Source organism: Erpetoichthys calabaricus, chromosome 12 (genome assembly GCF_900747795.2).
Source record: "Erpetoichthys calabaricus chromosome 12, fErpCal1.3, whole genome shotgun sequence".
In the NCBI taxonomy this organism is placed as follows: domain Eukaryota; kingdom Metazoa; phylum Chordata; class Cladistia; order Polypteriformes; family Polypteridae; genus Erpetoichthys; species Erpetoichthys calabaricus.
This window is the reverse complement of record NC_041405.2, coordinates 150,945,977-151,073,756: the sequence shown is the minus strand read 5'-3', so window position 1 is coordinate 151,073,756 and position 127,780 is coordinate 150,945,977. Positions and strand designations below refer to the sequence as shown.

Genomic DNA, 127,780 nt, shown 5'->3' with positions numbered 1-127,780 from the left:
GGTACTCCGGTTTTCTCCCATAATCCAAAGACATGCAGGTTAGGTGCATTGGCAATCTGAAATTGTCCCTAGTGTGTGTTTGGTGTATGTGAGTGTGTGTGTGCCCTGCAGTGGGCTTGCGCCCTGCCCAGGGTTTGTTTCCTGCCTTGCGCCCTGTGTTGGCTGGGATTGGCTCTAGCAGACCCCCGTGACCCTGTAGTTAGGATATAGCAGGTTGGATAATGAATGGATGGATGTTTAGTCAATATAATTTTTTATAAATATAAGTAAATAAAACAATGCATTTTCATTGACTGACATAGAACTCTAGTTTTTGTCACTCAGTTTTTTTTTGATTTGATGGCCCATCGTTTGCCCATTTTGTATCCTCCAGGAGTAGTCCACCATCCTACTGACATCTCAATGACTTTGTTACCTTCTTCCCATGTCCGTGATATCCTGAATCTTTCACCCTGCTCTTCATTTACCACTCCCAAGATTTCCAGGTAAAAATTCCAAAGGCTTATCCAAAAAGTAAACATTGAGACTCATGTTGCAACCCACAATTTCTTTATAATTTGGATTGTTGTTACCTAAATGCTTAAAAATTACTTCTTTGAATAATACCCAAGCATCTTGTTCCAGGTTGGTCATCACACCATCAAATTCTGCATCAGGAATCAGTTTTCTTATATCAGTGCCCTCTTTCAATTTAGCCTCAGACAAACTGCAGAAACTTTCATGAGAAATGTATGAATCAGGCTTCAGCTTTTGATAGGGCTTTGACAAAGTGCTTCATTAAACCAAGTTCAAAATGAAGCGGTGGGAGCGGAAGTTTATCTGGATCCACCAAGTGAGGTCTGATGATGTTTTTGGCACCAAGCTGTTATCTTTTTTCTAGCTGGCCTTTCCTTCTGAACCCAATGTCAGTTCTTGACTGCGCTGTGCCATCCACAGAGAAAGTGCAGGAGTTGTGTCTGCCTTGACTGCTGACCCAGTGAGGTACTCAGAACTTTCAAGTCTCCACATATGGACCAATGGTGCTAAATTTAGTGAACTTTCTCAAGAAGATTTTCAAGCTTTGAACACAGATTTTAATATTAGGAAAGAGTAAATTCAAACAAATGATCGTTTACATATATAGAAGCCAAATACTTCTGACTCACTCATCACGAAATCTCCCGAACCTTGAGGACTTGGGATATGAAATTTGGAATGTAGGTTACCCTTGGCCCATAGGTGCTCGCTAAGCAACGGTTTTAAAAATTTTGTGTTCCAAGCACGTTCTGCCTGTATGTCTGTCCGCTTTTCACAAGAGAATTACTTAACGGATTTAGATCTAGTTGTTTTCTATAATTTGCTGGAACTTTCTGGTTGATTTAGCGACTTCTCTCATCGCTCTAAGTACCACAGTTCGCTTGCGGTACAGATGTATTTATGCAAATCCAACAGAGTGGCTCTGGGGATGAAAGCAGGGGAGCGGGGCCTTCCTCGTTCGAGTTAGTCTACGTCTCGCCACGTGTTGGAGTGCACCTTGCCTCCGCTTAGCTAGTGATACCTGTTTGTTCAACAGACATTTTCATCTACAGATTGTTAAGGAGTAACGTTTGACATTTCTGAGAGAGAGATCAGAGCTCCATGTGTTTTAGAAGGTAGCTGCTGATTGCCAGAGATATCATGGACACATGCTTTTCCCCCCACGAAGGGAACACTCTCGCATCAGAGCTGAACATGATCAGATATAGTGCCAACATCTATTGTGTCCATAGGCTTGAGGCTTGGGAGGTGAGCTGGCCACAGGTGCAAATGGCAGAGCAGTCACTGAATGGTAATGAAGCCTCTAGGGTTCAAACTGGTACAGCAGGTTGCCACACCCATCACACGACAAAACAGCTTGCGGTCCTGGTTGGCAGCCCCCCAGGCAGACACGCAGTCCAGTCCCACCATCCGGAAATGACCATCTATCTGCTGCAGCCAGGTGATACGTGGGCGTCCCCTTGGCCTGGTCCAGCTGCTTGTGTCCTCAAAAATGAGGATCCTGTGAGCCGGATCGCCCTCAGAGAATCGCGCCACATAGCCATAGTGCCGTAATTGACGCTCCCTCACAATGCAGGTAATGAGCCTCATTCGGGATTCCATGAGCAATACAAAGTCAAACCAGTACCTAAGGACTCTCTGAAGAGACACAGTACCAAAGGAGTCCAGTCTTCATCTCAGGTCACAGGATAGCGCCCATGTCTCGCAACCATATAGCAAAACAGAAAGCACCAGGACTCTAAAGACTTGGACCTTCGTCCTTTTGCAGAGATACCAGGAGCACCACACACCCCTTTCCAGCAACCTCATGACCTGTCATGCTCTCCCAATCTGTCTACTGACTTCATAGGAAGAGTCACCAGAGATATGAATGTCACTGCTAAGGTAAGTACATTTCTCGACAAGGCCGACACTCTCTCCACAGATGGACACACTGCTGATGGTTGTGCCTAAGAGGTCATTAAAGGCCTGGATCTTGGTTTTTTCCCAGGACACTTGCAAACCCAGACACTCCAACTCCTCGCTCAGTCTCTCGAGACCCCCGATCAGAGCCTCCATTGAGTCTGCAAAGATCACAACATCGTCAGCAAAGTCAAGATCCGTGAATCTTTCTTCACCAACAGATACCCCACTGCCGCTGGACCCCACGACCCTGCCCAACACCCACTCCATGCAAGCATTGAACAGAGTAGGAGCAGAACACACCACTGAGAGACCCCAGAATCAACTGGGAAAAACACAGAGGTTCTGCCTCCACTCTACACAGCACTCACAGTACCAGTATACAGGCCGGGATCCCCTCAAGGTTTATGTGAAAATTATCTATTAATTATATTGCTTTATTTGTAATCAATATTCTTCACAAATGTGGATGAATCAAATATAGTACATTGTTTATCCTTTTTCTTTCTCAGTGTTTATTATTTAACAATGCTATAAAGTTTGTAAACCCTGCATAATTCTCTATGTTTCTGCTGAGAACCACTAGGGGGAGTTGCAGCACCCCAAACTGCAGACATAATCGCACAGACACAGTTCAGATTCCACTCAAGAGATTTATTGCCACAAATACCTTAAAGTTTTCCACTGTTCAGCAATAAGGCTCTTCCCATCTCCACATCACCTAGGTGAGCTTCGTTTGATTCTTCTCCTGGGTGAAGCAGAGCAGCTTCCTTTATGCTGAACCCAGGAGTATTCTTGGTGCTATCACATTGCATCCAGGAAGTACTTCTGGGTGAGGCAGAATCTCCCCATGATAAGAGAGTCTGCCTCCAACAGTACCCCCTAAAGGCACCTGAGAACCCCAACAGGGCAGCTCACCTAAACTACAACTCCCATACAGCCCTACAGGTATCAAAACAGGATACATGCCAAAGGAATGTCACCACCGAGTGTACTGGGAAAGCACATGGCCCTGGGAAGCAGTCCTACCCTGTCTATCAATTATAATGGCCTCCCGACCAGGAAAGGTCAAACTAAGCAACCAGGTCAGGATGCCCTTCCACCCACATCCTTCCATTAAAAGGGTCTCCCGGCCAGGTAAGGAACCATCCATCTTGGCTGGGATGCCAGCCAACCCGTGTTGCCCATTACACTGCATAAATATAACCTAAAACATGGGCACATTTTGTCTCAGGTCTTGATTAAAGATTTCAGAGAGCTTCAGAAAAAAAGTTGTTGAAGCTCACCAAGTTTACCCCATTTCTAAAGAGTTTGGACTCCAGCAGTTCACAGTCAGGCAGATCAGCAGGCAGTGTGGTTAGGGCTTTGGACTTCAAACCCTGAGGTTGTGGGTTCAAATCCCTCTAGAGACACTGTGTGACCACGAGCAAGTCACTTGACCTGCCTGTGCTGCAATTGGAAAACCAAAAAAGAAATGGAACCAATTGTATCATCAATGTTGTAAGTCACTGTATTACTCATCTACTTACCCTTTACCTGTTTTCTCAAGGATAAGTGTACTCGTCAAGTTCATTATCGGGTTGGTCTACTGTTGCACCCTAAGATGAACACACACATACATAGCTATACACATACACAGACCCTAATCACAACAGTGCCCCATGAATGACACACACACAGCTGATTAACCTTTAGCACTTTAAACCACACAAGTGCTCTAGGAATAACACATCCTGTCACTCTCTCAGCACTTCAAAAGACTTACTTATTATCGGCACAAACAACATACAATGTTTTAATGATATCTCAGACCTAAATATTACTTTTGGTCTACAAGAATACATTTAAACATACAAAGGTCCAGCATCCTTGACTATAGGCCATTTATCAGCCAAGAATACCTTACTTTACGTACTCTACCCTACTATTGAGTGGAGCTCTCACCCTCAGCCTTAATAAACCTCACAGCACAGAGCATATGGCAAACCTCCGGCCACACCAGGTGCTCAAAGAAATTTAACTAATTACTTCAATCACTCTATAGACATTAAGACAAAGCATAGAAAGTTAAAAGCAGCATGGTATTTATTACAAGACTAATAATAATACCACTGAAACAAAGAATAATAGAAAATAGGCTGATAGAAAAGTCTGGATATACTGTATATAGTCTTTAGAAAAAGCTTATGAAAAAGTAAAGATGACAAGGATGAATGTCGCAGGTGGCTTGTGATCTAGCACTAGTAGTTGCTCATGATGCTTTTCTGACGACCAATGACATCTTCGTCCCTTCTTCTTCCTCCCTCCTTCCTTACATCCTTACTCACTTACTCACTCCTCAGATGAGGCATATTTTTTCTAAAATTCTACTGGGGGGTTTTTGCAAGATGTGATTGTTAGATATTCTGATTGGCTGGCTGTCACTATGAGGAATTAATTCACTGTCCATTTTCCCAAACAATAAAACTTTATGTTCTCTGTGGTGTCACTATGTCTTCTTTTCCCAGGCTGTAAAATAATTAGATGTCCATCCTTTCTCAGGTTATAAAGTAACTGAGCTACCAGCATGTCTTCCTTACTTTGTTGGAACAGCTGTTTTAAAAGTGAGATATAACTGGGAAGAAGGCATGCTTTGATTTGTCCTGAATGTAGTTCATCTGTTGTCTTGTCTTGAACAAAATATAATTGAAATATAAACCAAAATGTACAGATTTTGTACCCCACAACATTCACCTTGGATAAATCATCAGCCAAATAAGTAAATGTCAATGAGATCATGTGCACATGGAGGAAATTCAAAACCATTGTTAGTGGGTGACCATCAAAGGTCACTCCAAGAACAAGGAAGTCACAAACAACCCCACGGTAACATTTAAGGATCTAAAGGACTCTTGAATTGGCAAATGTCATTGTTTTTGAGTCTATCAGGAGAATAATAAACAACAATGGTGTGCATGTCAGGGTTACAAGGAGAAAGCCACTACTCTCCAAGAAGAACTTTACTGGCCATCTAAAACTTGCTAAAGAGCACCAGAAGACTGTTCTGTGGACAGCTGAGTCCAGAATATAACTTTTTGGTTTGAATGAAAAGTCTTATGTTTGGAAAAAGCAAACACTGCATTCCAGTATAAGAACCTTATACCGGCAGGGACACCTCCATGCTGGGAGGACCAGGGGAGCAAGCATGGCCAGAGCGTTACCTCCCCTGGGATGCTAGATGGCAACCCCCTGGGTTGCAGAGGTGCATCGGACTCCTGCAGGGCTTCATGGGAGTTGGAGTTTGGTGCAGCCCTGTTGGGATCCGCAGGGGGTGCTGCAGCAGGGACTGCTGAGCCTTTATGAGCAGTTCTTCCGCCATACCCGGAAGTGCTGCTGGAAATAAGTCATCAAGCAACTGGAGCACTTCCAGGTGCCTTAAAAAAGGAGCCAGCAGCCCCTACTCGGGAAGCCAGAGTCAGGAGGTGGAGCAAAGAAGCTTGACCCAAGGAGTGGAGGAGAAAAGAGATAAAGAGAAGGTAGAGAATTGTTTGTGTGCTGTGCTAGTGCTGGACTGTGTTGTGCTTGTGGGAACGGGTAAGGCGATGCCTACAAGGTTAAAAAGAAAAAAAAATATCAGTGTGTGCCTTGAATTTGTGTCTCACGCTTGTCTGTGTCGGGTTCAGGTGGCAGTGCCAGCCTGGGTGGTCCACACAGTATTAAAGTTTGAGTCTATAATACAATACAGTTTATTTTTGTATAGCCCAAAATCACACAAGAAGTGCCGCAATGGGCTTTAACAGACTCTGCCTCTTGACAGCGCCCCAACCTTGACTCTCTAAGAAGACAAGGAAAAACTCCCAAAAAAACCCTTGTAGGGAAAAATAGAAGAAGCCTTGGGAAAGACAGTTCAAAAAGAGACCCCTTTCCAGGTAGTTCTGGCGTGCAGTGAGTGTCAAAAAGAGGGGGGGGTCAATACAATAAAATACACAGAACGGAACAGAAGTAATCGTCAATACAATATAATAGTAAAATAAAAATATTACAAGTACAGAGCACAATTCAACAGTAGATGATATCACATAATATGATTTGGATTTGTTTAGAGTCCTGGAGACCTCAGCCATCAAGCTGCCTCCCCCTATTGGCCATTCCAAAGCTTAGACAGCCAATCCAATGAATGAACCCATCTACTCGATGATTCCTGCGATCCTCCATCAGAGATGATTTTATCTTAGGCAGGCAAAACAACTTGGCAGGTGGTCCGTAGCATTAAGTGCCACATTTGAGTACCAAGAAGGGAAACAGAATAAGTGAGGGTTAGTAGCAAATTATAACATATTACTTATGTTTTAGTGCTAATGACTAACAACAGAGATGCAGTCTGTACAGTTAATCAGCAGCTCTAGTCAGGGTGTGCAAAACTGAAGTCATGAGATTTTAGCCAGGAGACCGAAGGGGCATCTCTTATAGTAGCAGGCAAACATTCCACAGTTTATGGGGTCCTGTAACTAAAAGCTCAACCTCCCACTGTTATTTTATCAATTCTTGGAATCATAAGCAGTCCGGCATCTTGAGATCTTAATGTGCGCTCTGGTTTGTAAGTTATGTTCAAACAAGTAAGCTGGACCTCGGCCATTTAAGGCTTTATATGTTAAAAGGAGGATTTTGAAATCTGCCCTAAATTTAACCGGGAGCCAGTGTAAGGATTTAAGAACTGGAGTTATGTGTTCGTATTTTCTTGTTCTTGTAATAATTCTTGCAGCAGCATTTTGGATTAACTGGAGGCCTCAATAAACCTCCAGTGAACATCCAGTGAACACTGCATTGCAGTAGTCAATCCTACTAGAAATAAATGCATGAATTAATTTCTCAGAATCCTGTTTATTTCAAAAGTGCCTTAATTTCCAAACATTTTTAAGATGAAAGTAACATTATTTGGACAACTTTGTAATGTGCGCTTTAAATGAAATGCTAGAGTCAAAGATAACTCCTAGATTGTGGGCTGATTCAGTAAAATTAATGGGGATTCCAACTGAGTTTATTGATGACAGAATATTGTTGTGATAAGCGTTATTCCCTCCAATAATTAACATCTCTGTTTTATCGGTGTTTAAAGATAGTCTACTTTGCTGCCGCTGAACCAGGACAGCTTGCTATCCTGGTCCACTTCACTCCAGTGCAAATCCTGCTGACTACACCAAGTGTTTTATCATGGACTTGTGCATCGATCCATCTCAGATCACACATTTTGCACCTTGGTAACTGCAGATGGTCAGCAGCAAACCTGTGATGTTTGGATTACAAAGGTCCTCAGAAGTGGCTCCCCTTTCTGTAAAGCAATAGAATGATTCCCATTCTCACATGCACAAGGCCAGCCTGTAAGCAATGTAAATTGGAGCATACCCTGGTGACGTCTCTGTCACTCAGCCTCCGTTTTGTGCAGCAGCACCACTGCATGGAGACACATCAGTTTCTTACTGTATTTGTTAGACCTAAAATGCACAATATTTTTTTTACCGTTTTCAAAAATTAATCTGTATTTTATGGCCTAGCTTTATGCAGATCTAATGAGGGGGCTCTTTGGGGGTTGCAGGGGCATGGCCTACACCAGAGATGGCTCCTGTCAACCATATCCAGTACTCGTCTGTGAGTTAAATGGACCCTGTTATGTTTACATCAGAAAGAGACTTTTATTTTTGTAAGTCTTAGATATAAGGAGGAGACATTTCTATCCCAGGCTGCCTAGCAATGACTACACTGGAGGATTAAGCAGGTAAGCCACAGTGAGGCAAAGCGGCTGGACAAGTAACATCTGTAAAATGGGCCGTGCACTGTACATGGTGGTTCTGTCAGTAGTATGTCTTTACTGTTCTGTTTCTGCCTGCAAGTAAGTGATACAATTGTTTCATGAAAATTAAATATGAAGGCACAATGGAGCACTGATTAGGCTATGGCCTCAAAGCTATGGAGTCCTGTCTTTGTGTGTTTTTGTTCTCTGATATTCATACCAAAGACATACATGTCAGGTCCATAGGTGACTCTAAACTGACCCAGTGTGAGTGTAGCCGCCAATGGCCTGGCACTTCATATGGGGTTAGTTTCTGGTTTTCATCCAATTCTGCTGAGATGGGCACCAGTTCTTTACAACTCCCTGTGTGATTAGAATGCAATTGGATGAATTCTGTATCTTGTACTCCTGTACTACAATTGGTGTACAGGTAGGTTAATCAACTCTTTCAGGATCAAAAGGATTGGGGGTTAAGTGGCAACTTTAACAAAAGCAAGGTTATACGATAATTGGTAGACATATGCTAGCCCCAAATGACTTGAGTGTGGGTGTGTGAATGTGGAGGTCTTGTTATTGATACAACCCCTGCAACCCTGAGCTGCATTAAATGTGCTCAGTAATGGATGGATGGAAGAACAGACTTGTGCTGTGCACAGACAGACAGACAGACAGACAGACAGACAGACAGACAGACAGACAGACAGATAGATAGATAGATAGATAGATAGATAGATATGAAAGGCACTAAATGATAGATAGATAGATAGATAGATAGATAGATAGATAGATAGATAGATAGATAGATAGATAGATAGATAGATATTGATCAGTCTTGAGGACTCAGACAGCATTTCTATAATATATACATTGAATCCGGAAAGTATTCACAGCGCATCACTTTTTCCACATTTTGTTATGTTACAGCCTTATTCCAAAATGGATTAAATTCATTTTTTTCCTCAGAATTCTACACACAACACCCCATAATGACAACATGAAAAAAGTTTACTTGAGGTTTTTGCAAACACAGGAACCAATCCCAGGCAAGGTGCCAACCCACCGTAGGACACACACAAACACCAGGGACAATTTAGAATCGCCAATCCACCTAACCTGCATGTCTTTGGACTGTGGGAGGAAACCCACACAGACACGGGGAGAACATGCAAACAAGCGAACCCAGGTCTCCTTACTGCGAGGCAGCAGCGCTACCACTGCGCCACCCCTATTTTACATTACAGTGAGTAATTAACCATAGTAAAAAATAGTAAAATGTAATAAATTGAAATCGGTGTCATGTTGCACATCGATCATTTAAAAGCCTGTACAGCAGCTGTCCTTTTGTCTCACTTCCTTGATGTTAAAGTGTCTCCGAGAAAATCACGTGTCGACCCAAGATTTTTTATAATAATAGAGAGGCATTTTTACTGTAAAACTTTAACAATTTTGTTCTGTAAAAACAATATTTGGAATTAACTTTTTGTCAACATCGCATTGAATTTTGATTCCGTGTTTGGACTTACATCGTGACAACACAACGTATAACTGCCCGTGAGTGAATATCGTTTCTTTCTCACTAATAAATAATCCAACTTTTTCGAATGTTTGTCCCTGTGATTTATTAATTGTCATAGCAAAAGCTATTCTAACGGGAAACTGTTAACGTTTTAATATGAATGGAATATCAAGATCTCCTTTGGTGTCTAATGTTAACCACGGAAGATTCTGTTTGGACTTATATCGTGACAACACAACATTTAACTGCCCGTGAGTGAATACTGTTTCTTTCTCTCTAATAAATCCATCCATTATCCAATCCGCTACATCCTAACATAGGGTCACAGGGGTCTACTGGAGCCAATCCCAGCCAACACAGGGTGCAAGGCAGGAACAAATCCCAGGCAGGGCGCCAGCCCACCACAGTCTCTAATAAATAATTTGACTTTTTCGAATGTTTGTCCCTGTGATTTGTTAATTGTCATAGCAAAAGCTATTCTAATGAGAAACTGTTAGCGTTTTAATATGAATGGCATATCAAGATCTCCTTTGGTGTCTAATGTTAACCACGGAAGATGTACTACATTACCTTTCTTGTCGCCTGTTAAAATTTTACATGTCAGAAATGTTCGACCAATTTTCAATACAACTAATCTTGTCCCATTGCATAGCCCATCACTCAGACATAAATAACGCAATAACATTACGAATCATCCTTCTTTCAATAGTAATTCGGTCAGTGGAAAACCAGACTGTGTTAACGGTTGTAGATATTCTACAGGATATTGTAAGCTGATGTTTTCATCTTCCTGCACCATCACCACCAACTGTTTCAGCAGAGTCTATTGATACACATTTAACCAATTTGCTGTGTAACCGATCGACAATGTTCGCATTAATTTGTTTGACTTTATCGTTTCTCTGTGCTAGGATTGCCCGTTTACTCATTTCTTCTGTTGACAACCCTTCAGGATAAAATTCTTTAATAAGATTTGGACTTAATAAGTCTTCTTTTATCGGGAACTTAAAGTGAGGAAAACATAAAAATTTATAAGAGCTGAGAGCGCAAGAACTGTGTCTGACAAAAGCATTCACAGAAACGAGAAGTGATAGGACCGTGGCCGTGGGCCATTAACTGGAAATGGTTGAGAGGAGGATGGGAACCCCTCTACCAACTTGAAAAAATCTCTTAGCAATAGTCTTGTCTCGTCTCAAGATTTTCTTTTACAATAGAGAGATTTAATAAAAAGATATGTTAGATCCAACAAGCCTTGTCTTAACCATGAGTTTCCTCCAGGGTCTCCTTCCACATTCCAAAGATTTCCTATGAGGTTGATTAGTGACTATAATTTATAACCTGAGAGGGAGTGGAAGCCATTGCCCCATCTGCAGCATGTCCCTACAGTAACTTCAAACAAGATAAAGGGGTTATGGCACAAGTTAACATTCCTAGCCTTTTATGGTGGAGTGAAGTTCTATGCATCCAAAAAATAAAATCCTAATTTTAATTTTATTTTGTTTGCAGAAAATCAAGACGGTCTTACTCTATGATTAAAAAATTTATCAAGCCACCACTGCAGGTAAGCATTACAGCTACACTAAATTAGACGTTTTTATGAACTGACCAATGCAAATGAATATGACTATGAACATGAATGAAGGAATGACCAAGCACAGGAATGCAAAAATAAAGAAGAATGAATGGCCGAGACACATGTTGAACAAATGAAACAGATCGTTTCATACCGAGCATTTCATGTTCATGTTCAGTTTCAAGTTCAATCTGACCCTGAAGGGCAACCAAAGCAAGGAGCTGATCACAGATTTCAAGAAGTAGAAAACAGACCGGACTGATATCTGTATCAGAGGGGTCGCTGTTAAGAGTGGGTGCTGTTATACTGTGCCCTCCATAATGTTTGGACCAAAGACACAACTGCTCCATGGTTTAAAATTACAAATCAGACAATTAAAACGTGATTAAAGTGCAAATTGCAGACTTTCATTTAAGAGGATTTGCATACATTTCGGTCACACAGGACTTTTTCTACACAGTCCCCCCATTTCAGGGAGTCATAATGTTTGGACACAGCAATGGCAGGACTGTTCAAGCCGTCATACTTAGGACTTTGTCGCATATCCCTTACATGCAATGACTGCTTGAAGTCTGTGATTCACAGACATCAACAGATGCCTTGGATCTTCTCTGGTGATGTTCTGCCAAGCCTCTCATGCAGCCATCTTCGGCTCCTGCTTGTTTTGGGGGGCTTGTTCCCTTAAGTTTTCTCTTCAGCATATGGAAGGCCTGCTCAACTGGATTTAAATCTGGTGACTGGTTTGGCCATTTAAGAATCTTCCATTTTTTAGCTTTGACAAACTCCTGTGTTTCCTCAGCAGTCTGTCTGGTTCATTATCACCGTCCATTGAGTTTGGAGGCATCCACTGGAACTAGAGTAGATCAGATGTTTCTCTTCACCTCAGAAATCATTGTGACGTCAGCAGTTTCATCATCCATGAAGAGATGTGTGCCAGGACCTGTGGCAGCCATATATGCCCAAGCCATAACATTCCTAGCATCTTGTTTAACAGATGAGGTGGTCTGCTTTGGATCTTGGGCAGTTCCTTTTGGTCTCCACACTTTGTTCTCTTTCCTATAACTCTGATCAGGTTCATCTTTGTCTCATCTGTCTACAAGACTTTTTCCAGAATTCTTTAGGCTCTTTTTAGTCCTTTTTCTCACCAACTGTAATCTGGCCTTTCTGTTTTTGCGGTCTCCATCTTGCAGCATGTCCTCTATGTTTCTGTTCATGTAGTCTTCTGCTGATAGTCATCTCTGACACACACACATCGGCCTCCTTCTTGATCATAATGAGGAGTCTTCCATTGTCAGCAGTGGAGGTCTCCCTTGGCCTACCAGTCCCATTGCGATTACTTTGCCCACCAGTGTGTTCTTTCTTCTTCGTGATATTCCAGACAGTTGATTTTGGTCATCCTAAGGTTTTCCCGATTTCTCTAATTATTTGATTCTTGTTCTTCAGGCTCATAGTGGCTTCTTTGACTTTCATTGGCACAGTGCTTGTCTTCAAGTTGAACAATGGCCACTACAGACTCCAAAGGGTAGAAGCAACACAAGGTATCTTAAGAGACAATGAATCCCACCCGAGGAATCACAAACACCTGTGATGCCAATTGTTCCAAACACTATGGTTCCCTAACATGGGAGGACCATGTAGAAAAAGTGTTTTCATTTCTGCTTACATGATGAGAGTGAAAAGTCTGCAGATCCTCTTAAATGAATGTCTACAATGTTTACTTTAGTCACAATGTCTGAATTGTTTGTTTTGTAATTTTAAACTGTAGAGCCGGGGGGTAAATCAAAGAAAATGTGTCTTTGTTCCAAACATTATGGTGGGTGCCGTATTTGCCAGGCTCATGAGACTCAAAACTAAAGCTTTGCTTCCAAACTGAAAACATACTAAACAATGTATGGTAGACCTTAAAAGTCAAGGTAAGCGCACCCCACCCAACTCAAGTAGCAGGCTTTGAAATTCTTATGTCTAAGACAGGGGTTTCTTCCCGGACTTACAGTGGATTCAAAAAGTATTCAGACCCCTTTAATTTCTGCACAGTTTATTGTTTTGTAGATTCAATTTTAAAAAGATAATTTTGCCATTTTTGCTCATTAATCTACACCCCATAACCCCTAAAGACAAAATGAAGGAATGTTTTCAGGAAAGTTTGCAAATGTATTAAAAAATCAAAACAGAAATCTTTCATTTCATTCAAATCTCTCTGATGAATTGTTTTTTTTTTGGTTTCCTTGGACTGGTTTGTTTCAATTGGGACTTGTTTGTTCTAAAATGCCTTTTCATGTCAGGCGTACATTGTGCGATTTTGGCAAAATTGTATGCACTATTTGCATGCTTTTCTGAGTCAGCTCGAATTTCAGTTTCGTCGGCTGTCGTTTCATGGGCGGTATGAGAAGGGTTGCAATGCCTGATTGCATCTTACGATTGGGCTGTCATGTGATCAGAAGAATCGTTGTCACATCGGAAATTCCATTTGGTTGTATTGTAGCTTGAACAGTCTCATGTCCAGTCCATGTCTGTGAGTGGTTCCCCAAGAGGCGGGCAACCTGCCAACTACCACCAGGAACTGCCCTTCATCCTATAAACTTAGAAGGCCCCCCACAGGTCCTGGCAGCTCATTGTGAATGCGCTCTGGCATTGGTGAGTTAATTGTTTTTGCTCTGCTTGTGCCTCTGGTATATTGTTGTAATTTTGACCTTCATGTTTCTAGATTACTGTATTGGGACTTTGTCTGCATTGGATTGCCTTAGTGTTGTCAGGCAGTTCCTTTGTTTCTTGTGCTCCACAGACTTTCATTGTTATTGAAGAACATTTTGTGAAAATAAACTTTTCTATTTTATAAAGACTCAGTGATTGTCCTTATTACTAACTGGGGTTTGACAGTGATGTCCCCCTCTAGTGGGAATTCTTTGGAAGTGGCTGTTGGGACTTGCATGCTTTGGGACTTCTAGTTCACAACACATAATACTTGCAGTACAAAGCATCTCCCATAGGGGGTGGACCAGATGTTAACCTGGTGAACACTTAGGACACACTGGATAGATTCACTGCACAACAAAGTTTTTGCTTCTTGAACACTATTGGGTGTTTCTTATAGATTTTTGGGTGCTGATCACGCATATCACATCAAAATTTACCCATCATGTACTGTTTCAGAGAAATCTTCAGTTTTGTCATGATTTTTTCTTCTATTTGTATCCAAACATTTTCGCTCCCGTAAGTGACAGCCTGGGCATGTCCAACCATGGAATCAGGCCAGGTTGGAAGCTATTCTGTGGAAGTTGACATCCTGGGCAGGTCTGAACGAGCTTGATGCTGTCTCTGGATGCTATAAAGGTGGCTTGCATACACCAATCCCACTTATTTGGTTAATATAGATAGTCAGTGTGTATGTATAGTATCAGTATAGTAAAGTATAGTATCTGTAGCAATAGAACAGTAAGTAAGCTTGACGCTATAGACGTTTTGGTGTTGGGCGATATGTCTCGCCAATGACGTAATCTCGTAGTGACCTTGAAGGATTTGACACTCTTGATATCCTTCTGCTGTGAAACATTCTGACCTGTCATTGTTTACACATGTCTTAAACAACTATTAGTAGCCTATACACTGATAATAGATATTGATATAGATCCATCCATCCATCCATTTTCCATCCCGTTGAATCCGAACACAGGGTCACGGGGGACTGCTGGAGCTAATCCCAGCCAACACAGGGCACAAGGCAGGGAACCAATCCTGGGCAGGGTGCCAACCCACCACAGGACACACACAAACACACCCACACACACTAGGGCCAATTTAGAATCGCCAATCCACCTAACCTGCATGTCTTTGGACTGTGGGAGGAAACCGGAGCGCCCGGAGGAAACCCACGCAGACACGGGGAGAACATGCAAACTCCATGCAGGGAGGACCCGGGAAGCAAACCCAGGTCCCCAGGTCTCCTAACTGCGAGGCAGCAGCGCTACCACTGCACCACCGTGCCGCCCTATAGATATAGATAATACAGAAATTATTTATTATTTATTATATTATACTGTATATCTTACACATCAATATTGCTGCTACTTCTTTGTCCTACCTTTGCACAATGTCTTGTCTTGTTTGTGTTTTAACTTTTAATTTTTAAATTTTAAAATTTAAAATTTTAATTCTATTTTTAATTTATTTATTGCACGTCATGTTGTTACACTGTGGACCCTGAGCTTCGCAATTTCGTCTATCTGTATACTTGTATATGGTTGAGATGACAATAAAGTTCACTTTGACTTTGACATTCTGCTATATCTGTGGCGAATATACATTTGCACCTCAGAGACGTTGGATGACTGCTCTTGTGAAGAAAGCTTATCATCTGTATTTCGGCTGCAAAACTGGTGATCAAGACAAGGCTGTGCGACATGTGCTGTCAGTCTGAGAGCCTGGCTCAGAGGCATTCGAAAGACAATGCTGTTTGCTGTTCCAATGATATGGCGAGAACAGAAAGACCATGTGACGGACTGTTACTTCTGTTTGACTAATGTATCTGGTTTCTCTGCCAAAAACAAGAATTCAATTGAATATACTAATCTGCCTTCAGCAATGAGACCCGTGCCACATGACAACAGTCTTCTAATTCCGAAACCACCAGAGGGTTGGACCTTAGACGAACCAGAAGAAGAAACTGCAATGCAGGGTACTGACAGTGACATTGACCCGGATTTTGAACCGTGCTCATCAGGCGATCCACATCTGATAATCCAGTCCGAATTGAACGATTTGGTCAGAGATTTGGGTCTGTCAAAAGCAAAAGCCGAGCTGCTGGGTTCAAGAATGAAGGAATGGTGTTTGCTGTCACCAGGTATGAAAATTTCTGTGTTTCGAGGCCAACATCATAATATAACCAAATTTTTTGCACAAGTCGACAGTCTCTGTTTCTGTTGTGACATTGAAGGATTGTTCTCGGCCTTGGGTTGTAATTAGGGAATCCATTCCCGGATGGGTTTATCCATTCCTGGGAATTCAGGAATCCCACATTTCATTCCCGGGAATCCCGGACGCCCAGGGATGACACAGTTCACAGGCATCTCACATGTGAACCGTTACAGAATGACCGACACTTATTTTTAATAAAACTACTGCAATATGTTGACACAAATAAAAAACTAATCTTATCTACAAGCAGTTCATTCTGTCATATAAGTACATGTATCTTTAGTTGCAGTAATAAAAGCATAGAAAGCACAACGTGTCCAGCGTGTGGTTGTCCATGCGAGAGTGCACCTGCAAGCAGAGTATGCTAGCCGCTAAGAAAGCACGCTCTGCCTCAACTGAAGTAGGCGGCACAGTCATCAGATACTGATACACTTGTTCTAAACAACACCCGCGCTTGCCGTTGCTCTGAAACACCGCCATATCAGCTTTTACTGATGCATCCAGTTTCTCATCATCATTCTGTGATGGCAAGTTTCTTGGCACAGATAATGCGGATGCAACCGACAGACGCATTGCAATTTCAAGTTGCTGTTCAAAGCTGTTGTCTGATGAAGTGCAAGCTGCAGCAATGGCGCCACCTTAATTATTTTCAATTTCTTGATCGATTTTTACACTTTTACATGCTATATATGCGAGCTTGGCTGTACCCATTTTCCCTGGAATTACAGCAGTTTCATTCCCGGGAATGCAGGAATGAAAAATGTCCGGGAATGGATTCCCTAGTTGTGATAACAACCTGGAAGAGTGGTGTTTCTTCATTGATTCATCAATGTTAAGCCTGAAAGCTGTTCTGCTACACTATGGCAACATTTATCCTTCAGTACCTGTTGGCTATGCAGCACACATGAAAGAAACGTATGAGAATATGGAACTGTTGCTGAAGCACGTTCAGTATAGCAGGTACAACTGGAATATCTGCGGAAATCTTAAAGTCATTGCTTTGTTGCTAGGACTGCAGCTCGGCTATACAAAGTACTGTTGTTTCATCTGTAAATGGGACAGCCGTGCCAAAGAGTCACACTATTCTTGACAGAACTGGTCACTCCATAAAAAGTTAGTTCCAGGACAGAAAAATGTGGCACATGAATCGCTTGTCGACCTGGCAAAAGATATTTTTGCCTCCTCTTCACATAAAACTGGGATTCATGAAGAATTTCATGAAAGCACTGAACAAGGAAGGTGAAGGTTTTCATTATTTAAGACAGATGTTCCCAAGAATAACTGACGCCAAGATCAAAGAGGGCATTTTTGTTGGCCCCCAGATCAAAATATGTTATGAGTGACAAGCGGTTTGAAGATCTGTTTGTTGGTCCAGAAAAAATTGCCTGGAAAGCCTTCAAAGACGTTGTTGACAATTTTCTGGGCAATTACAGAGCCTCAAAATACATTCAGCTTGTAGACAAACTTCTCAAAGCATACAAGACAATGAAGTGCAACATGTCACTCAAGATTAATTTCCTCCATTCACACTTGGACTTCTTCCCCGCAAATTTCGGTGCTGTCAGTGACGAACACAGTGAAAGGTTTCACCAGGACATTGCTACGTTGGAGAGACGATACCAGGGCAACTGGAATCCATCAATGCTTGCTGACTAGATAGATAGATAGATAGACAGACAGACAGACAGACAGACAGACAGACAGACAGACAGACAGACAGACAGACAGACAGACAGATAGATAGATAGATAGATAGATAGATAGATAGATAGATAGATAGATAGATAGATAGATAGATAGATAGATAGATAGATAGATAGATAGATAGATAGATACTTTATTAATCCCAAGGGGAAATTCACAAAATTCAAATGTTGGACACTGCAACATGATGCACCAGACATTGAATACAAAAGAAAATAAGGAGCAAAACACTTTTAATTCTGTTGAATTTAATAACTTATGCGAAACATAAACATGACTAAACACGTTATTGTCAGTAAACATATGTCTATTTCTCAAAGTTCCTATATGATGCAGTAAAACCAAAACTATATTTGTGCATTCCCAGTAGGTACCTGTCACAATCAGCAAAAACTTTTCAGGAAGCAAGACGTTTCAAAAAAATTGTTCTGCAGTGATATCTCTCAACTGGCCTTGGAGCTCCCAGAATTCCTTGCAAAATGTTGGAAGAGGTTACTGAGGTCAGTGTGGCCTGGGCTGTTCAGCTTAGCATGTTACCAATGTAACCCTCATCAGAATGAAAGTGAAGTAACAAAATAAAGACTTTGGGGTTTTAACCATCCGAAGTAAAAAGGCATTTGATCCAGGCATTTTCGCAACTTTTGAACATTTTTTGTTCTTAACAGTTTTGCTTGTCTTTCAGGTGGAATTACAGTATGCATTCAGTGATGACGCCATTGTGAAAGACCACTGCAGTCCAACACAGAAACTTTACATGGGGTAGGTCATGGCTCATATCACTCATCAGTCAAAAGGAGGCATAAGGAGTCAACTAAGGGTACTGACTTCAATGCTATACTAAGTGTAAAGCGGGGCATCTTAATAAAATAATAAGGTCAACCTGTGTACTGCTTTATTGAACACTAGCCATGTGACCTGTCGAAAACAGGTAATAGAATTATAGAACACAAGTCATGTGACCTGTTGAAGATGGGTAGTAGAATTATAGAACATTAGTCATGTGACCTAGATAGATAGATAGATAGATAGATAGATAGATAGATAGATAGATAGATAGATAGATAGATAGATAGATAGATAGATAGATAGATAGATAGATAGATAGATAGATAGATACTTTATTAATCCCAATGGGAAATTCACATACTCCAGCAGCAGCATACTGATACAATAAATAATATTAAATTAAAGAATGATAATAATGCAGGTGAAAAACAGACAATAACTTTGTATAATGTTAAATGTTAACGTTTACCCCCGGGTGGATTTGAAGAGTCGTATAGTTTGAGGGAGGAACGATCTCCTCAATGTGTCAGTGGAGCAGGACAGTGACAGCAGTCTGTCGCTGAAACTGCTCTTCTGTCTGGAGATGATACTATTAAGTGGATGCAGTGGATTCTCCATAATTGATAGGAGTCTGCTCAGCGCCCGTCGCTCTGCCACAGATGTCAGACTGTCCAGCTCCATGCCTACAATAGAGCCTGCCTTCCTCACCAGTTTGTCCAGGCGTGAGGCGTCCTTCTTCTTTATGCTGCCTCCCCAGCACACCACCGTGTAGAAGAGGGTGCTCGCCACAACCATCTGATAGAACATCTGCAGCATCTTATTGCAGATGTTGAAAGACGCCAGTCTTTTAAGGAAGTATAGTCGGCTCTGTCCTCTCTTGCACAGAGCATCAGTATTGGCAGTCCAGTCCAGTTTATCATCCAGCTGCACTCCCAGGTATTTATAGGTCTGCACCCTCTGCACACAGTCACCTCTGATGATCACAGGGTCCATGAGGGGCCTGGGCCACCTAAAATCCACCACCAGCTCCTTGGTTTTGCTGGTGTTCAGGTGTAGGTGGTTTGAGTTACACCATTTAACAAAGTCCTTGATGAGGTCCCTATACTCCTCCCCCTGCCCACTCCTGATGCAGCCCACGATAGCAGTGTCATCAGCGAACTTTTGCACGTGGCAGGACTCGGAGTTGTATTGGAAGTCTGATGTATATAGGCTGAACAGGACCGGAGAAAGTACAGTCCCCTGCAGCGCTCCTGTGTTGCTGACCACAATGTCAGACCTGCAGTTCCCAAGACGCACATAATGAGGTCTGTCTGTAAGATAGTCCATGATCCATGCCACTTTTTTTAAGTTTAGCTCTTGGAATTCTAAGCAGACACTCATTTGAATATCTAAGGTTACGATTTGGAGTTAAGCACAAGTTAAGACTTTTAGATTTGTTCAAACTGGATACTAAAACGGCACTTAATATGACACCTCATGTGAGCCCACACCAGAGAGGCCCTGGGACATTGTCTCAGCAAAGACCAACGCAACAGCCACAAAATGGTGCCCGATGGCAATATTCAAAAAGGAGATCAGATAAAATCACAAAAAATGACAACTTCATAACAATTCAAGAATGCAATCACATTCCTCAACCTCAAAAACCCCAGAATAGCCACCAACAAGCCTCAGAAACTCCTCAGAAAAGCCCAAAGAAACCAATAAAGGACACCAATCACAAAATCATCTAATTGTCTTTTTTTAAAATAATGTCACCAAATGTCAATCGAATCAGTCAAAGCATTTTGAGATTTTGGGGTATTTAGATTTTTATTTGTACAGGGAGCGGGCTTTACCCCTAAATATTTATTTATCGAAATGTCCTTTCTTAGTGGATATCTACTCCTCCAGATGAATCATCCTGACAAATTGCAGCTTTTTAACTAAATAAGAAATACAGTAATCCCTCCTCGATCGCGGGGGTTGCGTTCCAGAGCCCCCCACTATAGGTGAAAATCCATGAAGTAGAAACCATATGTTTAATATGGTTATTTTTATATTGTCATGCTTGGGTCACAGATTTGCGCAGAAACACAGGAGGTTATAGAGAGACAGGAACATTATTCAAACACTGCAAACAAACATTTGTCTCTTTTTCAAAAGTTTAAACTGTGCTCCATGACAAGACAGAGATGACAGTTCAGTCTCACAATTAAAAGAATGCAAACATATCTTCCTCTTCAAAGGAGTGCGTGTCAGGAGCAGAGAATGTCAGAGAGAGAGAGAAAAGCAAACAATCAGAAATCAATAGGGCTGTTTGGCTTTTAAGTATGCGAAGCACCGCCTGACAAAGCAGCTGCAAGGAAGAGAGCAATGTGAAGGTAGTCTTTCAGCATTTTTTAGAGGAGCGTCCGTATCCTCTAGGCCAGTGTGCAAACAGCTCCTCTGCTGACACCCCCTCCGTCAGGAGCAGAGAATGTTAGAGAGAGAGAGACACAGAAAAACAAACAATCAAAAATCAATACATGCTGTTTGATCTTTTAAGTATGCGAAGCACCGTGCAGGAAGCATATAGCTTAACAAAGCAGCCACAAGCAAGCCCAGAAAGAAAGGGAGTAATGTGAAGATAGTCTTTCAGCGCTTTTGAGGAGCGGCCTTATCCTCTAAGGGTGCAAACAGCCCCCGTGCTCACAATATATTTGAGGAGTTTTATTTAATACGTAATATGCGCTCTGGTTGGGTAGCTTCTCAGCCATCTGCCAATAGTGTCCCTTGTATGAAATCAACTGGGCAAACCAACTGAGGAAGCATGTACCAGAAATTAAAACACCCATTGTCCACTGAAACCCACGAACCAGCGAAAAATCCGCGATATATATTTAAATATGCTTACATATAAAATCCGCGACAGCGTGAAGCTGCGAAAGTCGAAGCGCGATATAGCGAGGGATTACTGTAGTGAGTGAGTGAGTGAGTGAATGAGTGACTAGTGAGTGAATGAGTGAGTCATTTATTCTGTCAATCAACTTTGCATTCTCTCTCTCTCTCTATTTAGATGTTTTAAAATTTAATATGAGAGTTGCAAATGGGTTAAGCTGGCAGGCCTGACCTCTGCAGTCTCCTTCTTCGTTGCCACCCACCATACTTCTGTGACAGTGGATATGATGAGTTGACAATAAAATAGACCCTTTTAAATTATGCTTTACAGTTCAAAATCTTATCCAGTGGGAAGAGTCCTACAAATGTTACCAATGTAACTACAAATGTCCAACATGTGAGCCACACTATGTTTCCCAGTTCAGTGGCTCTCCCTGTACTTTAACAGCTCAGTATGATAACTTTGTTTCTTTTTCTTTTTTTCAGTAAAAAGGTGGTCCTAACTCAAGATGATTTTGAAGGCTCTCACTACCCATTGCTTATTCCTGAAAGGTTTTCAGTAAGTATAAGACAAGTTTTAATGGTGCAGGTAACTGTGAAGTTCTCTGGTGGCCTCACAGTGGGGTGGTGTTGTTTCTCTGGTGGGTTGATACCAAGAGTAGCTTACATTCATGCTTATCAATGTGTACTCACAGAACACAGCGCACTTTCACGGTAATATTCAAACACTTTAACAATAAAATCATCCACAATGTCTAGGAGAGCAAGATTGTGCAGAGATACATTTTAATTTTAACAAACAGAAGTAAAAGGCTTTGCCCAAATATATTTGTAGAATGCAGGTACGCTGGTACTGTGAGTGCTGTGCAGAGTGGAGGCAGACCCTCTGTGTTTCTCCCAGTTCATTCTGGGGTTCATCAGGGGTCTGTTTTTGCTCCTACTCTGTTCAGTGCTTGTATGGACTAGGTGTTGGGCAAGGTCGTGGTGTCCAGCGGCTGTGGGGCATCTGTTGGAGAATAAAGATTCATGGATCTTGACTTTGCTGACAATGCTGTGATCTTTGCGGAGTCAATGGAGGTTCTGTTCCGGGGTCTCGAGAGACTGAGTGGGGAGTCTGAGTGTCTGGGCTTGCAAGTATCCTCATAAAAACCAAGATCAGGACTTTAATGACCTCTTGGGCATGGCCATCAGCAGTGTGTCTGTCTGCAGAGAGAGTGTTGACCCCTTTGAGAGGTTTACTTACCTTGGCAGTGACATTCATGTCTCTGGTGACTCTTCATATGAAGTCAGTAGACGGATTGGAAGAGCAAAGGGGGTCATGAGGTTGCTGGAAAGGGGTGTATGGTGCTCCTGTTATCTCTGCAAAAGGACGAAGGTCCAAGTCTTTAGAGTCCTGGTTCTCCCTGTTTTGCTATATGGTTTTGAGACATGGATGCTATCCAGTGACCTGAGACGAAGACTGGACTCCTTTGGTACTGTGTCTCTCCGGAGAATCCTTGGGTATCAGTGGTTTGACTTTGTATTGGATGATCGGTTGCTCATGGAGTCCCGAATGAGGCACATTACCTTCATTGTGAGGGAGCGTCAATTACGGCACTACAGCAATGTGGTGCGATTCCCCACAGGTGATCTGGCTTGCAAGATCCCCATTGTTGAGGACCCGAGTAGCTGGACCAGGCCAAGGGGATGCCCACTTAAAACCTGGCTGAGGCAGATAGAGGGTCATTTCCAGAGGGTGGGACTGGACCGCGTGTCTGCCTGGGGAGATTGCCAACCGGGATCCCGAGGTGTTTCGTCGTGTGGTGAGTGCGGCAATGTGCTGTACTAGTGCCTGCTCCACAACCGGACCTGACCTGACCTGGAATCCCCAACTCCAGTCTTGGAGTGCTACTGTGACTGCAGGCTTTCATTCTAACCCTTTTCTTAATTAGTGATCAGTTTTTGCTGTTAATTAACTCCTTTTCCCTTCTTTTTAATGAACTCATTTTTTAAATAATTCAGCCTCTGAATGGCTTCATTTTTTTTTTCATAAATGGCACCCAAACGGCAATGAGTTGTGAAGTGAGCCTGACTTAGTAAACATTAATCTGGATGATGTAACTTATTTCCCTAGGCTGTAACATGGACAAATTCAGTTAGTATTCATTCCTCAAAGTCATTCATAAAGTAGATTAAGCAACATTCTTTCAGCTTAATGGTGAGTCACGTACTGAAGGACATCAATGGAAATTAACTATTTTAGGGCTAATTACTGTATTTTTTCTTCCTTTTTTCCCAGGCCTGAATTTATTTCCAAAAAACTCACTTTTCATCACACAAATCAATAGTTTCATGCATAAATCAACATAAAATACTTATTTACGATAAATGTCACTATGTTTTATGTTCCATGAGCCTCTACTGTATTCGTATTCACATACTTATTACATACGTGTTTGTCCAATCACTCATAAGCTGAAAGGCTTGAAGTAGTTGAGTGGATGCTAATCCGCAGTGTCCACCAGCAGGCCGAGTTGTTTGGTAAAGTCCAGTTGCCAGCTTGTCACTGTGGTGTTGTGGGTCCACAGCTCCCATTCAGAAGGACCATTTAAAATAAATAATCACAGCGGTCGCGGCTTGGCAAGGGGGCATGGCGGTTGTGTGGCTGCAGCAGTTCTCAGGGCGATTTGCGATGTGGGTGTTTCTCACCTAAGTGCACAGATTAGAGACCGCCCGCATCTGTGATTGTTCCTGGGACTGCTAATTTGCTGCAGCTGCTATGCCCTCTCGATATATAGAAGCACGAGTTGGCTAGAGAGAAGGGAAGAAAAAAGTAAAGGAAAGAAAGAGAACGGGAGGTAGCGAGAGAAGACAGGAAGCAGGTAGACAGAGCTGGTGTGAGGAAGAAGGAGAGCAAGCGAGCAAGAGCAGGCTCTCAAGAGAGAAAGCAGGCAGCTGGGAGGTGAGCCCACAAGGGGAGTGTTTGGCCGGACACTCAGTGGGGCTGAAAGTAGCAGTCGCTCCAGCTGAGCGATTTAGGAGCTGGAGTGACCAGTAGAGGCGACAACTAACTGTTGACAGGAGCTTTGGTTTAAGCCCCAGCGTGACTGCCTTGGCCACTGGGGAAATAACCAAAGTCTCAGTCTGGTTTGGACAGACAGACAGACAGACAGACAGACAGACAGACAGACAGACAGACAGACAGACAGACAGACAGACAGACAGACAGATAGATAGATAGATAGATAGATAGATAGATAGATAGATAGATAGATAGATAGATAGATAGATAGATAGATACTTTATTAATCCCAAAGAGAAATTCACATACTCCAGCAGCAGAATACTGATACAAAAAACAATATTGAATTAAAGATTGATAACAAAAACAGGAAAAAACAGACAATAACTTTGTATAATGTTAATGTTTACCCCCCCGGGTGGAATTGAAAAGTCGTATAGTGTGGGGGAGGAATGATCTCCTCAGTCTGTCAGTGGAGCAGGACGGTGACAACAGTCTGTCGCTGAAGCTGCTCTTCTGTCTGGATAAGACATTGTTTATTGGATGCAGTGGATTCTCCATAATTGATAGGAGCCTTTTGAGCGCCCGTCGCTCTGCCACGGATGTCATACTGTCCAGCTCCATGCCTACAATAGAGCCTGCCTTCCTCACCAGTTTGTCCAGGCGTGAGGCGTCCTTCTTCTTAATGCTGCCTCCCCAGCACACTACCGCGCAGATGAGGGCGCTCACCACAACCGTCTGATAGAAAATCTGCAGCATCTTATTGCAGATGTTGAAGGGCGCCAGCCTTCTAAGGAAGTATAGTCGGCTCTGTCCTTTCTTACACGGAGCATCAGTATTGGCAGTCCAGTCTAATTTATCATCCAGTTGCACTCCCAGGTATTTATAGGTCTGCACCCTCTGCACACAGTCACCTCTGATGATCACAGGGTCCATGAGGGGTCTGGGCCTCCTAAAATCCACCACCAGCTCCTTGGTTTTGCTGGTGTTCAGGTGTAGGTGGTTTGAGTCGCACCGTTTAACAAAGTCCTTGATTAGGTCCTTTTATACACTTTTATACTCCATCCCCTTGCTATGTTGTTGTCTCACTGCTAAGCTCATCTGTAACATTACCGACGGTGTAGGGTTCAAGGGTTCCCGAACAGCAGATGGGAGCATGGAGCCAAACCCGCATCATCACAGTCTCTCACAGATTAATGTCCATGTAGTCCTCTCAGGGCAAACATTTTCGTTGGCGCATCAGCTGTATGAGCGTGTCCAGCACTATGATCAGCTGATGCAGGCACCTGACTTTCATTTTCGGAGTTCGATTCAGCAATAATACTCAAAAAATAAATTAAGAAATAAAAAATATGCAGAGTATTTTGCTTTGTGCATTTGCTTCTCTCTCTCATCTGATGTCGATGCCATTCTAGATGTTGCTTACTCTACGCTACTCGCATACACGCAGGGTTTCAAACATCAAGTCAACGAGTCTAACAGTCCTCCAAACTCAGAGGGTCTACCTATAATGTAACAGTGAGTTTTATCAGCATTTACAGCTTTCTTTCACCCTCTGCCCCTGATATCCATCCTCAACCTCTTATGTCGACAAAAATCGACATCCGCCATAAAAGAGTTAAGGGGAAGGACCATTTAGGGCTTATGCCAGTGAAGAGTTCTGGAACTCTGAAACAAACTACTGAGCCATGTAGTTGAAGCAGGAACCTTGATAACCTTTAAGGAGAATTTAGATGAGATATTGGGACAGCTTAGCTATTAGTTAAACAAATGAGGGACAAATGGACTAAACGGTCTCCTCTCATTTGTCAGATTTCTTATGTTCTGAAAGTGTTTCTTGGTTTTAGTGTCACTAATTTATTTATTGTTGTCTCCTTTGGTGCTGTGTCTCTTTGGAGAATCACCGCTGGTTTGGCTTTGTGTTGAATGAGTGGTTGCTCATGGAGTCCCAAATGAAGGACATTACCTGCATTGTGAGAGAGTGTCATTTACAGAACTACAGCCATGTGATGCGATTCCCCGAGGATGATCTGCCTCACAGGATCTTCATTGTTGAGGACCCAAGTGGATGGACCAGGCCAAGGGGATGCCCACGTAACACCTGGCTGTGGCAGATAGAGGGTAATTTCCAGAGGGTGGGACTGGACCACGTGTCTACCTGGGGGGGGGTGGGTGTGGGGGGATCATTTGCCATCCAGGATCCCAAGCTGTTTCGTCGTGTGGTGTTGTTGCTTCCCAACCTGACCTGACATGACCTGTCTCATTGTAATTATTCTCTCCTTTCAGGGTCCAACTGCCTATCTGACGTCTGCTGTATTTTCCACCAGCAACCTTATCATGGTTGTGAATGGCAAAGTGTATCTCTATGGACTACAAAGTGGAAGGTGGAGAGCTGCAGTAGGTCTGTCTGTCCGTTTGTGTTCCCTAAAGTCCTGCTTTCTACCACACTACTTGGCAATTTGCTCCATGAGTGTATGGAAAGACCTGGTGTCCCTTATGGAACCAGAATTGAAAAATAACTTTTTGATAATTGTGATTTGTGAGCCTAAGGGCTCGTTTATACTTCATGCTCAGAACGCCTACGCGCACGCATCATGGCTGCTGCACGTTCCCAGCGTTCATTTGACGCATCCTCTGAGCAGGTCCTCAGAAATGAACACGACGTGTGTGCAAGTTGCAGTATCAGCAAAAAGTCGGAGGGTACAGTGTGATAGAAGTCAGAATGTGACATCAGAGTCTCTGTTTACTATCTACATGTGACAGAAAGCCGCTTTGAGGCTCCTACAGGGTCGATGTGCCCGCTTCGATGTTTGATGAATGGTTCGATGTGGTGGAGCAAAATGCCGACATACAAATACATTCGTGGTGCTTTTATATCCAAGTGTCGCATATTCCCAAGTCTGAAATACCATCTTCTGTGCAACTTCACAACAGCAACAGAATGTACAGCGCTGTATTTGAGCCACAGAGAAAAAAAATTAAAGACATAGTGAAAAAGTATATTTTGTGATTAAAGTGGACATTTCAGCTTAAATCTCGACATGTACACTTTAACCTTGTAGTTTACTTTATCTTTAAAGCAGACCATCATAAACATTATCCCAGTTGTTAATCGCTACCTGCCTCTGGGGCTTCCTCCTGACCTGACAGCAGCGACAAACAGCAATAGATCACCACACAGAACACATTAAATGTACGGTATGATATTCCAGCTCTCTGCACATTTAGAATCCTTAGATTTATACTTGATATCATTTTCATGATGAAATGCATTAAGGTATGTATGTTACATTTTACAGATAAATTGTTAATTTCGTTTAAATAATGAATACTGTTAATAATTACACACATGTGGGTGACACGATGGCGGAGCGGTAGCGCTGCTGTCTCTCAGGGAGTCACGTCGCTGGTATTCCCTGCCTGGAGTTTGCATGTTTTCCTGCTGGGTTTCCACAGTGGACTCCGGTTTCCTTCCAAAGATATGCAGATTTGGTGACACTCGAATGACGCCAGTGTTTATGTGAGTGCTTGTATTCACCTTGCGATGAGCTGATGCCGTGTCTAGGGATTGTTTCTGCCTCATGCCCAGTGCTTGCTGGAATGGGCACATCCCTGGATTGATGGATGTAATCATTAAACATCCTTTTCAGAGATATTGTGGCAAGGTGTCATCGGAATTTAATGGCTTTTCCAGGCAATTCACAACACAGCGAAGCCAAACCTGTTCTCACCGTGATAATTTCTCGCACTGCCACCTGGTGGATAATTCCAAATTTACGTAAAGTACAGTAAAGATTTAAGTAAAGTTTAGCAGGAGCGTTTGCTGGAGCATGCGTCGCGTCTTGTGAAGTATAACCCTGGCCTTAGGCAACTGTTGTGGGGACAACTCTTTCAGGCTGGGATGTTGGTTGATTAAAGCAGGTCTGATCCATCACCTCTGGCCTGACCCATCACTTTCACACAAAGGCCATGAGTGAATAGAGCAGGTGCACTGTGCAAAGTTAGGAAAAAAAATGCTATTTGGGTCTTAGAAGAGCACAGTCCATATATTACAGGCAGTTACCCATACCTGGCAAGTTTCATAAAAAGCTCACTGAAAATGCCAAATGTGTGAGTATTTATAATGGAGAGGAACCCTCTAGAAGCCAGAAGCCATCTGCAAGAACAATGACTGCTGTACTGCACCAAACCGGACGTACAGTCATCAGTATTCCCCAGTAAAGAACTGGACGATGATTATACTCCAATGGCTTCATTTCGGCCTGGATGTATAAGTACAGTTGAAGTCAGACATGTTTTCATACAAATGTGGTGTATTCTTTAAAACTCACTTTACAGCCCTCCACAGATTTTATACTAACAAACTATAAATTTTGCTTATCTTTTAAAGACGTCTACTTTTGTGCAGGGCAGAAGTCATTTTTGCCAACAATGTTCCCAGACCTCAGAGTATTTTACTTCTATTGGACCAGATCACAATTCCAGTGGGTCACAAGTTTCCATACACTTTGCTGATATTTGGAAGCATTGCCTTTAAATTATTTAACGTTTTGAGTCACCTACCGTAATCTTCTTATAATAAGTTGCTGGAATTTTGTCCCATTCCTCCAGACAGTACTGGTGTAACTGGGACAGGTACGTAGGCCTCTTTGCTCACACATGCTTTTTCAGTTCTTCCCACAAATTTTCAGTACCTTGACCTTGTTGTCCTTAAGCCATTTTGCAAAAGCTTTGGAGGTCTACTTCAGATCGTTGTCCATTTGGAAGACCCATTTGTGACTGAGCTTCAACTTCCTTGCCGAGTTCTTCAGATGTTGCTGCAGTTTATCTCCATCATTTTCCTTCCTCACGATGCCATCTATTTTGTGAAGTGCCCCAGTCCCTCCTGCAGCCCCCACAACAGGAAGCTCCCATCCCTATGCTTGATGGTTGAGATGATGCTCTTCGATTTTTCCTGCAAACATAACGATGGTCATTATGGCCAAACAGCTTGATCTTGGATTCATCAGACCAGAGGACATTTCTCCAGACGGTAAGATCTTTGTCCCCATGTGTCATTGCAAACTGCAGTCTGGCTTTTTATGGCGACTTTGGAGCAATGGCTTCTTTTTTGCTGAGCTGCCTTTCGGGTTATGCTGATATTGGACCTGTTTTTCTGTGGATATCAATACTTGTCTACCTGTTTCCTTCAGCATCTTCACAGGGTCCTTTGCTGTTGTTCTGGAATTGATTTGCACTTTTCATGCCAAAGTCTGTTGTTCTCTAGGAGACAGAGTGTGTCACCTTCCAGAACGCTATGATGGCTGTGTGGTCCCATGGTGTTTATACTTTATTATTGTTTGTACAGATTAATGTGGAACCTTCAGGCTTTTAGAAAATGTTCCCAAGGATGAACCAGATTTGTAGAGGTCCACAATTGTTTTCTGAGGTCTTGCCTGGTTTCTTTTGATTTCCCCTTTACGTCTAGCAAAGAGGAAGTGAGTTTGATGGTCAAGCCTTAACATCCACACACATGTTGACTCCAGTTACTCTAACTGGCTATCTGAAGCTCATTGTCTAATTGCCTTAAAGGCTTGACATCATTTTCTGGAATTTTCCAAGCTGTTTAAAACCACAGTTAACAAAGTGTGTGTAAACTTGTGACCTGCTGGAATTGTGATCTGGACAAGAAAAAGTGAAATACAGTAATCCCTCGCTACTTCGCGGTTCACTTTTCGCGGATTCACGACTTTGCGGATTTTATATGTAAGCATATCTAAATACATAACGCGGATTTTTCACTGCTTCGCGGGTTTCTGCGGACAACGGGTCTTTTTACTTGCTTCCTCAGTTGGTTTGCCCAGTTGATTTCATACAAGAGATTCTATTGGCGGATGGCTGAGAAGCTACCCAATCAGAGCACGCAGTTAAGTTCCTGTGTGCTGCTGATTGGCTCAGCGACGGAGTGTTGCATTAACCAGGAAGTCTCATCTCACTCATTCAGCATTAACGTGCTAATGCTTCAGGGGGCCGTGTCCAAGCACCAACAGAAGATGCAAATGATTGCAGAAAAGGTAAAAGTTTTGGATATGTTGAAGGAAGGGAACAGCTACACCACTGCAGGACACCGATTCTTTTTATTTAAAAAGGAGGAAAAGCATATAAGATCTACGGCCACAGTGTCCTTTAACCAGGGTGCAAAACGAGTTGCAAGTGGACGTAATAAGGCAGTAGTCTGGATGGAATCTGCTTTAGGAATCTTTGCAACAAGGTCGACGACATCATGACCGCCTACAATCTGCTACGTGTACTTCGCTATACAGTAAGTGTAAACTTATCTACCGATTTCATATTGTTTAGCAGTTGTCCCTGTTTTTAATAGAGTAAATGGTGGGTTGTAAACAATACAGGGAGGGTTTAAAAATGTCCAAATACACATTAAATAATTAAATAAATATGGTGTCCCTACTTCGCGGAAATTCAGTTATCGCGGTCGGCCTTGGAACCTATCTCCCGCGATAAGTGAGGGATTACTGTACTCTGAGGTCTGTGAACACTGTTGGCAAAAAATGACTTTAGCCCTGCACAAAGAAGACATCTTAAATGATATGTCAGATTAACAATTTGTTAGTATAAAGTCTGTGGAGCATTATGAAGTGAGATTTAGAGAATTCACACAAAGTGTATGTAAACTTCCGACAACAACTGTATAAATGATTATACTACATTGTATATTGGGAGTGTAAGCTGCATTTTAAAGCAAGGAACAATATATAATAAGTGATATATATATATATATATATATATATATATATATATATATATATATATATATATATATATATATATATATTATATATATTTGCAGTTGGAGATCCACGAAGGGAGAAAAAACAAATCACGTATCATAAAATAGTTTTATTCCTGAGCTTTCACCCCACCTGGCATTCACTCCCGTATCACCATAATGTGTCACCCTGACCAAGTGGGGCATCAGAATAGCACATAAACCCACGAACAATCTGCGCATGGTCCTGTTTAAGGCTAAAAACAAGAAATCGACAGCCGAAACACGAAACGCAGTTTATAGTATTCCATGCAATTCTTGCTCAGCGGTATACATAGGACAAACGTCAAAAAAAATCTCAACACATGTACAGGAACATCGCAACGCCGTCAGAAGAAAGGACGCACTATCTTTGATATATGCACATACTAAATCGACAGGACACACATTCAACTGGGACAACGTAAAAGTAAAATTTAAGGCCAGTACAAAAAGCGGCAGAGAGTTGGCCGAGTCTTGGCTATCAGATGAAAACGCCATCAACAGACATTTGGACATAAACCCAGCATATGCCAACTTAAGAAGGACATATACACATTAATTAAACTATACAACCCCCCCCCCCCCACTTGATCATACTGACTTAGTCACCAAATCCCACCCACCCCCATCCCCCCCCCCCATACTGAATGTGTTGCTATATATTGCCTTTGATTCTTGTAAGTCTAAGCATTATCCTCTGATGAAGACCCCTGATAGGGGTTGAAAGCTCAGGAATAAAACTATTTTATGATACGTGATTTGTTTTTTCTCCCTTCGTGGATCTCCAACTGCAAATATGTAAACCGTATCACAGACCTTCTCTTCCATTCATATATATATATATATATATATATATATATTGTGAGGGATTCATCCCGGCCAATACCCCCAGGCCGCTAGATGGAGCCCTCCTTGCAATGTGGAGATGCCCCAAATTCCACTATGGAGTTTTAATACACAGCCCTGCTGGATAACGTCGGGGCCGCCAGGAGTCGCTGCAGGGAGGCCCAGGGATTTATGCTTTCTGTATAGCCCGGAAGTATTTCCAAGTCACGGGAACAGAAGAAATTATATACTTCCAGGCTGAAGAAAAGGATAAGTTTTTACCTGACCCGGAAGTGGTAGGAAGTCACATGGACTGAGGGACAGAACCACTTCCGGGTCAGGGACTATAAAGGACTCTGGGAAACCCCAGATGAGTGAGCTGAGTTCGGAGGCAGGGTGGCTAAGTGTCTGGGAGTGGAGGATTGTGTTATTGTTATTTGATTATTGATTTATTATTGAGTATTGTGGAGAGGAGGGTGCTTTGTGCACTTATTTATAATAATAAATATTATCTTTGGACTTTTACCTGGTGTCTGACATCTGGTCTGAGGGTTCAAGGGGTCACGGAGACCTCAATTTGTCACTATATATATATATATATATATATATATATATATATATACGCTAGTCTCTTTGCAGTCCTGTCGCTCGCGTATGGGGATGCGGATGTACAATTTAAACAGATTGTTATTTTCATGGGAATTGTCACATGTGTATAATAGAACTAACTATTTTACATTACAGTGAGTAATTAATCATATTAAAAAAGAGTAAAACATAATAATTTGAAAGTAAATTATGTTTCATGTTGCATTTGAGTTTTTCATTACGTTGTACTATTTAATTCTGTAAGAACAATTTTTTGAATTCGCATTGAATTTTTATTCTGTGTTTGGACTTACATCGTGACAACGCAACATATAAGTGCCCATGAAAGAATTTAGTTTCTTTCTCTCATATCAAGATCTCCTTTGTTGTCTAATGTTATCCCCTGAAGATGTACTATATTACCTTTCTTGGGTACATCCTACTTTCTACATTAATTCGGCTGGTGGAAGACCGGGCAGTGTTAACGGTTGTAGTTATTCTTCGTGATATTGTAAGTTGATGTTTTCATCTTCCGCACGATCACCACCAATTGTTTCAGCATAGTCTATTGATACGCATTTAATCAATTCATCGTGTAACTGATGAACAACTTTCGCATTAATTCATTTGACTTTATCGTTTCTCGGTCCTAGGATTGCCCATGTACTCATTTCTTCTGTTGATATCCCTTCGTGATGAAATTCTTCAATAAGATTTGGACATAATACATATTTTTTAATTGGGAACTTAAAGTGAGGAAAACGCTAAAATTTATAAGAGCTGAGAGAGCAGGAACTGTGTCTGTCTGTCAAAAGCATTCACACGAATGAGAGGTGAGATTGCCATGTGCGTGGTTGAGTATGGTTGAGAGGAGGGCGGGACTTTAAAACATCTCATGGCCAAAGTCTCATCTCGTGGGAGTTGAAAAAATCTTGTCAAAAAAGGTTTCATTGCAGGATTTTTTTAATATAATACATAAAATATATATATATCACTTTTTATACCATATTTCTGTCATCTGATTATTTTTGCCATGGTTACTGGAGGGGTGTATATACAGGTTCAAGTATTTCTATAAACTACACAATCCCAGGGAGCAAGCGCCCCCTGGTGGAGATGGACCAGTACCCTACTAATGAGAGATCTGTTTTATCCCCAACCCCCCCCCCACTCCCCCACCCCCCCGAGTCTCAGCAGCTTTATCCTGTACCCATTTTCTCTCCGTTTCTTGTCTTCCCCAGGTGTAAATCTCAATACGACACACGTCTCTTCACTTCAGTGCTGCACAATTATCAGCAAGACCTGCCTGGTAGGTTCTAAATTCAATGCTGCATGTTAATCCAAAACATTTTTAAGCAGTGAAATCTGGTACGAAATCTGGTGTGGAGGCTAACCTGGTCATAGGGGACTGCCAAGGGTGAAGGTGCCAAAATTATGGTACTGTTTAGTTGAATAGCATTGATAGGGTTGTCAATAAGACAGAGAGAGAGAAAGAGAGATAGACCACCACTTCAAGACAATATGGAGAGAGAGATAGACTACCACTTCATTACAATATGACCCAAAAGGGGTCACTGACTGGGTGTGTGCCCCCTACCATGAATGAAACTTCCAGTGGCACAAGAGAGAGGAGCCACTGAGGCCCTACATGAAAAGTAGAAGGCATCACTTCAAGTCGGCACAGTGTCGTCCTTTAAAAGTGGGCAGGTACTTCAGAAGTGAATGCTGTTGGAGAGACAGGGAACCACCCCGGCTATCAAAGTAGATCACCCTAACACTGGTGGGTATACTGTGGGGTGGCATACACAATAATTATTCTGTGTGGCAGACAGATAGCCAGTTAGGGTGGACATCGTACAGCTAGCTCAGATTAAACACCTAGATCAATCAATCGTTACCACCATAGCAGGAGTTCTGGGTGGACAACTGCTGACCAGTCAATAAAAGATCTAAAAGTTGCCAAGGTGAGGAGAGGAGTCTTAGTGTCTGGGCTTGTGAGTGTCCTGATAAAAACCAAGAGCCAGGCCTTTAATGACCTCTTAGGCACAGCAATCAGCAGGGTGTGTATCTGCAGAGAGAGTGTCGAACTCGTCGAGAGGTTTACTGACCTCGGCAGTGACATTCATGTCTCTGGTGACTCTTCCTATGAAGTCAGTAGACGGATTGGGAGAGCATGGGGGGTCATGAGGTCACTGGAAAGGGGTGTGTGGCGCTCCTGATATCTCTGCAAAAGGACAAAGGTCCAAGTCTTTAGAGTCCTAGTGCTTCCTTTCTTGCTATATGGTTGCAAGACATGGATGCCGTCCAAGGACCTGAGATGAAGACTGGAGTCCTTCAGTACTGTGATTCTTCAGAGAATCCTTGGGTGCCGTTGGTTTGACTTTGTTCTGCTCATGGAGTTTCAAATGAGGCACATTACCTGCATTGTGAGGGAGCGTCAGTTATGGCACTACGGCCATGTGGCGCCATTCCCTGTGGGTGATCTGTCTCACAGAATCCTCATTGTTGAGGACCCGAGTAGCTGGACCAGGCCAAGGGGATGCCCAAATAATACCTGGCTGCGGCAGATAGATGGTCATTTCTGGAGAGTGGGACTGGACCATATGTCTGCCAAGGGGGGTTGTCAACCAAAATGGTAAGTGCAGCAATTCGCTGTACCAGTGTATGCTCCCCAATCAGACCCAATTGTTTGTTTTGACTTTGTTTACGTATGTAAGCTGCCTGCGTTATGTTCCATGTGTTTTGTTGGTGGTCCCCCAAGAGGTGGGGCCACCTGCCAATCACTGTCAGGATCTGCCCTCCTCCCTATAAATCCTAAAGAAGGATCTCTCTCAGTTCCTGACAGTTCATTTTGAATGAGCTGTGGAGTGGTGAGTTCATATGGTTTTGTATGTTTTGTAGGATTTGTGATCCATTTGATTTTTTTTGTTTTTTGACTATTCTTTCAAAACTGGACCTTGTTTTCTTTGAATTTCCTTATTGCTTAAGGTGATTCCGTTGCCTGTTGTGTTCTACAGAGCTTGCTTTTGTTTCAGTACAGTTTTGTCTAAATAAACATTGTATCTTTATGAAGTCCCTGGGCCTCATGTATAAATGGTGCATATGCACAAAAATGTTTCGCACACCTGTTTCCTCGCACACTTTGAGGTGTAGAAAAATTAAACTTAACTTAGGGTACAACCACGTACATTCTCACAGTAGCCCCCTACCTTGTGTATTGTAAGGGGATGCGGCCATATTGGACACTGGTGCTAATCTGACGTTTTGTGTTTTTCTCACTCTTATTGAATATATTGGCTTGGTTGTTTGGATCTTGGATTCTTAATTATCTTCTAGTATTTAGTATTTCCTATTCTTCTGGGGGTTTATTGTTGTAACGCACTACAAATACCTGGGGGCAATAATTGATAACAGGCTAATCTTTGATCTTTAAGAACAAATTTTTAGGAAGTAGGGGCAGAAATGGCTTTCCTTTTTGTAGGAAACACAACTGTTTTAAAAGTGGACAAAATGATAATGACTTTGATTCATACTGTAAGTCCTTTTATTGAATCTATTAGCTGTGCTACCTGTCTAAGATGAGTTGAAATCTAAGGTATCAACATAGGCCTCAGCATTAACATTTGCAGTACACCAGGCAATGCATATGCCTCTGTTATATGCCATGTACTATGGAGCTCGTAAAAGCAATGTTAATGTTTGTGAGGAGCCATCTGTTGGAATGACAGAAACATAGCAACAGGACAAACACAAAGAGATTATCCTTTTATTAAGGTGGATTGTTACATTTGCTTGTATTTGTTGGTTTGCCAATCTTAGTATTAAGAATATAAACCATCCTAACAACATGTAAAAGTTAGTAAAATTATTGGTTCGCATCAGACCTCTGTCAACAAACTGAATTACAAACAGATTAGAAAGAAGACCGACTCAGTTTTGTTATACAATAGCTATCCTCTTTTTTTTCCTAAATTTTAGTTGCTGTCATTAGGCTGCAGATTTAGGTTAAATGCTAAATTCTTAGTTAGTGTACTGTTAAAAGTACTTCTTTGTACTAATCTAAGATAGATAGATAGATAGATAGATAGATAGATAGATAGATAGATAGATAGATAGATAGATAGATAGATAGATAGATAGATAGATAGATAGATAGATAGATAGATAGATATGAAAGGCACTATATAATAATAACTGTATTTGTCCCCTGGGAAATATGGCTTTTTATTGAAGCTCATAAATACAATAATAAATAAATTAAGAAATAAATACATTTACTCCAGAATGACTAAAAGGAAAGAAAACTTAAAAAGGAGGAAAAACTTCACAGTTCTAGTCCCAGTCCCAGAAAGGCGCTATACAGGTGTATTGCCGTTGCTCTGAAGGAACCCCAATTGTGTTTCTTCACACACATCTGCTGAATTGTTGGCTGAAGGTCCTCAGTAGTTTATTAGACAATATTAAGTGGGGGGGGGGGGGGTGTGAAAGGCGCACACACTTAAACAGGACAATAGTAAGGGCTCCAGGGAAAGAGGCAAAGGAAGACAAAGATGGGGGTGAGGCCTCGCTGTAGCATTGACTTGTTGGGGACATCCAAGTATGAATGTCATTGTGTGGTGTACACAAGATAATGCATTTGAACTTAAATATAACACCTTTATCGTAACACGTAGCGCCATTATCCCCATGCTTTTTTGCATACCGAGAATCACCCACCTAAGGATCACATGTACTTTGTCTTCTTATTAGAGCTGCTGTCTGCTTTCTTAACAGGATGTCAGCTCCATTGTTCTGACTTATGAGAACGGGGTTACTTTGGATCAGAGGAGATTGTGGATATCCTTCAATGGCGGTTTTGCATTTAGGAGACTTCAGATGAATTTCACGGTAAGATATAAAATTCACCAGATGTGTGATCACTTTACAGCAAGGATGTCTATCAGTCGGTTACTTCTAAGGAATGTGACATACAGAGGCCTTCATAATGTTTAGGACAAAGACCCATTTTTCTTTGATTTCCCCCTCTGCTGCACAGTTTAAAATTACAAATCATACAATTCAGACTTCGTGTTTAAAGTGCACATTGCAAACTTTCATTTAAGGGGATTTGCAGTCATTTCGGTCACATAACACTATTTCAACGCGGTCCCCCCATTTCATTGCACCATAATATTTAAAACAATTGGCGTCACAGGTGTTTGTGATTCCTCAGGTGGGTTTCATGGCTCCATAAGATACCTCGGCTTGCTTCTACCCATTGGAGTTTGTAGTTGCCATTGATCAACATGAGGACAAGAGCTGTGGTCATCACTACATGGTGTAACTGATAATCCCCTTAAATGAAAGTCTGCAATGTGCACTTTAATTACATCTGAATTGTCTGATTTGTCACTTTAAACTGTGGAGTGGGGGAGCGATCAATGAAACACGTGTCTTTTGTCCCAAACATTCTGTGTGTGTCACTGTGTGTGGACAGCATAAATATACAATACAGAAATGCTAAAAAAATAAATATGCCTAATATATTACATGAACTGCGGTGGGTTGGCACCCTGCCCGGGATTGGTTCCTGCCTTGTGCCCTGTGTTGGCTGGGATTGGCTCCAGCAGACCCCCGTGACCCTGTGTTCGGATTCAGCGTGTTGGATAATGGCTGGATATTACATGAAAACTAATAATTCCAAAACAGCAGAAGTAACCAAAAACAGTTAAACAAACAAATAAGGTTTACATTCATCCCGTATAGTCATTGAGTAAACACAGTGTTACATTGTTTTGTCTTTTACTGCATTATTGTTAAAATGTGATGTAAATGTATACGTTAGATTATAAGATCAAGTACCAAAATGTCAATAACACGCTGTTTTGGGATTTCTCTTTCAAAAAGACTATCTCCAGTCACATTGTTGAAGGATTCATCAACCTCCCAACAATATCGGCCATTGCACTTGTGCTGAAAGATGGAAACAAGGTAAGCAGAATCATTCATTGTGTGAGAGCTAGCCCGAACACCATCAGACAGACACCTGGCACTATTATAAAAACACACATTTATTTACAAGTCCAAACACACAGTCCCGCACAGCACACAGTACTCCCGCACCAAGCACCCCAAATCATGGGCCTTTCAATGTCTTTCTTCCCTGCGCTGGAGCTTCGTCTTCCTCCAGCACCCGGCTGTAGGAAGTTGGCCCCTTTTATAATCACCCGGATGTGCTCCAGGTGCTCGTTGATGTCCTTCCGGCAGCACTTTCTGGTGTGGCGGAAGTGCCGCATGAGCACACAGAAGCACTCCGTGCGTCCCTGGAAGGTCTTCCATACACCTTCCCAGGTGTGGCGGAAGTGCAGAAGTCTCAGGCTCTATAAGGCTCGGGGCGCCCCCTGGAGGTGGCCACGGGCCCCAACGGGTTTGAGCCTCCACGCTCCGTCCCCGTGGTCCCCACACTATCCAGGGCGGTTGCCCCCTCGTGGCCTGGGGGATGTACCATCCGCCTCCCGGTCCTTCCAGGCATCCCAGATGGATCTGGCCCCCAGTCACCTGCCACAATTGATCAATTGAAAATGTGTCCAGCGTAATTTCATAGTATTTCAGTTGGAATATTTGGTTTGTTATATGCAGGAGAAGAGGGCGGATGGCAGGGATTTGGGCAATAAAGACAACATATTACCATACTTTGCCTCTGAATGACTACAGGCCAGTGGCACTCACCTCCATTACCTTGAATACTCGGTGAAAATATTTTAATGACAAAGTCCTTTCAAGATGAACACCACATTGCTTACTGTGCAAACTGAAGTGTAGTAGATGCTCTGCTGTTTAGTCTGCACTTTTCTTGATTAGCCTTGTTTCTTATGTCAGAGAACAATTTCTGGATTTTTCTTCAGCATTCAACACTCCAGCCTCACCAACTGATTCAGAAACTGAAGAGTATGAATGTTTACATCTACATTTATTTATTTGTTTGATGCCTTTATCCAAGGTGACCTACAACCTCCAACTCCTCAATTTATGGTACCACCAACTCTGACTCTAACTCTGACTCCAACTCCGATTCTGACTCCTCATTTTAAGGTACCACCAACTCAGACCCTAACTCCAACTCCAAATCCTCAGTTTATGGGACCACTGACTCTGACTCGAACTCTGACTCCTCAGTTTATGGTACCACCAACTGTGATTCAAACTCCAACTCCTCGATTTATGGTACCACCGACGCTGACTCTAATTCTGACTCCCAACTCCTCATTTTAAGGTACCACCAACTCTGACTCCAACTCCAACTCTGACTCCAACTCCAACTCTGACTCCAACTCCAACTCTGACTCCAACTCCAATTCTGACTCCTCATTTTAAGGTACCACCAACTCTGACCCTAACTCCAGCTCCTCGATTTATGGTACCACCGACGCTGACTCTAACTCTGACTCCAACTCCGATTCTGACTCCTCATTTTAAGGTACCACCAACTCTGACCCTAACTCCAACTCCAAATCCTCAGTTTATGGGACCATTGACTCTGACTCGAACTCTGACTCCTCAGTTTATGGTACCACCAACTGTGATTCAAACTCCAACTCCAACTCCTCGATTTATGGTACCACCAACGCTGACTCTAATTCTGACTCCCAACTCCTCATTTTAAGGTACCACCAACTCTGACTCCAACTCCAACTCTGACTCCAACTCCAACTCTGACTCCAACTCCGATTCTGACTCCTCATTTTAAGGTACCACCAACTCTGACCCTAACTCCAACTCCAAATCCTCAGTTTATGGGACCACTGACTCTGACTCGAACTCTGACTCCTCAGTTTATGGTACCACCAACTGTGATTCAAACTCCAACTCCTCGATTTATGGTACCACCGACGCTGACTCTAATTCTGACTCCCAACTCCTCATTTTAAGGTACCACCAACTCTGACTCCAACTCCAACTCTGACTCCAACTCCAACTCTGACTCCAACTCCAATTCTGACTCCTCATTTTAAGGTACCACCAACTCTGACCCTAACTCCAGCTCCTCGATTTATGGTACCACCGACGCTGACTCTAACTCTGACTCCAACTCCGATTCTGACTCCTCATTTTAAGGTACCACCAACTCTGACCCTAACTCCAACTCCAAATCCTCAGTTTATGGGACCACTGACTCTGACTCGAACTCTGACTCCTCAGTTTATGGTACCACCAACTGTGATTCAAACTCCAACTCCAACTCCTCGATTTATGTTACCACCGACGCTGACTCTAATTCTGACTCCCAACTCCTCATTTTAAGGTACCACCAACTCTGACTCCAACTCCAACTCCAACTCTGACTCCAACTCCAACTCTGACTCCAACTCCAATTCTGACTCCTCATTTTAAGGTACCACCAACTCTGACCCTAACTCTAACTCCAAATCCTCAGTTTATGGGACCACTGACTCTGACTCGAACTCTGACTCCTCAGTTTATGGTACCACCAACTGTGATTCAAACTCCAACTCCAACTCCTCTATTTATGGTACCACCGACGCTGACTCTAATTCTGACTGCCAACTCCTCATTTTAAGGTACCACCAACTCCGACTCCAACTCCGATTCTGACTCCTCAGTTTATGGTACCACCAACTGTGATTCAAACTCCGACTCCAGCTCCTCAATTTGTGGTACCACCGACACTGACTCTAACTCTGACTCCCAACTCCTTGTGTTAAAGGTACCACCAACTCTGACTCCAACTCTGATTCTCTGATATTTGTCTTTTAATCGTTTTTGAAACATTGTACTATACTTGGAATATACTTTATATTCAATGAATATTCCAAGCATTTGGAGTCATCCGATTCTGAATCAAAATATCAGTCTCATTACTTTTCATTCAGTCCTTTAGTCGGTAGAGCTTAACTTCAGTAAATCAGGGAGGGGAGTTGTTTTGAAGAAACCACACACATAGCCCCAGACGTTCATTTCTTCTCATTGTCAAAGTTCTTTTTAATAAGGAATATCAAAGATAATTAAAAAAATTCCAGAAGTGTGTAATTTCATGTATCATGTAATGATTTTAGGTAAAAACATTCAACCAAACCAGCTAGAAGTAGTTAGTATAGATTCGGATTTTCAAATGACATAAATATTTTTAAAAGTTCTCTGCAAGTTTTACCCTCTTTTATCTCTATTTGTTGTTTTATTTTATTTCTGACTGTAATTGGTTGAAACTGAGAAAGCAAATTTCATGTTTTCTTGTGCAAACACAGCTGAATAAAAAAACCTTAAAATCTTGAACCTGCTAATGCAAGGCAGAACCATTTAAATATATCAGATTGCCTTTCACTTATCTATCTGCTATATAGCACCTTTCACATCTGTCTATCTAACTGTTAAACATACAGTTAGGTCCATAAATATTTGGACACAGACAACTTTTTTCTAATTTTGGTTCTGTACATTACCACAATGAATTTTAAATGAAACAACTCAGATGCAGTTGAAGTACAGACTTTCAGCTTTAATTCAGTGGGGTGAACAAAACGATTACATAAAAATGTGAGGCAACTAAAGCATTTTTTTAACACAATCCCTTCATTTCAGGAGCTCAAAAGTAATTGGACAAATTAAATAACTGGAAATAAAATGTATTTTTCTAATACTTGGTTGAAAACCCTTTGCTGGCAATGACAGCCTGAAGTCTTGAACTCCTGGACATCACCAGATGTTGGGTTTCCTCCTTTTTAATGCTCTGCCAGGCCTTTACTGCAGCGGCTTTCAGTTGCTGTTTGTTTGTAGGCCTTTCTGTCTGAAGTTTAGTCTTCAACAAGTGAAATGCCTGCTCAGTTGGGTTAAGATCAGGTGACTGACTTGGCCATTCAAGAATTTTCCACTTCTTTGCTTTAATAAACTCCTGGGTTGCTTTGGCTGTATGTTTTGGCTCATTGTCCATCTGTATCATGAATCAATTTGACAGCATTTAGTTGGATTTGAGCAGACAGTATGTCTCTGAGCACCTCAGAATTCATTCAGCTGTTTCTGTCCTGTGTCACATCATCAATAAACACTAGTGTCCCAGTGCCACTGGCAGCCATGCACGCCCAAGCCATCACACTGCCTCCACCGTGTTTTACAGATGATGTGGTATGCTTTGGATAATGAGCTGTTCCACGCCTTCTCCATACTTTTTTCTTGCCATCATTCTGGTAGAGGTTGATCTTGGTTTCATCTGTCCAAAGAATGTTTTTCCAGAACTATGCTGGCTTTTTTAGATGTTCTTTAGCAAAGTCCAATCTAGCCTTTCTATTCTTGAGGCTTATGAGTGGCTTGCACCATGCAGTGCACCCTCTGTATTTACTTTCATGCAGTCTTCTCTTTATGGTAGACTTGGATATCGATACGCCGACCCCCTGGAGAGTGTTGTTCACTTGGTTGGCTGTTGTGAAGGGGTTTCTCTTCACCATGGAAATGATTCTGCGATCATCCACCACTGTTGTCTTCCGTGGACGTCCAGGTCTTTTTGCGTTGCTGAGTTCACCAGTGCTTGCTTTCTTTCTCAGGATGTACCAAACTGTAGATTTTGCCACTCGTAATATTGTAGCAATTTCTCAGATGGGTTTTTTCTGTTTTCGCAGCTTAAGGATGGCTTCTTTCACCTGCATGGAGAGCTCCTTTGACCGCATGTTGTCTGTTCACAGCAAAATCTTCCACATACAAGCACCACACCTCAAATCAACTCCAGGCCTTTTATCTGCTTAATTGATAATGACATAATGATGGACTTGCTCACACCTGCCCATGAAATAGCCTTTGAGTCAATTGTCCAATTACTTCTGAGCCCCTTAAATGAAGGGATTGTGTTAATAAAATGCTTTAGTTGCCTCACATTTTTATGCCATCGTTTTGTTCACCCCACTGAATTAAAGCTGAAAGTCTGCACTTCAACTGCATCTGAGTTGTTTCATTTAAAATTCATTGTGGTAAAGTACAGAACCAAAATTAGAAAAAAGTTGTCTCTGTCCAAATATTTATGGACCTAACTGTAAAATGTATAGTATGTATACATGGAATTTTTGCTAAAATTAGGTAAAAGTTAATAGTTTCACAACCATAACAAAGTCCTTTGTCAGGCCCAGAAATTTCCTTTTTCTTCTCTTGGCATTTGTAGCCAACTTCTGAAGCATCTCTTGTCACAGTCCAACAGTAGTCTTCAAGCACTGCTCTACTTCAGTTCTTGCTCTGACTTGTTGGTGGGAATGTTCTCCATGCTCATCATGCACTACACTACAGTTTTCAGGAATAAAGTCCAAATGGGAGTGAGGAAAGTGAATTTCCAAAGACATGCTGCAGCCCAACTTGTGACAGGATGGCAGCAGCCTCTCCCAAATTTCTTGCAGCTTTCAGCTCTTTTGTTTCACAGGAAATGTATATGGACAAATGTGTTTAAAAGAGTTCCATGCAGACTTTAACTCATCACGGAGAATGTGATCATCCTTAAGAAGTTATCGTATCTGTGGTCCAATGATAATCCCCGTTTTTTTTTTTTTTGCTTCACTCAGTCTTGGAAACTTTTCTCATAGGTAGTAGAAGCCCTGTCCCCATCTCAGCTGATGTTTAGAGTTATGTGGGTGAGGGAAGTAATTGTCTTCTTGTTAGGAAGCCAAATTCTGTTAGGAAGTTAGTGTTTTCTTACACTTCTTGGTAGGCTTCTTCCAGCACTTCTCTTTACTGACGATGGACTGAAAATATCACTCTGTAGCACCGTTTCTAAGAAGTTGAGGTCAGGACTTTGGTTTCTTCACCAGAGCCTGAATCTCTTCACTGATGTAAAACTTTTTATATATTGTGACTGCTAGAGGGCGCTCTGATTTTTGTATATAGTGTAAGGAAATCAAGAATGTTCTCTGAGTTGTAAATGAGAGTTCTACATCTGTGCCATACCAAAGCTGTGACTGAGGACATCGGTCAAGCAGGGACTGTATGCCATATGTGTAGTAAATGTATAATTTTGCTTATGTATTGTTTTCCTCAGATACACCTGAAGTACATAATGACAAAGACTGAAGTGACCTCCCAAGTGGTTGTCCTGAGTCCACAAGATACCACTGTTACAGTGACTCAGGTGCAAGGATTGAAAGGACATTTACTGTTGTGGACTCCAAACACTCTGTACTTCTCCACAGATAATGGTGAGACCCCTTACTTGTTTTTGGTTTGTTATGCAATGCTGCCAGTATCGATTCTCATCATCAAAGACGCCTTCGATGGCTGATTGCTGCCTGGCCATGCCTCCAAGTCGCTGTCACCACCAAACAAATCTTTAATCATGGTCATGTCCCCGGTTTGTTGTTGCCATGGAGCTGTCGCCATCAGGGTTTAGTAGTAGTAGTGTGGTGCTGCCTGGCTGGTGGCTTTTTAGGAGCTCATACTTGGATGATGTCAAGTTACACACTCTGGTAGCACTGGAGTGAAGTCTGAACCTGGCTACACCAAACTATACTCACCTCTAAAAGACTTGGACATTAGAATATTAGAACATTAGAATACTCTAGATGAGAACAGGCCATTCAGCCCAACAAAGCTCACCAGTCCTATCCACTTATTTCTTCCAAAAAAACATCAAGTCGAGTTTTAAACATTCCCAGCGTCTTACTGTCTACCACACTACTTGGTCTCATATTCCAAGTGTCTGTCGTTCTTTGTGTAAAGAAAAACTTCCTAATGTTTGTACGAAATTTACCCTTCACAAGTTTCCAACTGTGTCCCTGTATTCTTGATGAACTCATTTTAAAATAACAGTCTTGATCCGCTGGATTAATTCCCCTTCATAATTTTAAACACTTCAATCATGTCACCTCTTAATCTTCTTTTGCTTAAACTGCATAGGCACAGCTCTTTTAATCTTTCCTCATAACTCATCCCCTGTAGCCCTGGACTCTGCCTAGTTGCTCTTCTCTGGACATTTGCTAGCACTGCTGTGTCCTTTTTGTAGCCTGGGGACCAAAACTGCAAACAGGACCCCTCATAGACCCCGTGATTATCAGAGGTGACTGTGTGCAGATGGTGCAGACCTATAAATATCTGGGAGTGCAGCTGGATGATAAATTAGACTGGACTGCCAATACTGATGCTCTGTGCAAGAAAGGACAGAGCCGACTATACTTCCTTAGAAGGCTAGTGTCCTTCAACATCTGCAATAAGATGCTGCAGATGTTCTATCAGACAGTTGTGGCGAGCGCCCTCTTCTACGCGGTGGTGTGCTGGGGAGGCAGCATTAAGAAGAAAGACGCCTCACGCCTGGACAAACTGGTGAGGAAGGCAAGCTCTATTGTTGGCATGGAGCTGGACAGTTTAACATCTGTGGCAGAGCTACGGGCGCTCAGCAGGCTCCTATCAATTATGGAGAATCCACTGCATCCACTGAATAGGATCATCTCCAGACAGAAGAGCAGCTTCAGCGACAGACTGCTGTCACCGTCCTGCTCCACTGACAGACTGAGGAGATCGTTCCTCCATCACACTATGCGACTCTTCAAATCCACCCGGGGGGGTAAACGTTAACATTATACAAAGTTATTGTCTGTCTGTATACCTGCATTGTTATCAATCTTTAATTTAATATTATTTATTGTATCAGTATGCTGCTGCTGGAGAATGTGAATTTCCCATTGGGATTAATAAAGTATCTATCTATCTATCTATCTATCTATCTATCTATCTATCTATCTATCTATCTATCTATCTATCTATCTATCTATCTATCTATCTATCTATCTATCTATCTATCTATCTATCTATCTATCTATCTATCTATCTATCTATCTATCTGTGACTTGTACTGCACACATCAAGGCGCTATATAACCTGACATTCTGTTAGCCTTCTTAATGGCTTCTAAACACTGACTGGAAGTCGATAGCTTAGAGTCCACTATGACTCCTAAATCCTTCTCAAAAGGTGTACTCTTGATTTTCCGACCACCCATTGTGTATTCAAATGCTAGAAAAGGTCCAGAGAAGAGCATCTAATCTGATTCGGAGCTACAGGGGATGAGATAAAGAGCTGAGCCTTTACAGTTTATAAGAGGAGACCTGACTGAGAGTGTTTAAAATTATGAAGGGAATTAGTCCAGTGGATTGAGATGGTTATTTTAAAATAAGGTCATCAAGAACATGGAGACACAGTTGGAAACTTGTGAAGGGGATCTTTGCACAATCATTAGGAAGTTTTTTCACACAGAAAACCACAGACACACAGAATAAGTGACCAAGTAGTGTAGTAGACAGGAGGACTTTAAGAACATTTAGAGCTCGACTTGATGTTATTTTGGAAGAATTCCGTGGAGCTTTGATGGGCTGAATGGCCTGTTCTCGTCCAGACTGTTCTAATGTTTTAATGTCAAATGTCTTACCCGCCTTCCACTCAAGCTCCCTATTTGCCCCCTTATCACGGTGTTTATCAATACATTTCTGACCACTGGACTCGTTCCCTCCGAACTAAATACTTCTGCGATCACATCAGTCCACAACAAGCCACAGCATGATATTTGTGATCTCTCCAACTGTAGACCCATCTCTAACATCCTATTTCTTGCTAAAATACTTGAACGTGTTATCTCTGCCCAATCATACAACCGTTTGTCTCTTCCTAATTTACTGGACCCATTCCAGTCTGGCTTCATTGAAACTGTTCTAGTCAGAGTTATGAATGACGTCCTTATTTTGGTTAATTCAGAGACATCCGTGATCTTAGGGCTGCTTGACCTCAGGGCTGCCTTTGACATGGTCTGCCATGACCTGCTAATTGAACATATGAGAGCGAGGCTTGGACTATCTGGTACAGAGATTAACTGGTTTAAGTCAGGTTTATCAGGCCATTCACAGTTTGTCGTCATAGATAATAATAAATCTTACTCCATCCCAGTACACCATGGTGTTCCCTAGGGTTCTGATCTGGGGCCTATACTGTTCAGCACCCTTAGGACAAATCGTAAGGAAATATGGTTTAGGATAGATAGATAGATAGATAGATAGATAGATAGATAGATAGATAGATAGATAGATAGATAGATAGATAGATAGATAGATAGATAGATAGATAGATAGATAGATATGAAAGGCACTATATAATAGATAGATAGATAGATGTGAAAGGCACTATATAATAGATAGATAGAAAGATATCCATCCATTATCCAACCCGCTATATCCTAACAGAGGGTCATGGGGGTCTGCTGGAGCCAATCCCAGCCAACACAGGCAGGAATAAATCCCGAGCAGGACTCCAGTCCACCACAGGGCACACACACACACAAACCCACACTAGGTACAATTTAGGATTGCCAGTGCACCTAACCTGCATGTGTTTGGACTGTGGGAGGAAACCCACGCAGACATGGGGAGAACATGCAAACTCTATGCAGGGAGGACCCGGGAAGTGAACCCAGGTCTCCTTACTGTGAGGCAGCAGCGTTACCACTGCACCACCCCGATAAATAGAAAGAGATGTAAATTTAGTTCCACGGAGGAGAGCGGTTCTGCTTGATGTGCTCCTCAGCTATGGGATGCCCTGCCAGTAGCCATCAGAAATATCCCGACATTTGACTGTTTTAAGGAATGACTGAAGGCCCATTTATTCTCTTTAGCTTTTAAGGATTTTAACAACTTTTAAGCTTACTTTCATTTTACTTTTTAAGTTTTCAAACTTTCTTTTATTACATGTTTTATTATCCCACCTTGCTTGTATGTTTTACTGTACAGGTGCTGGTCATAAAATTAGAATATCATGACAAAGTTGATTTATTTCAGTAATTCTATTCAAAAAGTGAAACTTGTATATTAGATTCATTCATTACACACAGACTGATATATTTCAAATGTTTATTTCTTTTAATGTTGATGATTATAACTGACAACTAATGAAAGTCCCAAATTCAGTATCTCGGAAAATTAGAATATTGTGACACCTGTTGCCACACTCTAATCAGCTAATTAACTCCAAACACCTGCAAAAGCCTTTAAATGGTCTCTCAGTCTAGTTCTATAGGCTACACAATCATGGGGAAGACTGCTGACTTGACAGTTGTCCAAAAGACGACCATTGACACCTTGCACAAGGAGGGCAAGACACAAAAGGTCATTGCTAAAGAGGCTGGCTGTTCACAGAGCTCTGTGTCCAAGCACATTAATAGAGAGGCGAACGGAAGGACAAGATGTGGTAGAAAAAAGTGTACAAGCAATAGGGATAACCGCACCCTGGAGAGGATTGTGAAACAAAACCCATTCAAAAATGTGGGGGAGATTCACAAAGAGTGGACTGCAGCTGGAGTCAGTGCTTCAAGAACCACCACGCACAGACGTATGCAAGACATGGGTTTCAGCTGTCGCATTCCTTGTGTCAAGCCACTCTTGAACAAGAGACAGCATCAGAAGCGTCTCGCCTTTGGACTGCTGCTGAGTGGTCCAAAGTTATGTTCTCTGATGAAAGTAAATTTTGCATTTTCTTTGGAAATCAAGGTCCCAGAGTCTGCAGGAAGAGAGGAGAGGCACAGAATCCACATTGCGTGAGGTCCAGTGTAAAGTTTCCACAGTCAGTGATGGTTTGGGGTGCCATGTCATCTGCTGGTGTTGGTCCACTGTGTTTTCTGAGGTCCAAGGTCAACGCAGCCGTCTACCAGGAAGTTTTAGAGCACTTCATGCTTCCTGCTGCTGACGAACTTTATGGAGATGCAGATTTCATTTTCCAACAGGACCTGGCACCTGCACACAGTGCCAAAGCTACCAGTACCTGGTTTAAGGACCATGGTATCCCTGTTCTTGATTGGTCAGCAAACTCGCCTGACCTTAACCCCATAGAAAATCTATGGGGTATTGTGAAGAGGAAGATGCAATACGCCAGACCCAACAATTCAGAAGAGCTGAAGGCCACTATCAGAGCAACATGGGCTCTCATAATACCTGAGCAGTGCCACAGACTGATCGACTCCATGCCACGCCGCATTGCTGCAGTAATCCAGGCCAAAGGAGCCCCAAGTAAATATTGAGTTCTGTACCTGCTCATACTTTTCATGTTCATACCTTTCAGTTGGCCAACATTTCTAAAAATCCTTTTTTTGCATTGGTCTTAATTGATATTCTAATTTTCCGAGATACTGAATTTGGGACTTTCATTAGTTGTCAGTTATAATCATCAACATTAAAAGAAATAAACATTTGAAATTCATCAGTCTGTGTGTAATGAATGAATCTAATATACAAGTTTCACTTTTTGAATGGAATTACTGAAATAAATCAACTTTGTCATGATATTCTAATTTTATGACCAGCACCTGTATGTTACATATTGTTTTCTTCATTTCATTTTGTTATTTACTGTTTATTTTATTTAATTTTTTATTCTACTTTTTATGTTATGCCTTATAACACTTTGGGTTAAAAAAAGTGCATTATAAATTAAATTTTATTAATAATAATTATTATTAATACTATTATTATTATATCTCAATGTGTTCAAATATGTCTTCATGTTTTAAATGTACAGCACGTTTCATCCATTTACTAAGCTGTAGATAGAATATTTGTAATTTAACTAGTGCTTTTTTAATGTGTTGGTATATAGAGGTATATTTTAGGACAACACGTTTAAATTTCATGGATTCCTCTGATTTTTTTTTTCTTTTAATAGGACAAGTTTTGACGAAACTTAATTTCCAGGCCAGCGGCACAACTCTTCAGACACTTGCCACAAGTACGACCAAAAAGATTTTGTATTTTTGTCTCTCTCTAAAATGAATGGAGTAGTAGTGTTTTGGGTTAGTAATGGAGGAGGCATCTCTGAAAATGTTGGTGGAAAGATGGCCATCACTTGAGTTAGTGGTTTCTTTTGATAGTTGGCTTCTACATGTTGGCTTATTTTTTCTTGAATAGTAACGTCTGCTGTTTTTGCCATCTAAGGTTATTTGATCTAATTTCAGGACAGATGAAGACTAGCCGACTCTTAGTTACAGTATGTCCTGTTCAAGGAGACAATAGGGACAATATAAAGAGTTGGGGACCGACACAGGCAGGTCACAAACAAAACACTGGTGCAGTGTTGAAACAGCAGTGTACTCCTCCCTCTCGCTTCAGTCATACGGCTGGTGAGGGGGCACATCAGCAGGGGTTGTGAGCGAATTCAACGCTGGTCAGTTGTAAGTAAGCAGGCTAACCTCCTTGTGTGGAGATGCAGATGTTTTGGTTTCTTGGCTGTTTTTATTCACTGAACTGGCACTGCAGACCGCATTCCAGGTCTCGACCTCATCTTTGAGACTCTCCCTCCGCTGCCTCGACAATCTGCCTCATCCTTTGCCTGTGAATTTTTACCACCGGTCGTGCCTCTCACAGCTCACTTGGGGTCAGTGGCAACTTAATTTGCCACACCTTTCCCCAGCTCCATGAGCCTGAAGCTACGCTGGCATCCATGCAACCAGGCTAATGGGCCATAGTAGATGGAGAAGCAGTGATGGAGCTGCAGAGGTAGCAGTCTCTCAGCTGTCATTCCCCCCTATACGGGTTTGAGCCTCAGGACTCTCCAGCAACTCCTCTAAAGAGCCACGCAGATCCAGTTTAGGTTTCCGAGACACTCAGCGCTCTGCTAAGACGGACTGTAAGTCTTCTCATCCCAATTCTGACACCAATGTGGCATAGGCGCCGAGGACCATAATGAATGGATTCTGTGCTGCTTTATATGGCTCTGTGAGGTGGCTCGGTATCCTTAAAAGGACTGCTCACCTTTTTGCCACAATAATTTAAAAAAAGTGTGTGGCTTTGCAGGCTTGCCATTTATATACAGTAGGTGCCCCTACCACTGGTGATGTAATGCCAGCTCATACTTGGGTGGCTCATCTCTAGCTGATTTAACTTGTCAGTGCCGTTACGATATATTACTTAAGAATTCAGGCTGATTTTTCTCTAGAACCATCTAGGTGGGTTCTTCACATTTATATTTTTTTTTCCTGAATGTGATGATTATGGTGTGTCATAAACAGCCAGCAGCTCAATCCGGTTGGGACGTCCCAGGAAGGGAGGAATGAAGAAGGACACCCTTTTCAGGTTGCTGTCTCCCCCAGGATGCTAGGTAGCAGCTCTCCTGGACGGTAAATGTACCCCAGATTCCTGCAGGGCATCATAGGACATGGAGTCCATTTTCTCAGCCCTGTTGGGTGCCGTGGGTGCCGCCAGGGGGAGCTCCTAAAGGACCTGGGGACTCTTATTTTCCTATAACCTGGAAGTACTTCGGAGTCACGAGGATGGAAGCCCACAGTACTTCCGGGATATTTGAGGACTGGTGATGTTTGACCCGAAAAAAGAGAAGGAGCACTTCCGGGTCTGTCCAGGTTAAGTGTGTTAACTATGGTGTAACTTGAAAGAATCTCATGGTAAAAGTCTCCGTCTCACGGGATATCTTTCCAAAAAGTCTCTTCAATAAGTCACGTCTTGTCGCAGGATTAGTCTTGTCTTGTCCCAAGATTTTTGTATTATAATAGAGAGATATGTTAATGTCCCTCAATACATTCAATGCACAATTTAAATGTATAAAAATAATTTCTAACAATTATTTGTTTTATAAAATACTTTAATGCACACTTTTTTGGCTCATTTGATTGCATTGACCTGTGCCATTCACTGAAGTTTAAACTGAATCATTACCTGAGAAAAATTCTCATGATTCTCAGTCATTTAATTCATGAATGAATCATTATCTGAAATGAGCTCCATTATTATTTTCATTCATTTGATTCAGAAACAAATTATTACTCAAAAGCGAGGCATACAATTCTCATTTATTGGAGTTACAAATTAGTCATTACAACAACAACAACAACATTTATTTATATAGCACATTTTCATACAAAAAATGTAGCTCAAAGTGTTTTGCATAATGAAGAAAAGAAAAATAGGAATTAAAAAGAAATAAGAATTAAAATAAGACAACATTAATTAACATAGAATAAGAGTAAGGTCCGATGGCCAGGGAGGACAGAAAAAACAAAAAAACTCCAGACAGCTGGAGAAAAAAATAAAATTACCTGAGAATGAGGTGTAATATCCTTATTTGTTTGATTCATGAATGAACCATTGCCCAAAATCAAGGCATACAATTCTCATTCATTTGATTCCTTAAAAAATCGTTACTCGAGAATGAGGTGTGTAATTCTCATTCTTTTAATTTATGAATGAATCATTACCCAAAAACAAAGAGTACGATTCTCATTCGTTTGATTTGTTAACGAATCGCTTATCTGGGATTGAAGTGCATAATTCTCATTCACTTAAAATTCTCTGACATTTCATCTTATTTTAATTATGCACTAGGGGGCTTTGCCCCGTGCTGGCTTCGCTCGCCAGCCCCACTGGCTGCGCTACACACCAGGAACTTTGCATCTCTGCTGCTCGTGTATGTGAATTTCACTTTCACCAAACAACAAAACTTTAAAATCTCGAGGATAGGCCTTTTCATTGGGAAGAAACACGACTTTTCCCTGATGGCAACACGAATTAGACGATCTACAAGTCTCCGACTTAAAGTTTAAAGCCAAACAATATCTACATACTTCTGTCATATCACCCATGTCCATTTATTCAATCCCTTTTCGCTTTTACCTTTTCGTCAATGTCACATTGAATTTTGATTCCGTGTTTGGATTTACATCATGACAATGAAACGTATAACTGCCCATGAGTAAATATTGTTTATTTCTCTCTACAAGAAATTTGACTAACATTAGCATTCACACAAATGAGAAATGATTGAACTGTGTGTGTGGTTATAAATGTTTTAGATGTGGGCAGGACTTTTTCAAATCTCTTTGCATAAAGTCTTGTCTTGCGAGGCTTGAAATTTTTTCTCACGGGATTTCACTTTCACCAAACAGCAAACTTTTATTTCTCGTGGATACTCCTCTTCATTGGGAAGAAACACTACTTTTCCCTGATGGCAATATGAATCAGATGATCTACAAGTCTCTGATTTAAAGTTTAAATCTGAGCAATATATTCAATCTCTTTTCGCTGTTCCGTTATTTCACCAAGCAATAATTTCTATTTGTTTGTGCTAATGTGATCTTTACTATCTATTTTTTGAGGCTTTCAAATGTTAGTACTTTCATTGTCTCTAACCTGCTCTGCATGTGTACTGCGCCAACGTTTTTAACTTCTTTACAACGTTCTACTCTGTCATCTACTCTTTGTTTTATTTCCGGCCCCGGGTGTGGTTAAATCTCTTGAAACAAAGTCTCGTCTCACGGGACGTGAAAGTGTCTCTCTGAGAAAGTCATGTCTTGTCTCTCTTCCCAAGATTTTTTTATTATAATAGAGAGACTAGTGAAATGCAAATAAAAAACAAGCTAAAAATAAAGGGTTTTTGATACTTGTTACTGTGGTGGGTTGGCACCCTGCCTGGGATTGGTTCCTGCCTTGTGCCCTGTGTTGGCCAGGATTGGCTGCAGCAGACCCCCGTGACCCTGTGTTCGGATTCAGCTGGTTGGATAATGGATGGGATGGATGGATGATACTTGTTATGTTTTCTAAATAGTTACTTATTTCTGTTTAGAAGTCATAATGTGGAACTGTTGTTTTTTTGGCAACACATTCTTTTGTTTTCAGAATGAAAAATACAGCTTGATATTGATCACATCGCTGGCGTAATTTAGCTAAGTAGTGGTATTTGAGTGACGCCCAACAGATGTCACTATTCTTCTTTTCCTTTTTGCCATTATGGTGGTTATCACTTTGTTTTATATAAATGTAAAGAAATATATAAAATCTTAATACATAATTCACCTGCCTCCTCACTCACTCACTCACTCACTCACGTCCGTCCGAAGCCGAATGCGCAGTCGCCTTCTGCGCAGCTGCCCGAAAAACCTTACGAGACCGACATCCAACCCCAACGTCGCGGCAAGCGTCGGATTTACGGCCGCAAAAATTCAAAGAGAAAGGCAACTTCGATTAAAGCTCTAGAGGCCTGAAAGGCGATTTCGACTACAGCTCGAGGCCTAATTACGCATTCTGATTCAATTACGCATTCATTCAATACACCTATATCAAGTTTGTGGTGCTTATACTTATTACTATTCCATATTGTACTGGAACATTCATCATTCAATATTATACTATAGGCCTGGAAAATTCATCAACTAACAGTACAAGCCTGTACAGTAATGAGTAAAGTGGACTACAATCATTACAAAACAACTTCTTCGTTACTTATCATTTGTTCTTCATACACTGCTGACACAAACTCGTGCCCGTTTCATCTTACGTTGTCTAAACGGGCTCTCTGTCTAGTTTAATATATTACAATCACATTGCAGTGAAAACACAACAACAGGTCACTTCACCATTCTTTTTTATGTTTAGTAGTTCAATGTTCAGTTATCAATAAACACAATACTTATACTTGATTATGAATTGTGAATACTTATGTACCATGTCTTGGGGGATTGTCAATAGATGGGCTTGCGAAGACCACACTTTTATTACAGTAAATTTTTTTCCCACCAGCTTGTTGCTACCTAAAATGTTTTGAATTTCCAGAACATGTCTGGCTGTATTCAGGATTACCTCTTGCTTGTCAATGTGATTTAGCATCCTGTCTGTTTATTCTTTCTCATTCTTCATTGCTTAATCACTATGTGATGTGCTTGACGCTAAGCAGATGTTTCTGCATTTCTTTGTCTTTCTTCCTATTACACTGTTCCTTGTCATGTAATCTGCTTCTGCGATTTGCTTAACACTAAGCGGATGTCACTGCACCTCTTTGTCTTTCTTCCTATTACACTGTTTTTTGGCTTGTAATCTGCTTCTGTGATTTATTTAACACTAAGCAGATGCCACTGCACTTCCTTGTGTTTCTTCCTATTATGCTGTTCTTTGTCGTGTAATCTGCTTCTGCGATTTGCTTAACACTAAGCGGATGCCACTGCACCTCTTTGTCTTTCTTCCTATTACACTGTTTTTTGGCTTGTAATCTGCTTCTGTGATTTATTTAACACTAAGCAGATGCCGCTGCACTTCCTTGTGTTTCTTCCTATTATGCTGTTCTTTGTCGTGTAATCGGCTTCTGTGATTTTCTTTCTGCCATGTCACCTTCTTGAGCACTTTGCCATAAAAGACACATAACCATGGGTCAGTTTGCCAAGATTGCCACTACATAATTTGATTTTGTAATTTCTAGAACATATCAGGTCATAAGCTTTTGGTTAAGACCAAGATGAATGTTCTAGCTGCAGTAGTTCACGAGTTGCTGCGTGACAGACAAGAGTTTTTATACAGAGAGTTTTGAACCGTGTTGTCATGCTTTGTGCACTGAAACAGGACGATATCATATGAATTATCAGCAAGTTAATTATACAATATATTTCATATAATAATGTATGAATTATTAAATTACATATTTTTGATGTGATCAAAGGATACAAGGACTCATCAAATGCTGCTGATGACGTAAACGAATCAAAACAATCAATTCACTGAAACTGGTAGTTCAAAAGAACTGAATTGAAATACTGAACACTTTGGTCCTCTTAGATGGATGAAGAAGAAGTGAGGTTACTGTTTGTTTTCTTCCGGTCTACAGAAAAACGTAGTCAATACCTGCATCACCCTAATCTTCAATGCCACTGTACCTCTGTAGACCTCTGACGATACTCCTTAGTTGCGTGTGTGATACCAAATATGTAAAATCATAATTTAAGGGTGTGTTTTCTTCTCTGACCCCAGATTTAAATTTACAAAAGAGAGCCACGTTGAATGTGTCTGCATCTGACTGCCTGATATTTCACAATTTAAGTACTGAATTTTTATCTGTTAATTTTGCAGATGATTTTGGTGAAATTGCAATCCTGCTGCGTAACAAGTTGGTCATCTATGGACACATCAGCCTGAACCCTGACACTATTCAGGTGAGTCATCCAAGAACTGTGTCTACTCTTTCATGACACTAGGATGTGATCCCAGTCCTCCTACCAGCAATGACCTCCAGCTTCATCTCTCTATGTGTCTGTCCTGTCTTAATTTGTGAAGATCGGGCTCCTTTTAAATCTTTCCTTGAATTTGTATGTACCCCTTTTGAAAACAGGTGGTGTGGACGAATGCGGATTATTACTCTGCACTCTGACACATAACAGGCAACTCATTTATTATTCCGCTCCCTCAGATCCAGAGGTTGTTCCCGGCGGTTTCTTAGACAATATTCAGGAAGATGCGAGATTAAACCATTCTCAATATGTTAAAAAAGAACACACCCAGTATAATCAAAAAACGGGGGCTCCTCAGCTCCCACTCTAGGATTATTTTTCTGAATCTTGCATTATTGACTCTTAATAATTCTTTTTCTTCTTCTTCTTTTTCTCTGCTAGGGGGCTTACCCCCTGCTCGCTTTGCTTGCCAACCCCCCGGCCACTTCGCGTCTCTGCCTGTCGCGTTGTGACGAGGGGGGCTGAACACACCCCAAGGAGACGCGGTCACTCTTCCGAAACCCCCCTCTTAAACGGTGATACAATAGGAAACAAATACTTTTTTTTTTACCTCCTCTTTGCTCGATCAGCTGGCTTACTGCTGCTGCTACATGTGCCACACTGCTTGATCTGCATGTCGCACAACATATCGAACATTTAAATGCCTGTACAGCAGCTTTTGTCTCACTGCCTTGTCTTACGGGACGTTAAAGTATCTCCGAGAAAATCACGTCTCGACCCAAGATTTTTTATTATAATAGAGACATATAAATATTGTGACAGAGGTACTGTCGACCCCTTGAACCTTCAGACCAGACGTTAGACACCAGGTAAAAATCCAAAGATGAATATTTATTATAATAATAAAGTGCACAAAGCACCTTCCTCTCCACAATACGCAATAAATCAATAATCAAATAAACAATACTCAATCCTCCACTCCCAGACACTTAGCTCAACGTCTGGGATTTCCCACAATCCTTTTATAGTCCTTGACCCGGAAGTGTCTCACCTTCTCTGTCCACGTTTCATGGGACACTTCCGGGTCAGATAAAAATCCTTTTTCTTCACCCCGGAAGCACGTCATTCCTTGTGTCGCTGTGATTAAGACGCACTTCCAGGTTATGGTGCAAATAATCCCTGGGCCTCCCTGCAGCGACTCCTGGCGGCCCCCATGGTATCCAGCAGGGCTGTGCATTAAAAGTCCACTTTTTGTCCATAATTCCCTGCTGGCATTCGGGGTAGCTTCATGCTGCAAGGAGGGCTCCATCTGACAGCCTGGGGGTATTGACCGGGATAAATAGCCGGCCATATCTCACAATATGTATATACCAGTAACGGCACACTGCATGATAACGTGCAGTGAATACACTTGACTTGAGCATTCCTAATTTTCCTCCTCTTTCTCTGTACGTTTACCATTCGTTTGCTCAGAGGTTTAAGGTTTAAGGTTTCTTTATTTAGTCACTAGCCATGTGCGCCCAACTACGTTGCACGTGTTAAAGTTGTCTGTGAAGGGCTCCCTGTTTAAACGCGGCTGCCAGTCGTGAACTGGGCCCTTCGTCGCACAGCATTATGATTTTTTATAAGGGAAACAAAATTACAAAACAAAACCCTTGGACATTGATTCGATAGGAACGGCCTACTCGGAATCACTGTCCGAACAGTAATTATGTGGTGGTGTAAGAGCATTTCTGCTTCTCTCCATTCACAACCCGTCTCGTTTTCACGACGCTGTTGTTTCCTCTCACAATCTCTTCTCAACCTTTCTCCAATCTCGCAGGTTGCTTTGTGGCAATCCAAAGAGTAAGGCAATATACACGGAGCAATGGTTATAAAAGGGGGACACATAGGTATCCAGGCTCTTTAAAGCAAAAATAGGGATCACTTCACTGACATGTGAGCAAGCCACGGTACAACTGTGAGATGCGTAGCACTCGCCGGCTACAACGTAATAATAATAATTTCCGGAACGTGCTGTTACGTTGTCATTCATTTTACCCACTGTCTTTCATTCATATGTTACGTAGGCACGTACCTTTTATCTTCGGCAATCTTATTCTCTAACCAGGCCTCAGGAGCTAACCAGCGTAACACTGTCCACCACCCCTTTCGTTATTCTGGCATATTGTTGACATCCGTGAGTAACAACAACGTACTAAACTGGAAGGTGGTCTACGCATGCGTGGAATTCGCGGACAAACAAAGATCAAGATCCAAATGAAGATTATATATAAAGATTAGTTAATTTAAAGCACAACAATTTGTTTAGTTTGAATGTCTGTGTTTTGAGGTGTGACTGGAGTACTACAGTCTTCAGTAGTATAAGCCTGGAGGAGATTCTTAATGCAATGCCTGTGTTTTAGCTGTCTCTTTACTGCCATCTAGTGCTTCTTCTTCTAATTCATTCGCGGACAAACAAAGATCAAAATCCAAATGAAGATTATATATAGAGACTAGCCATGTGCGTACAACTATGTTACGAGTGTTAAAGCTGTCTGTGAATGGCTCCCTGTTTAAACACGGCTGCCAGTCGTGAACTGGGCCCTTCGTCGCACAGCATTATGATTTTTTATAAGGGAAACAAAATTACAAAACAAAACCCTTGGACATTGATTCGATAGGAATGGCCTACTCGGAATCACTGTCCAAATAGTAATTATGTGGTGGTGTAGGAGCATTTCTGCTTCTCTCCGTTCATAGTCCGTCTCGTTTTCATGACGCTGTCGTTTCCTCTCACAATCTCTTCTCAACCTTTCTCCGATCTCGCAGGTTGCTGTGTGGCAATCCAAAGAGTAAGGAAGAACCAATGCTTCTTTCTTGAACTCCAAACGTCGACTGATGGAAAATCACAGAAGTGTGTCCGACTTATATACTCTGACTGCCGACTCCAAGAAGCGGGTGAACATTCGATTTGGACGAAGTGCTGCCAACGACGGTCGATAGAAACAGAAAAAACCACAGTCTCGACAACGAAGCAGGTGTCGACGCCAGATCTAAACACAAAGCACGGTGTCGACGCCAGATCTAAACACAAAGAGTGGTATCAACAGTGTTGTAAAGAAAAGTAACAACCAAGGCAGTGTCAGGGGAACATGAATTCGCAGACAAACAAAGATCAAGATCCAAATGAAGATTATATATAGAGATTAGTTAATTTAAAGCACAAAAATTTGTTTAGTTTGAATGTCTGTGTTTTGAGGTGTGACTGGAGTACTACAGTCTTCAGTAGTATAAGCCTGGAGGAGATTCTTAATGCAATGCCTATGTTTTAGCTGTCTCTCTACTGCCATCTAGTGCTTCTTCTTCTAATTCATTCGCGGACAAACAAAGATCAAGATCCAAATGAAGATTATATATAGAGATGTTTACACAAGAAAAAATGAAATTTGCCTTCTCAGTTGCATCTAATAACACACAGAATGAAATAAAACAGACAAATAGAAACAAGAAAGGTTAACGTAAGGCAGTTAGATAATACATATTTACACCAAAAAAAAAAAAAAAGGTTACAGGATATAAATCAAAACCTTAATCATTATCTACGATATTTCTTATTGAAAAGTCGAATGGCACTAGGAAGAAAGGAGTTTCTGGAGCGATTTGTGTGGGTTTTCAAAGCGACTCCCCTTCCTGATTTACTGAACTTTAGTTCTACATGTAATGGAAGTCTGTCATCAGTTGAGATGATTTCCAGTTTCTTTAGCATTGCCCTCTGACACACACACACCAGTCAAATCATCTCCATCGGCCCCAATAACTTTAGCTGCATACTTCATAATCTGCTGGAGCTTTTTTTGAGTTTTGGTTTGTCAGACTATTAAACCAGGCAATGAAACTGAAAGTGATCACAGACTGGATCAGACTGCGATAGAAGGACAGCATGAGGTCCTTGTCTACTTTAAATAGTTTGAGTTTATGGAGGAGAAATAAGCGCTGGTTACATTTAGAGAATAATTTTTTTTGTATTTGTATTCCAGTTAAGATTGTTATCTAGGTAAGTTCCTAAGTATTTATATTCAGTCACTATTTGTACCTCCTCTCCCAGAACTACCATAGGTGAACATACAGATTTCTGTCTCTTAAAATCAAATATCATTTCTTTGGTCTTTTTTACATTCAGAGTGAGAAAGTTTTTATTACACCAGTTTGCCATCCAGTCCACCTGATTTAGATAATGGCTTTCATCCTCCCCAGATATGCGTCCTATGATCAGGGTGTCATCCGCATACTTGATAATGGAGCAGTGGTCACTGTTCTGTCTCAGGTCACTTGTGTACAGAGTAAACAGTAGTGGTGATAAGACACACCCCTGAGGACTTCCTGTGAGTGATGTGCTTGCTGCTTCCTGAGCAGCTCTTCTTTTCTCCACCCTAGCGGCCCGCTGCTTCTCTTCTTTTATCGGCATCTTTTTGCGTTAAAACTGATTAAGTCTGTGTTTGTGTTGCAATTACTTAGTACATTTTCCTTAATTTTTTCACTTAAGCTGGCACTTAAGTCTTCAATCTGCCTCATGAGACCCAGGTTCGCTTCCCAGGTCCTCCCTGCGTGGAGTTTGCATGTTCTCCCCGTGTCTATGTGGGTTTCCTCCGGGTACTCCGGTTTCCTCCCACAGTCCAAAGACATGCAGGTTAGGCTGATTGGCGATTCTAAATTGGCCCTAGTGTGTGCTTGGTGTGTGTGTGTTTGTGTGTCCTGCGGTGGGTTGGCGCCCTGACCGGGATTGGTTCCCTGCCTTGCGCCCTGTGTTGGCTGGGATTGGCTCCAGCAGACCCCCCCCGTGACCCTGTGTTCGGATTGAGCGGGTTGGAAAATGGATGGATGGATGGATCTGCCTCATGAATGATTTAAGATATGAAGAGGTAGGGGAAGTGATGGCAAAGGTGGTAGGGATGAGAAGGTGCCCGAACACATGCGCCGCACGGCCGCCCTACTGCCCACTGCCAAGAGTTGATTTTACAATAAAATAAAATAAAAATAAAAAGAGGAATAACCTTGGAGGTCAATCATAACCCCATAAGCGGATAGAAGGCATCACGTAGTATATCCATCCATCCATCCATTTTCCAACCCGCTGAATCCAAACACAGGGTCACGGGGGTCTGTTGGAGCCAATCCCAGGGCACAAGGCAGGAACCAATCCTGGGCAGCGTGCCAACCCACCACAGGACACACACAAACACACCCACTAAGCACACACTAGGGCCAATTTAGAATCGCCAATCCACCTAACCAGCATGTCTTTGGACTGTGGGAGGAAACCCACGCAGACACGGGGAGAACATGCAAACTCCACGCAGGGAGGACCGGGAAGCAAACCCAGGTCCTCAGGTCTCCCAACTGCGAGGCAGCAGCGCTACCCACTGCGCCACCGTGCCGCCCTCACGTAGTATATGTGTACCAAATTTCAGATCAATCGGTCAAACGGTTTGCAAACTACAGGTGATTTAAAATCCTGAACAGACAAACGGACAGCCTCGGTAGCATATTATATAAGAAGATATTTTTTTTTTCTTTGCTGTAAAATAACTAAAATGCATTTATCATTGTGAATAATAAAATATCAGCTTCAGCCCTTAAGCATAAGCTCAGAAGGTAAAATACCAAAACTTGAACACTAACTCGGCAGGTAATAAAGCTGAGCCTCTTTTAACAATTACCTGGTCACCCGCTAGGTGCAATTCGAACCAGGGTGCAACTGGGTGCAGTAAAGACAGCTTTACAAAAAAGAGAAATGTGGGTCATCCCATTTAATGTTTTCCAAGTTTTCCAGTTCCTTGGGTGTACTAGCCCCTCCAGATATATCTGCTGGTTAGCCTCTGATGCTTAGTTAGTTTGACAGGAGCTCCTTTCCGGCAGGAGAGTGTACCAGAAAGGGGCGGAGTCAGTTGCCCTCACTGGGCAGTTGCTCAGCTCTGTGGAAAGAGAGAGAGAGATGACAATGTTAGAATTGGCGCCCCCTCTCATTCTGGAGTGTTATTACATGCCTTGAAAAAGCCTGTATGGAGATCCTCTGATGCGCATGTGTGACTGATGCATTGATTATTAACGTGTTCCCGCTAGCTGTGTCCTTAAATAAAGCTTTTCAGGGAAGATGTGCCCTGGATTGGAGATTTATTTTAGTAACATATTGCATCCATTAGGGAGTGTCAGGCCGCCCGCAGCCACCTCTTAAGCACTTGCTTATGTTTTTTTTAATTAGCTCATGTTCTTGGCTAAGCCATTCTGTGTTGTGGGTCTAAGTCAGTGTTTCTCAACCTTTAAGTATTTGCGACCCGAGTTTTCATAACAGTTTTAATCGCTCCCCCTGTTTCCTTTTAGGGGCGATACCTCCCTAGTTGGAATAAGTTTTTTTGTAATTGCGGTATTTTAAGTAACCGAAAACCATATAGATATGACATTAAAAGGCGATATCCCTCCCATAGTGATACGGTGGTAAAAATCACATAAGAGAAAATAACTTAGCTTTCTTTAATGATGATTTACGCGGCCTAACAGATGAGGAAGCCATAACAACACTTTGTGTATCGTTTGTCATTTTCGTCACTGCGCTGAAAGGATTTTCAGGACGGATGACATTATCACCCATCCGTCAAGCGGCTTCAAAGCGTTTGGCTGATGTCCAAGTGTTTTTATACTGGTTCCTCCACATGCAGGCCCCTACGTCGGCAAATAGTCCATTTCCAAACAAGGAAAGAAGATTCAATTTCATCTCTAACATACAGAAATAGTACAATACCCATTTTTATAGTTGTACTTTCTCTCTTCAACTGTATGCCTAGCAGTTCTAAATGCTGAGAGCCCCTGTGTGCTAACTTTAACCTGGCCTGTACATGTGAGTGGATTTATAAAATAATGCTTGTACAGAGCACAGTGACATTAAACTTATTTTCTTATTACACCTCCCTAACATTTCTTTGAAAGGAGCCCACTAATACCAATTTGTTCTGTTTTAATTAATGATATATCATAGATGCATATTTTATTATACCTACTTAACTTTTATCGACATTTATCTAACTCTATATTTACTAGGGGGCTCTGGACCCTGCTCGCTTCGCTCGCCAACCCCTGGTGTTGGGTAACGTGAAATTGTTTGATGTATGCATGAGATACATTAGAGTGTAAAGGTGTAGATGATGCATATAGGAAGTAAAGGACGTATTGTATGGTAAATCACAAAGATTTCTTGGAATATCTCTTTATATACAATATTTGTAGTAAAGATGGTTTGTTGTCCTTGAATGAGTTTTCCTTGGTTTGGAGTATTTATAACTTTAACTTTAATGTCAGATGAACGCCGAACTCATGAGAAAGCTACATAAAGTTGTCCATGTCCAAATACGTGCTCAGAGAGGTATATGCCAACTTTGTCCATGGTCTGTCCTTGGGATTTGTTGATTGTCATGGCAAATGCAGGTTTAATGGGAAATTGGCGTCCCCCAAGTGTAAATGATAATTCAAGGGCAGAACTTGTAAGGTCAATTCTAGGAATTAAAACAGTATTGTCAGCATGTGATCCCGTAAGTATTTTTGCTTCAATAACATTGTCTGTCATGGTGTTGACGACTAAACGTGTACCGTTGCATAAACCCTGTTTAGTATTAAGGTTTCTTAAGTTCCGATTTTAAGGTTAAGATTGTGTTGTGGTAATCCGGCTGGGTTAATAGTGTTCAGATTTTCTAAGGGGAAATTAAGATGTTCAATCTCGTCTTCAGAATCAGCTTTGTCAGTACTTAGAAAGAGGCGGCTTTCTCCAGGAAGTAATGCAATGACTTGGTTATTTATGTGATTAACATCAATATTCTTTGGACATAATATAGCCCGTTGCGTTAACAGTGGTCTCTGGTCAATTGTTTTGGAGCCATGAGCGTAACTCCATTAGTTCTTCCTTGTTTAGCGTTAGTAATATGGATAATGGATTGCACTTACTGTTAATACGTAGTGTTTTCTGTGGTTGAATTGTTAATAATATATGACTGTAATGTGATGATTCACTTATGCTGTATAGTTTTCACGTGTGAGGATGACGAACCTTTAATACGGAGTGTCCGTTTATTCTTATTACCCATCAGGTGTTGTGCCTGTGTTTTGTGTGGTTGCACTGTTAATATTGTATCGCTGTAATGTGATTCAAATATGTTGTGGAGTCCGTATTTGTGGGGTTTCTGTACTATATCGTGTTTTTGCTTGCAGGTTATTAGAGGTGCGTGGATCATGCTGTGTAGTGTGTTTGCATACTATCTTGTGCTTTCCGTACTCCAATTGATTTGTGACCCTTTCTGTACTCCGTAGTCTGTCCCGTTTTACTCTGGGGTGGCGTATTATGTCGGGTTTGATTTGTGAACCTTTCTCGACTCCGTATTCTGTCCCGTTTTACTCTGAGGTTGGGCGCTGACTCCTGTTGTTTGTGTGGTTATGTCGTTCGTAGTCTCTATGGACTCCGTAGTCTGTGGGGGGTTTGTGTGGCACACCAAGCAGCACATTATTCCTAACTTCACTCAGCAGTAGTGCCACTTACAATATGGCGGCAACGCCTGCGCCTTCCATATTATGTCGGGTTTTACCATGCTGTGTAGGCGCCTTTGCCTTTCGTACTTTCCTGCGCCTTCCGACGCGCGATGTAGGCGCCTGCACCTTCCGGGTCTGCCTCCGCTGTGTGGTGTGGACGTTTAACTGTTGTTGTTTCCGCCTTTATATTCTGTCCCTCGCTGTGCATGTGTTTCGTGCCTAGGTTTTTTTTGAAGCTGTTGCATTCCAGTTTTCATCATCTGTAACCTGCTCTCCATGTGTTTGGCCCCGTTCTTTAACCTCTTTATGATGTTTTACTTTGTTTCCTACTCTGTCTTTTATTTCTGACCTCGCTTTATCCTGCTTGCGGCATGTCAGACGGTTCGTAGTCTCTCCCATTTTGCTCTGGGGAGGAGGGCTTTGTGTGGCGCCTGCGCACTATGTCTCCTGCGTCCACAGGCAGGTCCCTGTGTCCATATCCGGTTTACCATTCTCATTTAGTAATATGGATTTTTCTAGTATTAGTAACTATTTAAAGTAGACAAGGACCTCATGTTGTCCTTCTATCGTAGTATGATCCAGTCCGTGATCACTTTCAGTTTCATTGCCTGGTTTAATAGTCTGACAAACCAAAACTCAAAAAAGCTCCAGCAGATTACGAAGTATGCAGCTAAAGTTATTGGGGCTGATGTAGATGATTTGACTAGTGTGTGTTAGAGGGCAATGCTAAAGAAACTGGAAATCATCTCAAGTGATGACAGACATCCATTACATGTAGAACTACACTTCAGTAAATCAGGAAGGATAGTTGCTTTGAAAACCCACACAAATCGCTCCAGAAACTCCTTTCTTCCTAGTGCCATACGACTTTTCAATAAGAAATATCGGAGATAAGGTTTTTATATATATCCTGTAACCTTTTTTTTTTTTTTTTTGTTGTTGGTATAAATATGTTTTATCTAACTGCCTTACCTTAACCTTTCTTATTTCTATTTGTCTGTTTTATTTCATTCTGTCTGTTACCTGTTATTAGATGCAACTGAGAAGGCAAATTTCATGTTTTCCTGTGTAAACATGACTAAATAAAGAAACTTAACCTAACCTATCCTAACCTAGTTTAAGTTCATTTGTTTTGGTTTCAATTGATGTATTTTTCATATTTTCAATTCTTGTTTTCATTTTTTCACATCTTCGCGACCCCCTAGGCCACCCCACAGTTTGAGGACCGTTGGTCTAAGTAATGGCGCAGCATCATGAGTGCCCCTACACATCACACCACAAGTCAGCTAGGCACTGCAAAGTGGATCTAAATTGAGGCCCTAAGACTTGCAGCTTTTTGGACCTTGGGGATTAATGTTTGGCTGATAAACTTCCACCTCCTTCTGTTATGGCACTTGGAACGGTGGAAGTTTCTCAAAGTTAGGGTTACCAGACATCCAGAAAAAGGAGGTCATGTCTTCCTTTTCAGTGTTGTGTCCGCCGTCCTGCAGGTGAAAATGTCCAGCTTTCATCAATCACTGACTTGACCGTGTTATTGGCTATAATCACACGCTATCATCTCTGTGTTTTCGAAAAACAAAACACGGCTACGCACCATTTTGTGTTGTTCGGATTTGTTATACGGGGTGGTGCAGGGAAACAGGAAATTTTCAATTGATGTTCAATGCACGAATAAACACATTACAAAATATATTGAATGATGAAATGTATTATGCAGGATATGCAATTAATGATAGTAATCAATCAGTATTCATTTTATGTTTTGAAGAAAACATCACGAAGGTGTGGTCCATTTCTCCGTACACATTCTGACAGCCTGTTGTGGAAATTCTGCATTGCTCGAGGTAACATGTTAGGAGGAATGCCAGCGATTTCCTGTTCAATCCGCCTTTTCAGTTCAGCAGTGGTTGCAGGACGTGTGCAGCACATTGAGATCTGGGGATCTCAGAGGGCCAGGAATTGCCAGCATTGCGTAAAATGACGCGCCTTCCAAACAATCGGCAAATCGCTGCCATCGATCAGGCCCGAGGAGAGGGGGGTGCAGCCGGTACATCACTCCTGGGCCTACAAAGCTCAAGGAGGCCCGTGAAGCCCAACGCGTCCCATAATTTTTATAACTTGAACATTTATTTGTTTAACTCATTTAATTTTTATTGTATTTTTTAAATTTTGCAAGTCTGTTTAGTTTCAAAATTTAAAAGGCATGTGGGTCACAGGGTACTTAGCCCTGGGAGAGAAGACACGTGGTCTACAAGGGTACTCCCCGCTCGGTGGGAAGTGACAAGGGGGTTCCGGGCGCAGTGAGAAAAAAGTCATCAGCCGGAAAACAAGTACGTCACATAGTCACCGCGTTCTGAGACACGAGGGCCCACACACCTTCTTTGCACCGGCGGCCCTGCCATCGATTGTTGAACAGTATGCAAAGTGGCTCCACCTCGGGACTTCTCTTTTAAGGCTGAACCCGTTTTTTTGAAATTACGCACCCATGCAACTGGTAATAACAGGGAAATTCTCTTTGCGCAGCAGTCACACTATCACCATTCTTATAAAAGGCTTTCACAGCGAACGCTCGTTGTGCACTCCTCCACCGCTCCATTATAACTAATGGCTAGGGGTTCCAAATGAGGTCACTTTGGCCCCAAACAACTGCTGACACCCCAGGGTCACCAGCACCAAGTTCCACAATTTCCCATTTCCCTGTGCCACCCTGTACAAATATGCAGTATTCTTTTATAGATAGATAGATAGATAGATAGATAGATAGATAGATAGATAGATAGATAGATAGATAGATAGATAGATAGATAGATAGATAGATAGATAGATAGATAGATAGATAGATAGATAGATAGATAGATAGATAGATAGATAGATAGATAGATAGATAGATAGATAGATAGATAGATAGATAGATAGATACTTTATTAATCCCAAGGGGAAATTCACATACTCCAGCAGCAGCATACTGATAAAGAACAATATTACATTAGAGAGTGATAACAAAGCAGGTATACAGACAGACAATAACTTTGTATAATGTTAACATTTACCCCCCCGGGTGAAATTGAAGAGTCGCATAGTGTGGGGGGAGGAATGATTTCCTCAGTCTGTCAGTGAATCAGGACGGTGACAACAGTCTGTTACTGAAGTTGCTCCTCTGTCTGGAGATGATCCTGTTCAGTGGATGCAGTGGATTCTACATGATTGACAGGAGCCTGCTTAGCGCCCGTCGCTCTGCCACAGATGTCAAACTGTCCAGCTCCGTGCCTACAATAGAGCCTGCCTTCCTCACCAGTTTGTCCAGGCGTGAGGCGTCTTTCTTCTTAATGCTGCCTCCCCAGCACACCACCTTGAAGAAGAGGGCGCTCGCCACAACCGTCTGATAGAACATCTGCAGCATGTGATTGCAGATGTTGAAGGACGCCAGCCTTCTAAGGAAGTATAGTCGGCTCTGTCCTCTCTTGCACAGAGCATCAGTATTGGCAGTCCAATCCAGTTTATCATCCAGCTGCACTCCCAGGTATTTATAGGTCTGCACCATCTGCACACAGTCACCTCTGATGATCACGGGGTCCATGAGGGGTCTGGGGCTCCTAAAATCCACCACCAGCTCCTTGGTTTTGCTGGTGTTCAGGTGTAGGTGGTTTGAGTCGCACCATTTAACAAAGTCCTTGATTAGGTCCCTATACTCCTCCTCCTGCCTACTCCTTATGCAGCCCACAATAGCAGTGTCATCAGCGAACTTTTGCACGTGGCAGGACTCCGAGTTGTATTGGAACTCTGATGTATACAGGCTGAAAATCTAAATTTAAATTATCTAAAAATGTTGTCCAGAAGGAACACTAACAAGAAGAAAGCAAATTCTCAGACCACATGAAGTATCTGTGCTTTGGTGAAGGACGCACTGAAAACGAAGCAAAGTGCTTGGTTTGTGATTCTTACATGTCAAACAAACAAGGATACCTTTTGTGACCTGTCAAAGTAGTTGTTTTTAAAGCTTTCATTCATACTGTGTGTCGTGAATAGAACGGGATGTGTTCCCCTTTGTCCACCTTTATGATCTTCGGTGTCCTCCTTTGGGTTCGCAGGTATCTGGTAACCCTACTCAAAGATGTCTGCCTTAGAAGTGATTTCTTTATTCTGATGCTAATAACCAAAAACCAATTGTTCCCAGCTGCAAGATCAGCCAGATATCCAAGATGGGTCAGTAATGATGTTCACCCCGTCCAGAGATCTCCTGATCATCAAAGCCATTTCTTCACCTGTGGATAACGTTGTGGATTTCTTGCACTGCCCTATCATAATTGACCAGAGTATTGGAAAGGGAAATGCTTCTGACGTCTGTCTGGTAAGTGATGAGGATGAATCTCCAAATTGAGACAAGACTATGTAATGTTTGTTTGAATAATCTTGGCTCATGGGAATTTTGTATGTTTTGATAAAGTACTGTAGTTGCCCTGCACCGTGCCGATTTTTGCATATTTTACACAGTGAATGGCCTCAAAGCTTTAAAGAATGGGAACCTGAGTGAATGAATACTGTGACGCTCTGTGCCCACAGCCATGGCCATCACCAATTCATCAGTAGTTCATAACCGAGGATGGAATTGGGCAAGTGAGGATACAATAAGAAGATTAACACTAGAATTACCAAAGCTTACGAAAAAACTCGTAAATCCGGCCCACCTTAAATCTGCTCGCACCTCTCCGTCAGCGTCTTTTGTCTTGTAAATGTGTCGATAAGCCCAAGCAGCAAGCAGCCTGCTATCCCATCCTCTCCACCGCCACAGAAAGTGCAAAAACCTCTCCCAGCTCAAGCCTTGTTTATCAGGGAGTCAGGTACCTGGAGCTGTAGATGCTAAAAAAATATATTGTTATTTGGAGCACATGCATTTCATGTGTGTTCCGTGTCTACAAAGATCTATGTAAGTGTAGGACGACAGGAAATGTTGAACACATACCTAAAAGACAAACTTTTTCCATGTTTTAGTACTAACAATAAAATTTTGACATGGTGTATAATGTGTGAAGACTGAAGTCCAAATATCAAATAAGCACTTTCACAAAAGGTACAAGTATAACAGAACAAGTGCGATTTTATTCAAGACTATAACCGAAGAACAAGAAATCAGGTTAGTGTGGCTTGTTATCGTGACTTCCTTGGTAGTACAGCGGTAAGAACTGCTGACTCCTATTCAAAGAGTTGCCAGTTCGATCCTTCCTGCATCTCAACATAAACATTTTGAGTAGTGAGCTGCTCTTATTGTTACTATTATACAATAAAAACATATATTTGATTTGACTCTATAACAGCCGCTGTAAATGTATGGTACTTGTAAAGGTTAGCGTTTTTTTCTTTATTCAGTTTTATTCTCTCAGTCCCGTTCACGCTCGCCCCGATCTGACACTGTTAGTTTTCAAATAAAGATGAGCTATAACAGAGATGAACTCAAATCGGAGAAAGAGAACAGAAGCCCTCCCCACAAGAAATGTCCATATCACATATACAATACAATACAATACCATTCATTTTTGTATAGCCCAAAATCACACAAGAAGTGCCGCAATGGGCTTTAACAGGCCCTGCCTCTTGACAGCCCCCCAGCCTTGACTCTCTAAGAAGACAAAGAAAAACTCCCCAAAAAAAAAAAAAACCTTGTAGGGAAAAAATGGAAAAAAACCTCAGGAAAGGCAGTTCAATGAGAGACCCCTTTCCAGGTAGGCTGGGCGTGCAGTGGGTGTCACAAAGAAGGGGGTCAATACAATATAATACACAGAACAGAACAAATCCTCAATACAGTATAAAAATAAACATTTTAGAAGTACGGAGCAGAATTTAACAGTAGATGATATCACATAATGATGATATCACCATCCAGCACTCCAAGGCAGTGCCCTGTGCGTATCTGCTTCCCCGGTCCTTCCAGGCCAGGTAAGGGCCCTGGCCGTCAATCACACTGTATAAAACGGAGGTGCTTATAGTGGGTCCATCAGCTAAAGCCCAAATTGGTCTTGGATTTCTCTGCTCTTTCTCTGTCTTTTGCAAACCTCAAGTCCGCAATCTAGGTGTTATTTTTGACAGTAACCTCTCTTTTGAGAAACAAGTTAATTCTGTAGTCAAGAGTTGCTTTTTCCATCTTCGGGTATTAGGTAAGATCAAGCCTTTTTTATCTTCTAGGGATCTTGAGGAAGCTACTCATGCTTTTATCTTTTCTCACCTCAATTACTGCAACTCGCTGTATTCTGGGATTAGCAAATCCCTGATACGCAGCTTACAGTTGGTCCAGAATGCTGCTGCTCGGTTTCTGGTTGTGGCGAGAAAATATGACTCTGTTTCTCCAATATTAGCTTCTTTACACTGGCTGCTTGTCAGTTTTCAAATTGATTTTAAAATCTTGTTGCTAGTTTTTAAATCTTTACATGGGCTTGCTCCTGCCTATTTATCTGAACTGTGTGTTTTACATCAGCCATCTAGAGTGCTTAGATCTTCTGGTCAGTTGTCTCTTGTTGTCCCTCGTACTAAGTGTAAAACTAAGGGGGACAGGGCTTGTGCAGCTGCTGCGCCCCACCTGTGGAACTCTTTACCTCATGACATAAAGGAGTCGTCTACAATTGAACTGTTTAAAACAAGATTAAAGACTCATTTCTATTCACTTGCATTCTGTGACCTTCAGTAATACTGAGGTGATTATGTAACATTACTTCTATTTATTATTTATTTTATTTATCAGGGTGGCGCAGTGGGTAGCGCTGCTGCCTCGCAGTTAGGAGACCCGGGTTCGCTTCCCGGGTCCTTCCTGCATGGAAGTTGCATGTTCTCCCCGTGTCTGTGTGGGTTTCCTCCGGGTGCTCCGGTTTCCTCCCACAGTCCAAAGACATGCAGGTTAGCTGGATTGGCGATTCTAAATTGCCGCTTGGTGTGTGGGTGTGTTTGTGTGTGTCCTGCGGTGGGCTGGCGCACTGCCCAGGATTGGTTCCTGCCTTGTGCCCTATGTTGGCTGGGATTGGCTCCAGCAGACCCCCGTGACCCTGTGTTCGGATTCAGCGGGTTGGAAAATGGATGGATTTTATTTATCTTCATTTATTTTATTTCTATTTATGTTATTCACATCAATTGTATGTTTTTCTTTAATTCTATTATTGTAAAGCACTTTGGCCACAGCATTCCGATGTTGTTTTAAATGTGCTATATAAATAAAGTTGACATTGACATTGTATAAAAAATATCTGTCTGTCTGTTCCCTATAAAATCCTACACCCTTTCAACAATCAGGACCAAATTTGCATAGTTGCTCTCTTGGACCATACGGACAAGACAGATTACTTTGGGACCAAACATTTTGACTCCTGGGGGGCTGTTCCCTGTGTTTTTTTTTTTTTTCCTGTGTTTTACAATTTTCACACCTGCGCCACCTACTGGCTCAGAGCAAGTAAAACATCAGAACGGACTGAAGCCAAACTAGCAGACTAAGTGCTCCTATCTACTGCAGTATATCACACACAGCTGTGCGTGTTCAAACTACCCATAAGCCATTGCGGAACACGTTGCATTACGTCAGCTTCTACCCATTGCAGTTAATTTTCAATTTTCCTTTATTTTTTGATTTACCTTCATATAAGTGAAGTCATCCAGTTGTATGTTCAAAATAGGCCAATAAACATGCATTGTTTGCTAAGATTGTACTTTAAATTTTACTTCCAGAAATATCGATCACATCATAAAAAGGAAACATGTTCCCATAATACTGTGCCTTTGAACTGAAAATAAGACTCTTGACCAATGAATGACGGAGAGAAGAGGATCTTCAATTGAAAAAGGCTCTCCCATGTGACTTGCGTTTCCTGTTTGTGATGTGCGATGAGTAAATTTGGAAGTATTTAATAATAAAATAACTTATATTGTCAAGTTTGTGGCTCTGAGTTGTAGACGAGACTTCAACATAATCAGGCGGCGATCATAGCCTTGGCTACTCTGAACAGAACTTGAAAGGTGAGGCTCTGGGATAAACTTGCGTCGTTCCTAGTTTTCTCAATGAGGAGCTGAGTGGAAATCATTGACTCATCCTTGTGTGGCAGTGGGCTTCCTTTTAGGCCGGACCTTGGAATGCTTCTGGAGCCACGCTACGTCTTTTGGGAAGCATTTCCGGGCCATAATAAAAGTAGAGAGGTCCTCCCCAGACAGCCCCCTCTATTGGAATGTAGGGATCCTGACAGGGTTGCCCTTCTGGACTCCATATCTCAAACACCCCTGCGGGTGTCTCGACTGGGTTTCCCATGTGAGGACCACTGCCACGTGATGTATGGGGGATTGAACTGCTCCCGAGTCCTGGATTCAGCTAGTTCATCCATTTGTCTCTCCCATCCGGGTAATAAACCATTCTCCTCCCTGCCTGGGATGTCCATTCTTGTCCTACAATATCTTTGAACCCAGATTTTAAGCAGAATTAAAAAATGAACCAATAATGTTTTTCTTTTTTTCCAGATAGATGATTTAGAAAGTGATTTTTATGGAAGTACTCTTTACATCGACAAGACCAGATCCTTTTTGTTGACCATGAACTTTGTCTCCAGATTGTCAAATGACTTGACTCCTTTGGTGAGCAGATTTTCTCTCTCTAACAGTAATAGTTAATAATACTTAATCAAAATGATGTTCATTTCATCATAAGGAATGACATTAATCTGTCCAAGCCGGGTATTGCCCCCATTTAGTCCATCTTTCCATTATGGTATCCCAGCTTAATAAGGATTTCACCTCCCTCCTGAGCGGGACACCCAACCGTCCTCTGGGACATCTAAAAGGGTAAATTGTGTAGAAATGTGTGTTTGCCAGGTTTTATAAATCTGATTTTCTTCCAAAGTTTCATACATGAGATCCCTGGAGAGAGCAAGTCACTCTTTTCCGAGAGACCTCATACCTGGAAGTGCTGATTCTCATCCTAGCCGCATGGGACATGGTACAGGAAGATTCACTCGAATGAGGCCCTGAATATTCTGTAATAACTCTAGCTAGGATTATGGAAGATAAAAATATTTATGTATAGCCATAAAAGTAATTAATGACAGCTTCTGAAACATTAGATGTGTCAAGCAAATTAGATATCTCATGGTACAGTGCATCCGGAAAGTATTCGCAGCGCATCACTTTTTCCACATTTTGTTATGTTACAGCCTTATTCCAAAATGGATTAAATTCATTTTTTTCCTCAGAATTCTGCACACAACACCCCATAATGACAACGTGAAAAAAGTTTACTTGAGATTTTTGCAAATTTATTAAAAAATAAAAAAATTAAGAAATCCCATGTCCATAAGTATTCACAGCCTTTGCTCAATACTTTGTCGATGCACCTTTGACAGCAATTACAGCCTCAAGTCTTTTTGAATGTGATGCCACAAGCTTGGCACACCTATCCTTGGCCAGTTTCGCCCATTCCTCTTTGCAGCACCTCTCAAGCTCCATCAGGTTGGATGGGAAGTGTCGGTGCACAGCCATTTTAAGATCTCTCCAGAGATGTTCAATCGGATTCAAGTCTGGGCTCTGGCTGGGCCACTCAAGGACATTCGCAGAGTTGTCCTGAAGCCACTCCTTTGATATCTTGGCTGTGTGCTTAGGGTCGTTGTCCTGCTGAAAGATGAACCGTCGCCCCAGTCTGAGGTCAAGAGTGCTCTGGAGCAGGTTTTCATCCAGGATGTCTCTGTACATTGCTGCAGTAATCTTTCCCTTTATCCTGACTAGTCTCCCAGTTCCTGCCACTGACAAACATCCCCACAGCATGATGCTGCCACCACCATGCTTCACTGTAGGGATGGTATTGGCCTGGTGATGAGCGGTGCCTGGTTTTCTCCAAATGTGACGCCTGGCATTCACACCAAAGAGTTCAATCTTTGTCTCATCAGACCAGAGAATTTTCTTTCTCATGGTCTGAGAGTCCTTCAGGTGCCTTTTGGCAAACTCCAGGCGGGCTGCCATGTGCCTTTTACTAAGGAGTAGCTTCCGTCTGGCCACTCTACCATACAGGCTTGATTGGTGGATTGCTGCAGAGATGGTTGTCCTTCTGCAAGGTTCTCCTCTCTCCACAGAGGACCTCTGGAGCTCTGACAGAGTGACCATCGGGTTCTTGGTCACCTCCCTGACTAAGGTCCTTCTCCCCCGATTGCTCAGTTTAGATGGCTGGCCAACTCTAGGAAGAGTCCTGGTGGTTTTGAACTTCTTCCACTTATGGATGATGGAGGCCACTGTGCTCATTGGGACCTTCAAAGCAGTAGAAATTTTTCTGTAACCTTCCCCAGATTTGTGCCTCAAGACAATCCTGTCTCAGAGGTCTACAGACAATTCCTTTGACTTCATGCTTGGTTTGTGCTCTGACATGAACTGTCAACTGTGGGACCTTATATAGACAGGTGTGTGCCTTTCCAAATCATGTCCAGTCAACTGAATTTACCACAGGTGGCCTCCAATGAAGCTGCAGAAACATCTCAAGGATGATCAGGGGAAACAGGATGCACCTCAGCTCAATTTGAGCTTCATGGCAAAGGCTGTGAATACTTATGTACGTGGGATTTCTCAATTTTTTTTTTTTTTAATAAATTTGTCAAAACCTCTAGTAAACTTTTTTCACATTGTCATTATGGGGTGTTGTGTGAAAAAAATGAATTTAATCCATTTTGGAATAAGGCCGTAACATAACAAAATGTGAAAAAAGTGATGTGCTGTGAATACTTTCCGAATGCACTGTAAATAGGTAAATAAAGACATTAGTTATATTGCATTTTCTAGTTAAGCTTGAAGGAAAATTACCAATATTGGGAAGGGAAGGATAGAACAGGAAGAGAATGACATACAGAAACTACACGAGGACAAGAGAAGGGGGAATAAGAACACCTGTTGTTTAAAAGGCCAGAAAGCAAGGAATGATACCAATAACAAAATGTAGAAAAAAATAGGTACGTGAGAAGCCAGCTGGAATAGTGAGTCAGCAGAGACAGCAAATGCATTGTTACAGCGAGGTCAAGATGATGTAATGTATGGAAAATAAAATGAGTGTATTCATGTATTAGCATAAATAAATATAGAGAAATATATAAGCATTAACCTTTGTGCAGATATTAATGCAAGTCAGGCCTGCCAAGCAAATGATTAAATAAAAGCACATGCCATATTTCTTTTTAATTAAAGGTTAGCTTTAAGACACCAAGTATAAAATAGCTTGAAAGCAAAGAAAAGAAATGATAAGATGAAACCCAAAAATGGACTTCTGCCCGGCCGAGCTCAATGAAAATAAGCAAAACAGAAAATAAAGATGAACAATAGACAATATAAATACCAGAGGCCAGTTGCAGGGGGAAGTACAATACAATACAATACAATACAATACAATACATTTTATTTCTGTATAGCCCAAAATCACACAAGAAGTGCCGCAATGGGCTTTAACAGGCCCTGCCTCTTGATAGCCCCCCAGACTTGACTCTCTAAGAAGACAAGAAAAAACTCCCAGAAAAACCTAGTAGGGAAAAATGGAAGAAACCTTGGGAAAGGCAGTTCAAAGAGAGACCCCTTAGCAGGTAGGTTGGGCATGCAGTGGGTGTCAAAAGAAGGGGGTCAATACAATACAATACACAGAACAGAACAATCCTCATTAAAAAATAAAAAATTAAAATTTTTTTGAAGTATGGAGCAGAATTTAACAGTAGATGATATCACATATTAAGATTTGGGTAAGTTTAGACTCCTGGAGACCTCATCCATCAAGCTGCCTCCCCCATTTGACCATTCCATGGCTGAAACAGTGTTGGGCCAGCCAATCCAATGAAAGGACCCCTACTTCCCACGATTCCTGCGATCCTCCATCAGGGATGACTTTACCTTAGGCAGGCAAAACAACTTGGCAGGTGGGCCGTGGCACCAAGTGCCACATTTGAGTGCCGAGAAGAGAAGTCATGAGATAATAATGGTTCCCATGAGAACTCGAGGTATCGGCTGGGCAGGTGCAGAGGGGAGTCAGAGAAAACAGCAAATGAGCTAATTTGAGCGAGGTCGGAGTGATAAGAAATTGCTATACAGTATAAGTTTTGAGTTCTGAAATGTTCAGGACTCAGCTCAATTTGGCCGTATTGGGTTGAGTCCGTGTTATTATTATTGTTGTTTTATCTATCCATCCATCCATTTTCCAACCCGCTGAATCTGAACACAGGGTCACGGGGGTCTGCTGGAGCCAATCCCAGCCAACACAAGGCAGGAAACAATCCTGGGCAGGGTGCCAACCCACTGCAGTTATTGTTGTTTTATTGTAATAAAACCATAAACTCTGTTTGCCTATCCTCTGAGTCCTAATAGCCTTCATTTCAGGTAAAAAGCCTTTTGGTGACAATTTTTCGCCATGACAGGATGAAGCAATCTGAATGAAACAACATGCAGTGTGCTCCTCAATATATGGAGCTTCGAACAAGCCGGGATGGCCCTGAGTCGGAGCGATGAGGTAGGCGCCAGACAGCCGTTGCGACATTTTACAACTTCTGGGTGCAAACCACCCGGACCCCTTCACTGAATCACTCGAGTTCTCATCAGGATGGTGATGTACAGTATTGAGCAGCACGTCTTCATGGTTCAAAGCTACTGGGTCACCAATTTGTTTAAGTGATGTCAGAATCAACTGGATGATCGTGAGTTAACGGAAGTTTACTTCCAGCAAGATGGAGCAACGTGTCACACATCAGCCAGGAGCATGGCAGAAATTGAGTCCTTCTTCGGCAACAGGGTCATTTCAAAGGGGCTTTGACCACCATGGTCGCTGGATCTGACACCACCAGACTTCTTCCTTTTGGGGTATGCTCAAATGAAAAGTCTATCGGAACAAGCCGAAAACATCCAACGTGAAATTGCTGCTATTCCCTCTGAGACGCTTAGCGATACATTCAGGAACATGTAGCGTGTGACAAAGGATGGCACTATACCAGCACTTACCCCGACATAGATAGACATGGGAGGCATACTTATAAAACTTCTTTTCTTCACCTGTGGGCAGCGCCTTCCTTGTTTCCCACAGGCACAACACAGACTGAAGCACAAACACTATCCCAATCACAATCACAATACATTCTCTTTCTTTCTCCGCCACTCCTCTCTGGCACGCTTTGTCTCCCTCCTCCCGACTCTGGCTCCTGGAGTGGTGGCTGCTGGCTCCTTTTATAGCCTACCCAGAAGTGCTCCAGGTGTTTGATGACCCATTTCCAAGCTGCACTTATCGGGTGTGGCAGAAGATCCACCCACACTTGGCTCACGAACAACTGCAGCACCTTCTGGCAGCACCCCCTGGATCCCAACAGGGTTGTAGAGAATTCCATCTCCCATTGTGCCCTGCAGGAATCCAAGGCAACATTTCCACCCATAGGGGCTGCCATCTAGCATCCCGGGGGAGGTACTGTTCTGTCCATGCTTGTTCCCCCCGAACCATTCAAAGAAGAGATGTCCCAGCTGGGCAAGGGCCCCGGCCATCCGCCACCAGCACCGCATCAAAATGTGTCTAGCAGAAAACGGAAACCACTTCCAGTATTACATGTAATGCAATCAATTACACATACGTCAAGGAGAATAGCGTAGTTTTTTGGTTCAACTTCTTCATCCTAATGGGAATTACAACAAAATATTCGGGGCCTCTGTCGAGTGAATCTCCCTGTTTTTATTAACATAAAATGAAACCAGTAGAAGAAAATATAATAGAAAATATAAATGGATAGCAAAATCTGGACTTGTATAGTCTTTGAAAACTCACTGAAGATTTGCAGCGATGTCAAAAGAAGAGATTGTCCTAGGTGGCTTTTCAATCAAGCAATGAATCATCTTCGGCATGGTCTTCAGATAAAGGGATGATAGACAGAGGTAGACCAAGAGAGCAAACTTATGGCGGCCCTTTGGCTTCCTGTCACATCTCAGGGCATCAATGGGGCGTCGCGGTGACTCTCCTGATTCGGTGACCAACCTTGCTTTGCCATAACTCAGTCCTCCAGTCCAGTCCTAACACACCAGAACTTACCTAATTTTGTTCCTGCTGGTCTCTAATTTCAAAAGATGCACAAAAGTAGTTAGATAAACAAGAAAGTAAGGATTCACTGGGTCATTAAATGCTGGTTTGGAAAGGATCCACAGATGTGATTAGGCCATAAATTGCCATCAGGAGTCCTAAAGCAGTTCATCACAGATGTCCAAGCACAAACATTATGGCTGATTACAGCTTGTTTTTTAATATAGGATCTGTAGTTATAAAGTTATGGTTTTCCCACTTCAAAACAATAGCCTGTAAGGATTTTGAAGCGGCTGTTACTGTGGTTATGCTTGTTGTTGCAATATGTTTGGTGACAGCTGGGTAAAGCTTAGGTCAGTCGATGTTTTCTGAACATTTCTAGTTACCCTGACATGAATGGATTTTTCAAGTAGGGAGATTGCGTCTATGATAAGTCCAGTATTATATGAAATTAATATAAATTTATTTTTGTCTTCTTTTAGGTGGCTTTAACAAATCCACACGTGTTAAATGCAAACACAGCAATGGAGAAGGACTTCAAGAGCGAGGATGGGATGCATTACTCTTTCGTAGGTTACTATTTGTTTTTTTAACACAGTACAGGAGCTATTGTAACAATTTGTTTTAATGGAGTGTCCTCTTGGGAAATCGGGGGACTTAGTTAGAACATTATTAACTCTTTCAGGGCTGATGTCGACTTTTGTCAAAAGGAGGAGTTGACGATGGTAATCAATTGTAAAGTGTGACAGGTACCAACTGTTATGTTTTAGTTGGACTCTCGTTGCTAGAAGGAAAGTTAGCTTCATTGGTTTGACCGAGATTTCCTGCGCTCGTGTGAGTAGTAAGGTGCAAACAAGAGCAAAAAGGGCACTGACATAATGGCGAGAGATCAAAGCGAATGCGTAAAGCAAAATACTCCGCAGACAACATTTTGCCTGTTATCTCTGAACTGGATTATGACTTGCTGGACTCCAATTTTGATACAATTGATAGAAAATGAATGTGAGGTTCCAGCTTCAGCTGATGGTGCCCAGCTAGTTGTGGTACTTACAGTGTTCACCAGTAGGACTGCCACTTAACAATGATAAGAGGTAGAAACGACTTTGAAATGCACTGTGACCGTGACTGCTGCTGCTGACACCCCAGCCATGTGAAGACAGCCTGGCAGCAAACCTGCCGTCCATTCTTGTCAAACTGGCAGCCGCAGCATGCAGCAACAGACGTTTTATGTTGATTTCTGTGTGAAACCATAGCTTTTCAGAAACTATGTTTTTTGGGAAAAATATTCAGCACCGAAAGAGTTAATAACTGCACATTATTTTTTATATTATTTAAATAACGTGCAATAAACCAATAGTGCAATAGTTATTTATTCTTTCTATATGTGTATAGCGTCGCAGAACTTTTTTTGCAACTTTTGGCACCATTTGTTTATTTGTTTGTTGTGTTCTACATATACAGTTAGGTCCATAAATATTTGGATAGATGCAGTTGAAGTGCAGACTTTCAGCTTTAATTCAGTGGGGTGAACAAAACGATTGCATAAAAATGTGAGGCAACTAAAGCATTTTATAACACAATCCCTTCATTTCAGGGGCTCAAAAGTAATTGGACAATTGACTCAAAGGCTGTTTCATGGGCAGCTGTAGGCAAGTCCGTCATTATGTCATTATCAATTAAGTAGATAAAAGGCCTGGAGTTGATTTGAGGTGTGGTGCTTGCATGTGGAAGATTTTGCTGTGAACAGACAACATGCGGTCAAAGGAGCTCTCCATGCAGGTGAAAGAAGCCATCCTTAAGCTGCAAAAACAGAAAAAACCCATCCAAGAAATTGCTACAATATTACGAGTGGCAAAATCTACAGTTTAGTACATCCTGAGAAAGAAAGCAAGCACTGGTGAACTCAGCAATGCAAAAAGACCTGGACGTCCACGGAAGACAACAGTGGTGGATGATCGCAGAATCATTTCCATGGTGAAGAGAAACCCCTTCACAACAGCCAACCAAGTGAACAACAATCTCCAGGGGGTCGGCGTATCGATATCCAATTCTACCATAAAGAGAAGACCGCATGAAAGTAAATACAGACGGTGCACTGCAAGGTGCAAGCCACTCATAAACCTCAAGAATAGAAAGGCTAGATTGGACTTTGCTAAAGAACATCTAAAAAAGCCAACACTGTTCTGGAAAAACATTCTTTGGAGAGATGAAACCAAGATCAACCTCTACCAGAATGATGGCAAGAAAAAAAGTATGGAGAAGGCGTGGAACAGCTCATTATCCAAAGCATAGCACATCATCTGTAAAACACGGTGGAGGGAGGCAGTGTGATGGCTTGGGCGTGCATGGCTGCCAGTGGCACTGGGACACTAGTGTTTATTGATGATGTGACACAGGACAGAAGCAGCCGAATGAATTCTGAGGGGTTCAGAGACATACTGTCTGCTCAAATCCAGCTAAATGACGTCAAATTGATTGGGCGGCGTTTCATGATACAGATGGACAATGACCCAAAACATATAGCCAAAGCAACCCAGGAGTTTATTAAAGCAAAGAAGTGGAAAATTCTTGAATGGCCAAGTCAGTCACCTGATCTTAACCCAATTGAGCAGGCAGTTCACTTGTTGAAGACTAAACTTCAGACAGAAAGGCCTACAAACAAACAGCAACTGAAAGCCGCTGCAGTAAAGGCCTGGCAGATCATTAAAAAGGAGGAAACCCAGCATCTGGTGATGTCCAGGAGTTCAAGACTTCCGGCTGTCATTGCCAGCAAAGGGTTTTCAACCAAGTATTAAAATGAACATTTGATTTCCAGTTATTTAATTTGTCCAATTACTTTTGAGCCCCTGAAATGAAGGGATTGTGTTAAATGCTTTAGTTTCCTCACATTTTTATAAAATCGTTTTGTTCACCCCACTGAATTAAAGCTGAAAGTCTGCACTTCAACTGCATCGGAGTTATTTCATTTAAAATTCATTGTGGTAATGTACAGAACCAAAATGAGAATAAAGTTGTCTCTGTCCAAATATTTATGGACCTAACTGTATGTCTGCACTGGAGGAGCTGCTTTTAATCTCATTGTACATGTGTATAGTGACAATTAAAGGCATTCTATTCTTTTCTATTCTATTCTAGAACACTCTAGATGAGAACAGGCCATTCAGACCAACAAAGCTCGCTAGTCCTATCCACTTATTTCTTCCAAAAAAACATTAAGTTGAGTTTTGAAAGTCCCTACACCAGGGGTCTCCAACCTTTTGTTCCCCTGAGAGCTACTTTTACAAAATGAAAATGGCCGAGAGCTACTGGTGGTTTTTTAACGTTTATTCTCATAGCTTATTTCAACCTAAACAAACTGAATAAGCTTGTTTTGCCTGAACATTTGCAAAATGTTCGTGTCCACAACTCACATTTTGCATTAAAACATCACAAAAAATATTTAGTTCACCTGCAAGTGCATTCTGTATGTCTGTGTGCATTTTCTAGTTTATCTCACACTACTGAATTAAAACATGAATTCAGTCAAAACCAAACAATGCAATTCCAAATATGCAGATCTGACTTCTTCATTTGTCACTTTGTCACATGTCACTGTGTCACTTTATTCACAGGTCCAGTGTCATGTGTGATGTGTTGTTTAGTTAGTCAGATGACCGGCACTGAGGTGTATAGTGGAGTGGAGCCACTGAGGTTCACTCTGATGGAGTCATTTAAATGTTCGTCTTGTCAGTCTTTTTCTGAACTTTGACTTCATGACATTCACGTCAGACTCACAGAGGTATGGAGACCCAAACAAAGCAGACATTTTCAGAGCTGCTTGGTGAAGATTCTTATAGCTATGTGGCTCTACTAAGCTCCAGAAATGTTGAGAATGCTGTTGAGACTTTAACTGCACATTATTTTGAAGGTTTACTAATATTTAATATATAAAATCCAATGTATGTCTGTCTGTATGTTTGTCAGTCCGCTTTTCACGAGAGAACTACTTAACAGATTTAGATCTTTTTTTTCTGTAATTTGCTTGAGCATTCCGGTTGATTTTGTGATTTCTCTCATTGCACTATGTATCAGAGTTCGCTTGAGGTACCGATTTATTAGCGCGAATCCGAGATCCACACAACGGGCCGAGGAGAGGGGCCTCCCTCACTCACTTGCCATCTTCAGGCGTGGTCCTTAACTCCGTTTAGCTAGTGAACGAGAGAACAATTGAATTCAACTTTGTTTCATATTTAAAATAAAGTGTTACTTACGTCTTGATGAGTTTGAGTCCGGATATTTTCGTAAGTGTCTCCCACATTGAAAAGAGAGATTGCAATTCAGATTGTGGATCGTGATTTTGTGTTAAAAGGACCGTGATATGATTTTTTGGAAAGATTGCCCCGCCCCTAATTTGACTATAAAGTTTTCAAATTTATGTAGGATTCATTAACCCTTTGGTGAGCTGATTGGAAAAGGGTTGTGAGCTACTGGCAGCTTACAAGTGACGTGTTGGAGACCCCTGCCCTAAAGTCTTACTGTCTACCGCACTACTTGTTTGCTTATTCCAAGTGTCTATCGTTCTTTGTGTAAAGAAAAACTCCCTAATGTTTGTGCAAAATTTGCTTGAAGACATCCAGTCATCCATTTTAATTGCGATTTCTATGACATTTACTGATTTTCCTTCATTATCAAACTGTTTTGTGTTTTGTAGAAAATTAATGTGTCCTTGGAGCAAGATGAAAAAAAGAAGGACCCAAGCCTTTATAACAGGTAACAGGGGGTCTGTTTGATCAGCGGCAGAGTGGGTAGGGATCTTAACGGTAATATTGAGCAGAGACATCTAATTAGCTAACACGTGGCACCTTGTGCAGCCTCACTAAGCCGACTTGCCATGTTCATCCAAAACAAGACCATCATGTGGTTGCAACTCAGAGGTCTGAAGTGGCCAGACTTCAACACCACTGAGATACTCTTTGGGACCCTTACAGAGCAGTCCTCAAACATTGATGAGCTGAGGTGGTGTGATGAGAAGTCAGCTAAACATTCCTGCAATATAATGGAGGAGACCTACAGAAATCAGTAGCTTTAAGTTACTGCTGTTAATTGGTTGGTTCTCCAAGTTACAGAATCAGTACGTGGACCTCCCGTCCTTTTTCACACATTTTCATACATGTTGTTTATAACCTAAGATTGGATTTATCTAATTTTAGGGCATGCCGACAACAAGATGATTGTTAGAATATTAGGACAGCTGTAAAGAGAACAGGCTATTCAGGCCAACAGGCTTGTTCATCCTTTTCATTTAAGTAACATCAAGTTGAGATTTGTAGGCTCTTAAAGTCCTGCTCTCCTCCATGCTACTTGGTCATTTATTCCATGTGTCTGTAGATGGAGCAAGATCAAGGTCAATTAACAAGACTGTTATGTCCACAGCACTATTGTTGGAAGTTTTGTGACCCTCACCTCAGACTTCAAAGAGAAGGACATCAGCTGCAGAAATTCCTATCCTCAGGTAAGTGACGTGCTTAATGGATGTTTGAAAAATGGTTTCTTCTGATTCTCACCAAGTTAGCTGTTGAGGCAGCAGCCTTTGGTAAGCTCTACGAAAAGTTGCTTTAAGAGAGATGAAAGTAATAATGAGAGACTGTTATGCTTGATGCAGAGAAGAAAGCCACAAGCAAGCGATCAGGAAATGTTAAGAAACACAAATGTGTCTCTGAGGATTTATTGTGAGAGTAGAAGGACTAGGAGATGAATCACAAAATGTGGTCAGAGAAAGCAGAAGGTCGAAACCGTGAGGTTAAAAAATAGCCGGCTAAGTGAGAATGAAAGGGCGATACGATAATCGGGAGTTGAAGGCAAAATGAAAGTCAAAAGCCAGCCCTGTCCTACCGCTGGGCCAACTTGAAAAATAACCCAAGTAATGCTAAAGTTTGCTTTTATCAAGTGAGGGATGATGCACAGTGCAAATGCTGCCAGATTCATATCATCGCAACCAGTGTGACAAGCGAGTTCAAGTGGCGAATTCTAAACGCAAACATGTAAACAAAGAAAACGACGACTTTATCAAATAAAATTGGGAGTTGTCTCCCCTAGACTTTCTTGTATACTCAGATATGGGGATGAATATCTGAGGAGTAAACTGCAAGACAATGATTATATTTTTATATTATGTACATTAAAGAACCATCAACTACAAATCAAATCAAATTAATAATATCTTGAACAATTATTATAAAAGTACAGTTGAATAAATCAGACTCTGAAGCTGCATGAATAAAAAAGTGTCACTTCTGGTTAATGGAAATAGCCCAAAAGTTCATAGAAGTCTACATTTTGTACCTAATACTAGTATGCAAAATTTTGGTTGACCTAAGTAGCAAGTAAGTCGAACCCGTTTCCAGTGAGAGTTGGACTCCGCCAGGGCTGCCCTTTGTCACCGATTCTGTTCATAACTTTTATGGACAGAATATCTAGGTGCAGCCAGGGCGTTGAGGGGGTCCGGTTTGGTGGGCTCAGGATTGGGTCACTGCTTTTTGCAGATGATGTTGTCCTGTTTGCTTCATCAAGCCGTGATCTTCAGCTCTCTCTGGATCGGTTCGCAGCCGAGTGTGAAGTGGCTGGGATGAGAATCAGCACCTCCAAATCCGAGACCATGGTCCTCAGCCGGAAAAGGGTGGAGTGCCCTCTCAGGGTTGGTAGCGAGATCCTGCCCCAAGTGGAGGAGTTCAAGTATCTTGGGGTCTTGTTCACGAGTGAGGGAAGAATGGAGCGTGAGATCAACAGGCAGATCGGTGTGGCGTCCGCAGTAATGCGGGCTCTGCATCGGTCTGTCGTGGTGAAAAAGGAGCTGAGCCGCAAGGCAAAGCTCTCAATTTACCAGTCGATCTATGTTCCTACCCTCACCTATGGTCATGAGCTATGGGTAGTGACCGAAAGAACGAGATTGCGAATACAAGCAGCTGAAATGAGTTTCCTCCGCAGGGTGTCTGGGCTCTCCCTTAAAGATAGGGTGAGAAGCTCAGTCATCCGGGAGGGGCTCAGAGTAGAGCCGCTGCTCCTCCACATCGAGAGGAGTCGTCCGATGAGGTGGCTCGGGCATCTGATCAGGATGCCTCCTGGACGCCTCCCTGGTGAGGTGTTCTGGGCACGTCCAACCGGGAGGAGGCCCCGGGGAAGACCCAGGACACGCTGGAGGGACTATGTCTCCCGGCTGGCCTGGGAACACCTTGGGATTCTCTCGGAAGAGCTAGAAGAAGTGGCCGGGGAGAGGGAAGTCTGGGCATCTCTGCTCAAGCTGCTGCCCCCGCAACCCGACCTCGGATAAGCGGAAGAGGATGGATGGATGAAGTAGCAAAATGTCATTTTGCTTGGCTTTTCTCTACATTCATAATGGCTAACACGGTAAAACACCCTAGTACTACAGGTTGACCTAAGTGAAAGCAAACTCAAGTTATCGTGTTTACACACATACAAAGGCAGACACACATACATAATTCCAAAAAAAGTGTTTTTCAGACTCAGGGAGGTCTAAAACGTTGAGATTCACCAAAATCTCGAAATGGAATTTTTGGAGGATTCCAATACTTTCCCTATACTTTGTATACGAGAAAGTCAGCGAGGTCTAAAACATCGAGATTCATCAAAATCTTGACATCGAATCTTTAAATGATTCCAATACTTTCCCTTTACTTCATATACGAGAAAGTAAAAACTACAGCTCTGTTGATTCAATTCCAGTTGAGAAATTCAAGTCATAAATGAATTCCTCATAAGTCAAGACCACAAAAAATGCAAATTTAACACTACAGGAAATGGGATCCTTAGTTAGGATTGTGGCCTAGGATGAAATAGGCTCATCATAAAAAAAAGAAGAAGGTAAAATGACAATACTGACTCAAAGAGAGACAGTGAAAATGTTTAAAGGTCCAGGTCTGAATGTGAGACAGTAGGTCAATCCTGTCCCTGGCAATGAAAACGTTTACCATGGAATTTTTTTGGATGCCCATGGTGGGATTTATGACCTGAAACAGCACGGTGCTGGTGCTACCCATGTCTGACACGGTATGTTGTTGTTTAATTAAATTGTATGTTATTTACTGTACAGTATAGCCTATATTAGCCTGTAGTGTACTGGAACCAATAAAACCAGGCAATAATCAGCACAACTTAATTAGCCTAATATCTCCTTCCATTTGGACTGAAGGTTAAGATAGTTTGTTAGACTTATTTTATAATTCATAAATAATACATTCTATGACAATGTGTACTTTAAAACATCTAAATAAATAAGGCTTCTTCTTCTCCTTCTAATTTATCTTTTCCAACTTCTATTTGGGGTCAATGTGCTTGATCAACCTTCTCCAAACAGCTCAGTCCTGCACCTTCTTGCCATTCAAGCCCTTGTTCTACAGTTCTTCTTTTCTTTTATCAGTCCACCTCTGCTTTGGGCTCCCGCTCTTTCTCTTCCCCTGGACTCCCATTCCCATCACTCTCTTGTCCACATATTCCTTGTATCTCCTCATCACATGTCCATATCACTTTAGTCTACTTTCCTGGACTTTCTTAGCTATCTCTCCTACTTTTGTTTTACCTCTGATTGTCTAGTTTCTTTTTCTGTCCTTTTCTGTAACTCCACACATTCAGCTCAACATTCTCATTTCTGCCACATCCAACTTCATCTCCTGCTGCTCCCTTTAGTATCCATGTCTCAGCTCCATAATTCATTGCTAGTCTTCCTTAAGATCTTCGATCACACAATATCTGATACCTTCTTCCAATTGTTCCATCTACACTGCACTCTATAAGTTATCTTTGCATCTAATTCTCCATTTTGGTCTACTACTGATCCTAGATATTTAAACTTCTCCACTATTTTCAATATCTTCTCCAGCAGGCTATCTTCTGAATCCTGGTCACCATTAAGCCTCACATATTCTGTTTTCTTCCTATTTATCTTCAATCCTCTATCTTCCAAAGCCCTTCTCCATTCTTCCAACTTTCTTTCCACTTCCTCCTCTCTGGTGCTACGCAACATAACGTCATCAGCAAAAAGAAGCACCAGGGTGGAGGTCTTTTATCCCAGAAATCAACACATCCCTAGCCAGATCAAAGAAGTTAGGACTTAGAGAAGGTCCCTGGTCCTGGTGCAGACCTCCTCTGACTGGGGTGTTGTCTGTTATCCCAACCCGAGTCCTCACTCCTTCATACATATCCTGGACCATCCCCACACAATTCTCTGGTCCTGCTTTCTCTCTCATGCACCTTCAGACCTCTTGACGTGATACACCATCATCAGCCTTCGCAAATCAAGAAACACCACATTCATGCCTTTCTGTTTTTCTCAATGCTTCTCTATGAGCTATCACAATGCAAAGACTGCTTCAGTTGCTCCTTCATTTATTCATTCATTTATTTATGGTCCTGAGGTAAAAGGAGCCATCTGGGCCTCCTCTGGGTGAGCTGAGTCGGGAGGAGGTAGACAAAGCTCTCTTAGAGGAGAGATGGAGGAATTATTGTGGAGGAATGTTTTGTGAAAGGAGTACTAAAACCTGTGTAAGGTATTAGATTAAATAAAACCACATTTATTGAAGCCTTTTCACTGTGTGACAGCACTTGTGTTCTGGGTTTGAGGAGCTGCAGAGCCCTCTAGTGGTCACACGGCATAGATCAACCCTTGACCCTCTGCAGTTTGCATATCAGGAGAAGGTGGGAGCGGAGGATGCCATCATCTATATGCTACACCGATCCCTCTCTCACTTGGACAGAGGCAGTGGTACTGTAAGAATTATGTTTCTAGACTTTTCTAGCGCCTTCAACACAATCCAACCTCTGCTCCTTAGGGACACACTGACAGAGATGGGATTAGATTCATACCTAGTGGCATGGATCGTGGACTATCTTAAAGACAGACCTCAGTATGTGCGTCTTGGGAACTGCACGTCTGACATTGTGGTCAGCAACACAGGAGCACCACAGCGGACTGTACTTTCTCCGGTCCTGTTCAGCCTATTTACATCGGACTTCCAATACAACTCGGAGTCCTGCCATGTGCAAAAGTTTGCTGATGACACTGCTATCGTGGGCTGCATCAGGAATGGGCAGGAGGAGTATAGGAACCTAATCAAGGACTTTGTTAAATGGTGCGACTCAAACCACCTACACCTGAACACCAGCAAAACCAAGGAGCTGGTGGTGGATTTTAGGAGGCCCAGACCCCTCATAGTCCCAGTGATCATCAAAGGTGACTGTGTGCAGATGGTGCAGACCTATAAATATCTCGGAGTGCAGCTGGATGATAAATTAGACTGGACTGCCAATACTGATGCTCTGTGCAAGAAAGGACAAAGCCGGTTATACTTCCTTAGAAGGCTGGCGTCCTTCAACATCTGCAATAAGATGCTGCAGATGTTCTATCAGACAGTTGTGGCGAGCGCCCTCTTCAACGCAGTGGTGTGCTGGGGAGGCAGCCTTAAGAGGAAAGACGCCTCATGCCTGGACAAACTGGTGAGGAAGGCAGGCTCTATTGTAGGCACGGAGCTGGACAATTTAACATCTGTGGCAGAGCGAAGGGCGCTCAGCAGGCTCCTATCAATTATGGAGAATCCACTGCATCCACTTAATAGTATCATCTCCAGACAGAAGAGCAGCTTCAGCGACAGACTGCTGTCACTGTCCTGCTCCACTCACAGATTGAGGAGATCGTTCGTCCCCCAAACTATGCGACTATTTAATTCCACCCGGGGGGGTAAACGTTACATTTAACATTATACATAGTTATTGTCTGTTTTTCACCTGCATTATTATCATTCTTTAATTTAATATTGTTTATTGTATCAGTGTGCTGCTGCTGAAGAATGTGAATTTCCCATTGGGATTAATAAAGTATGTATCTATCTATCTATCTATCTATCTATCTATCTATCTATCTATCTATCTATCTATCTATCTATCTATCTATCTATCTATCTATCTATCTATCTATCTATCTACAGTGGTGTGAAAAACTATTTGCCCCCCTTCCTGATTTCTTATTCTTTTGCATGTTTGCCACACAAAATGTTTCTGATCATCAAACACATTTAACCATTAGTCAAATATAACACAAGTAAACACAAAATGCAGTTTTTAAATGGTGGTTTTTATTATTTAGGGAGAAAAAAAATCCAAACCTACATGGCCCTGTGTGAAAAAGTAATTGCCACTTGTTAAAAAATACCCTAAATGTGGTGTATCACACCTGAGTTCAATTTCCGTAGCCACCCCCAGGCCTGATTACTGCCACACCTGTTTCAATCAAGAAATCACTTAAATAGGAGCTGCCTGACACAGAGAAGTAGACCAAAAGCACCTCAAAAGCTAGACATCATGCCAAGATCCAAAGAAATTCAGGAACAAATGAGAACAGAAGTAATTGAGATCTATCAGTCTGGTAAAGGTTATAAAGCCATTTCTAAAGCTTTGGGACTCCAGCGAACCACAGTGAGAGCCATTATCCACAAATGTTAAAAACATGGAACAGTGGTGAACCTTCCCAGGAGTGGCCGGCCGACCAAAATTACCCCAAGAGCGCAGAGACGACTCATCCGAGAGGTCACAAAAGACCCCAGGACAACGTCTAAAGAACTGCAGGCCTCACTTGCCTCAATTAAGGTCAGTGTTCACGACTCCACCATAAGAAAGAGACTGGGCAAAAATGGCCTGCATGGCAGATTTCCAAGACGCAAACCACTGTTAAGCAAAAAGAACATTAGGGCTCGTCTCAATTTTGCTAAAATTGCCAAGACTTTTGGGAAAATACCTTGTGGACTGATGAGTCAAAAGTTGAACTTTTTGGAAGGCAAATGTCCCGTTACATCTGGCGTAAAAGGAACACAGCATTTCAGAAAAAGAACATCATACCAACAGTAAAATATGGTGGTGGTAGTGTGATGGTCTGGGGTCTGCTTCAGGACCTGGAAGGCTTGCTGTGATAGATGGAACCATGAATTCTACTGTCTACCAAAAAATCCTGAAGGAGAATGTCCGGCCATCTGTTCGACAACTCAAGCTGAAGCGATCTTGGGTGCTGCAACAGGACAATGACCCAAAACACACCAGCAAATCCACCTCTGAATGGCTGAAGAAAAACAAAATGAAGACTTTGGAGTGGCCTAGTCAAAGTCCTGACCTGAATCCAATTGAGATGCTATGGCATGACCTTAAAAAGGCGGTTCATGCTAGAAAACCCTCAAATAAAGCTGAATTACAACAATTTTGCAAAGATGAGTGGGCCAAAATTCCTCCAGAGCGCTGTAAAAGACTCATTGCAAGTTATCGCAAACGCTTGATTGCAGTTATTGCTGCTAAGGGTGGCCCAACCAGTTATTAGGTTCAGGGGGCAATTACTTTTTCACACAGGGCCATGTAGGTTTGGATTTTTTTTTCTCCCTAAATAATAAAAACCACCATTTACAAACTGCATTTTGTGTTTACTTGTGTTATATTTGACTAATGGTTAAATGTGTTTGATGATCAGAAACATTTTGTGTGACAAACATGCAAAAGAATAAGAAATCAGGAAGGGGGCAAATAGTTTTTCACACCACTCTATCTATCTATCTATCTATCTATCTATCTATCTATCTATCTATCTATCTATCTATCTATCTATCTATCTATCTATCTATCTATCTATCTATCTATCTATCTATCATTAACATGACACTTTAAAAGCTGCTCTCTTGGGCACATTCACTGTCTGTTTGCAGGTATGAAAGCTTCATAATGTTCTTCTAAAAGATTAGTTCCTTCTGGCTATGACTTTTTATTTTGTTATTAACTTCGACTTTGCCTTACTTCATGCTCTGACACCGGGGCTTTTGCCCTCACGGTTGCCACTACTTTTTTCCAGACTACATTCACTTGCTGGTTTGAATAGCAGAACAGGACCCCCTACTGCCAGGATGGGCTCCAGCTCTCCGCATCTCTGAATTGAATTGAGCAGATTTTACATTATTTGGTTTATAGCTTTTTTTGTCTCTTTTCTTCTGGATTTTAGTATGCCCAATTCAGCATTGGATGTCCACCCAGTAAATATATCCGGATTTCAAGGTAAATTGTTCATATTTAAATTCCTGACGAAGTATATCACTTGCGTTATTCATATAGTTATTTCTACCTGGTGTGACCGAAATGTCTGCAAATCCTCTTAAATGAAAGTCTGCAATGTGCACTTTAATCACGATGTCTGAATTGTTCGATTTGTAATTTTAAACTGTGGAGCAGAGGGGGGTGCATCAAGGAAAAATTAGTTGTAAATGAAGAGGCAAGACCAACTAAAAGGGTTGGGGGCAGCACCCCATATACTGTCAACAAAAGCAAAAAAAAAACAATATTGCCAAATTACAATGCACAAAAGAGTGATGTCTCGAGACTGAGCCTAACATAAGACTGCTTGTAACTAGCTGTAGGGAGTTTATATTAAAATTCAGACAGGAAGAGGCGGGACAGAGGTGCGTTAGTGACGTCAGGTAGAGAGGTTAATGGGAGAATCTCTTCGGGAGGAACTGGAATTGAGTCTCATGGTGGAAGGAACAGGAAGTGAGGTATCAGGAAGTCTTCTTTTCTGAGGACCTGCAGATGAAGAAGAACAGGCATTAGTGCACTTTGCCAGCCCCTCGCTGAACACACCCCTTTGACTGCCTCCCAATCAACACGTGTGTCCCAAACGTTATGGAGGACACCATACACCATATGGTGTAGTGCTAATCAGTTTGTTCAGGTTTTTGAAACTGTCGAGTTTGCTACTTTCTGGTTTTTAATTGCGATGGCTGAGCACATGAAGACTTTGCTATCCAAGCTTTCAGGAAATGTTTCATGTTGGCTGTGTTCAGTAAGCTGGTTTAGCCATTGGTCCCCTGTCCTATTTATTGTACATGCAGACCTTCAGAGTGTGATATCTGACAGGATGGTGATAATGTACCAATGTACTATGTTAGTGTGTATAGAGAATGGATATGGATGTTTTCTGGGCTTTAATATTCAAATTCTGACACTGTCTTTGTTCTCTGTTATAACCAAAAATATAGCAACTTCACTGTGTGCGAGAAGGACCTCTTCAGTCCCTACCAACTGGCCAACAATTTCACTTACACGATTTCAAAGTGAGTATCATAATTATATTTTTCATAATTTCACACAGTGAAAGGCAGTGGCAGACCTACATTTTTTGGGGCCCTGAAGCTTGAACTGTTATGGGGGACCCTTCACAACCAACCACAAGCTCTGGGAAACCACCATTATCTTCTTCAACGTTTTTTTTTTATCCATGATAAATCACCACATTTTTTATTTAATATAACCAATTACATTTATTTATTTGTCTGACACCTTTATCCAAGGCGACTTACAACATTTATGAAACAATTGGTTACATTTACAGTATTTTGGTTTTCTAATTGGAGCACACAGTGTCGATAGTGGGATCTGAACCCACAACCTCAAGGTTTGAAGTCCAAAGCCTTTTCTACTATGCCACACATCCCCGATTTTGATTAGAATTGCCGTTTTGGGTTATCTGACATGTCAGAGTCACTGGTGTTAATAAAAATATCCTATACGTTATAGTTTTCGAGTTAGGAGGGGATGGAAATTAAAGTCACTTCTGGGACCCCTATCGGGATTAGGACCCCTGAAGCTTAGAATATTAGAACAATCTAGACAAGGTATCGACAATCATAGTGAAAATGGGGTGAATGGGGAGCTTGAGTGGAGGGCGGGTAAGACATTAGAACAATCTGGATGAAGACAGGCCATTCAGCCCAACAAAGCTCACCAGTCCTGTCCAATTAATTATTAAAAATCAAGTCGTGTTCTGAAGGTCCCTAAACATCTTAAGACGCGTTTACAGGAAGAATGGGACAAAATGACACCTGAAACGCTTCATCGCTTGGTATCCTTGGTGCCAAAACATCTTTTAAATGTTGTGAGAAGGAATGGCGACATGACAAAGTGCTGAATGTCTTACTGTCCCAATTTATTCTGGAATGTGTGGCAGGCCTGAAATGCAAGAATGGATGTATATGAACAAATGAAATTAAGTGGACCAGACAAAACATGAAATATCTTGAGTTCATACTGTCTGCAATAAAATAAAAGTCAAAGTACATTTAAGAACCACCGTATTTTTTTTTAATTTGCACTTTTCATTCCATCCCAACCTTTTCTGATTTGGGGTTGTATAAGGTGAAATATAGATTTAATTATATAAGACTTTGTATAAATTAATTTTGACTAACTGGCTTATTTTTTTTTTCTTGCAGAAATGTCTATGATCCTGAGTTTCTTTCTAATAGTGAAACAGCTACAGAAGACCTATCTGTGTATTATAATTACACAAAATATGGCTGCCCCATTCTGGTGAATTCGAAGATACCCTGGATTCCACTTCTGGAACTGTAAGGCGCTTTATACAGATAGAGATTGAGAGAGAATGAGAGGATGAGTGTTGGTCAAAAATGGCAAGCAGATTAGCAAATTAGGCCAGGGCATGACTTGGCCTGTTCAGAAATTAGGGTTATTCAGTATGTAGGTACTGGCAAAGTACCAAAATATTCAAATTTTAGTAACGGTACGGTACCAGTGTTTCAGAATTTCCATTACCAGAAGTAAACGTCAGGAGTGGTGGCTGTGAGGCTAGGGATCTGCACTGGCAATCGGAAGGTTGCCGGTTCGAATCCCGTAAATGCCAATAGGGACTCTGCTCTGTTGGGCCCTTGAGCAAGGCCCTTAACCTGCAATTGCTGAGTGCTTTGAGTAGTGAGAAAAGCGCTATATAAATGCAAAGAATTATTAATTATTATAAAACTATATGCTTCGAATAATCAGAACGTCACAAGAAACCCAACACCTTCTTGCTTCAATGCCATTTGGGATTTTACAGCTATAAAGAATAAAGGAGTGTGGAGTATGGTGCAATGGTGCAGTGCAACAGGCAGGTGAGCAATTGTGAGGCTGGAGTAAGATGGAGGGTTTTGGAGTTATCTGTTATTTGATTTGGAGCCATTTTGGTAACAGTACTGAAGTCTGAATGCTGGTATCAATACAAGAGTCAAACTTTTTAGTACTGATCCAACACTACCAGCAATAGGCCTCACCCAAGGCAGCTTGACCCTAAACTATACTAGCAGGCTCCAAAAAAGGGGAAAAAGTTCCAAAATACCTTAAATGTCAAACACATATCAAAATGCATTTCAAGGGAAAGGAAAACCATTAAAAATGTTTGGCTTCAGTAACGAACCATTATAGAAAAGGAATTTTCTTTGAAAATGATGATGAAACAGAGCAAAAATGGCCAAAAACAGGAAACAGGCAAACAGATTTACTCTAAAGAAGCAAAACACAACAAACAAATCTGATCTCTAATCCAGTGATTGTGTGGGCCTTTTTATATGGCTATTTATTTATTCATTTATTACCGTATATACTCACGTATATGTCGTGTCTTGAAACCCGAAAAATCAATCATAAAATCAGACCCCGACTTATACACCATTTATTGATGAGAGTCCAATAAAAAAAACAACACTTGATGGCTTGAGAAAAACAACAAAAGCAATCGCCACATAGTGGAGTGACTTCTAAGTAATTTGGGTCGTCTGACTCGGAGCTCCTTCTGTGATAAGCGAAACCTCCTTCTGGGCAGTCGTCCTTTTGAAGCACTGGGACCAGAAGGAGTGGAGTCAGTTGCTTTCACTGGGTGGTTTTTCAAGACTGGAGAAAAAGAAAATGACGAGACTATTAGTGGCAGCGCCCCCTCTCAGCCCGGGGTGGTATCACATACCTGGTGAAGAGCTTGGGTTGCGATCCTCATATGTGACAGTACTAAATTTCATTTCACAAACTCTTTCATACATGAGACCAGAGGAATACAGTAATCCCTCCTCGATCACGGGGTTGCGTTCCAAAACCCCCGTGAAAGATGAAAATCCGCGAAGTAGAAATCATATGTTTATATAGTTATTTTTATATTGTCATGCTTGGGTCACAGATTTGCACAGAAACACAGGAGGTTGTAGAGAGACAGGAACGTTATTCAAACACTGCAAACAAACATTTGTCTCTTTTTCAAAAGTTTAAACTGTGCTCCATAACAAGACAGAGATGACAGTTCCGTCTCACAATTAAAAGAATGCAAACATATCTTCATCTTCAAAGGAGTGCGCGTCAGGAGCAGAGAATGTCAGACAGATAGAGAGATAAAAGCAAACAATCAGAAATCAATAGGGCTGTTTGGGCTTTTAATTATGCGAAGCACCGCCAGACAACGCAGCTGCTAGGAAGGGAGCAATGTGAAGTCTTTCAGCATTTTTTTAGAGGAGCGTCCGTATCGTCTAGTGGTGTGAACAGCCCCCCTGCTCACACCCCCTCCGTCAGGAGCAGAGAATGTCAGAGAGAGTGAGAGAGAGAGACAGAGAAAAACAAACAGTTAAAAATCAATACGTGCCGTTCGAGCTTTTAAGTATGCGAAGCACCATGTAGGAAGCATGTCGCTTGACAAAGCAGCTGCAAGAAAGGGAGCAACGTGAAGATAATCTTTCAGCATTTTTAGATGAGCGTCCGTATCGTCTAGGAGTGCGAACAGCCCCCCTGCTCACACCCCCTCCGTCAGGAGCAGAGAATGTCAGAGCAAGAGAGAGAGAGAGAAAAAAACAAACAATCAAAAATCAATATGTGCTGTTTGATCTTTTAAGTATGCGAAGCACCATGCAGGAAGCATATCGCTTGACAAAACAGCCACATTTAAGCCCAGCAAGGAAGAGAGCAATGTGAAGGTAATCTTTCAGTGTTTTTTGAGGAGCGGCCATATCTTCTAGGGGTGCGAACAGCCCCTGTGCTCCCAATATATTTGAGGAGTTTTATTTAATAGGTAATACGTGCTCTGATTGGGTAGCTTCTCAGCCATCTGCCAATAGCGTCCCTTGTATGAAATCAACTGGGCAAACCAACTGAGGAAGCATGTACCAGAAATTAAAAGACCCATTGTCTGCAGAAATCCGTGAACCAGCAAAAAATCCACGATATATATTTAAATATGCTTACATATAAAATCCGCGGTAGAGTGAAGCCACGAAAGTCGAAGCGCGATATAGCGAGGGATTACTGTATAACAAGCACTTTAAAAGAATGGGAAGACATGGCTATGTAATTAGCAATTTGTAAAGTTTGTAATTGCATTTGACCTGTGAAGTTGCTGTCGTGAACCAGCAGTCCCAAGCACTAAAGAGTTCCGAAGCAGGTAGTGCCACACATTTGCAGTAATGCCAGCTAGAGGGGGATATCGCTTTCAAACCCTGGCTGATAATAAGGGCAAGAACCGAATCTTTATAAAATGAAAGGTTTATTCTTCACTGAAGGTATCCCAGTCAAAATGATGCTCCATGGAGCACAAAGGAAAAGGGAATTGCTTGTAAGAAAGACAGTCCAAGTTGGACAAAAATCCCAATACAGAATACAAATAGAGTGGTCAGAAAAAAAATGGCAAGAGGGTCAAAATTCTAAAATACACTGTGAACAGTAGAGGGCACCAAAGAGCCCCCAAACCCCAGACACACAAGACCCAAAACAACTCAGGGTTCAAATAAAGGTTTTTTTTTTAACTCCATCCAGCTCACATTTAGCAATTATCATAGCCAATATACAGACTTTAAGTGCTTGCTCTCTCCCCTTCTGTTCTGCCACCCGCTGCCTCCCGGCTCCTTTTAAGCTGGTCCCGGGTGTACTTCCAGTGGCGTGTCGTGGCTAGTTGGAAGCACTTCCAGGTCATATAGAAACCAGGGTGGTCCACCTCCGGCAGCATCCTCTATCATCTTCCAAGGACCCCTACAGGGCTGCGTTATTGGGCTCCCAATTCCCATGCATCCCTGCAGATGTCCAAACTGGGACTACTTGTGAGGGTTGCTGCCATCCACTTGGGGGAAAAACTGCTCCTGGCTTCCAGCTTTCATCAGTCCATTCTTTCTTCCGGCATCCCAGACAGGATGAGAATTATAAGGCCGGGTAGTGTGCATAATTTGGCCATCCTTCTATTATGGCTTCCCGGCCAAGCAAGAACAACTCCTCCTTCCTGGCTGGGATGCCCGTCTGTTGTTCTGCGCACTTAAAATACAAAAGGCAGAAGCACAGCAAGACACAAATAACCCAGACTGCATTTACAATGAATTATCAGGAACCGTGGAAGACCCTCCAGATTTGTACTGCACTCCAAATACCTCAGATGTCGAATGTTGGAGCTGGGAATGATGTCACAATCCAGTTGATCTCGTTCCAGTAAAACATTGGGAAAACCAACATGACTGGATTCTGGATAACCTTTGTTGTGCTCACTCCATCAGAATAAATAGCAGTTGATAACAGCACATTACACGGTTTTGTGCAAATCCAAACACAGTAGCAGCATGTCCACAGACCGCACGGTGTGTACGACTGATTGAATGAGGCACAAATGGACAGAAATGCTCGTAAACAGTTTAATACTACAGCTCTCACTAAAGTTTGCGGTGTACTTTACCATTTTGTATTGACGTCATGACCTAAAATTGGACAGATTTGAACTTGACAGACCAACCTCAAGTTTTTGAGTTGGAAATCCGATTTGAGGGGGCATCCCACACTCTAAAGACATGCAGGTTAGGTGCATTGGCGATCCTAAATTGTCCCTAGTGTGTGGGTGTGTGTGTGTGTGTGTGTCCTGCGGTAGGCCGGCACCCTGCTCGGGGTTTATTCCTGCCTTGTGCCCTGTGCTGGCTGGGATTGGCTCCAGCAGACCCTCGTGACCCTGTGTTAGGATATAGCGGGTGACTGACTGATGATGATTCCAGTTGACCAGGAACTTCGAAATTCCAACTTGGCACTTCAAATTGAACATTATAGAAGAAAGGGCAGTTCTGTATCCAGGAGGGGGCGCTAGCTCCTTTGTTGGAATGAGTTTTTTTAAAATTGCAGCATGTTACATAACCCGAAACCATATAGATATAATATAAAATGGCGATACCCCTCCCTTAGTGATACGGCGGTAAGAGATCACATAGGAGAAATAACTTTAATGACAGCTTACGCGGCATAACAGATGAAGGAAGCCATGACAAGAACCCAGTTTGGGAGTGAGGGACGGATGTATAGAGTCTGCCTTTTTTCGTCGCTGCGTTGGAAGGGTTTTCAGGATTGGATGACGGCATCTCCCATCCGTCCGTCGGTTTCAAAGGTGTGCCGGGCAATGTTCCAAGGCTCTTTCTTCATGTGCAGGCCCCCACTTCGGTGAATCATGCCATTCCAAACAAACCAAAGAGGAGACAGTTTCATGCTGACTTTGACACACAGAAGTAGTATACAATGCCCATTTCGCAGTTGTCCCTGTCTTGTCTTCTAATGCTTGCCTAGCAGTTTGAAATGCTGAGCCCCTGTGCTAAATCTGGCTTTGTGTTAGTTGTGCATGTGAGTAGAAAGAAAAGTAGATTTATAAAATATTTGTACAGAGCACAGTGACATATCAAACATATATACTTTGTGAGAAGTAGCCCGGACACAGACAGACGGACACCATTCTTAAGTCCACCACACGTTTATTTTGCATAATCACAGTCCAATAAAGTGCACAACCCAGTGCCTCAAGCACCAAACCCCCCCAAAGTCCAGGCCTCTCTCAGTCTCTGCCTGCTCTTCAGGCCGCCTCCACTCTCCTACACACAAACCTTGTCCAATCCTCACCTGACTCCAGTCCTCCTTTGCAGGGAGGCGGCCCCTTTTATAAGTACCCAGATGGGCTCCAGGTGATCCCCGACACTCCCCTGTGTGGCGGAAGTGCCGGCTGTGTTCCCGGAAGCCCTCCAGGTGTTCCCAGTCTTCTTCCCCCCAGCACTTCCTGGTGTGGCAGAAGTGTTGGGGTTCCGGGTCCTTCAGGCATGGGGGCGCCCCCTGGCGGAGACCATGGGCCCCTACAGGGTTGGGCTTCCAAACCCTGTACCCGTGGCCCCCAAAGGAACCAGGGCGGTCGCCACCTCGTGGTCTGGAGGAGGCATAAGCCCTCCTCCTGTCTTCCTGGGTGTCCCGGCTGGGTGCCACCCCCAGCCGCGTGCCACAACTTATTACAAGTTCCTGGTGGTAATTGGCAGGTGGAGCCACATTTTGCCTGGGCAGGGTACCCACAAAACACATGGAACCTAACAAAGGCAGCTTACCTACAGAGATAAAAGATAGTTCCACATACATAAGAGAATAAAAATGACATCAAACCTGAAATTTGACGACACCTGCATGCATGAAGAGCGCTATGCAAAATACATTTAAAAGTCGGGGTGCGACATGCACAGGAATCCACTAGAGGGTGCGAGACCTTTTCTATATCAGGGTGGGCAACGTCAGTCCTGGTGGGTTGCAGTGGCTGCAGGTTTTCATTTCCAACCCAGTGTCAATGAGTGGACGCTTGAGGGTGCTGTTGCTCCGTGAAACCCAACAGACAGATGCAGATACTGGTTTAAAAGCACCAAGAAGTAATTTAATTTTCTTCTCCAAAGTGCCCCAAAGCACCTCCATCACCATAAACACAATAGTTAATACAATAATTCCTCCTCTCCTCCCAGCAGCTCCGTCACACTCTCTCCCAACTCCGGCTCGGCTTGCTGGGTCTCCTATAGTCCATTATACAGTATAGTCCTTGACCCGGAAGTGCTTCTCCTCTTCTGTTCACGTGACTTGTCAGCACTTCCGGGTCAGATGGAGAATTACATTTTTCTTCAGCCCGGCTAAACAGGAAACAAAAATCCCCTTGTCTCCCTGCAGGGTTACATGTTGGCCCCCTCGGTACCCAGCAGGGTTGTGAAGCCAAACTCCATGTTCCATGATGCCCTGCGGGAATCCGGGGCACCTCTAGGCTGCAGGGAAGACGTCATCTAGCGTCCTGGATGTGTCGGCCGGGATGAGCTGCCGGCCGTCCATCACACCAGTTGTTAATTTGAAACCAATCCTTGCTAGTCTCAGAGTTTATTTAATTAAATGACTTGTTAAGTCTGCCATGTTCGGTTCTTATATCGTAGATTATTTTTTCCTTTGCTATAATATCATCCAAATGATTTTAAGCCTAAAATGGATAATCTTCAGTCTGTCACATTTTTCTCTTTAAATGTTTTATTAAAACAAATACTGCAGGATGCATCCACACAGATGTAAATGGAGACAAGTTAGATGGAGAACTGCTTATTGCTAATAAGGAGCCATTAAAAACAGGGAATGCAGCTGTTTAAGACTGAAATAAGCCATTAAGGGTGGGGAACCTTAGCAAGCAAGACCATTAAAGTGAACCATCAAAATGTCACGAGCAATATTGGCTTCATCAGCAATAATTGACTTCTCATTAAGAAACTGGGCTGGAACAAAAACCTACAGCCACTGTGGCTTTCCAGGACCTCTGCTGCCCACCCCCTGAATTATGATCAGGTTTACAGAAATGAGTAGAAACATGAACACCCTAACAGGCGCCTTCCTGTTTGTGTTGCAGGTGGGAGGACGACCAGTTTGTCGAATACGTGCCCGCAGATTTTGTGCTGTATGAGACCCACGGCATGTTCAATTTTGGCTACTTGAAAACTGTCGAGACATCTCAGTGTGTGACGCAGCCTCAGAACTGGAAGGAAATGCTGAACAGACAAGTGTTTCCCAACCCAAACACCGCCTGGACAAGAAAGGTAACTGAAACCTCACGTGGCACAGGGGTGTGTGACTGTTTTGTCTTGGTAGAGTAATACATTACTCCACTTTCCCCTTTTGTATTCTTTATTGTGTAGCCTTTGTCAGAATGCCTCAGATCTCACAGACTTACCACTGTTTATCAGGTATTGTACCATATAACTTCTCCCATTCTCCCCTTTAACATTTATAACCTAAGGCAATTAGGTGTAGTAAAAGACAAGAAGGAGTTTAGTTACACTTTAAATAACATATTATTGATAATATTCATAAATAAAAAAATATGCAAAGTACATTTGAATATTGGCAACCATACAACCTGATAAATGCTGCTGTGTAGCGTAACAAGACCACTATGGGGTGTGCCAGCCACCCAACCCCACACAGACAGACACCAGAGACACACTTATATAAACACAAGTTTTTATTCTCTTTTCTTCACCTGTGGGCAACGCCTTCCCCATTTCCACAGGCACAACACAGTCCCAAAAAGCACAGTACCACACAATTCTTATAATAAATCTTCTCTTTCTCCTCCACTCCTCTCTGGCAAGCCTTGTCTCCCTCCTCCCGGCTCCGGCTCAACTAATGGAGTGAGGCAGCCCCTTTTATAAATACCCCAGATGTGCTCCAGGTGCTTTGTAATGATCTTCCAATGGCACTTTCTGGTGTGGTGGAAGTGCCGCATGAGCACCCAGAAGCACTCCGGGTGTGCATGGAATTTCTTCCAGCAGCACTTCTGGTTGTGGCGGAAGTGCTGAGTCCAGGGCTCCATAATCCTCCAGGCGCCTTGGTTTTGCCATTTCTTTGCTGTAATCACACAATCACAGGTCATTTACCATCATTTGTTTACATTTAATACAGATCAATGTTTAATAATCAATAAACCCAATACCTACACTTGATTATGAATTCTGAACATGCATGTCCCGGAAGATTACCAATACATGGGGACCATGTTTATATTACATAAACTTTTTTGCCCACCAGTAAATTGGCCACAGGGTTGTAGTGACGTACATTTCTTTGAATTTCCACAACATATTAAGCCATATTCAGGATTATGTCTTGCTTGGCTATCTGCTTCTGCATTCTGTCTTGATATTCTTTCTCATTTTTGTCAGATATCTATCTATCTATCTATCTATCTATCTATCTATCTATCTATCTATCTATCTATCTATCTATCTATCTATCTATCTATCTATCTATCTATCTATCTATCTATCTATCTATTGTAAGAAGACACTATATAGCGCCCGACCCGACACAGATTGGACACAGGAGGCACGTGTAAAATAAAATAAATAATTTTTATTTTCTTCGTCTTTGGGCTACGCCTTCCTCATACCCACAGACACAACACAGTCCCAAATAAGGCACACCACTAATCCACCGCACTTTCTCTTCTTTGGCACCACCACCACTCTTCCCCCAACAACCTTGTCCTCCTCCACCCGACTCTGACCACTGAGTGGTGGTCGCTGTCTCCTTTTATAGTTCACCCGGAAGTGCTCCAGGTGCTTGATCACCGAGTTCCAGCTGCACTTCCTGGTGTGATGAATTTGCTGCCCACACAGGCTCAGGAGTCCCAAACACAGCACCCCCTGGCGGTGCCTGTGGGACCCAACACAGCTGCACCCAACTCCATTCCCAGGGAGCCCCGTGGGAAACCGAGGCACTGCTCCACCCCAGGGGGTGGCCATCTAATGTCCAGGGGGAGGTATTGCAGTGTCCAGGGCTGCTCCCCCTGAATATAGTGTGCAGGGGTGTCCCAGCTGGGCATGGACGCCAACCGCCTGCCACACTATCTATTATATAGTGCATTATCAATTATATAGTGCCTTCACATCTATCTATCTATCTATCATATAGTGCCTTTCATATCTATCTATCTATCTATCTATCTATCTATCTATCTATCTATCTATCTATCTATCTATCTATCTATCTATCTATCTATCTATCTATCTATCATATAGTGCCTTTCATATCTATCTATCTATCTATCTATTGTGGCACCCGGACGGGGCTCACGCCCGGCCGGGATGCCCAGGAAGACAGGAGGAGGGCTCATTCCTCCTCCAGACCGCGAGGGGGCGTCCGCCCTGGTTGTATTGGGGGCCACGGGTACAGAGCTTGGAAGCTCTACCCTGTAGGGGCACGTGGCCACCGCCAGGGAGTGCCCCGATGCCTTGGGGACCCTGGACCCCAGTGCTTCCGCCACACCTGGAAGTGATGGGGGGGAAGAGAAGAGGAGACACCCGGAGTGCTTCCAGGTACGCAGCCGACACTTCTGCCACACTGGGGAGTGTTGGTGGAAGATTGCTGGGGAGCACATGGAGCACATCTGGGTGTGTATAAAAGAGGCCGCCTCCCTCCAGTCATGAACAAGAGTTGGGAGGAAGTCGAATGATGTTGGGAGGAAGACAAGGAGGCGGCCTGAAGAAGGCATTGTGTTGTGGCCAGGACTTTGGGGTCTATGGGGCTGGTGAGCACAAGAAGATTGTACATATTGTAAATAAACGCGTGTTGGGTGACATGAGCGTGTCTGCCTGTCTGTGTCCAAGCCAGTCTCCACACTATCTATCTATCTATCTATCTATCTATCTATCTATCTATCTATCTATCTATCTATCTATCTATCTATCTATCTATCTATCTATCTATCATATAGTGCCTTTCATATCTATCTATCTGTCTATCTATCTATCATATAGTGCCTTTCATATCTATCTATCTATCTATCTATCTATCTATCTATCTATCTATCTATCTATCTATCTATCTATCTATCATATAGTGCCTTTCATATCTATCTATCTATCTATCTATCTATCTATCTATCTATCTATCTATCTATCTATCATATAGTGCCTTTCATATCTATCTATCTGTCTATCTATCTATCATATAGTGCCTTTCATATCTATCTATCTATCTATCTATCTATCTATCTATCTATCTATCTATCTATCTATCTATCTATCTATCTATCTATCTATCTATCTATCTATCATATAGTGCCTTTCATATCTATCTATCTATCTATCTATCATATAGTGCCTTTCATATCTATCTATCTATCTATCTATCTATCTATCTATCTATCTATCTATCTATCTATCTATCTATCTATCTATCTATCTATCTATCAGAGAGTGGATTTTATTTCAATCTATCAGTCTCTCCATGTTTCAGACCCTTAGCAGCACCCCCTCAAGGGATAATCCTTTATGGTGAGATGGGTAAACATGAAAGGCACTATACATTACAAAATTTGGATGGAAAAGCCCCTCTGTGCTAAATATGCCGATAGATGCGGCTCTGTCTAAGACACGTGGTTCAACTTGAAGTGCCCTCTTATGTATACACAGACCTAACATGATGTCTCCCACAGATACACGGTTTTATTCTCTTTTAATTTAATTTGTGTATTTTTTGGCCTTTTCTTGCATATTCTGTGCTTTGATGAACACAAATCAGCTGTTGAGTTTTTGTTTTGTATAATTTAGAGGGCTGAGACTACTTTTGCTGTTTTTATTGTGCAGAATTACAGAAACTGCAGAAACACAAACGGCCCTCCCATCACTCATCCAGATGTGCATTATGAAGTTCTGAAGAGACACTACTGGAATAAAGTGAAGTTTCCCAAATACAATGGAATCTTCATCTTTAAGGCTATTGTGGTGGATCCAGATTACAGGTAAGAGAAAGTTCTAAATATCCATCCATTCTTTTTCTGAACCTGCTTACTCCATTGCAGAGTCATAAGGGGGCTGAAGACTGTTCTGGCAGGAACTCTCCTTGGGTGGGAGGCCAGTCCTACGTAGGACACAGTAACACTACGCTAACTTAGAGACACCAAATACATCTACCGTGTATGAGAGCCCACCATATGTCACATTCCCGCACTACGTGAGAGTATTTCCAGCAAGTCAGCAAACTCACACTTAAACAAATGAAGACAGAGGTACAGTAACAGAATGGATTAAAAACAATGGCGCCACTCCATAGTCCACTCCCATCACTAAAGCACATGGGGATGATGTAGAATTCTAGACATTTTGCTCTTCTGGTGGCTTTTAGGTGAGTGATAATCATGAAGTGCCAATCACACCTAAAAGCAAAGTGTGCCTTTCCATTGTTCACTCCCATCAATAAAACATTTGACATTTACTGTGCATTTATTTGCTTAACAGGCCCTTTTATTCAAAGTGACTTACAGAAGAGGTGGTCAACATAATCGAGTACACATCAGTCTGAGGAATTGTTTGGGAACAAATGTTACAAGACGCGTTACAAAATTGATCCTCACAAGTGAAAAGCATAAAGAAAATGCAAGCGAGTTGCACTTCCTTAGTTACAGCAAATGTACGAAAGCCATTAACAGTTAGACAGAAAATCACCCAACAAGAAGGCCTTCAGACATTTTGAGGCAGTCAGCAGTTTGGGCAGCTTGTTCCACCAGAATGTGGATTGCGATTTGAGGCCACCCAGGGGGTGACATCACCAGATGCCATTCTTCAGCAGACCTGAGTTGTCGAGAAAGAGCAGAGAATCTCACAAATGTCTCTATCTCTCTCTATATAAAATCCAACGTCTGTCTGTATGTATGTCTGTCCACTTTTCACAAGAGAACTACTTAACGGATTTAGATCGGGTTTTTTTCTATAATTTGTTTGAACATTCCAGTTGATTTTGCAACTTCTCTCATTGCGCTAAGAATCATAGTTTGCTTGCGGTACCGATTTATTTGCGTGAATCCAAGAGAGACGCTGCGGGCCAAGGGGGGCGGGGCCCTTCTTACTCACGCGCCAGCCTCTGGGCATACCCTTAACTCCGCTTAGTTAGCAAACGAGAAGACTACTTAACGGATTTAGATTGGGCTTTTTTTCTGTAATTTACTTGAACATTCCGGTTGATTTTGTGACTTCTTTCATCGCACTTAGAATCATAGTTCGCTTGCAGGAGTGATATATTCACACTAATCTGAGAGAGAGCCTGCAGGCCAAGGGAAGGGGGAAGCATGACGTCAGGAGTAGGGAGATGGGCAGGGCCCTCCTCATTGTCCTGTTTCACTACTACGCGAGCGACGCCATGGAGGACAGCTAGTATATAGATTGTCACGCTTGGGTCACAGAGTTGCACAGAAACACAAAGGAGATTATAGAGACAGGAACGTTATTCAAACACTTCAAACAAACATAAGTCTCTTTCAGTGTGTAGTCGGAGGGGACAGTTCCATCTCTCAATTTAAAGAATAGAAAATCTTCCTCTTCATACGGGCGGGCCTCGGGAGCGGGACCCCTAACAGGAGCAGAGGATTTCTGGGGGAGAAGAGAGACAAGGCAGTGAGGCAAAAGGACTGCTGCTGTACTAGTGATGGGTCGTTCTTGAACGATTCGTTCATTTTGAACGAATCTTTAATGTGACTCGGGAAGAACGAGTCGTCTCGTGGGAGTGATTCGTTCAGTCGTGCATGCGCATTTGCGCAACTTCCTAGTTTCTGAATTTTACGATAGTATTTGACTGAGGTACTGAGCCGGTAAGTGGTCACGTGACAAAAGAACGAACGACTCGAAAGACTCGAGGAATGAACTAATCAATTCTCTTTCCGGCTCAGACTGCATAGGTTAAGCTTATGGGGCTGTCACGTGATGAACGAACGACTCAAACTCGAAAAGTTGTCAAATAAGAGGCGAGGTGAGCGAATCATAGACTAAAGACCCAGGTAAACAATGAATTAATATTTTCTGTTTCTTATAGCATTTTAGTTTTGTCTTGTTTGTAGTGTGATCACCATTTGTGTAAGCAGTAGATGTGTTAGGGAGGTAACAGGTAACATTTTAATTATATTTTGCTAAAATGAACGAAATGACTCGAAAAAAGATTCGTTCATTTTGCTGAACGAGACTCAAAGGTCCGAGTCGGTAAAATGATCCGAACTTCCCATCACTATGCTGTACAGGCTTTTAAATGTTCGAAGCACCACGCGAGATGCAGATCCTGCAACATGGCAGCAGCAGCAGCAAGCCAGCAGCTAATGGAGCAAAGTCAAGTCAAGTCAAGTTGGGGAGCATGCACTGATACAGTGTGTTGCCGCACCCACTACACGATGAAACAACTCGGGATCCCGGTTTGCAACCCCCCAGGCAGACACGTGGACCAGTCCCACCCTCTGGAAATGACCCTCTATCTGCCGCAGCCAGGTGTTACTTGGGTGACCCCTTGGCCTGGTCCAGCCAGCAACAATGAGGATCAAGCGAGCCGGATCGCCCTCGGGGAAACCCACATGGCCGTAGTGCCGTAACAATGCAGGTAATGGAGCAAAGAGGAGGTAAAAAACTATTTGTTCCCATTGTATCACCATTTAAGAGGGGGTTTCAGGGGGTGACTGCGTCTTCTAGCGGAGTGTTCAGCCCCCCACTTCACAAGATATATGGATTTATGCAGATGTGGACACATTTCTTGGTACCCCATCACGATTAAAGAAATTAAATAACTTGAAACTGACAAAAGTCTTTGGCACTCATCATTGTTTATTCTGTTCTAGGTGTCCCCCATGGCTCAGCCTGTGTAGTAGTGAAACAAAACAAAGTTTAAAAATCAATAAACAAACAGGTATCACTAGACGCTCCAAAACGTGGCCAGAGGTACAGCGACTCAAACGGAGGCTGGCACATGAGTGAGGAGGGCCCTGCCCCGCTCCCCACTCCTGACGTCACGCTTCCCCCTCCCCTCGGCCCGCATCCTCTCTCTCAGATTAGCGCTAATATATCCCTCCTGTAAGCGAACTATGATACTAAGAGAAGTCGCAAAATCAACTGGAATGTTCAAGCAAATTATAGAAAAAAACCCGATCTAAATTTGTTAAGTAGTTCTCTGGTGAAAAGCAGACAGACATACAGACAGACATTGGATTTTATATATACAGTCGAACCTCGATATACGACCGGCCTGACATGCGAATAACTTGGTTTACGACCAAAATTTTTGCTTTGAATTACGACCAATGTCTTGCGTTACGACCTGAATGCGGTCACGTGTATCCGCTTGTACGATTGTAAACAAACAGCCGGGAGAGTCCGTAAGCGTCAGTCGGAGCCCAGATACATGTGTTTGTGGACGTAATTTCGGTCAGTGCAGTGATTTATATAATTTATTTTGATAATTGTTAAGGAAGGAAGAGAAGGTAACAAAGGTAAAGAAAGCGATCACAATCGAAACGAAGATGGAAATTGTGCGGAAATATGAGAGTGGCGTTCGTGTGACCGATCTCGCTAATATGCAGAATGTCGAAATCCACCATCTCGACAATTTTACAAAGAAAAGATTTATATAAGGAAGCTCCTTCCAAACAATAACCACCTTCCATTTCATTCTCCTCCTCCTCCCTTCTTGCAAGCCAAAGATGTCAAATTAAATGGTGAGTACAGTATGAAATTGTTGTTTCTGGTAGGCTAGGCACTTTTTATAACTTTTTGGTTAGTATATTAGAAAAATTATTGGTGTTTTGGTAAATTATGCACATTACACGGGGGTTCTGCCCCCTGCTCGCTTCGCTCGCCTACCCCCGGTGTTGGGTATCCTGAAATACATTGTGCCCGCTTTGCCCGCGGCATTTCAGACGCGTGTTGTAGGCGCCTGTGTTCATTGATTTTATCCAGGCGGGCTCATGTTTGTATATCCGTCAGTCGAGCCGGTTCGTTTTGAACCCGTGCCTGCTTTGCTTCCGCAGTTTCAGATGCGCGTTGTAGGCGCCTGCGTTCATTGATCTTATCCAGGTGGGCTTGTGTTTGTATCATTGAGCTGTAATGTGTTTGAATTTGGTGTAAAGGGTTCAGCGGTTTGTACAATCCCAAGCAGCACATTATTCCTAACTTCTCTCCGCAGTAGTGCCACTCACAATATGGCGGTGATGCCTGCGCCTTCTGTACTATGTCGGGTTTCACTATGCTGTGTAGGCGCCTTTGCCTTTCGTACTTTCCCGCGCCTTCCGTACTATCTTTATGGACCTGTGGGGCCTCCGTAGCCTCTTCTGTTTGAATCTGGGCTGCAGCGCAGAATCCTCTTTTTTGTGTGGCTGTGTCGTTAGTCGTTAGCTATGGGTGCGTTGTTGCTTCATTTCTCATTCACGTCAGTTGAGCTCTTTCGTTTTTGGGCCGTGACTCCTTCGTGCGTGGTGGATACGACTTCGCTTGCGGTTTATGAGACGTGCGCTGCGCAGTACGTCTCATGGTCCCATCGCCGTGTACCTGCGTCCATGCCATCCGGTTTACCATTCTCGGTTAGTAATATGGATACAACCCATTTTTATTATGAAAAGGTTAAGTAAGTGTTGTTGTGGGAGGTTCGGAACGCATTATAGGTATTTCCATTATTTCTTATGGGAAAAATAATCTTGAGTTACAACCAACTTGAGTTACAACCAGTCTTTGCGAACGAATTGAGGTCGTAAGTCAAGGGTCCACCGTATATATATTGAGAGAGAGAGAGAGATTTAGCAAAAATGAGACTTTGCGTTAGAATTTTGATTCAACAGAGTATCTCAGATAATAACACAAATGAAAATGGCATGGACACCAATGATGGGACCCTTTGTCTATTTTGCTGTAAATGGCCTATAACCAAGGATGTTGAGCCTTTGTTATCTTTGAATATATTCCTAGAAACGAAAGTAATATTTAGATAAAACATTGTATGTTGTCACAAAGCTCAAATCATCTCAGATTTGTTTCTTGAACATGACAATGAGTTCATTGGACTCAAATGGCCTCCACAGTCCCCAGATCTCAATCCAGTGGAGCACCTTTGGGGTGTGGTGGAACGGGAGATTTGCATCATGGATGTTTAGCTGACAAATCTGCAGCAACTGGGTGATGCTGTCATGTCAATATGGAGCAAAATCCCTGAGGAATGTTTCCAGCACCTTGTTGAATTGGCACCACAAAGAATTATGGCAGTTCTGAAGGGGAAAGGGGGGTACAACCAGGTACTAGCAAGGTGTACCTAATAAAGTGGCCGGTGAGTGAATATCTAGCTGGAGTTTGGTGGTATACCCCTCTCTAGTGGCCATTTTTGGAAGTATATTTGGAACTTATTGGGGATTTATGGGCTTTGGGACTCGTAGCCCACCAAATTGACCACTACTGTATTTCTGTAAATGTCTTGATGTTAACATTGTTATGTGAAGTTTCACGCCAGGTGCTTATATGCAATAAAAATGAATGACTCCTCTGTTCTCATTGCAGTTTCTGCAGTCTCAACACAACCTTCAGCGTCTATGTGATCCGCACAGCCTACCGAGAAAACAGGATCCAGTCATCGAAAATCCGATACTTATTGGGGCCGTCTTTTGTGGGCTTCTATTTATTTATGTTTGCTGTGTGGAGGATTATCAAAATGATTCAAAACAAATGCTTTTAAGTCTTCAATTTATGTTCCCGGGAGAAGATCGAGAGTGTCTACCGAGCCATGTAGTTGAAGAAGAAACCTTGACAACCTTTAAGAAACATCAAGATGAGATGTTGGGACAGCTTAGCTATTAGCTGAACAATCGAGCTTGATGGAGTGAATGGTCTCTCTTCGTTTGTCAAGTTTTTTATGTTCTTCTGTAATGGAAGGTGCCACAAAATAAAACTTGGGCATCTTTAGTTACCTAGTGACCTGGAAGATATAGTGAAACGAGAGACTGACAACATCTTGACAATTTTATCTGCCAGTCCGAGGACTCACCACTACTTACCTTTGAAATTATTGAATTTTTGTCATGCTATTGACTTATCATCCTTTTCACTGTGTTGCATTTTGGGTGTGTTGGCCTTTTTGGGTTCCTGTCTTTGGGTGTACTCACACTAGGCATGTTTCTTCCGTACCGAGCCCGATTGTCTCACCTCCCTAAACCCCAGCTGGCCTGCACTCACACTGCTCTTAACGTTCTGGGCCTGAGTGTGCTTTCATCATGATCATGCGACTTCGTGTAAAGCCAAAACAAGATCCGAACATGGAGTGACAGCATGCATGTCAAAATGATATTCCTTATTTTGTGATTGTTCTGGAGTTGTGCAGAGTGGGATAATGCTCTACTCTCTTATAGATTTCAGGATGGGTTGAAAGCATTCTCAAACCCCTTGCCAGAAGCACACCCAGCTATGTACAGGACACCACCCACCTCTTTAAAAAATTTGCTGCCCTAAACACCATTTCTGAGGGAGCCTTCCTTGTTACAATGGATGTGGAGGCATTATACACAAACATCCCCCATGATGATGGAACTATGGCTTGTCAGAGTACCTGCAACAACATGGCTTATAAACAGAGTCAGTGAGACTATTGATGAAATTCATATTAACTCACAATGTGTTTTCTTTTGGTCAGGACATTTACTTACAACTAATGGTAACTGCAATGAGATGTCGTTTTGCACCCCGCTACGCAAACTTATTCATAGCAAGATTAGATTAGGTCTTCTTGTCAACATGTGCGATAAAACCAATGCTTTAACTTTGCTAAATAGATGACATTCTTATAATGTGGACTGCAAGCGAAAAAGACCTTCTTTGCTTCCATAGGAATTACAATTCATTCCACGCCAGCATAAAACTTAATTAAATTATTCACAAACAGAAATCAGCTTTCTGGACATTACCATTCGCATAAAGGACAGTACCCTTATGACTTCTATTTTTCACAAACCAACAGACAGATGGACATATCTAAGAAATGACAGTTTCCACCCAGAGCATATACGGAACTCCATCATCAACAGCCAGGCAATATGTTACAATCGTATTCGCTCAGACCCAATGGATCGGGACACACAACTGCAGAAACTCAGGACAGACTTCATCAAACAAGGATATACTCCAAAATCTACAGACCTACAAATCAGTAGAGTTATGGCTATACCCAGAGAAAACCTTCTGGAATAGAAAGGTACAGAAACCAAGAACCGGGTCCTACTAGTTGTAACTTATCAACCACATCTGGAAACACTTCACAAAATTATGAAAGAGCTTCAACCCATGGTACGGAAAGACAATAGACTGAAGGATATATTCCCAAAACCTCCCCTCCTTGCATACAGACAACCACCAAATCTCAAACAACTGATTGTCCGAAACTCAGCAAGTGGCACATCTCCCTGCCTACAGAACAGGTGTGGCACCTGTGCACATATCTACATGACAGATCAGGTAGTTATACCACATTGCCAGCAGGAGCATAAAATAAAGGGTTCATTCACATGCAAATCTGCTAATGTGGTCTACCTAACCATGTGCATAAGGTGCCCGAACACTGGACTGTATGGTGGGGAAACTGGTCAGACACTGCGCCAACAAATGAACTCACATAGATTTCATATCAATCAGAACAGTGTTGATTTTCCAGTGGCAGCATACTTTTAACAGTAATGGCCATAGCATAAAGCAGTGGTTCTCAAACTGTGGGGTGGGCCCCCCTAGGGGGGCGCAAAGTAACAAAAAGGGGGGCGCGAAGATGTGAAAAAAAGAAAACAAGAATCGAAAATATGAAAAATACATCTATTGAAACCAAAACCAATTAAACTTAAACTACATTCTGATACTAGAAAAATAAATATAGAATTAGGTAAATGTCGATAAAAGTTAAGTAGGTATAATAAAATATGCATCCATGAGATTTCATTAATTAAAAAAGAACAAATTGGTATTAGTTGGCTACTTTAAAAAAAACGTTAGGGGGACGCGATTTAAACTGTTATGAAAATTCGGGTCGCAAATACTTAAAGGTTAAGAAACGCTGGCATAAAGGATCTGAGGGTCACTGTGCTTATGGGTAATTTCAAGACCCAACAGGAGCGGAGAGAATGGGAATACAAACTTATACTTCAATTCAACACTCTACAAAATGGTCTGAATAGAGAGAAGAGTTTTATGACCAGATATGTGGACTAACAGACTGAGTGACCAGCTGACTACATCAGAGGCCTATCTTACAGACAATGCACTTCAAAACAACCTTACAGGACTTTCTCTAGTGATGGTTATCTTATCTCTACATTTTATTAGTTCATTGTTGTCTTCTTTCAGGGTTAATACATCTAAGGTTTATTAATTTTGCTAATGTTTGAACAAAAAGGTTGCTAAGATGAAAGAAAAAAATCACTTTGCTGTCCCAATATAAGCTAGAGTATTTTTCAGTTTCTTTGTTACACCTTGCCTGATGAAGGGGCCTTAGCTGCCTCGAAAGCTTGAATTTGTAATCTATTTAGTAAGCCAATAAAAGGTGTCATTTCACCCTACTTTCTCCTGTATAGATTTACTGAGTGTGCAGTGCAATGTTTTGCTGTTAACCGTGCTGTATGTACGAGAAAATCTTTACGGTGACAAATGATGTTAAGGGAGGAATTTGCAGCTTTTCCTGCCAACTACAATTCACGTTCTATATGTAAGGTGACAATAAAACCTTCTTTTTAACTCAAAAGATATTGAATGAAATGAGAATTGCACTATCTGGCTTGTCGCGTCATTGACGTCATGTCTTTTCCGTGCTCGGGCATGTTCAGTGATCACACTGTTCCAAAATGCTACTGAACCGTGATTGGGCCCACCTCTTCCAAGTGGGACAGGGCACGGTACGGTTGGCCAGGCACGGAGCAATCACACTAATCAAATGAACTACACTTTGTGGGGTTACATCTGGACAAACGTGCTCCGGCACAGAACGAATTGCCAGTGTGAGTACACCCTAAAGCTGCTGTTCGAAGTTCTGTTAGTTGTCTTGTAAAGGGTTTTGTGAAAACAATGAAAGGCATGAGATTAAATAAACACAAATTGAGTAACTGCTTCTAATACCCCATCCATGATGTAATTGCATCTACACAAAATGACCAAAGTGGTATGAGGCTTCCAGAACAGGTGGTCAGATGGTCATGATCATTAAAACAGTGCCAAAAACCAGGGCTGACTCGCTACTGGCCCACCGCAGATAAGGCATCTGATTGTCTTCTCCTACAGCCAGATTCTATAGGCTCGGTCTCGGAAGTGACGTCAAGAGGGCCAGGTGGAATCTCCCGTGAATGGTCTGCAGGAAAGAGAGAAAAAGAGTCAGTGCACTCTGCCACATCCCGGTATTACTCAGAACTGCCCTGACTCAAACCCTTTAGCTGACTCCCATACACACGTGTGTGATAGATAGATAGATAGATAGATAGATAGATAGATAGATAGATAGATAGATAGATAGATAGATAGATAGATAGATAGATAGATAGATAGATAGATAGATAGATAGATAGATAGATAGATAGGTGTGGAACGAGCCCCAGACACAGACAGGTAGACATTTTTAAGCACCACCACACATTTATTTACAGTTACTATTTACAATTAAAGTGCCACACAACCCCCAAGACTCCCCCAAAGTCCAGGCCTCACACTCAAATGCCTCACTCTTCAGGCCGCCTCCACTCCTCTCCACCAAGCTCTGTCCTTCTCCTCACCCGACTCCAGCCTTGAATGAAAGGAGGCAGCCCCTTTTATAATCACCCGGATGTGCTCCAGGTGCTTCCCAGCAATCTTCCACCGGCACTCCCCAGTGTGGTGGAAGCTCTGGCTGCGTATCCAGAAGCACTCCGGGTGTCCCCGATCCTCTTCCCCCCCCAGCACTTCCAGGTGTGGCGGAAGTGCTGAGGTCCAGGGCTCCAAAGGCATTGGGGCACCCCCTGGCGGTGACCATGGGCCCCTACAGAGTTGAGCTTCACAGCTCTGTACCCGTGGTCCCCAAAGCTACCAGGGCGGTTGCCCCCTCGTGGTCTGGAGGAGGCGCAATCCCTCCTCCGGTCCTCTTGGGTGTCCCGGCTGGGTACCACCCCCAGCCGCGTGCCACAATAGATAGATAGATAGATAGATAGATAGATAGATAGATAGATAGATAGATAGATAGATAGATAGATAGATAGATAGATAGATATGAAAGGCATTATATGATAGATATATAGACCAGCTTGGTCCTTCACTTTCTTGCCAGTCAGTCATTTTTCCTTCAGATCTTCTTTTCCTTTATCCATCCACCTCTGCTTTGGCCTCCCTCACGTTCTCTTCCTCTGAACGTCTAATCCCATCACTCTTTTGCCCACATATTCCTTGTCTCTCTTCATCATATGTCCATACCACTTCAATGTACTCTCCTGTACTTTCTTAGCTGTCTCTCCCACTTTTCTTGTTCCTCTGATTATCTCATTTCTTATTCTGTCCTTTTTTGTAACTTCACATATTCATCTCCACATTCTCATTTCTGTCTCATCCGACTTCTTGTACTGTGCCCCCCTGACTGCCCATGTCTCAGCCCCACACATCATTGCTGGTCTTATCACTGTCTTAAAAACCTGACCTTTAATCTTCTCCTTAATTCTTCAATCACACAATACTCCTGCTACCTTCTTCTAGTTGTTTCATCCACACTGCACTCTCTGGGTTATCTCTGCATCTGATTCTCCATCTTGGTCCACCACTGATCCTAGATATTAAATGTGTCCACTCTTTTTAGTAGCTCACCCTGCAGGCTAACTTTTGAATCCTGATCTTCATCAAAACTCATATATTTTGTGTTTTTTTCCATTTATCTTCACTCCTCTATCTTCTAAAGCTCTTCTCCATTCTTCCAGCTTCCTATCCACTTCCTATTTTTCTGTTACTGCACAACACAATGTCATCAGCACAAAGCCTACACCAGGGGGATTGGTCTTTTACCCCACGACTCAACACATTCGTTACCAGATCAAAGAGGTAAGGACTTGGAGAGGATCCCTGGTGCAGACCTTCTCTAACTGGTGTCTTGCCTGTTACCCTAACACTACTTTTAACCAGAGTCTTCACACCGTCATGCATATCCTGGACAATCCTCACACAATTCTCTGGTTCTCTTTTCTCTCTTGTGCACTTCCAGACCTCTTGACATGGCACTCTGTCATAAGCCTTCCCCAAATCACTACACACCAAATGCAAACCTTCCTGTTTTTCTAAATGCTTCTCTATCAAAGACTGCATGAGCTATTCCTCTCCCTGCCATAAAACCAAACTGCTCCTCCCCTATGGTGGGCTCTTCCCTAAGCCTTCTCTCTATAAGCCAGATTTTCATTGTGTGTGACATCAGCTTTATTTCTCTATAGTTTCCCCAGTCCTGAACATCACCCTTCTCCTTATAAATGGGTACAATCCCACTGTCCCCCCACTCCTCTGCAATTCTAATCAGTGCCAGCGCACCCTGCATCCCTACTACTATAAATGGAGCCTGGGCAGAGAGCAGGGAGATTAGCTGGACAAGCAGCAGAGGAAGAAACAGAAGAAAGGAAAATGGCAGGGTTAGGTTAGGGTTTGTAGAGGTTATTGTCCCACAAGAGAACAAGGTGCACGTGTACACGCCACCATTTGTATAAATTTATGTTTACCTCCCTGCCACAACACTCATTCCTAATATTAAAAAAGCTTTTAAAATACTTTAAGACACCTTAAAAACTGCTATAAAGACCTTTAAAACAAGTGCATAATTATTACTTTTAAAATACTGTAAAATTTGCATAAATGTGTATAAATACATAAAATTGCAAAATTAAAACATTTAAAAGCAATCTCTACATAAAACTATCAAATAGGTCTAAAATGCAATAAAATAAAGGTTAAATAAAGTACACAAAAGCCATAAGATCAATATATAAGGGTTATAAAAACTAATGTGATCTAGGGTTAAAATAAATCTAAAATAGGGAATTTGGGTTAAAATTTAAAATTAGGCGACTCTAAAAATACACCAGGGTCTAACTTTAAGATTTGGCTCCCTTACATTTTTTAAGAGTAGGCACCTATTCTAAAATTTTAAGATAAGTGACCCTGGAGATTCTCACGTTCTAGTATTATCCGTGTATAGACCTCCAAAATTCAACGCGTCTTTCTTTGAGGAATTCTCTGACTTGATGTCAATCTTAATTACGAACTATGACACACTCTTAATAGTCGGTGACTTTAATTTTCATATAGATAATCAATGTGACCGAAAAGTAAAAGAATTTATGAACCTCCTGGACTCTTTTGATTTGAGACAGCTCGTTAATCAGCCTACACATAAAGCAGGTCATACGTTAGACTTAGTAATTACTAAAGGACTAAAAGTTGATATAAAGCAGGTCATTGATATTGGTCTATCAGACCATTTTCTTCTACTTTTTAATATAGAAATAATGATAGAAAACACTCATGAGAAGCATATTGTTAAAAAACGCTTCTTTGACTCATCAGCAGCTTTAAAACTTACAAACATTCTAACCAATCAGTCCGTTTATAGTGCCAACTATAATAGCGAGGAGAATGTAAATAGTAAGGTGGAAAGATTTAATACTAAAGTGAGGGCTGCTGTTGACTTAGTTGCACCTGAAAAGACAGTTGAAAAATCTTCTAGCATTGTTATACCATGGAAGACCCAAAGAGTGTCTGATTTAAAGAGAACATGCTGTAGAGCTGAGCATAAATGGAGGAAAACTAAACTAACTATTGACTATGAAATATTAAAAGTTAAAATAACAGAATACAATAACACAGTCCGTCTTGAGAGGCGCTGCTATTTCTCTAAGATTATAAATAACAATGCTAGTAATCCCAGAGTCTTAATTTCGATGATTGATCATCTGTTAAACCCAGGTAACTCAAAGGAATGCCTTCTAAGTACTTCCAGTAAAACCTGTGAGGCTATCGCTGTATTTTTCAATCAAAAAATTAATGATATTAGAAATAACATAGTATATCTCCCCAACACTAAGGATCCTCCTAAACCCCAGTATTCAGTAATAAACAAATTAAATTCTTTCACTAGGATAGATTTACCTGATTTACATAAAATAATTTCTCAAATGAAACCCTCCACCTGTGCCCTTGACCCAATACCAACAAATTTTTTCAAAGAAGTATCGGGCGTGCTAATTGATAATGTTCTTGACATAGTAAATTCGTCATTAGATACGGGGGTCTTCCCAGACTGTCTTAAGACTGCTGTAGTTAAACCCCTACTTAAGAAAAATAATCTCGACCCCTCTGCTCTTGAAAATTATAGACCCATCTCTAACCTGCCTTTCTTAAGTAAAATTCTAGAGAAGGCAGTCATTATGCAGTTAAATGAGCACCTCAATAAACATGCTATTCTTGATAAATTTCAGTCAGGTTTTAGAACAAATCACAGCACAGAAACTGCACTCATTAAAGTAGTAAATGACTTGCGGGTAAATGCAGACAGAGGCCATTTATCTGTTCTCATCCTCTTAGATCTGAGTGCCGCATTTGACACCATTGATCATAATATTCTTAAGAATCGCCTTAGTCAATGGGTGGGCCTCTCTGGCAGTGTCTTAAATTGGTTTGAATCCTACCTGGCAGGGAGAAAATTCTTTGTTAGTTGTGGTAATTACAACTCAAAGACACATGATATTCTATATGGTGTTCCACAAGGCTCTATCCTGGGTCCGCTGCTCTTCTCAATCTACATGCTTCCATTAGGTCAGATTATCTCGGGACATAACGTGAGCTACCACAGCTATGCTGATGACACACAGCTGTATTTATCAATAGCACCTGATGACCCCGAATCTCTTGATTCGCTAACACAATGTCTAACCTGTATCTCAGAATGGATGAATAGTAACTTTCTCAAATTAAATAAAGAAAAAACCGAAATCTTAGTGATTGGCAATAATGGATACAATGAGGCTATTAGAAATAAACTGGATGCATTAGGATTAAAAGTCAAAATGGAGGTAAAAAGCTTAGGGATAACCGTGGATTGTAATCTGAATTTTAAATCGCATATTAATCAGATCACTAAGACAGCATTTTTTCACCTAAGAAACATAGCAAAAGTTAGACCTCTTATATCATCGAAAGATGCAGAGAAATTAGTTCATGCGTTTGTTTTCAGTCGGCTAGATTACTGTAACGCACTCCTCTCAGGACTACCCAATCAATCGTTTGCAACTAGTGCAGAATGCAGCTGCTAGAATCCTTACCAGGAAAAGAAAATCCGAACACATTTCTCCAGTTTTGATGTCACTACACTGGTTACCTGTGTCATTCAGAATTGACTTTAAAATTCTGCTTATGGTTTATAAAGCCTTAAATAATCTCGCCCCGGCTTATATATCGGAATGTCTGACACCTTATATTCCAAATCGTAACCTCAGATCCTCAACTGAGTGTCTCCTTAGAATTCCAAGAGCAAAACTTAAAAGAAGTGGTGAGGCGGCCTTCTGTTGTTATGCACCTCAAATCTGGAATAGCCTGCCAGTAGGAATTCACCAGGCTAATACAGTGGAGCACTTTAAAAAACTACTGAAAACTCATTATTTTAACATGGCCTTCTCATAACTTCACTGTAATTTAATCCTGATACTCTGTATATCCAATTCATTATAATAACTATTCATTCAAAATCTGTACTAACCCCTACTCTCTCTTCTGTTTCCTTTTCCGGTGTCCTGTTGGTGGTGGCTTGCGCCACCACCATCTACCCAAAGCACCATGATGTTCCAACAATGATGAATGGATTAAAAGCCAGAAGTCTGTATGACCATCAGCATCAAGTGACTCCGTGAAAACCCTAACTACAAAGAGGACTATTTCATTTTTGTTAGGTAGAATGCCCAGAGGGGACTGGGTGGTCTCGTGGCCTGGAACCCCTACAGATTTTATTTTTTTTCTCCAGCCTTCTGGAGTTTTTTTTTTTGTTTTTTCTGTCCACCCTGGCCATCGGACCTTACTCCTTTTCTATGTTAACTAATGTTGTCTTATTTTAATTTTGTATTTTGTCTGTTATTTTTCTTTTCTTCATTATGTAAAGCACTTTGAGCTACTTTTTGTATGAAAATGTGCTATATAAATAAATGTTGTTGTTGTTGTTGTTGTTATTGTTGGTGTACCCGGCCCTACCCCCACAAACCTTAAGTTCAGGTTTTGTAGTAGGGGTAGACCAGTCTAAAAACAACAAGAGGAAATACAAACTTAAGATTTGGTTTAGGCACCTTTTACAATTTTTAAGGTTAGGCACCCAATCTAATTTTAACCTAAGGGACCATGATGTAAACCGGCCCACACCCCACGAACCTTAAGATAAGGATTTGGAGCAGGGGTAGGCGGATCTAGAACAAGGCCTCCCACAAATCAACCAAACGAGTAGTCAAGTCCAATGTCAGACAGGCCAGAGCATCTGATAACCTCTCTAACTTGAGATGGTCAATAGGCCAAATGCCATCCATGGCCTTCCCATATTTTAGTAGAGCCCAATCAAAATAATCAATATCGGCTTGAAGTGTCGGGTCGGAAACTGAGGGGATATGGGGCAAATAATATTTGGCACCATGGTAACAGGCTTTCATTCCTCCAATCATATAGCTAATGGATATTTCCCAGTCCAGTCTACAGCCCATTTTAATGTTATTAATGCCTAATAAGGCCACAACATTATCCACCGAAGTTCTGGCCTGGGTTTTAAGCTAATCAATGAGGTCCTCAATCACAACCCCAGGCCCCATGTTAAAGTGCCATCCCTGTCTCGACCTCACCGATGCCAACTTATCTAAGGTCTCGTCCCCCAGAATGATGTCGGACTGCCGTAAGACAAACTCGTCACATTTAGAATGGACTGCCAAGTTTGAATTCTTAACTTTAGACCTGGTTAAATATTGTGCATCAGACAGAGGGGTCACTCCTGCTGAACACCAAGTGCTCTGAGTGGGCTTCTGCCAGGTGGTGGTGGTGGACAGGAGACGGAGTGAGGCTCACAGTCACCGAGGGGCTGATGGCAGGGACCCAAGCCTGGATAAAGGATGACTGCGTTTGTCTGCAGGCTTCTCTGTTTGCTGTGGACACCTGTTTGGGGAGGCAGCAAAGATATTAGAGGGGGGGGGGGGGGGGGCACCATGGCTAGTGATGACATTAAGAGAATGGACCCTGCCTGTGTTTTAACCTCATTTTTATGGATTATTTATGGACATTTACACCTCCACGTATCACTTGTTTTATTAGATCATTTATTTATTTAGTAATTGAAAGAAGAACTACACCATTTGGCGTGTTTGCTTGAAAATAAAGCAACAAAGCACATCACATCTACCTCTTGACCGTATGTGTCCTTGTTTATCTGGCTCATCCTCGGACATGTTATCAACGCTTCTGGGTCCAAGAGCTGCCAAGATCATCACACTGGCTGGTATTTCCATGACTGCTGATCTCCTGGGACTTTCACACACAACAGTCTCGAGTTTACTCAGAATGGTGCAAAAAAACATCCAGTGACGAGCAGTTCTGCACACAGGAACACCTTATTGATGGCAGGGGTCAGAGGTGAATGGCCAGACTGGCCATTGAGATAACCACTCTGAAGAGCATCTCAGAATGTTAGACTGGTCTGTTGAGTCTCATGTTAGACTTTGAGGTGGATGAGCTACAATAGCAGGAGACCACATTGGGTTCCACTCCTGTCAGCCAAAAAACAGAAAGCTGAGGCTGCGGTGGGCATAGGCTCACTAAAACTGGACAGTTGATGACTGGAAACATGGTATCTGTCTGATGAACCTGGCTTTCTGCTGAGGAACACAGATGGAAGAGTCAGAATTTGGCGCCAACAGCATGAACCCATGTACCCACCCTACTGTATGTCAACAGTCCAAACTTCTGGTGGTGGTGTAATGATGAAGGGAATGTTTTCATGGCACACTTTTGGCCTGTTTCTACCAATCAACAATCACTTGACTGCCATGGCCTATTTGTTGATGACCATGTGTATCCCTTCATGGCACCATCTGCCCCCCATCTTCTAATGGCTACTCCCAGCACGATAACACACCATGCCACAAAGCAAACTGGCTTCATGAACATGACAAGGAGTTCAGTGTTCTTCAGTGGCCTCCTCACTCACCAGATCTGTATCCATTACAACATCTTTAGGGTGTCACAGAATGGGAGATTCTCAGCAGGAATTTTGTAGCTGATAAATGAGCAGAAATAGTTTGATACAATCAAGTCAGCAAGGTCAACAGAATCTCAAAAGGAATCTTTTCTAACATCTTGTGGGATCCATGCCTAGAAGAATTAAGGCTGTTTCAGGTGGAAAAAAAGAGGTCCTACCCAGGATTAGTAGAGTGGTCCTAAGAATCTGCTCAGTGAGTGTACACTCACTTAGGTGGCCACTCTGGTAAGTCCACCTGGTCATTAACACAAATCACGTTCTCCTCCAATACAGCCAATGATGTGACTGCAGCTCAATCTGTGCAGGTCCAATCAAGAGCTTTAGCTGCTGTTTGACCAAACATATAAATGGGCAAGATGGACAAGTGTAGTCATACAGTACAAACTCCAGTCAGTCAGGTCCATAAGTATTTGGACAGGAATACAATTTTCATAATTTTGGCTCTGTGTGCCACCACAATGGATTTGAAATGAAGCAATCAAGATGTGATTAAAGTGTAGACCTGCGGTTTTTATTTAAGCTATTGTCACACACGCACGATTAGGGGCCTGCCAGGTGGCTCGATCATGTGTGAAATTACAAGAAACAGGGGTCTGAGACATGGTATTAACTCTCTTCTCTCCTTTTCATCTAAAGAAAGACGCCCACATAAAAAGCCCGGACCTCAACAAACACACTGATGGGTTTGTTTTGTCTTCTCTGCCTAATGATGGCCTGTTTTCACTTGCATGGACAGCTCTTTAGACCTCATATTGAGAGTTCACAGTGACAGCCTCCAAATGCAAATTCCACACTTGGAATCAGCTCCACACCTTCTACCTGCTTAATAGTTAAATAATGAGGGACCTGTGCCCACCTGGCTATGAAACAGCCTGTCAGTCAATGGTCCAAATACTTTTGAGCCCTTGGAAATGGAGGACCAAGTATACAAAAACATCTGTACCTAGTGGATCTATATTGCTTATTTTTTGTATAAAAATATATGTACATTTTGTGTGTATGATTAAAACTAGTGTTCATATGTTATAATATATCATGTACTAGTCAACCAGGGTTCGCTTCCCGGGTCCACCCTGTGTGGAGTTTGCATGTTCTCCCCGTGTCTGCGTGGGTTTCCTCCGGGTGCTCCGGTTTCCTCCCACAGTCCAAAGACATGCAGGTTAGGTGGATTGGCGTTTCTAAATTGGCCCTAGTGTGTGCTTGGTGTGTGGGTGTGTTTGTGTGTGTCCTGCGGTAGGTTGGCACCCTGCCTGGGATTGATTCCTGCCTTGTGCCCTGTGTTGGCTGGGATTGGCTCCAGCAGACCCCCGTGACCCTGTGTTTGGATTCAGCGGGTTGGAAAATGGATGGATGTACTAGCCATCCCCCGTGGCTTCGCCCGCGTATTAGTGAAACAAGACAGTGAGGAGGGCCCTGCCCGGCTCCCTACTCCTGACGTCACGCTTCCCCCTCCCTTCCGCCCGCAGCCTCTGTCTCAGATTAGCGCGAATATATCACTCCTGCAAGCGAACTATGATTCTTAGCAAAATGAGAGAAGTCATAAAATCAACTGGACTGTTCAAGCAAATTATAGAAGGCCTGATCTAAACCTGTTAAGTAGTTCTCTCATTCGTTAGCTAAGCAGATGTAAGATACGCCCCAAGGCTGGCCTGTGAGTAAGGAGGGCCCCGCCCCCCTTGGCCCACTGCGTCTCTCTCGGATTGGCGCAAATACATCAGTACCGCAAGCAAACTATGATACTTAGTGCAATGAGAGAGGTCGCAAAATCAACTGGAATATTGAAGCAAAAAAACTGATCTAAATCTGCTAATTAGTTCTCTCATGAAAAGCGGACAGACAAACAAACATTGGATTTTATAGATAGAGAGATTTAATATAACACTTTTAGTGTCTGCTTACTTGGTGTGTTTGTTATATCACAAACATTAACACATCTTTTACGAATCCCATACTGAATGACATATAACAGACATATGCATTGCATTTGTCATTCCAACAGATGGTGCATAACAAACATTAACATTGCTTTTATGAATCCCACACCAAATGGCATATAACAAAGACATGCATTTCATTTGTCATTGTAGCAGATGGTGCATAACAAACCTTTATAGTAATGCATCTTACTACTAATGTTTGTGATGTGCCATCTGTTGGAATGATAAATGCAATGCATTTTATTACTGCATGCATTACAAAATACATCCAAAAAATGGTGCATTGCATAAGTTAATGCTGATTTTTACCTCAACCCGTCTTAGATGGTTAGCACAGCTAGTCTCCTATAAATGTTATACCTTTAATTCTCAGATCGCGTTCTGGATGTCCACTGTGCCTCTAGATTTTGTTCCCACCAGCTTCTCAATCAGTCAGCCATTTTTCGTAGGTGATACTGTTGTTTAATTAAAATGTTTTTTTTTTTCCGCATTTAGAAACGCATAGTAGTGCCAGGATTAATTTATTATCATTGATTGTTTGCCTTTTTGCCCCCGTTTTACGTTCTTAACGGCTTTTCGAAGTTTAACTTGCTGTTTATATTTTACTCCTTCAATCACGTCCTAATAATGACAATTAATGGCGGGCGGAGTAAACACAGAACGCTGAAAGGCTGAAGCCACTTTAATGTCAGAGTTCGCTCATTAGCAAACTGCGGATGATCACATTTTTTAAAAAATAAATGCAAATTAAGACTACTATGACAATCTTAACCATCAAGATATACAAACACGAAATCATCTTCATGTAGCACTCATAAATCCGTCCTTCTGTGCCGGCAAACAGGCGAAAGCACAGCGACTGGGAACTAACAGCCTGCGTGAGGAAAGAAAACCTGCCGCTAACGGAAGGGGATTGAACTCGAGAACCCCTCGCTATACGGGACACCAGGAGACGCGGGATACACGTAATTGACTGATTAACCTAATTGTCTCATTTTGCTGTAAGTCAATAGTCAAATGCAAAACGCCCGAGTTTCTCTTGAGTGAAAGATGCCGCGGTTTCTGCACAGTCTGGTTTGAAGAAGGCTGCTTGGTAAGTTGTTAGGGCACAGCGTGTCTTTCTTTGAAGCGTATTTTATATGTAATAGTTAATGTATTTTAACTTGTGTTATAAAAATTGTGTGTCGCTTATTTTTGACGGTTTATTCCAGTTTTTTTTTTTTTGGTTTTTTTAAAGTAAACTCGTGGCGACTGTGTATGTCGTGTTATGCAGCGCAGTAGGTCCGAGGTGAAGTTGCGCAGATCTGGGAGAAGGAGCGTCTCCGAAAGTATTTTATGGCGTTATCGAGGGTATAAAACTGGTTTCCCGTTTACTTTGTGATCGGATTTTGTAAATCTAAAGTACTGTATCATTCATTCATTCGGTGGAATGTTCAAGACCAATATAGACTAATTTAAAAAAACAAAAAATATGCGGCGGCATTAATGCACGCTGGTCTTTCCTAGTAAGAAGTGAGGTGCAAGCAAGCGCCATGTAGTGGCTGTGGTTAATTTATTAATATTGAAGTTTTGTCAAATTATTTTAATATGTCCAGTAGCGTTGGCCAAGTGGTTAGCGTTTTGGACGTACAATCTACCAATTGTTCATCACGTATGTACAAATTTTGGCAAAATCTTTTCAATGATTGGCTCAGTGGATAAACAAACGCCCATTGGCAATTCTTCACACGTGTGAGTTAATCTTTATTATTGAACATATACTCTCCTTTGACAAACATATTAATATTACCAAGGTTGCCTTTTTCCATTTTGGATAACCGGAGCGCATACAGCTGCCTTAACGCCACAGGCAGGCAGGGAACATTAGAACACTCTAGATGAGCACAGGCCATTCAGTCCAACAAAGCTCTCCACTTATTTCTTCTAAAATAACATCAAGTCGAGTTTTGAAAGTCCCTAAAGTCTTACTGTCTACCACACTACTTGGTCGCTTATTCCAAGTGTCTATCGTTCTTTGTGTAAAGAAAAACTTCCTAATGTTTGTGTAAAATTTTCCCTTCACTAGTTTCCAACTGTGTCCCCGTGTCCTTGATGAACTCATTTTAAAGTCATTGTCTCATTTCCCTGGACATTTCAATCATGTCACCTCTTAATCTTCTTTTGCTTAAACTGTAAAGACTCCGCTCTTTAATTCTTTCCTTAACTCATCCCCTGTAGTCCTGGACTCGGCCTCGTTGCTCTTCTCTGGACCTTTTCTAGTGCTGTTATGTCCTTTTTGTAGCCTGGAGACCAAAACTGCACACAGGACTCCAGATGAGGCCTCACCAGTGTGTTATAAAGCTTGAGCAGAACCACCTGTGACTTGTACTCCACACATCAAGGCGCTATATAACCTGACATTCTGTTAGCCTTCTTAATGGCTTCTGAACACCGTTGGGAAGTCGATAGCTTAGAGTCCACTATGACTCCTAAATCCTTCTCATAAGGTGGACTCTCGATTTACTGACCACCCATTGTGTATTCAGTCCTCACATTTTTACTTCCTATGTGTAATTCTTTACATTTACTGACATTATATTTCATCTACCCAAACCTGAATGGAGTGTGGTGGCTCCTTTTATGTTGGCCCTGGGAGTATTCCAGGTGGCTCCTTAATCTGACCTGGAATCCCTCCTAGGTGTGGTGAAAGCGCAACGTAGGGCTCTAGCTCCCCCTGGTGGACCCCATGGAACCCAACAGGGCTGTGCCAAACTCCAACACCCTGCATGGTGCCACAGCTACCCAGGAGGGGTGCCCTCTACCGTCCTGGGGAAGGCATTGTCCTGCCGATGCTCTCTCCCCAAGTCCTTCCAGCCAGGTAATGACCGTGGCTGCCTGTCACACCATCTTAAGCAAATTT

The 127,780-nt window shown here is 42.1% G+C and overlaps 2 protein-coding genes across 3 annotated transcripts in view; both read left to right on the top strand.

Annotated features, from left to right (window-relative positions):
* The first annotated feature begins 8,149 nt into the window (after positions 1-8,149).
* Positions 8,150-111,596, top strand: LOC114661580 (cation channel sperm-associated auxiliary subunit delta-like). Its single transcript, XM_028814712.2, has 22 exons — positions 8,150-8,284; positions 11,208-11,262; positions 18,572-18,648; positions 22,021-22,093; positions 26,822-26,936; positions 33,998-34,065; positions 37,530-37,643; positions 38,643-38,726; positions 44,761-44,917; positions 50,412-50,474; positions 56,588-56,670; positions 69,410-69,583; positions 73,717-73,830; positions 79,741-79,827; positions 83,949-84,007; positions 84,671-84,749; positions 92,277-92,329; positions 93,307-93,381; positions 94,540-94,674; positions 101,769-101,955; positions 105,508-105,662; positions 111,211-111,596. The coding sequence occupies exons 1-22, from the start codon at positions 8,217-8,219 to the stop codon at positions 111,383-111,385; spliced, it is 2,250 nt and encodes a 749-aa protein (XP_028670545.2). The 5' UTR covers positions 8,150-8,216; the 3' UTR covers positions 111,386-111,596.
* A 14,129-nt stretch (positions 111,597-125,725) lies between these two features.
* larp6b (La ribonucleoprotein 6, translational regulator b) overlaps positions 125,726-127,780 on the top strand; it is a 21,498-nt gene continuing 19,443 nt past the window's right edge. The window contains exon 1 of one of the 2 annotated variants that reach the window (XM_028816562.2): positions 125,726-125,974. The gene's annotated coding sequence lies outside the window, so the exon portion shown is untranslated. The remainder of the gene's footprint in view (positions 125,975-127,780) is intronic. The other variant, XM_028816561.2, reaches the window with a different exon arrangement.

Bases quoted from the DNA above. Each gene is read 5' to 3' on its own strand.
- LOC114661580 (XM_028814712.2), top strand. From the start codon at position 8,217: ATGGGCCGTGCACTGTACATGGTGGTTCTGTCAGTAGTATGTCTTTAC. The intron at 22,094-26,821 runs GTAAGTATAAGA...CTCTCCTTTCAG, and splicing joins TTATTCCTGAAAGGTTTTCA to GGTCCAACTGCCTATCTGAC. The intron at 84,008-84,670 runs GTAACAGGGGGT...TTATGTCCACAG, and splicing joins GACCCAAGCCTTTATAACAG to CACTATTGTTGGAAGTTTTG.